General features: G+C 43.7%; 13 protein-coding genes and 1 non-coding gene across 21 annotated transcripts; 7 read left to right on the top strand and 7 right to left on the bottom strand.

Annotated features, from left to right (window-relative positions):
- Positions 1-8409: 8409 nt before the first annotated feature.
- On the top strand, positions 8410-13360 carry LOC133892728 (serine/threonine-protein kinase SAPK2). Of its 2 annotated transcripts, none has more exons than XM_062333666.1 (9): positions 8410-8855; positions 10474-10548; positions 11794-11895; positions 11979-12032; positions 12122-12214; positions 12287-12379; positions 12518-12622; positions 12720-12818; positions 12899-13360. In XM_062333666.1, exons 1-9 carry the CDS (start codon positions 8736-8738, stop codon positions 13175-13177), a joined length of 1020 nt encoding a protein of 339 aa, XP_062189650.1. In that variant the 5' UTR covers positions 8410-8735; the 3' UTR covers positions 13178-13360. The 2 variants fall into 2 exon arrangements, with proteins under 2 accessions (XP_062189650.1, XP_062189651.1); XM_062333667.1 differs by having other exon boundaries at positions 8845-8963.
- Positions 13361-15034: 1674 nt separating this feature from the next.
- On the top strand, positions 15035-17791 carry LOC133892729 (small ribosomal subunit protein eS6-like). The gene is made up of 6 exons (XM_062333668.1): positions 15035-15225; positions 15344-15408; positions 16403-16460; positions 16541-16649; positions 16755-17027; positions 17311-17791. The coding sequence occupies exons 1-6, from the start codon at positions 15220-15222 to the stop codon at positions 17553-17555; spliced, it is 756 nt and encodes a 251-aa protein (XP_062189652.1). The 5' UTR covers positions 15035-15219; the 3' UTR covers positions 17556-17791.
- Positions 17792-18825: 1034 nt separating this feature from the next.
- LOC133892727 (phospho-2-dehydro-3-deoxyheptonate aldolase 2, chloroplastic) lies at positions 18826-22812 on the bottom strand. The gene is made up of 5 exons (XM_062333665.1): positions 22125-22812; positions 21745-22022; positions 20388-20664; positions 20035-20280; positions 18826-19404 (listed from the first exon to the last, which is right to left on the bottom strand). Exons 1-5 carry the CDS (start codon positions 22653-22655, stop codon positions 19126-19128), a joined length of 1611 nt encoding a protein of 536 aa, XP_062189649.1. The 5' UTR covers positions 22656-22812; the 3' UTR covers positions 18826-19125.
- Positions 22813-27443: 4631 nt separating this feature from the next.
- On the top strand, positions 27444-31414 carry LOC133892822 (UDP-glycosyltransferase 85A2-like). The gene is made up of 2 exons (XM_062333786.1): positions 27444-28082; positions 30343-31414. Exons 1-2 carry the CDS (start codon positions 27548-27550, stop codon positions 31287-31289), a joined length of 1482 nt encoding a protein of 493 aa, XP_062189770.1. The 5' UTR covers positions 27444-27547; the 3' UTR covers positions 31290-31414.
- Positions 31415-45846: 14432 nt separating this feature from the next.
- TRNAM-CAU (transfer RNA methionine (anticodon CAU)) lies at positions 45847-45934 on the top strand. The gene is given in 2 exon segments: positions 45847-45884; positions 45899-45934. It is a non-coding gene; the product is annotated as a tRNA-Met (tRNA).
- A 206-nt stretch (positions 45935-46140) lies between these two features.
- LOC133892781 (uncharacterized) lies at positions 46141-50257 on the bottom strand. Its single transcript, XM_062333731.1, has 5 exons — positions 49227-50257; positions 47251-47343; positions 46981-47048; positions 46733-46871; positions 46141-46506 (listed from the first exon to the last, which is right to left on the bottom strand). The coding sequence occupies exons 1-5, from the start codon at positions 49896-49898 to the stop codon at positions 46501-46503; spliced, it is 978 nt and encodes a 325-aa protein (XP_062189715.1). The 5' UTR covers positions 49899-50257; the 3' UTR covers positions 46141-46500.
- Positions 50258-53566: 3309 nt separating this feature from the next.
- Positions 53567-59419, bottom strand: LOC133892981 (signal peptidase complex-like protein DTM1). 4 transcript variants are annotated; one of them, XM_062333964.1, is made up of 3 exons: positions 59000-59399; positions 56090-56161; positions 53567-53606 (listed from the first exon to the last, which is right to left on the bottom strand). In XM_062333964.1, the coding sequence occupies exons 1-3, from the start codon at positions 59248-59250 to the stop codon at positions 53582-53584; spliced, it is 348 nt and encodes a 115-aa protein (XP_062189948.1). In that variant the 5' UTR covers positions 59251-59399; the 3' UTR covers positions 53567-53581. The 4 variants fall into 4 exon arrangements, with proteins under 4 accessions (XP_062189948.1, XP_062189949.1, XP_062189947.1 ...); XM_062333965.1 differs by lacking the exon at positions 53567-53606 and adding an exon at positions 55811-56009 and having other exon boundaries at positions 59000-59419; XM_062333963.1 differs by lacking the exon at positions 53567-53606 and adding an exon at positions 55811-56006.
- A 7050-nt stretch (positions 59420-66469) lies between these two features.
- LOC133893669 (multifunctional methyltransferase subunit TRM112 homolog A-like) lies at positions 66470-67300 on the bottom strand. The gene has a single exon (XM_062334758.1). The coding sequence runs from the start codon at positions 67141-67143 to the stop codon at positions 66748-66750; it is 396 nt and encodes a 131-aa protein (XP_062190742.1). The 5' UTR covers positions 67144-67300; the 3' UTR covers positions 66470-66747.
- Positions 67301-70164: 2864 nt separating this feature from the next.
- Positions 70165-77825, bottom strand: LOC133892355 (calmodulin-binding transcription activator 1-like). 2 transcript variants are annotated; one of them, XM_062333072.1, is made up of 13 exons: positions 77590-77824; positions 77026-77145; positions 76144-76259; positions 75259-75347; positions 75078-75120; positions 74477-74654; positions 74242-74361; positions 73835-74163; positions 72978-73316; positions 72128-72819; positions 71469-72048; positions 70593-70916; positions 70165-70446 (listed from the first exon to the last, which is right to left on the bottom strand). In XM_062333072.1, exons 1-13 carry the CDS (start codon positions 77630-77632, stop codon positions 70330-70332), a joined length of 3090 nt encoding a protein of 1029 aa, XP_062189056.1. In that variant the 5' UTR covers positions 77633-77824; the 3' UTR covers positions 70165-70329. The 2 variants fall into 2 exon arrangements, with proteins under 2 accessions (XP_062189056.1, XP_062189055.1); XM_062333071.1 differs by having other exon boundaries at positions 73835-74361; positions 77590-77825.
- LOC133893001 (ras-related protein RABH1b-like) lies at positions 77631-80086 on the top strand. The gene is made up of 4 exons (XM_062333981.1): positions 77631-77697; positions 79518-79629; positions 79731-79821; positions 79940-80086. Exons 1-4 carry the CDS (start codon positions 77631-77633, stop codon positions 80084-80086), a joined length of 417 nt encoding a protein of 138 aa, XP_062189965.1.
- A 10913-nt stretch (positions 80087-90999) lies between these two features.
- Positions 91000-92900, top strand: LOC133891984 (copper-transporting ATPase PAA1, chloroplastic-like). Of its 2 annotated transcripts, none has more exons than XM_062332716.1 (4): positions 91000-91117; positions 91218-91294; positions 91837-91990; positions 92537-92900. In XM_062332716.1, the coding sequence occupies exons 2-4, from the start codon at positions 91244-91246 to the stop codon at positions 92554-92556; spliced, it is 225 nt and encodes a 74-aa protein (XP_062188700.1). In that variant the 5' UTR covers positions 91000-91117; positions 91218-91243; the 3' UTR covers positions 92557-92900. The 2 variants fall into 2 exon arrangements, with proteins under 2 accessions (XP_062188700.1, XP_062188699.1); XM_062332715.1 differs by having other exon boundaries at positions 91007-91117; positions 91241-91294.
- Positions 92901-93447: 547 nt separating this feature from the next.
- On the top strand, positions 93448-96697 carry LOC133891982 (serine/arginine-rich splicing factor SC35-like). Its single transcript, XM_062332712.1, has 9 exons — positions 93448-93625; positions 93716-93794; positions 93993-94072; positions 94163-94229; positions 95092-95163; positions 95589-95759; positions 95868-95951; positions 96043-96200; positions 96273-96697. Exons 1-8 carry the CDS (start codon positions 93550-93552, stop codon positions 96161-96163), a joined length of 750 nt encoding a protein of 249 aa, XP_062188696.1. The 5' UTR covers positions 93448-93549; the 3' UTR covers positions 96164-96200; positions 96273-96697.
- A 1924-nt stretch (positions 96698-98621) lies between these two features.
- On the bottom strand, positions 98622-101397 carry LOC133891983 (transcription elongation factor SPT4 homolog 1-like). The gene is made up of 5 exons (XM_062332713.1): positions 101166-101397; positions 100792-100883; positions 100343-100398; positions 98947-99008; positions 98622-98858 (listed from the first exon to the last, which is right to left on the bottom strand). The coding sequence occupies exons 1-5, from the start codon at positions 101286-101288 to the stop codon at positions 98808-98810; spliced, it is 384 nt and encodes a 127-aa protein (XP_062188697.1). The 5' UTR covers positions 101289-101397; the 3' UTR covers positions 98622-98807.
- Positions 101398-102584: 1187 nt separating this feature from the next.
- Positions 102585-105539, bottom strand: LOC133893302 (uncharacterized). 2 transcript variants are annotated; one of them, XM_062334299.1, is made up of 5 exons: positions 105239-105539; positions 105054-105127; positions 104264-104396; positions 103192-103455; positions 102585-103104 (listed from the first exon to the last, which is right to left on the bottom strand). In XM_062334299.1, exons 1-5 carry the CDS (start codon positions 105410-105412, stop codon positions 102832-102834), a joined length of 918 nt encoding a protein of 305 aa, XP_062190283.1. In that variant the 5' UTR covers positions 105413-105539; the 3' UTR covers positions 102585-102831. The 2 variants fall into 2 exon arrangements, with proteins under 2 accessions (XP_062190283.1, XP_062190282.1); XM_062334298.1 differs by having other exon boundaries at positions 105054-105539.
- Between the last annotated feature and the right edge of the window lie 13783 nt (positions 105540-119322).

Genomic DNA, 119322 nt, shown 5'->3' with positions numbered 1-119322 from the left:
AAGGCCTTTCAGGCATCATGGACCAGTTTTCCCGACGTTATCGTAGGCCTTCCCTGAAGCCTTAGGATGGGCCTTTATTTTCAGCATTCACTTCGGGAGTATAGAAGCTCAGAACCGGATGAACGGCCCACCAATTCCAACACTACCATTTTTTTAGAAACACAGTGCATTTTTCATTTGACTGGAAAAAATCGAAACCTTTTTCGTTAAACCTTTGATCTCTGCTAACGATCCTAATTAGGCCAGTTCGGAAAGCAGGTATTTCACGTTCACAGCGGTAGATACTTTATGGTAAATTCTAGCATTAGAAAGAGCAGGAGCGGACACAGGATAAAAATGAGGGGACATGTGTATGACCTCTCGCCGCTCCTATCGGCACCGAACACATATTTTCTGGTTTTACAGCGCAGTCGAGTGGGACCAGCTCGATATTGTCGTCTCCTACCTCTGGTAGTCTCACATCGTTGCATGAGTTGAGTCAAAGAAAGATTTAAACTGTCATGAAGGTAGTGAGCACGAACTCGAACCGATAGCGGTCGAGGTGTAGTCCGAATCGACCATGACCAGAGAGAAGTGTGACTGCACGACGGCAACAAGCCATGTGTGCCGCGATGGCGCGATTTAGGATGCCAACGTTGGGGACCGAAGCGCAGACAACAAATCTACAATGATTGAGTTGTTGGACAGCGGGTGGAAGAGATGAGTGAAGACATCTGTATTATATGACTGGAAACCCAACTCAATACAATATGTTAGTAAAAAATTGACTGAGGCCAAGACCCCACTGCTCATGCCATCCGTCCGTGAGAAAGAGGGCCCCGCGCAGACATGTAAAGCAACGTGACAGGCACAGTGTACGGGAATTTGTTCATCGTCGCTTCTGCTCGACCTGACGAGAGGAGATCACGCCGCTAGCTAGGTGTGCACAGACATCTGCATCTCGTCCTCAGATGACCAAACGCAACCAATATACTGGGTTCTCAGGTTCTGGACGACCTTATCCTCATCGAAAACGAGAAAAGGGAGGCGATAAACTGATAAGCGACGGGCTGGATGACAACACGCTGCCTCTAACGGTGGCGGTCCGCTTCGCCTCGCCCGTGCCCTCCGCCGCCGAACCGCCTCCCCTGCGCTGCTCCGCTTCCGCGGCCACCGTCGAGCCCACGCTCGGATCTCCGTCAGAGCCAGTGCCGGGAGCCGTTTTATACGTGGTATCCATTTCAAGGCTGAATCAGATTTAATAAATCGGATTTCAGACGAGGCTTGTTTTAGCCAAACCGACGGGGCAGATCCGTTGCCACCGTTACGTGGGTTGGCCGGCGTGCGCATGCTAACCGACTAGGCTCTTTCGCTCTTAGGCCCGTCGGCGCATTTCAGGGCCCACGGAGGCACCCGTCACCCGTGGGGGCAAACACAGTCCCAGCTCCGAACCCAATGCTCCCGCGGGCTATTTTTCCACTTGAACCTATCCTCATCGGGCCTAAAACCCGCGGAGACTCGATCTAACGGGAGTAACTACCATACTTAGCTGCCTCCTCCCCAGGTCACCCATCGTCGATGGCGACCGCCTTCCTCTCGTCCATCTCGTTTCCCACGTGGTCATGCATCTGCAATTCTACAAACACCTTTTGAGTTATTGAGTTTATTTGATTCATGACTATGTTTATCATACTTAAGTTTAGTCACACTGTAGATTCTTAGACAACTTTTTATTAGCTAGCATAACTATGACACGTCACATTTTTTTAGTCCACTGACCCATATATTATACACTCAATTTTTTTATTAATTTTTTCACGTGTATAACTAAGAATTTATTAACTATGATAATTCAGAACTCAGATTAAAAGCAGCAGAACTCGCAGCGTGCCATGCGTGCGTCACGAGCTAACGACCGCCCGTCCAAGCGCTCTCGAGCGGAAAGCGACTCGCCACCGACCGACCCTGGGCGGCGTCCCCATCGACAAGCGCACGACCGACCGCTGGCTCGGCGCGGCCGGCGCAGGGAACCTTCGCGGCTCGCGCGCACGGCACAGGGGAAAAGACGTCAATCTCACACGTGCCCGCGCGCGTCAAGGCCTGTAGGCATCGAGGCAGCTTGGTGTCTGATCGGACTCGCATGGCTCCCTTTTTATCCAACGAGAACGAGAGTGACCAATATGCTAGGCGCGGGTCTCCCCCGATGCGAGATACTCTCCAAAATGTATAGTCAAAGTTTGAAACACTTGATTGCACACAATACAAAATAATATTTATTTTAGACTAGAGGGAATAACTGTTGTAAGTGCTTTATCTGGTACCATGTCGGCAAGGAAAAGCCAAAACCGTGTTTAGGTATGTGCCCAGTTACAAGCGCAGCGAGGTCATAAGGCTAATTAATACTTCTTCTTCACCCCTATCTTCCTCCTTTTCTCCTTCTTTTATAAAAAAATAGAGAGGCTCCCTTGAAGATCCGCAGTTGTATGCGCCGGTGGCGGTTGTTCGGAACCGGGACATTCCTTTCTGCGATCTGCAGTCAGCAGCGGGCGTACCTATCGTTCGTTTCGTTTTCAGAGCAGCTGGCGCGCGTCCATGTGCTGCCTGGATCCAGCCGGCTCGATGTAGTTGTTGTATTCACCGGGCAGTGCTTTTAGTTGTGGAGAAAACTGTGCATGTCGGCATCCATGAAACTTCAGAGCCAGCGAAAAGTATCCGTCTCGTCTCTTTCGGTCGACTTGCCGCTTACGTTTACTATAGCCGCGTTGACGCACGCAGCGCTTCGAGGTCATGGAACTGTAGCATCGACTATGGAAGTCGTCGCTGTCCTTCCCGCGGTCTTTAACCGGCAAGCTGCAGGTAACCCTGATCGGTGGTCGCTCGTCAGTGCACTACGAGACGTCAGAGTGGTCGGCAGATGAAAACACGATGTCGGCTACATGGCGCAAAAAAACTGTTTCGTCCGTGAGAAATTCTACCTTGAAGCTGACCTCTGATCTTCCGAAAAGGGGTCTCCCCCGCACGCACGATCGATCGGCGACCCGTTCAACACGATCGAAAAAGATCACTGCTCGCTTCGCTTTCAGAGGGCACCATCACGCTACACGTCCAAGAAGAAGAGAAAAACAATGTGCGTCTCACGGAAAATAAGTCAGGAAGGGCACAAATGCTGCTGGCCTGCCCTTGCGAACGCAGCACACCACGTGAACATGATCGGCAAACGTGCGAGGCCGAACCGCCGAAGGCAACCTGCTCGGTTTCTTTCGCGCTTGTGCCTGCACGGTGACGGACGGCGCGGGACCGGGTGGATCCGGCTTGAGCACGGAGACCTGCCTGCCATCGGCGGACGCTGATAGACATTGGACAGGGAAGCAAACACGGTCGATGGCCACACGACGAACGACGACGTATCGCTCTTTTGCCTGACGCTGCCTGTCCGCCGTCGCTGGGCCGCTGACGCCTACCGATGCAGCGAATGCACGTGAAGAAACAAAACTCTCGAAGAGACCAAGACAGGACGTCGATTTCCGGATAACAAAATTCGCAGTAGCCAGTGGCCCGTCGTCGTGTGCTTGCTGTTTTCTGCTCGATCGATGAAACAAAAACACGACGGTATGGCACCCATGAAGAGCACGGGTCCTCTATTCGGCCGTCTCTTCCGCGTCAGCCGCAGTCCGTTTCGAGAGCAAACACTGAACAGTGAGCACTAAGCCACAGCATCCAATCCACGAGCTGCGTTCGAGAACAGCAAGTGGGAGTAGCAACGCGAAGCCGATGCCGAGCACTCGCCAGCCGCCACGCATCACCCCGGTGACCGGCGTGCTCTGCTCTGGAGCCTCCACGGCGCCCGGTGAAAGCCAGCAAGGTGCCCATGCCTGCAGCGGCAGGTAGCCAACCCTACCACCATCCCACGTGGAGGACCACCTGTGCAGTGCGGATCTGTGATGGGGCCCCGCTATCCCTCCTCGGGAGTACAACCCAACCCGGCCACTTGATGCGCGCCGCTAATACGGTGCATGTGCTCCAACATGGTGGACTGTGTCGACCGACTAGGGCATCACGAGCTGCGCCGTCTCGACGACCAAGGAGGTTGCCAGAGCTCGTAGAATCGGTGTGTTTGGTTTTCGCATGGGGTACCGTGTCTTGCACGCATGGATGTACGCAAGACCGATGGAAACACTTAATCATATCTATTATATTATTTTTTAGTACTAAAAAGATCATCAGGTTAAGATCGCGAGGTTACTGGTTAATTAGAAAAAAATTGAACCAATTATTATTATGAACCTATAACGATCTTAAATTAAAAAGAAAGTCCACATCAAATACGATTAATAAATAGTTAAATTTAAATTTAAAAATTATGAAAAATTAGCAGTTCGATTTCATCCAGTTTATGAAGAAAAAAATTAAATTAAATTAAATTAATAATAATAGAAATTAGGATTATAATAGAAAAAAGATCCATATCAAATATAATCTTAGAAAAAAACTCAAATTACTAAAAAATTAAATACCTAAATAAAGAGTCCATATAAAATACAATTAATCAATAGCTAAAATTCATAAAAAAATTAAAATTCTTACTAAGATAATATATTAAGAAGTAACAAGTTAAATCTATTATGATTTTAATTGGATTGTCTACGATGACGTACAATTTTAGTAATTGATCAAAATATTTAAGAATCAAACCAATGCATGTATACGATTTGAGTACAAGTTTAGAGTATAAATAAATTTCTCTTCCACTAACATATTTTTCATCTTTTTTTTAATTTTATGAGTTTTATAACTAAATGACACTAACCTCATTAAAAAATAATTTTTAATCAAATGTTATCATGATAAAATATTACAGTGAGATTAGTCACGCTATTAGCATGAGCCACCTTACTAATTTATTTAAAATATGTGTTTGGTTGGTTGTATCTGTCTAAACAAGTTGAGTTAAATTCTTGTTTGGTTGACCGAACTTAAACTCGTATGAGTAGATATAATAGTTAAGATTGTGATTGATTACTCATATCAAGATGATTTTGTGATACTGATAAATAGTCCCAACTATATGAGCAGATACAGACTCATACAAGAATATGCATCTGTCGAGCTAGGATGTAGAGTGAAGCTTGATTCAAGCTTTATTCTAAGTCATGATGAGCATGTATATTTACACACGTCGAGCTAGACTACAATTATGAATGTAAATAACCAAACAAGTCTTTTTTAGACTGAGACAAATTCGAGCAACTAAACACACTCTTACCATATACATGTATATATAACGTAAAATTTAAAAATTTCTGAAATTTTAGATACAATTACGTGGCAGCAGAGGATATTCCTGCTCGAAATATGGGGTACATAAGCACGACACAAAACTTTATTAATTGGTGTCAATTACGCACTTTCCTACTTAGCCTTCAGCTGCGTCGATTAGGCCACCGTGGTTTTGTTTGGTTTTCCTCATGAGATTTTATAAGTTAAATTATATAAAAAGCTAAGAGAATATAGTTTGAGCTGAATCATATTTGTTGAAAAAAAATGTTTAATTGGTTGTACTGGTTTAGATAGGTTAAGTTGTTCTTTTGTTTGTTTGACTGAATCTGAGACCGTATGATTGACTACAAGGATTAAGATTGTGATTAGCTATTCGCATAAAGATGATTTTACGATACTAATAAGTGGATTCATCTGTATAAACAAATATAGAGCTAGACTAGACTACAAATTGAACTTCACTCTCGAACAGGACGATATCGTATATTTGTGTTTATCATAATAAACTAAAATAGTAAATATGAACAACTTAACACTTTTTTTATTATATACCTCCACCAAAAATTGGGACAAATAAACAGACTCTAAATAAATCAAATCAACGCAAGCAAAGTCTGCGCCAGGAATAGTATTTTAGCGTTTGCTTTCCACTTCAAGAAACCTGCAAATTCTTTATCTGCACCTGCTCACTTATTTATCGATGGTTTGGTGCCGGAAGCATACTAACCTCCGTTTCATAATAATTAATAGCTTTAACTTTATTATTCAATGTTGGATCGTTTATCTTTTCTACAAATATTCAATCAAATAGCCAGAATATATGACACGCTTAAAGTACTTCTAATAACAAATCTAGTGATACTTTTTTTCATTTTACTTAGCTAAATATTTAAACAGATATGGTTAGTCCAAGCTTGTACAATAAAAGTCAAAGTTGTTAATTATTCTGAAACATAGGTTAGTATTTTTTAGAGTGTATAACAAGAAGCACATCATACTTACACTATATACATATATGTATGTTCACATCCATTTTAGAAAAGATTAGTATGTTCGAAGCCATATAGTACTATTAAACACACGCATATATCTTGTCCTAGTTAAAACCGGGCTCAACTAGATGCGGATACGACATCTATCAAGCAACGCTCGAACGCAGATGGATAGATGTTACAACCAGCGATCCTACCACCGAGCTACAGCGTGAGCATATCCTAAACAAAGTGCCCAGGACCATTCCGTTCTAGAGACCCCTTTCGCCATCCACTGACGAGCAGATGGCAAAAATTCAAACGATGCTCATCCAGAAGTGTCCACTCCTGGCAATTTTTAATGGAACGTTCCGTCCCAAAGCTCGTCGTGTCGTGGGGATTTTGCGATTCAAAGCGACCATAGCATGCAGTTAGCTAGAAGCACCTACCGGATTTCCAACGATAAAGCCGGATCAGAGAAAGCTGCGCATCACATGGGTTCAGAAAAGTGGACGGGGGCTTACAAAAGCAGGAAGAAAATGCAGTGTGATAAACTTCAGTCCAGTGTGATAGCCAAGAGGAAAATTATGGTCAATTTCTCAGCGATTGCATTGGCACAGATTAATGTCGCGTTTAACCTGCGTTAGGTAGCAGATAGAGCAACTTAAGATATTTACAGAAGCTACAACTTGTTTACTACTTTAGCTTCTTCCTTTACATTAAGTTGTACATGTACATTTCAATTAGAAAATTGGTGATACTTTGTTCTATTCAAAACTGATGATCTATAATTTTTCAAGTTTGAATTAATGTTTCTATCGAATCAGGTAGTTCTACCCAAAGCACAAAAGGTGCAATAATGTATGTACTAAATTGAGCATTATTTTCTGGTGTAGGACCCTAATGACACACCTTTAAATAGCAGTATTGTTCAATTAATACCATACCACTTCAGCTGAGAATCTTTTTCCTGCTCATACGCTGAGAGCATGCTTAGCTCCATCTTTCCTTTGATGTATTGGGTGATGCCATATGGACATTCTATATTATTTACGATTCATCTATTCTGACCCAATTTGAACCACATGATTTATAGTTTTCTTGAGGAAGAGTTTCTTTAACGCATAATCTCTTGAGTACAGTTAGGTGAAGATAACATCAGCAGAATTCAGGGCTTCAGGTCGAAGGTGAGATGGTGAGAATCGGATGAGAAAAAGGCGCCATGAGTTTATCAGATACTACTAACACCACATTTTTCTTAATCATGTTTGTTTCTACCCTTTTCACACAACTTTACAGGCATTAGCTAGCATCTTTTCGGAGGGCCGATATGTTGAATCGATTAGGCATATCTTTGACGAATCATTAACAGTTGAAACAAGAAGATTCCTAACCTTTGCAAGATATATAGGACAGTTCTCTGCAGTTCAGTCCAGTAGGATATAGGTGACTAGAGAATCGACAGGGGATTGTTCCCGAGTCTTTGCATTGGTTCACATGATTCAGGTTCAGCAGCATGTGGCATGCAGTGTCGCTGTTCACTGATTCCGGATTCTGCCTCTCATCGCATGACTCTACCGTATGAAACCTCAGACGAAAAGAGATGATAGCAAGTTACCAACCAACAAACCGGTTTTTCTCCGCCAGTCCGAATGAACCGTTGAGATAAAAATGTTGAATTGATCTTAGCCTAATATCAAATATTCTAACTACCTGTCGAGTTCTAAGAAAATATAATTTTCTCACCTGACATTTTGATCAGAAATACAATTAACAAATAGTTACAATTCTATCCCATCCTGCGCAATATAAAAGAAGTGAGCCGATACCTCACATGTTATAATTCTCGCAAGACTCAACCTACTCCACACAACCTAAACTCTAAAACGATCATTAGGATGCAACAGCGAGCCAAAGTCAGCCATCACCATCTTCATCACTACATCGGTGACCGCAACCTCTCTGCTTACGTCAGCACACTTCACCAGCCTCGACGACCTATTCCATCGATTCACACTGATGGTGTCATCTGGATCAGATCAGTGCAATCACTCTTCCGCTATTGATGTGATGTTTAATTTAAGGATTAGTTTTAGTCAATTACGTGCAATTAGGTCTAAAAAAAAAGTCCAGCGCGGCGACCACTTCAGAGCGAGCCCACGACCACGGCCGATGACGGTATACTGGTGTGGCTACATGGCTACGTCTCTCTTCTCCCACTTCGACTCGGCCCTATCAAAAGCCAGGAAAGCTCTTCCACACCGCACTCTCGCCTTCCATCTTCCCCTCCTCTTCCCCCACATCCAGCCGCGAATCATTCCTTGCTCAGTTGCTTCCTCCCTCCTGCTGTTCCCTCCACAGTCCACTCCACTTATCAGCCTGCTGCTTAGTTTTTGACTGATTGGCGGAGTAGCTGCTGTTTCTTGCTCCTGTTCTTGCGTTCAGGCCAGTGCGAATTCGAAGCTGAGCCTTGAGAGGCCAAGAAGCAAGTACGCAAGGGAAGTGGGGATGGAGAGGTACGAGGTGATCAAGGACATAGGATCGGGCAACTTCGGGGTGGCCAAGCTGGTCCGGGACGTGAGGACCAAGGAGCTGTTCGCCGTCAAGTTCATCGAGAGGGGGATGAAGGTGTGACCTTGATTTTTTACCCTTTCCCTCCCCTAATCGGGTTCCTCTCACGCGCGAAAAAGGTTCGGTCTTGGAGTGCGTTCGATCGGTTAATGTGAATTCTGTCAGGTGGGCTTTGATCGGATTCTTGATTTTGGACCTCCTAGGACTTGGGTTCTTGGTGCATAAATGGAACTCCTTTACTCGCGTTGGTACTGGTCGGTACTGTTTACTTGGTAGTTTGCTAATATGGTTTGTTGATTCTGCACATATGCTATCTATCTGCTTTACTGGTTCTTGATATAGCTTGTTCGAGAGATGGCGTGGTCCACTGCTCAATCCCCCTCCCCCTCCCCCAACGATCTGCTCCGTTTTCATTTCTGAAAATTTTATCTGAATGATCGAGGCTTTATAAATGGGAATTGAATTTTGACCACCTCCATAGTTCACATCATACAGTATTCTTGGTAGTAGTGGATGCAGAACTCTTTGCTTGCTTGGCCTTAAGTCACACTTGGCCGATCAATGCAGGTGTTACTATGCTTCTCACCTGGATACTGATTAGTCTACCCATCAGTCTACTCTATTGGATCCAGATGCTCATGTATTCTTGTACTGTTGTTTTGTAAAAGCTTGTTTCTTTCTTAGAGCTTTAGCTTCAGTTTGGGGGAATTCGTTGTCGCATCCGAGTTTGGAACCACTTCGAAAATCTGCGCCACATTTTTTTTAGAAAAAGGAGAATGATCCGGCCTTTTGCATTCGTGATGCATACAACCCTTGTTGCATTATTACATCATCTCAGCCTATTGCTGAAAGGGAAACAAAAAGAGATAGTTATTTTAGGGATGTTGCATGATATTATCCGGCACATAACCTATGACTAAACTGCCGGCCATTAGCAACATAGTGCAGATAAACTGCAACTTGAGTGTATGTTCTGCTCAATTTTATTCCCTGTGTCACGTTTTATTAGATAATGGAAACTTCAGATGTTGTTCGATTATGCAACCTTATTTATATTCTAGGAAGTTGGCAGAGTTGAACCGGTCAAGAAGTAGCAAAAATCTGTCATTGTAGGTAAACATGTCCCTACTACAAATAATTCGTGTGTTAGCATCGGTATTATTAGTTAAGTGGATGCTATCATTGAAAACTTGTAGGTTTACACTTGATGTGATAAAACTGATAAAACTCTGCCGACAACAAAAACCTTGTTCTGCTTTAATTGATTTTATCCACCCTTTTGCTTTTAAAATCTGCTTCAAGTTAACTTCATCTTCCCATGGATGCTTCTAGCATCTGTTTTAGCTATCATCCTTGCTCCCTGGACATCTTTCAGTTAACCAGTGCTACTATTGTTGTGTGCTGTACTGCTGTGGTGCCATGGCGTTTGTTCTTGGCTGATAATGATGAGTTGGAATCGAAGTATCTGATTGGATTAGTCGATCAATTGCTTGTGTTTTCTTAGAGTTCATCTACATTCTTTTCAACATCTTATTGTATATAATCATTATTCTGCCCTGCCTGTTACAATTATTTGTCACATTTCAGTATTTCACTGCTCCTTCAACTCACTTGGATGCTTGAGTGTCTTTAGTTTGTCTTTTAATTTCTTTGACCTTTTCTTCTATTTTCATAGATTGATGAGAATGTCCAAAGGGAGATCATGAACCATAGATCGCTGAGGCATCCAAACATAGTTAAATTCAAGGAGGTAAGTTCCTTTTGACTCTGAAAACAATACAAGCGCAAAACTTAAATTCAACACTATCATAAAATCCGATTCTAGTGTTAAGAAGAGTCGTATAAATTGATTCTGAATTTGCTAATATTAGTAATGGCGCTGTACAATAGTTCTGGTAAATTCAAAACGTGGTTTTTGTAAATTCACCAATACCTTCTGTTTCATTATACACTAAAAGTTACGCAAAGCATCTCTTATTAAGCATTTAAGCTTTGGCCTTAGGTCCTAAGACCTGCTGGTGAATTAATAATTTTATACTAAAACCTCCAATTATTAAATATCCCCATCCGATGCATTTTATAACACATTCTTTAAAATTTCTAAAACTTCTGAATAGAAATGCATAAGAGAACATCCAATCTTCGAATGACTAGGTTGCAAAATAAATTTAGTATGATGCAATGCTCAACTTCCTAAGCTCCTGGGTAATTCCCTTTCCAGTGGCAAAGTAATGTGTATATGTAATCCAATCTCCATTTTTAATTCAACAAATGGAATGTAAAGCGAAAGTGTCTCCAAGCTGCAGAGTTGAATGATCTTCTGGTAGTGAGTAAGTTCTATTAGAATCGTCATATATGCTTTTACTGTTTTGAGTCGTTGGTGTCTATGCAATGTGTGGTTATATACTTGTTTCATCGAATAATTCCTTAGATCCTCACCCTGAACACTCCTAGAGTCCTTGTCTCCTGTGTAGGACTAGCGGGCAACTTGTTTCAATTGGTGTTGGATACTTGGATGCCTATTAGCATTCAGCAGCTATGTAGGCTGCCCTAGTGCCATGCCCTCAAACTCGGGGAAGTACTAATGCCACTCAGGCCTGAGTTTTTCTGTCAATATCTCATAATTGTCGATTCATTAAATGACTACTGGAAGTGGGATGGTGGTTCTATTGTTAAGTTTCCTTGTTTGCATGGAATTCATGCTGCTGCAGTTTGTCGTCCTACCTGATTTACCATATAATAAAAAAGAGGTATCAGCGAGGGACAGCACAGGAGAAGTTATCACTAGATAGCAACAACAGCAGCCAGAAATAAGTTAACTTCAGATCCATAATCATCAGAGCTACTTGTAACTCATTAGTTTTTTTAATCCGGATGTCACAGCAGCACACCCTTAAGAAACGTTTCTTGTGATTACCGCTTTTATTTTTGGTCTCAAGTTTAAATCTGTTACCGTTTCTAGATTGCAAACTTAAAGAGAGACTTAGTTTTTCAGGTTGTGCTAACTCCCACACATTTGGCCATAGTTATGGAATACGCTGCTGGCGGCGAGCTATTCGAAAGGATCTGCAACGCTGGAAGATTTAGTGAGGATGAGGTAGAATCATATTTACTGCAAGGGAATCTATCATATTACTCAATATATGTTCTTTTATTGATATATTTTTTCTCTCCTCCCAGGCAAGGTTCTTCTTTCAACAACTGATCTCAGGAGTTAGCTATTGCCATTCCATGGTACATTGTTCTCTCCAACTAACCTACAAAGAGCACTTATAAATAAAAAATTTGCGACATAATGCTATCATCTTTTCTTTTTGCTGCAGCAAATATGTCATAGAGATTTGAAACTAGAAAATACTCTCCTGGATGGTAGTATAGCACCTCGGCTAAAGATATGTGATTTTGGTTACTCCAAGGTAAACTTCTGCAGATTGTAACACTCTATGATCACCAGCTTGGCAACTGAACTGTTACATACTTTTTTCCAGTCGTCTTTGTTGCACTCTCAGCCAAAGTCAACTGTTGGCACACCAGCTTACATTGCTCCTGAGGTCCTTGCTAAAAAAGAATACGACGGAAAGGTGATTCTGCCTTTACTATTTCTCATTTAGAATGGTCTAAATCATTTGGAACGAAGCACAAACTTATTGCATGTTCTTGGGGGAAAAGAGGTCTGATTCCAAAAACTGAACCCTCAAAATTCACTATGTCCAATTTAGGTCGCTGATGTTTGGTCCTGCGGAGTAACTCTGTATGTGATGCTTGTCGGTGCTTATCCCTTTGAGGACCCAGCCGAACCGAAGAATTTCCGCAAGACACTTACTGTGAGTCGACCCAAGTGTCGCCCAACAATGACTTGTGCATATGAGGTTACACGTTTCACCTTGTTGAGCTTACCTCATGCCTCTAATTTTCTTGCAGCGGATTCTCAGCGTACAATACGCCATTCCTGATTATGTCCGAGTTTCAATGGAGTGCAGACATCTGCTGTCCCGGATTTTCGTCGCAAACCCTGAGCAAGTAATTGCTGCATTCTTTCGAAATATTTTGATGAAAAAAACCCACGGAATTGCTGCATTCTCATCATCCTTTTGGTGCAGCGGATAATCATCCCGGAGATCAAGAACCACCCGTGGTTCCTGAAGAACCTGCCTATCGAGATGACCGACGAGTACCAGATGAGCGTGTTGATGACCGACGTGAACGTCCCCACGCAAAGCCTGGAGGAGATCATGGCCATCATACAGGAGGCGCGGAAGCCCGGCGACGGACTGAAGCTCACCGGGCAGCTGCCGGGCCTAGGGAGCATGGACCTCGACGACATTGATTTCGACGACATTGACGTCGACGACAGCGGCGACTTCGTGTGCGCGTTGTGACGAGCAAATGGTTTGGTTCAAGCCGTCAGGCGAACTCTCTTCTGGTATTGTGTTCTGCTGTTGATCCACGTTGTTTGTTTCAGAGAGCTCCCATTTTGTTGTTGTACTATAACATATTTTCTGGTAGTGACGCTGTGGATAAATAATAGACTTTTGTAATTTACATGTTGTGTTCTTGCTGAATTCTTGGAGTCTTAGCTTCTCTTCGTGCCTTCCGCGAGCTGGGCAGTTCCATTTTTTAGATGAAGTTATAAAATTATCTCAGCAGCATCTGCATTCTAAGATGCACGCAGCCGGGTTGGGCAGTTTCATGAATATCACAAAATGCATGGTCGTGGCATTTTTTTCTGTTTAGATTTTATGCTGATTTTGGATGCATTGTATGTTACATGTAGGGTTGGCAAAAAAAAAAAAAAAAACTCGAGGAACCCGAGGCTCCCCGCAGAGCCGGCTCGGCTCGTTCACAATTCGGCTAGACTCGGATTTTTAAACAAATCGAGCCGAGCTTCTTTTTAGCTCATTTCTTAACGAGTAGTGTTTGATTACTTCCTCCGTTTTGCAATATTTATCTATAATCTTGCGAGTATCTGTCTCAAATTGTTTGTCCATTGCGATAACCAATGATGTTTTATGATCTATTTTTCTGCTATGCACATACATGTATTTACACTAACGCTGATGAGTTATTTGCTCTCATCTTTGCATTGATTATAGGTAGCGTGATCATCTCACTGTATTTTTTTCACTTAATTTCAGTATTATTTAGTTTGTATGTATTGGTGGGCGTGAACAAATATTGCGAGACGGAGGAAGTAGCTGTTAGGCTCGATAAATATGACAATCTTAAATTATGAGTCCAAACAGTAGTGATATTATCATGTTTGACCAAGCTCAATTTGCAATCAATCTATAAGGCCAGCCTAGTATTCACATAAGAGTGATGAAACATCTATGTTTCTTTATATTTATCGACCCAGTTTATTATTTTTGGCTGTTTCATCATAAGTTATTACTTTATATGCTATTAACATGCTTAAACATTGTCGAAGTGTTTAATCTCACCTACATTCTTGACGTAGAAGATAAACTATGCTCGGCTCATGAGCCAAACAGCCAGCTCGACCTTTTTAATGAACCGAGTTGAGCTACCTTTTCAGCTCGTTAGTCTTAACGAGTTGAGCCGAGTCAGCTTGATATCAAAGCGACTCTTAACGAGTTGAGCTGTTTTTAATCCACACCTAGCTGCACGTCTGGTGACCTTGGCATGTTTTTTTAATATATTGTTGAACCATATTTACTGCTCTTTTTCGTAACGAAGCACCTTTTTTACTGAAATTTTTGCTGAATCACTTAACTAGTATCTCAGGAGGGAGGAGTGCATATTTCAATGGCGCAATGGAGAAAGGGCCTCTCCTTGCTTCCAAAAGGAAAATTTTGTCATATCATCGGAAAATCGATGACGGGCCTGACCCAAAGTGAAGTAGCCCAGCAAGTTATAGGCAGGGGTGGTGACCGAGAGAATTGAGGAGTTGTTTGGTTGCAGCCGCTAGAGTGCAAGCCAAATATTGTTAATAGTCAAAATCAGGATAATACTGAAATTTGGTTAAAAAAAAATAGCCGTTTGGTTTTTGACCAATCCAAATTTGGTAGCCCGGCCAAAACACGGGCGTCGGCGCGTCGCCCATAACATGCCCCGTCACTAGTTAACAGTAGACAGGCACGGCCAAATTTTTTGGGGGCAGTCAAATTTTTGCTTCAATAAACCAGCAAAATTTGGTCTGGCTTCTTGTGTCACAAACCAAACAAACCCTGAGTGGACTGGTAGGCACAGGTCTCGAACTGGGTTCAGGTCGAAGCCCGTTTATCCTTCGGCCCACCAACCGTGCAGACAGTCACGGACGGCTCAGATCGAGCGCCGCTGCCGCGCCCACTCCTCGCCCCCGCTACATAAAGGGCACCCATCGCACCACGCTGCCCTCTCGCTCAAAACCCTAGCCCTCGCGCCGCCGCCGCCGCCCGCGAGCTCGCGCCACAACGCAACCATGAAGGTACGCGGCTCCTCGCCATGCTCCCCTCGCGCAATTGCGACAGCTCTTGTTCCCAGATGGGGTTCGTGGCTGTTTTGGGGTCTGATTCGTGTGGGTTTTTGTTTTCCGTTGGTTGCAGTTCAACATCGCGAACCCGACCACCGGGTGCCAGAAGAAGCTCGAAATCGATGACGACCAGAAGCTGTGAGTATTTCACTTCCTCCATTAGCGTAGCCGTGCTCGTTTCACCCAGATCCGTGAGAGCGCCGTGTTACTTTAATCTAATACTGATTTCGGCTGTTTGCGCGAGGCGGATCGGTTCTAAGGCCTATGGAGGATGCATTTTCTGTAGTTCTGTTAGTAATCGTTTAGTTCCTTGGCTAATGGGAGTACGTAGATGTTTTTTTGTGAAGTTTTTGATTTGGTCGATTGTGTGCTGCTGCTGCCACCTGGTACATCTGTTCTTTAGTTTACCAGTGCCCAGGAGTATTAGTTCTGTTATTGGATTAACTTGTATTGTACAAAGGTAGTATTAGGTGGTAGTACGTGGTTTACGTAGTATTTCGATATCGAAGATTTTGTAATGTGTTTTGGTTTTCGTTCTGTTAGCGCCTGACGAGGATCCGCCACAAGTTAATTTGTGATTCTCTAGGGTACTAAAATGTCAAATCTAGTTAGCATGCAACAAGTTGTTTGATGAATTTCAGAGAAAGATATATGTTGCTTAAATTTTCTGGGCTGGTTCTGAATTGCTTTTTGGATGTAAACAGTAATGAAAGGGATGGATGGCATATTCTTTGTCTGTCTGTTTGTTTTTTCTTACTGGATTTCTGGCAAATATACTCAACCCTTTTGTAATGATTGGCTCTCTTGCATACTGTGGTACACTAAATTGTTTACGGCTTGAACCTGTTCACTGAGATGTGTAAGAAGAAAATTTGTTGGAGCGTAAATACACATGGTTCAAGAACATAGGTGCTTATTGATCTTCCGAAACATACACTTCAAAACCCAAAACTGCAGCAGACCTTAGGTGTCATTTTGATTGTATAAAATTCAGCTGCCTTTCTTTTCTACCTTGTGAAATGACGAAAAACATTGTCATTTAAATTTATGTTGTGAATGTTTCACAATATGCTGTTTCTTCCTGCTCTGCCTTTTGTAGATAGCTAATGCTTTTGCCTTCTGTTAACTACAGGCGTGCCTTTTTTGACAAAAGGATCTCCCAGGAGGTCAGTGGTGATGCTCTGGGTGAGGTAATTTCCTGACCACTTATGTCCTTTCCATGATTTTATGCTCAAATGTGCGCAATATGTAATACTTCTTGGTTTTGCAGGAGTTCAAGGGTTATGTCTTCAAGATCATGGGTGGTTGCGACAAACAAGGCTTCCCAATGAAGCAAGGAGTGCTAACTTCTGGGCGTGTTCGCCTTCTGCTCCACAGGGGTAAGAGACTTCAACTTTTGTTTCCACCATACTCCTAACTGACCAGCAGTTCTTTTCCGTCTTGTGCTTAGGTTCTTTCCTGAACATTTGGTCTGAATTCTGCAGGCACTCCATGCTTCCGTGGATATGGCAGGCGTGATGGTGAGCGCAGGAGGAAGTCAGTCCGTGGTTGCATTGTCAGCCAGGACCTATCTGTTATCAACTTGGTGATTGTCAAGAAAGGTGAGAATGATCTACCTGGTCTCACCGACACTGAGAAGCCCAGGATGAGGGGACCCAAGAGGGCCTCTAAGATCAGGAAGCTCTTCAACCTTTCCCATGATGATGATGTGCGCAAGTATGTTAACACATACCGCAGGACATTCACTACCAAGAATGGTGCGCTTTCCTGTGTTATGCTCCTTTGTTACCTTGGTTATTTCCAATATTCCTGTGTGCATCTAGCTGTTGTTGCACTACTAAGTATATCTAGATCCTCGTCTGTTGTGTTTGGAGAAAAGCTTCATAATCTCGTTCAGTTTAGTGTTACAGTGGTTCCATGTCACGACTGTTGCATTTGTACACTTTGCACCAATCTTTTTTTACAAGAGAAACTACTCCATATTGTTCTTGAAGTTGCCAAATCAGGAATCCTTTTACCTAACAGCTACTTCTCTTGCAGGCAAGAAGGTGAGCAAGGCTCCTAAGATCCAGCGGCTGGTGACTCCCCTGACCCTCCAGAGGAAGCGTGCTAGAATCGCCGACAAGAAGAAGAGGATTGCCAAGAAGAAGTCTGAGGCCGCAGAGTACCAGAAGTTGCTCGCACAGAGGCTCAAGGAGCAGAGGGATCGCCGGAGCGAGAGCTTGGCGAAGAGAAGGTCCAAGCTTTCCACTGCCGCCAAGGCCTCTGCTGCTACCTCCGCTTAAGAATGTTCAGAGCTTGAGATGTTTTAAGGCCTACTTATTGACAGATTAAGAACCTCATGCACTGCGTTGGATCAGTCGACCCTCTACTTGGCTTTCTCGAGTAATTGTTGCAATTTTGCATGAACATGATACAATTTTTTCGGAGTATTGGATGTTTACTATGTTGGTTTCTACTGTGAAAGTTGAACCGTCAGCTAGCCTTATTCTACTAATGTGATTTTGCACTTCCGACTGTACTTCTATTTATTACTAGCATGCTACTGTTTAGTGTGGTGGGTTGCTCGCTGTTCATGTCTGCGATCGTTTTGGTGGCATATTTTTTTGTCGGGGTTGCAGCCTCGTTACCTTAGTTCGCGCTCTAATTCTTCGTGGTCGATACGGTGGTTCCCACTTGATGATGTTGCAAGTCGCAGCTGATTTAGATTTACCCGGCACGCAGCACCCAAGCTGCGAAGTAGTAGTGATCTGTCCGGTGCCTTGGCCGCTTGCTCGATGATGAAACGAGCGTGACGCCGAATGGTTCGCTCGTCTGTTCGTGCGGTGCCATCCTGCCTTCCTTTCAGTCCCCGGGTTATCGTGCCTTGGTTTTCCCTTTGATCCTTGTTGCCGTGCGCAGGAGTGACTGGCGCCACCCGGCGGACGACCTCGCCGACGGGCCAGGTGCTGAGGTGCAAGCCCGCCACAGGCTCTCTTCACCCCCGCGGCCACCCGCGCCGTCGTCGTCCTCGATCCGCTCACCACACTGGGCCCCTCACCGACTGCCCCCGCCATTACCAACGTGAGGGCCGTGCCGTCCACATTGCCGCCTCAGCATGACTCCTTTTGAGGTCACCGTAAAGTGCTATGCAGCGACGGCATTGACGACTTCACCTCCCTGCACACCCTCTTGCAGTCTTGCTCGGCTTGAGGGCGCTCCCATTCGACCCGCACTGGGTGTCCGTGCTCCCTGGCAGGCCCTGCCGAGCAGGTTCGCAACGGCAGCCATCACATGATTGCAGAAGACATCAGATTGTCTCCTCAGTCCTCACCCAAGACTGCCGCTGCCTGAGCACCAGGCGAGGCCACCGCCCAATGCCCAAGCTTTAGCCGCAGTTCGTTTGCAAAGAACCAGGAACTAGTGCGAGATCACTAGCTTATGAATTATCATCATAATGCTCTAAAGGCATTCGCAATTCCTCCCCGCGTCGTTTGCAAAGAACCAGGAACTGCACGAGCATTTCACATCACTACATCAGCCAAGAGGTGCCACAGAACAGAAGAAAACCAAATAGAACCATCAATGGATCAATTTATTGAGCACCAATTCACCTAGCAAACCCATCCATCTTTATTCTCTCCTTTCCAAAGATCAAAACCCCAAACGGCCAAGTCGCGCACTCAAAAACATCAAAGAGGAAAAACATAGTACTACAACACAGACTGCTAGCTATTATCCTCCATAAGTACCAACAGCTCACGAGCATGTAACTTGTGCCAAGAGCACCCACCATACAAGCACCAACGAACAAATAGGCATAGGTCACCGCTTTCAAGCTGCAACTATTCTACCCTCTCTGTTCGGCTTCGCCGTTTAGAAAGCCAGTGGAGGGAGCGGGAGGTTGTTGTTGAGCCCCGACCGCATCCTCCTCTTCCTGAGCCTCTCGGCGATGATGAAGGCGAGCTCCAGTGATTGGGAGGCGTTTAGCCTTGGGTCGCAGTGAGTGTGGTAACGGTCGCTCAGGTCATCGAAGGTCACAGTCCGCGATCCACCAATGCACTCGGTCACGTTCTGCCCAGTCATTTCCAGGTGGATACCTCCAGGGTGGCTTCCTTCTTGATCATGCACGTCAAAGAATGCACGCACTTCAGCCTGTCAGATACGGTGTAAAGTTCACAATTAGTCCACTGAATTAGTTGCAACGCCAGGATGGAATACTCCTAAATAATAAACTGTAAATACTCCGGTGAAAACACACATCTAGAGTAAACGATTGTGCCAACCAATTCATCGATCAAATACACATAAAAGAGTGGAAGTTAACAATTATTCATGAAGCTGAAAGGACATCAGACAATGGCTACTATCAGAACATAAGGTGAAAACTCATATTAATCACAGCACCTCGAATGCAGATTCAAAGTATGAGTAAAAAAAGTGAAGCAATAATTTTAACAAGATCTTTTAACCCCATCCCAGCCTTAGTGGACCTACTTTATTGACTTATTGATAATAAGTAGCCTTAGTGGAACTACTTATATTAGATCACAGAACAGGCAGTCTTCAGACAGAGGATGATATATGCCCAAAAGTCTCAGTATTATAGTGACAAACACACAAACACAGCGCAAAACACTAGATGGGAACTTCAGATAGCATTCCATTTTTTCAATACACTTATATGAATGCAAAGTCAAAATTGAGTCTCTTTCTAATTTATCATACTAGAAACGCATACTAGCAAAGAAAGAATGCAGAAATTTCGGGTGGAAGGCAACTCACCAGAATGGAGTCGAATGGACGAGTCTTCAAACCACAGGGGGCCTTGATGGTGTTTCCATGCATGGGATCAGTAATCCATGTGACAATCTGTCCAGAATTGCGGACAGCGCGGATGAGATGAGGCAACTTGACCCTCATGTTCTCTGCCCCCATCCTTGTAATTATGGTGATCCTCCCAGGCTTGTTTGAAGGGTTAAAAATCTCAATCAGCTTCACTAATTCACTGGGGTTCATTTTGTCGCTCACCTACATTCCACAAATTTCATATCGATTTGACAGTCAGCATCCACAAGACATTGAGTACAATATTCTCGATTTCACTTGACTAATACAAAAATGGATTTAAAGCTGACCTTTATGCCAAGAGGGTTGGCAACACCGCGGAGGAATTCAACATGAGCCCCATCGAGTTGGCGAGTGCGCTCGCCAACCCACAACATGTGGGCAGAACAATCATAGAAAAGGCCACTCGTGGAGTCCTCACGGGTAAGAGCCTGCTCATACGGTAAGAGAAGGCACTCGTGCGAGGTCCAGAAGTCAGTAGTTGTCATTATCGGGTGGTCAACTGTAAGCCCTGCTGCAGTCATGAATCCAAGAGCCTCATCCACCCTATGAGCCAATTCACGGTACCTATACACCATCCGATGAAAATACTCAAACCATCTGATAATAATGTTTATTTGACCATTTGCAAACATAAATTTATATATTCAACCAAAATAAGATACAAGGCTCATATAGTCATGTGGCAATATAATCTGTGTGGTTATCAATCTGCTACTCTTGTGTAGTTACTTGTAAATCCCCACCTACAAATTGTTGTTTTAATATGAGCCATTGTGATGGTGAGTTGGTGGTGGAACTTTGGTGGGGCAACAACTTTCCGGGAAAAGCCAAAGACTTAGCCCACAGTATATTATTTATATCAACAAATAATATAGACACCATTTCTGTGACTAAATCGAAATTTTGAACCAAAATAAATATTCAGGTGTTAGGTATGACCCATGAGAAAATTGCATGGTGGAGCACCATACTCTAATTGACTAATTCTATACTCTGAAGTCTAAAATACCATATTACCAATGTCTAGTAAGACAATGATATGCTTTATTGACCAACGATAGTATTTTCTCATGGTACCTTATTTACGCAAACAATCAATATAAGCAACAGTGATGCCCTGTTGGCTGTTTCCTCGAAAGAAAGGGGCATGTAAAGAGAAAGTTCCCATATACTCTACTACGACCACTTGTACCAACTACTGACCGATGGCCCAAAACAACCACGTGATTTATTACAAAGAAGAACAACGAACAACCAAGAAACACCTGAATTGCTGAGCCACAAACAAAAATATCTAAACATTTCGATAATGGTTCTAGTTCCATCCATGTTTTCAACTTCCAAGAATATGTTCAGTATACTAGACTACTAGTTTTTTTAAGATAGTAATTTTTAAGATAATGGAATAACATTCAACAAGCTATGGTAAAAAATAATAATACTAGACCACCAGTTGTACCTATGGTAAAACTAACACCAAGGAGGAGAATTTGCATTATCACAGGTAATCTACAAGTCTATATCCACTTTACCATGATAACGGGATGTGTGAAAGAGAATGGTTTCAACATGACAGCGACTTCACAATCTCCACACCAAAAGTGCTGCGAAAAATCGCAGGAAAATGGACGATTTTTTTCTCACCTATCACCCTGCTCGTTGTGATCCATGAAATCGAGATTCCATTGCGTGACGCGCTGCATGGCGGCGTACCCTCCAGTCGCGAACGCGCGGAGCAGGTTGAGCGTCGCCACCGACTGCGCATAGGCGCGGATCATCCTCTGCGGGTCCGGCACGCGGCTCTTCTCGTTGAAATCGTCTCCGTTCACGTTGTCGCCCCTGTAGCTCGGCAGCTTAACCCCGTCCCTCTCCTCGAATGGGTCGGACCTTGGTTTGGCGAACTGGCCAGCCATCCTCCCCACCTACCACGTGCAATTTTTTTTTTTTGGAACGGATCAGATCAGATCTCGCAAATCGGCATGCCTGATTGGCGAATTTGGTGGATTCGATGGGTTTGTTGGTACCTTGACGACCGGCACCTGGCCGCCGAACATGAGGACGACGCCCATCTGGAGCAGGATGCGGAAGGTGTCACGGATGTTGTTGGCGTTGAACTCCTTGAAGCTCTCCGCGCAGTCGCCTCCCTGTAGGACGAAGGCGCGGCCCATGGCGGCCTCGGCGAGGCGCTCCTCCAGGCGGCGCGCCTCCCCGGCGAACACCACCGGCGGGAACGTCTCGATCGTCTTGAGCACCGCGTCCAGCTCCTCCTGGCTCGGGTAGTCCGGGAGCTGCAGCGCCTTCTTCGACTTCCAGCTGTCCACCGCCCACTTCCCCGGCTTCTTCTCCGGCAGCGCCACCGTCGAGGCCGAGGTCTTCGCGGCTGCGGCCGCGGGGACGGCGGGCCCGTTGTTCTTCGACGGGTCGGCGGCGTGGACGGCCGAGATGGCGCGCCTCTTCAGCGGGAGGAACGCGGCCGCGCGGCGCGGCTGGGATGCCGCGCCACCGGATACGGCCGCCGCGGCTGCGGCGGCGGCGGAGTTGGTGGCGAGCGCCATTGCGAGGCAGGCGATTGGCTAGGTAGGTAGGGTTTCGGGGGAGGAGTTGTGCGGTGCAAGGTCTCCTCTGACGAGACGGAGGTGGCGAGCGGGGCGGTATTTATTGGCGGTCGGCGAGGGGAGCAGGGTTGGTGAGGCGAGAACGGAGGGCGGATGGGTAGTTGGCGTCTCGGGGACGAGGGGAGGGAAGACGACACAATGCGACCAACAAAGGGGGGGCAGTTTGGACATTTCTCTGGTGGTGGCGGGTGAAACGACCCTAAGTGACTGACTCTGACAAGGTGGGGCCCTGGTGCAGGGCGGTGGGTTGGGTTTGGGAAGGGTAGAAGTGGAAAGTAGGTTATGTTTTCGGCTCGGCTCTAGATCACCAAGCCGCTGAGCTGAGAGCGTGGTTGACGACTCGTGCCGTCAGTCTCGGACGCCATTTCGAAATTTCCATGTGTTTGCAAGTCAAAATATAAAAACGATCATTTGATTTGAGATGAAAAATTTGATTAAAACTTTAGGGCCATCAACAATAACATGAGATGAAGTAAGGATGAGAAAAATAGCCGCTCTAATTTTTAATGGCCCATCCAGACCAAATATTTAAGAGAGGCTCACTCTTATTCTCTTCTTCTCTTTTCTCTTTCTTTTTTTTTCTTTTTTTTCTTCTCTTCATTTTTAATTTAGGAGCTCTCAAGTGTTTCTAAAATAAAAGTGGTTCAAAACTTCTAGCCGTTGTCACTCTCTGTAGCTTCTTTAAGCCTTTTCTATTTTATAAGAGAAGAGAAGAGAAAGATGAGATAAAAAGAAAAAGAAAGAAGTTTCCTTTATGATTTTGTTATATCCGTCGTTAGTTTCTTTAGAATAGAAAAACAATCGTTATTTCTATCTGAAGACTTCCTCGATAGTAGAAAAATATGATTAACCTTAACATACACGTTTGTTCCGCAAAACCATAACAGTGATGCTGATGGTAGTACTCGAATCCTACTCCAACGAAGCGGCTGAAAGAAAAAAACGAAGCGGCTCCGAATCCGGCTCGGCTCAGCCATGTGTCCAGCCGGTCGCTCCAAAACTATCGCGGAAGCAGCACGCCTCTCCCAGCAGGCTGAATGTGGGCCCCGCCACTTTTACTGGGCACCACCTTCCACCGCGACCAGACATCAAAGTCAGCTGCGCTCACGTCGTGCTTGTCACGAGCGGGCGGGGCTCGGTTGGTGGCACGTACGTCTCGGGGGATCCGGGACCCATCACAATTATATGCCTCTCCATGTGGCTCCCCGGCCCCTGCTCGGCTACATACACATGGCACGAGTTCGATTCGGTCGCATCGGACGCAGTGTTCGCGCCTCCGATTGCACGGTGATCCACGTGACGTGGTACGTCCTGCACACGTACGAGAAACGTGCTTGTCATGGCATCTCGAAGATACGCCCAGGTGTTGGCATCGGGACTAGAAATATGCTCTGGTTCAGTTAGAGATGGTCTTACCTCTGCTGGTTCGGTTCATTTTCTGGTGCTATCACTGTTTGTTAATTGGGATAGTTGTACCCTATATTAAGGATGAAATTCTAAGTTTACTTCTTACATGTCTTAATAAACTAGTTTTTTTTAAAAAAAATGATAGGCAACGTATTCATTGACAGTGAGATATTTATAATATATTTGTCAATATTCAAACTTAGCATCTCCGATCTTAAGTAGTTCCTGTGAGTGTGAATATGTGATAATGTGAATGTGTATATACGTCTATAAATTATACTGATATTCTTAAAAAAGTTCTTATTAGTCTGGAAGTACTTAACATTTTTTTTTCCTGCATTTTAGAGTGTGAGGGAAGGTTACAAGTCCTGAGCAACTTACACATTTAGCCTTGTTAGAGCCTTAATCAAGTCTAGTTAGAAGTAACACTTCTTCTTAAGTGAACGCATAGTTCTTGATATAGACTCTATTTAGCATCGCTAAAATTTATAAGTTTTTGTTAAAAACAATTTTTACTGAAAACTGCTTATAGCGTAAAGGGAAACTAACAGGCTTCCTGAGAGCTGATAAAGTTGCAATGCCTCCAAACTCAAGCTGCATGCCTAGCAAGGGGGACAAAACAAGATGACACAAAGCTTTATTTTCTCCTCACCTAATACTAGATTAGTACAAGCAGCCACATAAGATGATAAGCTTAAAAAATGAAACCTTTGCTTCTTCGGTTCTTCCTTTCCAACAATTGATAACACGTGCACCGATTACCACACAAGTGATCTAGTTTTTATTAGTGTGCGTGCACGGTCAAGCTTGATAATAGAAGTAATCTGATGCCATCTTTTAACAGATATTTTAAAAATTCGTCTCTATAATATTATTACATTATTCTCTAACACTATTATATTATCTCTTTTTTTTATCTCTAATAACTATCATATTTTCTACATATATTACTCTCTTCATCTCTTTATACTCAGTCATTTTACATAAAAAGTGATAGAGGGAGCAGAGATGATCTCCAAATTTAAAATACTGGACGGAGACTCTATCACTGTAGCGCCGGATGGAGCGTGGCTCTTGGAGCAGCAAAGAAATACTGTAGCACTTGAAGGACAATGTTTACTATCCGCCGGGGTCCGCCTGACGTCAAGATAAAGATCTCGCCCCAACAGTCAGATCGAGAAATTAGACGAACTAACAAATCCAGATACTAGATTACCAACCAAATCAAAGTGATCGAGCGTCCATTCCCCCGTGACTCAATCCGCATTGCAACCTGTTATTCTTTTTGCCCGTTTCAAGGATAGCATGCCAACTCTGAAGTTCACCAAACCGACGGCTTTCCCTCGCCGCAAGCAGCAGAGTTACGGTTGGCTTTTACCAGCCTTCGTGGATCCAACGATCGGCTCCGAAACGCCTTAGAAAACTTCGGTCCCCGTACGGTGTTTTATTGGTCAACTGCTGCCAATTTACGGCGTTATTTTATGCCGTGTGCACGTTAGCAATGGACACAGAGGTGGATCTACATCCAGCTCCACGCTGAAACTCCATTGAAAATTAAAGGTGTAGGAGCAAGGAAAAGAAAAACGACAGAAGAAGAAGAAAAAAAAAGAAAGAAAATGTAAATGTGAAGGAGGAAGAAGATCTGTTTCGAAAAAAAAGAGGAGAAAGAAGAGATTCCCTATTCTCTGAGACAACGTCCGCCACTGAATAGACAGATTAAATATTTCAGAGGAGGCTGTCTGAAGATTAAGATTAGAGGTCTACGAGGAGAAAGGAAAAGAAAACAGAAAGAAGAAGAAGAAAAAAGAAATAAAATGTAAATGTGAATGTGAATGAGAACGACGGTCCCTATTTCACAGGACTGCGTCCGTCACTGAATGGACAAACTAAAATATCACAGAGGAGGCTGCTTGGAAAGTTCGTTTATTTTTTTCAGGATATGGACCGGCATGTTTGAATTGAACCAGATAGAACTTTGACCAGTCCAGATGCACTTGTGCTCCTGCATCTCTGCTCCACCGGAATATGCTTAGTATAACCTCACACTGGGCACCGTTCCTCACCTACCCCCGGCCCTAACCCCCAACGTTTTACATGAGGTCAAGCAAGAAAGCGATGTCTGATCTCACAATTTTCCCCATCCTGCACTAGCGCCTGTCTCCTGAAAGACCGCGTAGATAGGATCGCGCCATTAAAAAAATACGATCCCTTTATTTTCTTCAGAAAAAATAAACGGTCGGAATTGAAGCTTGTACTTGCCTGATCCTCTCACTGCACACATCTTATGGTGCAGGTTGTGCTCCACAATTGCGAAGAGCCGAAGACCCTACCATACTAGGCAGTGCTTCACGCGTGCATCTTATGATGCAGAGACTGAGACAATCTTAATTTTTGTATCTACAAAATTATTGTGCATCGTTGGATCTATCTCGAGAAATTATCGGGCTGTTTGGTTTCTGAACTGAGACAAGATGCCTGAACGGCCCCTCGTTGATCTAGGCTACTTGCCGTGGCATTTTGTTGGCACCGTCACCGACCGAGTCACTGAGACACTAACCATACTGCCTGTGGCCTAAGTGCTCGTCGAATGCTACCATTTTTGTCTGGGCCTGGTATGGTCCAGTACGGTATCGAAGGTCTTGGGCTCACTACTAGCCTACCTCCATCCATTCACGAACCACGACAGTGCAGGCCCATGTACCAATGCCAATCTTTAACGATAAGCTACTTTTCACGAGAACCCAACATTTTTCGATTTCAACCAGAAGTGAGCCGTTTCCTAGTAAACTATTATTTTCTAAAATTCAATATCGATAGATGCACGCACAACGGTGCCATCTCAGTTCACTTTAGCAGAAGTGACCATACAGGACGCGTTTGGTTCGTTTGTTGGCTCGTCTTGCCGAGCTAGGCTAGCTTTGCTTTTGACGAAGAGCCAATTTGACTCATTTAGGTATGATTTCTTGCCCAGCTAGATAAGATAAGTGGCGAAAAGGGATCCAATCGCGCCTATAGAGAGGATGGAAGCTGTCTCTTGGTTAATGGTTGGATGCTGGGCATAAGAAGGATGGACCCACTGCTCATTGGGGGAGGGAGTATGATCCATGGATCTTCTATCGGAAATTGGTGTTGTGAGTATGTGCGTATCTGCACATTGTATTAGAGGTTCTTAAAAAAAAGCTCTATTGTTGGTCTCGATTTTTTGGACTTTATTATCTAATATTTTTCTTTTTAAACAACTATTTGTAGTGTTTAACAGCTCCATGGTCCACACCGCATGACAACAAAAATAATCCCCCTTGCGCCATCCCTTCCTACAAAAAATAAATTTGAAGGCACCGACTTACTTGGCCTCACACCAATTGGTATCTTCTTCGTCCCATCTTCTGAACCCAGCCGAACCAAGCAGGCAGAGCTGAGAAACCATGGTGTCGTCGCAGCCGCAGCCGCAGCCGCAGCCCGCCAGAGCCAAGCCGCACGTCCTGCTCATCCCCTACCCGGCGCAGGGCCATGTGAACCCGTTCCTGAAGCTGTCCAAGGCCCTGCACGCGCGCGGCTTCCACGTCACCTTCGTCCACACCGAGTACAACCACGGCCGCCTCCTCCGCGCGCGGGGTCCCAGCGCCTTCGACGCGGGCGCCGAGGGACTCCGATTCGAGACCATCCCCGACGGGCTGCCACCTGCCGACCTCGACGCCACGCAGGACATCTGGGCGCTCTGCGAGGCCACGCGGCGGACGGGCCCGGCCGTCGTCCGGGAGCTCGTGGAGCGGCTCGGCCGCGCGGACAACGTCCCACCGGTCAGCTGCGTCGTCGCCGACGGCGCCATGGGGTACGCGGTGCACGTCGCCAAGGAGATGGGGCTCCAGGCCTACCTATTCTTCACGCCGAGCGGCTGCGGAGTCTTGGCATACCTCAACTTTGATCAGCTTGTCAAGAGAGGCTACGTGCCATTCAAAGGTAAATCGATCAGCAGCTAATAAGTTCTAAACATCATCTCGATAGTAATTAATTTGCATTCTTTTGTATCATAAGCTAAGTTCTAACTAACTAAACATCAATTCTTTTAGATAGTAATTAATTTGCATTTGAATTGATTTAGCTTCTGAAAGATGACTAAATTGGGTGTCATATGAAGCTCCTATGTTCATCGTGAACATTTGCTCTTTTCTTGCATGGGTTAAACTCTTCAGTTGAAAATGAGCCTTACATCTAACTCCACTAGGTTGAACGGATGCGCATCCCAATGCACGGTGATGGAGTTTTGATCTCTTAGTTAACGGTATTAGTGACCCGACGGCATCCAAGTCTTCCATAATATTTTTTATGAAAATTATGTCCCATCATACGCACTAATAGTCCACAAGCATCGTTATAGTATATACTTCAAAATTCACAAGAAAGAAACCTAATGCTAGATGAGCATGAAGATAAGATTGTTCGATTGTCATTGGGTTTATTGCTAAATATTGTATTTGCCCACTAACTTTCAGAAGTCACTGTCAGTGATTAGTGGCGTGCTCATCTAATCCACCTCTTGTTTCAGCTCCATATGTACCATGCATCAGGCGATAACCTATTCTATTCCACAAAAACGGCGCACTGTGTAAAAACTAAATAAAAAAATATCAAATGGGCCAGCTGAGTTAATGGTGTCCCGCTGGTATGTGCTGCAGATAGCTGATTGACTATATGATCAGACCAGACCAATTGGAGAACGATTACATAATTTAAGTACGATAGTTCAAGTTGCATGACTTCTAAAATCTCGGTTACTTCGTTCTCGTTCAAAAAACAAATAGGTGTCAGGTAAATTATCAGGGCAGCAAGGAGATGTGCACTTTACAAATGAAAAAAGTGAACCCTTGATCTAAGACGACGAATGATTAAATAGGATCCTCATTTACATAACCCATAAATTAATATGGACTGCCATTGTTTTCGAAAAATTATCCCACTACTACAGAAATAGGTTTATATACCAGCTCATCGCTGCCGATTTCTTACGAGCCAACAGTAATACAGCAGTGATAGAATATTACTGCCGGTTCGTATCATGGATTGACATTAAAATGTTATTCGAAAAGAATTGTTATTTTAAAAAATTCATAACTTTTTCATACGAAGTTGGATGTGGACAAACTTTATATCAAAATTGTAGCTCTCGATGAGATCTACAACTTTGTAGTAGAAATTTTTTTCATTTAATATTATTTAGATATCCAAATAATCGTTTAAAGTTTCAGACAGAAAATATTAAAATAATTGTATATGCTAATGGTATCACTAGTACTTCTATGGAGTTATGGTAATGATGTATCGCGTGAGCTGAGAGGTTCCGAGTTTGAGTGCTATGAACTACACGTGCGTGAAAAATCGCGTGACTTGTGACTTGCGACGACGCGGGCATGGGGTTCCTCAGGTGCAATCTTTTTTTTCTATTTTTTTAGTCCAAAAAGATCGATTTGGTGCCCAGCTCGGCTCTAAAACTGACAGTGAAAACCATTTATGGGCCGACAGTGAAGGAGTTTTTTTAAGTAGTGTCTAAAATGATTCTTGTCACCTAATTGCATGCTTCGGGGTTTTAGATCATGTTTGTTTTAGCTTTTATTATTTTCTGCTACTTACAAACAAAAAGCTGAACCGAGCTATCCGTTTTTGAAAATAGTTTTTGAGAAGTAAAAACTGTCATTATTACTAGAATCTATAAGCTGCCTTGGAGGAGTTTATAAGGAATGATGTTCTAAAAGGTACTACATATATTATACATTTCATTCGTATCAAAAGTCAATTCAAATATAGCTTTTCAACAACAGTTTTTTTTAAAAGCTTTAACCTAACCAAACAGATTCTTAGTTACACATATTCTCAAACTAACTAAAAAATAGACAAAAACTTAGATGAATATAAACTGAGTATATGCTTGTTTTATCTTTAAATTATGAGAGTTCAGTTCAGTCTGTAGAATTCGTGGAAGCTTGTTTCCACCAGATTGTAGATTATAAGATTTTGAAGTATGACTTGAATTGTGATTATGAAAATCAGCTTTTATATTATAACTGTTTGTTTTTTATTTTATTTTAAGCTACAATTCATAATTAAAATAAAAAATAAATAGGACCTTAACCAGATACACATTCATATGCATATTGGCTATTATTGCACGGCTATTGAAGTGAACCGAGCTTATGGTTTTTCTTGTGCACACACATGCAAACAGACGAGAGTTGCTTCACCAACGGATATCTTGACACCCAGGTGGACTGGATCGCCGGCATGCTGCCCAGCGCCCGCCTCCGCGACCTCCCGACGTTCATCCGAACCACCGACGCCGACGACACCATGCTGACCATTAACATCAAGCAGTGCGAGCTCGACTCCCCCGCCGCCGACGGCATCCTCCTCAACACCTTCGACGACCTCGAGCGCCCGGCCCTCGACGCCATCCGCGCCCGCCTCCCCAACACCTTCACCATTGGTCCCCTCGGCCCGGAGGTCTCCCCACCGTCGTACCTCCCGTCCCTCACCTCGAGCCTGTGGAGGGACGATGACCGGTGCGCGGCGTGGCTGGACGGCCACGCGGAGGGCTCCGTGGTGTACGTCAACTTCGGGAGCATCACGGTGGTGACGAGCGAACAGATGGACGAGTTCGCGTGGGGGTTGGCCGCCGCTGGCTGCCCGTTCCTGTGGGTAGTTCGGCCGGACATGGTGCGCGACGGCGGCGGCGGGTGGGCGCTGCCGGCGGGGTTCGCGGAGGCGGTGGCGGGGCGCGGCCTGACGGTAGGGTGGTGCGACCAGGAGGCGGTGCTGGAGCACCGCGCGACGGGCGGGTTCCTGAGCCACTGCGGGTGGAACTCGACACTGGAGAGCCTCCGCGCCGGCGTGCCGATGCTGTGCTGGCCCTTCTTCTCGGAGCAGGTGACCAACTGCCGTTACGCGTGCGAGGAGTGGGGGGTTGGGCTGGAGATGCCGCGCGAGGCGGGGCGTGGCGAGGTTGAGGCCGCGGTGAGGGAGCTGATGGGCAGTGAGGGGAGGGGCGCGGCGGCCAGGAGGAGGGCGGCGGAGTGGAAGCTGAAGGCCGCGGAGGCGGTTGCATCGGGCGGGTCGTCGCGCGGGAACCTCGAGAGGTTCGTCGAGCAGATCGCGCGCGCCAAGTGCCAGATCTAGACGTGTGTTGTAAACTTGTAATGTTATGTCCTAGTATGCAGGGATTATTTGGTTTGAGTCTAAATTAGTTCTGTTAAAATTTTAGTGTCACTAAAACATAGGTAATGCAAAAAATGTGGGAAAAAGATACTATTTGAAAATGTCGTTTGGATTTCAATCTTGTTAATTCTTGTTAAAGTTGAGAGCATGACACGTTTGAAAATACTGTTTGAAAATGTTGTGAGCTAAAGTTGTGAGTGTGACTCACATGTCATTATTTTGTTTCTTGACGAAATATACTTAAGTTAGATATTATTTTGTATATTTAATTATAAGGAATATAACTGTGCAAATAGATTGCAATTTACATATATTGTTTAGTAGATATAGCAATTTGAACTTTGCTAATATATGTGTTTTGGAATCCGATTCGTTAGCAGATGATTTTGACCCCGCATTTTCTCCTGCGTGTGTTCGAAAAATGAATTAGGCATGCTAAACCTGGATTGAGCGAGCTAATTTTCTATCCCCATCCAAACCGTAGGAAGAATATAATTGGTAGAATATTATATATATTGCATTAGGACTCGATGATGTAATATGTAGAGTATATATAGCTTAGATATCAAGCAACTCTAGAGATAAGATGAATCTAATCATATCCTACTATAACAACTGGATCCTTGTGTATCATATACCATATACTCTAATATCCTCCTGTAGTCGCATGCGATAACGTCGTAGACGATGAGACTAGAGAGATTGACGAATGACATCGCCCGTAGTCGAAACAACGCGTTGCAGACGCTACGACTGGAGAGATCGACGAGTTGCTCATACAGATGGTAGCCCTTTGTGCCTAATGTCGAGGTAGTCGAGAGCGAGGTGGGTAGATGTGGTCAAGGATGCCGTTCGTGAGATAGTAGTGGTCAACGTAACAGTAGTTAGGGTTGTCGTGGTCGATGGAGCCGCACATGAGCCACGGGTGCAAGAAGGCGCCATGGTGTGGGGCGCAAGGAGGCCTGAGAGAAGAAGATGGTGACGCAGATGATACGATCGCTGAGAAGAGGTTGATGCCGAAGTCAACGCAGTCGAGGCCGTAAAGCATGAGGCGTGCAATGGGTTTACCAAGCTTGGGAATACGTCAGAGACTAGCAGAGAAGGTCTCGACGGTTGCGGTGCGCAAAGCGGTGAGGAGGAGAGTGCCGATGTAGCCTACAATTCCCGGAGTAGACGAAGGAGTTGGGGAGGAGATTGCGACGTTGGTGGCAAGGTCATGCTAGACGAAGGCGGTAGAGGGAGGTGGAACCAGCTGCCAGGAGCGGTGATGCCAGTGTTTGAGAGAGCGTGATAACGATGCTCAAAAAATCTGGTGAAGAACACCTGAACAGCATGACGAAGACTAAGGGCGTCAACGACTAAGGCGATGACGCGCTGAGAGAGGTGGCGGCGATCAGCTGGAGTGTCGTGGTGTGCGAGGACGGTGATGTAGGGCGATGACGGGATCCTTTGTTTGTCCAAACCGTGCCAGGGAGGGCGCAACAGCGCTGCAAAGGTATGACCACAAGCGACAGCACTATGGCCCAAAAGCGACATAGCAGTAGCCCCGGTGCTCGGGAAGACGTGCATACTTGTGAACGAGGAGGACGGGAGCCGTTGCCGATCAACCAGGATGAATCGCATGCGATCGGCTGATCAGACTAAGTGCGGTCGAGGCTAAAAGGACACTAATGTCGCCTAGAGGGGATGCTAGGTGTTCCTACAAAATTAAAATTTGGCAGTAGATTATACAGAATCAGGAACTTTCGGGTTAAATCAGGATCTTTCGATTTCAATCCAGAATCAATCCAGAACTTCCGGGTTGAGAGTAAAACTGAAATTAAATGACGCATAATGAGTTCTAGCTCAAACCAAATGAAGTTATGTGTTTCAAATGATAATTCCAAACATATCCAAGGAGTACCTGCAGTCAATTTTACACGAACCAGTAGATTGACCAAATTTGCACAAATAGGGAGTAATAACTCAAGAACAAGCAAACAAAGAGCGTAGACGTGCAATGTGCTTCGCGAAGTTCAGACACCTCCACTTGAGGTTCCTACGTCTTCGTTAAGGGACTCGATCACACTTGAGTTAGGTCTCTTTCAACTCTTTTTCTCACCAAGTTCGGTCACATTTAAGCTTGAGCTTTCACTCTTGATTTCTTCCCTTACGGAGGCGAAATCTAAGCCTTCATAAACTTCCCGTGGCACATCACAACATTGGGTGCTTGCCAACGCCTAGCCGCCTAGGAGCTCTAAGATCCAAGAGTAACAAACGCGACGATAAACTTTTTGTCAATGAACTCGAATGCTCAAGATGGGAGTTATGCTTACTTGCTCTCCAGTAGCACAACAAAGAGGGGGTGATGGGTATTTATACCCAACCATAAAAAACTACTCGCTAAAATCAACATACAATATAATCCAGATCTTTCGGATTACACAGGTTAGACCCACCTGAGGACCCCTATTCGGAACCTCTAAACTAACCACAAAATTTGGAACTTCTGGGTTCAATCTAGAACTTCCGGATTGAAACTTCAGACCATGACAGAGAACCCCAAACCGGATGTAATCCGAAACTTCTGACCAATTCAGAACATTTGAAATCAGCACAATCGACCATCTGAAAAACGATGATAACTTTTGATCATGATGTCCGCTTTTGATAATTTTAGACTCTACGAAAAGTTTATTTAGAGGCTATCTATCCCACCAGAAATTATGATCTCAAACACATTAGATCAAAATAGGAACACTCCCAAACCTGATTCGGACACTTTCACACTTTTGGCACCATATTCTTAAAACGAACTCTCAACATAAACACAAGTTAGCACTACCCGATGTTCATGCGTGTTTTATGTCTCTCACTTTAGGTTGGTTAGATACTTTTAAGTATTGAGAAATGTCATATTCCTCTTAATAGTGCGTCTTACATATACTCAAATTCAAATGAAAAACACGTTTGAACCACCTTGAGCCTTTAAATACCTTCTAGTACCGTTTCTTTTTTCAAACCTTGAGGGTTGCCAACGTTCATATAATCTTCACTCATTCTCTTCTTGATTCTTCATGTGATTGATGCGAATTACCCATAACTTTATATAGCCTCGCACGGTCCATTGATGCAAAATCTTCATTCACTCTTCACCACCATCTTGGTCATTCGACGCGAAGCTATTTGCTTGCCGTTCACCACCGGATGGTCCATCGTAACCGAGTATCGCTTGCCTTTTATCGTCTTGCCCCAAAAAACCATTTTGTATCCGAAAACTTCAATGAATTCACTTTATCATTTATGGAGTCCAACCTTTGTTCTTTACTCTTGGTATATTGGATATGTCAACTCATACCTTATTATAGATCCTAACCATAACTCACTCTTAAGCATAAAACATATGGGTTAATCTATAAAACTTCATTAATAACTTTATACCTTAAGTCACTTAATTTCTATAAGTGACTTAGCCTTCACATTTATTGTTAATCTTCTTGAGCTTCTTCTTCTTTTTATGAGCATAATCTAGAGCTCATTTATCTTGATGAATATCTTTGATCTTCATGGCATTACTCATTGAATCCATGTCTTATCACTTATGCATCTCCTATGAAATAATCTATTAACAAGTCTTAACAACATTGTTAGTTTATAGATATTATCATTAACTTATCCGAGTATCACCTAGAGCTCATTCATCTTGATACATATCTCTTCTCCATATATCACTGTCGGTGTATCAAGAACCGGGGGTCCCTGAGTCCCGAGGCCAGGCCAGCCATCCGCCACATGGCGCCATCCCGCGAGGTCCCTCCTGCGGGGTGAGGAAAGTTCAAGTCCCGGGAGAAGGTGCTCGGGGCCACAGTCACTGGTCCCCGAGCACCCCAGTTCCCTGATGATCCGCGGAGTCTAAGTACCGGGAAGAAAGTGCTCGGGTCGGTGCCTGGTCACCCCCGAGCACCCTAGTCCCCCGATGAACAGAAGAGCTAAAGTTCCGGGAGAGAGTGCTCGGGGCTGCGGGCAGTAGCCCTCGAGCATTCGGTTCCCCGAGGTTCCACACAAAGAGTGCTCCGGAGAGAGTGCTCGGGGCTGCACGTGGCAGCCCCCGAGCACTCGGTTCCCCGAAGGTTCGTATAAGAGTGCTCGGGAGAGAGTGCTCGGGGAGGTGAACAGTACCCCCTGAGCACCCGGTACCCCGAGGACAAGGATAGGCGTTCTCGGGAGAGAGTGCTCGGGGACGTGAACAGTACCCCCGAGCACTCGGTGCCTCGACGACCCAGAAAGGCCCCCGAGGGGCCCACCGATGGGGTGTCTGCTAGTCAGAGGTTCGAGGCCGCATTTAATGAACGTGCGTGGCCTGACACATCCAACTGATCTCGCCGCAGCGTCAGTTCCTACCATGTTTTGGCAGAGAGGCGTGGGGCCATTAATTGCACGAGTCCCGTCCCGCGCCATCCGGCTTGCTTCGGGATAACATCGCAAGGATCAAGGCGTTCCATCTGTCGTCCTGCTGTGACAGAGGAACAAGACAGGACGGGCACGCCGGGTTGCTCTGTGGTTGCCCGGTGGGCCCTCTCCACGGTGCTCGTTGCCAGGGCGTTTATGGTGATAGGTGACCGGGCGTGCGACGCATTTTTCACCCCCCGGTCACTTCACCTAGAAGAAATGATGACACCTTTCCCATTCGCGGCGTCTTGAAACTTGTGCCCCCCTCCTTCCCGTTCGGGGCATGTCGCAGCCGGCGAGTGCTTAAAAGAGCCGGTGGCACAGAGGAGAAGACAAGGAGAAAACAGTAGAGGATACACAGAACAACACAACATACAAAGCACAACGTCAACAAGGAAGAACGAGAGACACTGTGTGCTAGGTTGAGTACAGTTCCAACCGAAGAACAAGTAGCCTCAAGCTCTAGTTAGGCTAATATTCTTGTAACCAGCAACATCCTTGAGGGACTCCCTCAGGACAGTTATTACATCCATACAGGAGTAGGGTATTACGCCTCCGTGCGGCCCGAACCTGTCTAAATTCTGGTGCATTTACTTCTTTTTGCACTAGGTCATCACACCCACCACCGGCCGTTGCATTTACTCTCGTTTCCATTTATTTCTCCGACGAACTTATTCAGGATCATCCCCCCGGCCGAATCTCTAAAAAGGGGTCTCTCGGGATCCCTGCGACAAGAGTTAATCCTCCGACAATCACCTATAGAACAACATATTAACAATTCTCAACAATATTGTTAGTCCATAAGTATTATCATTAATTACTAAAACCACACTTAGAGGATAGATGCACTTTCAAAGGCAGAGGGTCCCGATTGGTGGAGGCGATGACGATCTGGCGACGAGGGTGTGCGGACAGGGTAGTCGGACGGCGGCGCATGAAGGCGTCCCTAGGGCGCCGCACGCCTAGCCATGCCGAACGGGTGAAGATGAGGAGCCGGCCGGTGGAGTCGACACCGATGTTAGAGCAAAGGCGCGCGAGATCGACAGGCGATGGGCGACGCAAACTGATCTCTGATCGGTAAAAAAATTATAGTAGGAGTAGGGAAGCTAGCGATGCGTGCAACTGACGGCGTGGCACGCACGAGCGACAATGGCGCAACCCCATCAGTGATGCGCACGCAGATAAGGACCATGTGCACATGCAAGCAGATCACGACCACGACCACGTGAATAAGGGCACCCGTCGACACGACCACACACGTGGCACATAGATCAACGGAGTTGCAGGCATGCACGAGTGACGAGGGTGTAGATCGGCACACACATGGCAGATCGACGAGCGTTCGATGGATGACGAGGAGCGACACGATTGATCCAGGAACGCGTGGTCGACGAGAAACGCATGCACGGAGGGGCCTCCTGGTGCTAGACGACGTGAAGATGGCAGCAGATCAATGGGATCGGCCGTGAAAAATCTAACTTCGGGTTGCGCAACCCCCGGTGGAGATCACGGAGATTGATCTCCCCATGGGCAGCGTGGCAGAAGCGGTGGATTTAGGGCTAGAACTGAAATCTAAAGTGATACCATGTTGAAAGAATATAATTGGTGAAATATTATGTATATTATATTGAGCATCGAGGACGAAATATATACAATACATATGACTTAGATATTAGACAGCCTTAATGATAAAATGAAATCTAATATTATCCTACTGTAACAACCAGATCCTTATATTGCCTATATCATATAATCTAACACAAACACACACAAAAACTTAGGCATAACCAATATTTTGGTCAGACTAGCAGTAGCAGCAATCCAAACATGCTTAGTGGGTTGCTCGAGTAAGGTGATTTCTGTACGGAGTCGGCGACTTGCTGGGAATTTGGGATCGGACTTGCCAGATTAAATGTGGATGATCGATGCAAAATTGCTCTTTTGTGCTGTGAAATTGAGCGTCACATCGATTGAATCAAGAACGACAACTAGAACTAGAAATCTGAAGAAAGATTTAGTCCAGAAGCTTAGAAAACTATTATTGACCTGATGATGTTGTGCGTACAGTAGGACCACCGAGGCGACTCCGGGATGCAGAAACGTGTAGAGAAAAAAAAATCATTAGAAGAAGTAAAAGTCAGTTAGATCTGAACCAAAACTCTTCAATATACTCTTATCTTAAGAAGAAGTATAACCTACAATTATTTAGACATGTGTCCATTAGGCCTGCTAATGAGTTGGGTTCTTTCGAGTTTACTAGGTTGTGTTCTTCTGTAGAACATGATCGTGCTGGCTGTAGGAAATGTTTCTAGGTTGTTGCGCCAGGCTGCGGAGGATGTACCAGTTGACGCATGACATTCGTGGTGGGAGTGCAGCATTCTCGTAGATAATCCGTGCCTTAAAACATGAATGGAAGATCACCCCGTGAACGGTGTGCCTATCATGCCCCATGCCAATCTAGGAACCAAGATCAGTAGCCATGACAAGTTCGACTCGCAACCAGTCACACGAAAGAACACAGATACATGGTTTATTTATTCACGATAAGAAATTAAGTTAAAATATGTTTTAGTTTATTTATGATAAGTGATTGATATTGATATATTTTTGGTTTGATGATCTTCGGTTTTTATATGAGCTTTGATGTGATTTAAGTTGATTTAGAATTTTATTTGAACATATTGATTATAGACTAACGGAAATTAGAGTTGGAGATATACGTTTGCTTCTCTCATCAGACGACAACAGCTATCATAGATCAATCCGCTAGGAAGCTAGCTCCTCGATATTATGGGCCATTCCAAATCACTAAACAGATCGGTCCGATGGCTTATTGTTTGCATAGGCTAGAGCTCGAATTCATGATGTCTTTCATACGGTGTTTCTGAAGAAATATTATGGAGATCCTTTGACGGATATTGTCCGATTACCTCCCATTAAGCATGGTCGAGTACTTCTTGCTAAAATTGTGCGTTCGTGACTCAACTGGGGCATGTGGCAAGTTCTGGTGCAATGGGTTCGCCGCGGATGCTACCTGAGAGCTATTGGAGGGGTTTACATAACAATATTCGGAGTTCTAGCTCGAGGACGAGCTATTTCGCCAGGCAGATGGAAATGTTGTAGGCGCTTTTGTCGGATGCATGTACATGTGATTAAAGATGTCCAAATGGGTCATGTCTACTGGGCTGGTCTGAGGCACGGCACTGTAGGCACGCCCCGACCGAGCCGGGCCGGCACGGTTCGGCACGACCCGGCTCGGCACTATTTATATATATTTTTTTAATTTTGTAGCTATTTTTATCTATTTTTTATATTTTTATCTATTTTCTATATATTCTTTTCTATACATTTTTATATTTTTATATATTTTTTCATTTTCTATATATATTTTTATCTATTTCGACTCGTCAGGCCGACCGTGCCGCCGGGCCGAAATCGTGCCCAGGCCGCCCCGGCACGGCACGGTCGCCGACGGGCTGTGCCGTGGGCCGAGGGGGAGGCACGTGGGCCGGCACGGCACGACCCGTTACAGTAGATGGACCGTTCGGACCGTGCCGTAGCCGGGTCGTGCCGAGTTGGGTCCGTGCCGGGTCGGCCCGAATGACCCATTTGATCATGTATGCATGCGATGAAAGAAGGAGCTGTCGGGGCTGAAACAAGGAGCAGGATTCTTCGGTAGAAGGTTAGAGATAAACTTTAGTTAGTAGTTAGTTTGATAGAATCTTTAGTTAGGGATAAGAGATTGCTAGCTTGAAGATTCAGTTTGTTATTCAGTTTAAGTTACAGATAGGATCGGAAGATAAATTGTAAAGCTCTGGCTCTATTTAAATTGCAGGAGTGTTCAGCATAATTAAGCAATAAATTAGAATTAATTTTATCTAAATAGCTGCTCGGAGCCCCTGCGGGGCGAGTACACCTCATCCCCAATCCATCAGACGCCAAGTGCTAAATGCGACGTGTCCGTGCTGTGGAGCTCCGTGAGTTTGGTGTTTATGATCAGGCGACTCCGTACGGAGTGGGGAGTTGTAGAATGTAGAGATTCGAGTTGCAGTTTACAACAGCACCACCGTACGGATTCCGAAACTTCAATTAGCATACCACTGTGAGCACTGAGGCGCAACAATCACATCACTTGTCAACCTCTTCAAGCTCAGGACGAGCGACCCCGCGACAAGGATTTCCACGTAGGATCTGTTTGGTAGTAGTTTTTCGGATAAAATTAAAATGAGTTCTGATAAATAGTAGTTTTTAGTTTTTAATTTTTTGAATGAAATCTGTGAAAGTGATTTTATAAAATAAACTAGAAGCTGAAGAGTTAAAAATAATAATTTCCTCTGATTCACTTTCCGTACAGAATCACTTCTTTAATATATTTTATTTTAGAGAATCACTGTAGAATTATTTTCAACCATAAAATCACTTTTTTCAGAAAATCACTCTTAACAAAAAATTTAGATGAAGAAAATCTGTACCAAATAGGCTCATAGCTTCTGCCTGCTTCCTCAGGCGTGAACACCTCCTTCCGCAGCCATGCTATCATCTTGCCATGAGCTTTCCACGAACTTCCACAGGAACAACATGACGGGAAAGATCCATATAGCCATCACCATCAACAGGCACCTCGTCATCTCCAAAGTCAAGTAGGACGATTTTCTCTATTTTCACAAATTTAGAGAATTTTGGAAGGAATAAAATATTAAATTTTGAATTTTTTTAGTGAATTGTACAAAACTATAAGTATTGAGTCATTTGTAACATAAAATTTTAAATATTGTGCCTAATAATACAAAACTAAAAGTATTATATATTAATTTCATATAAAACCCAATTTTAATTGAATTCACTAAAAAATGATCTTATATTTCTCAAAAAATCCTAAATTTTTTTATATGTATTCCATAATTCATGTGCAACCTATTTTAATTAGATTTATCCAAAAATATTGTGTAAAATTTAAACTAAAATTTTCAAAAAAAAAAGTTATTTTTATAACTCCTATCAATTGTTAGGGCCTAAAATAAAATCCAAAAAATCTGAAATAATTGGACTAATTTCTAAAAATATTTTCATATAGGATAGAAATAATTTTATAAATCAGTCCATCATACAAGAAGAGTATTAATGATTTTTTCCATAATTTTGGGATTCTATTTGAGGCCCTAACAATTTTTAGGAGTTATAAAAATAGTATTTTTAGAGAATTTTAGTTTAAATTCTACACATAATTTTTAGGTGAATATAATTAAAATGAATTGCACATGGATTATGAAACACTTACAAAAAAGTTTTAGGATTTTTGAGAAATGTAAGACCATTTTTTAGGTGAATCTAATTAAAATTGAGTTTTGTGTAAAATTAATATACAATACTTGTAGTTTTATGTTATTAGTCATAGTACTTATAGTTTTGTGTTACAAATGACATAATATTTATAGTTTTATATAATTTACTATTTTTTCTATTAACATGTGAGACCCACAAATCATAGGACAAAAAATGATAGTGAATTATAAAACTAAATTGAAGTAACTGACTTGAGGTACGGGCAGCAAATTGAGCACGAAACCATCTGGCCATAAGCCATCAATGACTCGAATAAATACTGTGGCGTCCACAGATACGGTGTAACATATATAATTTCTCCAAGTATAAGCTACAGTGTGTTATGCTTGCTAGTGCACTCAAACTGGCGCGAACCAAACCCAGAAGAGAATGTTAATGGCACAGCTAGAAAGCTTAATTATTTATCCTCGTATTCGATAGTGCCCGTCACTTTTAGATCGACCTCGAGGATCACAGGGTCCGATTCAAGGTTCTCCGCCACAATAGCATGGGTAGGACCTGTCAGTACCAAATATGGATGCTGCATGCAACATCATTAAATAAATAATAGGTAAACTGAAGCAAAAGAACAGGTAAACATTGAGCAGCAAAGTGCATAGCCCAAATGATGCAGGGAGAGTCCGAATGAGTTTAGCATCGAGACCAGTAGCAACAGCATTAATAATGACAACTATGACAAGATCAACATGTGCAGGGATGATGGCATCTAAGCTATTGTTGTTTAGTGGCCAAGTTCTGATCCTATCACATGTACGTTTCTACTAACATCTATCTTCTATTCCCGAGGGAGGAAACAAATCCCTGGATGGTATTAGAAAGTACCAATCGATCGAGATTCTAAAACCAACCCTAGTTTACAAAAAAAAATACAGATGCAGACAATTTAATCGAGAACTCACTGATGTCCTCGAAAGAAACGTAGATGCAGGCCCATTGAGCGTTCCAGCTCTTGCGAAACTGGATGGCCTCCTTACATAAAAGTCCGACTTGTTCAACCCCATCTCTCCGACGTCACTCTTCATCCCCCCTCTTTCGATATACGTGTTCAAATTCATCCAACTCCTCCCATACCATGTTTATTTTTATTGTGGTTCTAACGCTCCATATTATAATTCTCACAATCTAAAATTTAAATTATTAGAATCTAAATTATAGAATCTAAAACAAACAAATTATTATAATCTCTCTCTTCTTTCCCCTCCCCTATAGACTCGCTCTCCACATAGCATCACCTTCGCCATCGATGGTCGCGGCTTCGACCATCTCTTTCAATGTCGGCGATCTCATCATGCTCCTATCTAATTACCCTACCGATTTCACTCAACAGATTGCCGCACTACCGTATCATGACGCAAGCTTGGGCTCTTTGCTCTTCCGCTCTCCATCTTCTCCTCGCTCCTCTTCCTGTGGTGGATGGCGGATCTGGAGGCGATCGCATCGTCAAGAGGCTCTTCACTATGCAACATTGTGACCCTGATGTCGTCCTTGGGCAATATTGCTGCCTCGGCTACACTGGCCACGCCCAATTCCATAGCCACCACGCCTGTCATCGCTCACCTCTGCTCCCCACTGGTGCAACCCCAAAATCTGGCACCCCGCCACCAACACTCCTCCGACTCTGACCGGATCCACCACCTCCCCACCTTGGTGAGCCCAACTGCAACTTGAGTCGGTGGGAGCTCAGGCTGGCGGGAGCTCGGATCAGCATTAAGAGGGAGAGAGCAGGGAGAGAACGAAGGGAGAAAAAAATGAAACATTATGTTTATAATGATAATGGTGGGTAAATATGTCACAATTTATAATCCAGAAGCAACCTTTCTTTGGATTATGGATTATAGCATAATCTACCTCTAGATTATAGAATCTAAATTGTAGAATCAGCATATTTGTTTTTGATTCTAATTTTAAAATCAGAATCCTGAAATCATAATAAAAAATAAGCAGGCCCTGAGTCGAGAAATTCCCCAAACAATACAAGGAATTTTTCACATGTGCATAAGCACACATGCATGGCTTATCAAGGACTATTCATTTGCGTTGAGAATCGTATTAGAGAAGTAGGTAAAAAAAATTATAAGGTAGGTAAGAAGAATCAATAGATAAATGAGTATCAAGTGATAGAGATAGACGGTTAAGATAAGCCGTGTGTGTACAAGTGCATGCAATTTTGCATTTTCCCCATTATCCTCCTACCTTGCTTTTCGACGGACCAAGTTCCTCTAACTTCACCTCATGAAGTCACGGCGTGACTTCACCCCTTCATCTGTCGTCCGTTCCTCGAATGAAATCCTAGGGCTCAGGCTCTCCCCGGCACCTTGCGGCTCAGCCTCTCCTCGATATGAAGGTGGCCTAGCACCCAACGCATGACCCAAGCCCGCAACGCGCCACGGTGGCCACCTGTTGCTTCTCGTGATGCTCCTCATTGCCGCGGCCATTGCCGTCTTCGCGGTGTCGGCAAAGGTGGAGTCGGGGGCGACTGTGCCAGCGCAAAATGTGTTCGAGGAGGTGGTGTGGCAGCTCCTGCCACGCCCACTTGTCATCGAGCTGCCAACGTTGACACCACGTGTGGCTCAGGGGGATGGTGATGACCACGTCGTGATTTCACCCCTCAATCTGTCGTCCGCTCCTCGAATCAAGATCCTACGGCTCGGCCTCTCCCGTGTTGAAAAATTGCGATAAGTATTATGTTCATATCTTATTAGGATGAATACCACATAGGATAGACATGATGCAAACACTAAAACTAGTAGGTCTATCATGTACTTCATATAAAAAAGATATTTCTCATAATTAAAAGTTGTACGCACAACTTACTTGTTGGGTTGATGAACACAAGCTTCCACGAGAGCGATCTGATCAGTGTCGCGGAAGCAGCTCCTTGGATATAGTCAACATCGAGGAAGTAGTCGTAGTAGATGCCGACGATGTGTACTAGGATGAAGACGTGGTCAACAGAGAACAGCTTGAGTGATCACGCGAAGACGCTACCCAAAAACTTGATTGCCGCCTCGTACAGTACTCCACGTGTATCGGTTTTGGAAATCCTGCTCTTCTTTCTCCTCGTTGCACACCGACCGGAAAGGACGACTAGGCTTGATAGCAGAACAACAAAGTGCAATGTTCATATGAGAAAAGCAGATGGGGAAAATGGAAAGTCAGAAAAAACAGAGAGGCCAAACAGACATCTCCTGATCCTCAAATAGCCACCACATGCAGCAGTAACAGCCCATCAAAGAACTAGTAACTGACGCAGTTTATGGAAAGTTAAAACCAGCAGTTTCAATCTCATTAAAATGTCATTAGCCCAAATGATTATTATCATATATTAGTGCATGATTCAAACGACTGATTAATCTCATTAAAACATAATAATAAGGAAAAAAATATTGCTCAATTGACTGCTTATTTACATGTCACATAATTTTTCACGCAAAAAATACACGAAATGCATGCACGTGTGTTTATAGCTAAAGTTCCTCTCATTATGTCTCATGTGTTTTCATTTTAGACAAATGAGATAGTCATCTATCTAATTTAAGCATGCCAAACTTTCTTTAAACTAGCAATATAAAACTAAATTGTACATGCTTTGAAATTTCATGAGTGAACCATAAATAGACCAATTCCAACATCCCTGGCCACCCAGCACCCAGCACAAGCTTCAAGCTGGAGGGGATCGTTGGCGCCAACCCCTTCTCCACCACATGTCAAACGCGTGGTAATCGAACAGTTCGGGCCTGCCATTTGAAATCAAGAACCCCGTGTGAGAGCATTTCAGTTGAACAATCGACGCCTAATTTTGGTCGTTTCCTGCCTAAAGTTCTGCCATTTCAATTGAACAATCTAAGGCCTAACAAGTCGGAATTTCCTGTCCAATTTCTACCATTTGTCTCGATGGGGATGTGAACTCACCCGTATCCGTGCTTGGCGTAGTGGGGGGGGGGGGGGGTTGTTGGAGAGCAGCGTCTGTCGAACACCCAGGGGTCGCGGCCGTGGCCCCCAAGCGCCGCGCACTCCACCGGCACGGCGCCAGGTTGTTGGCCTCCGCCACCAGCCTGCAGCTCGCGCACAGCACCTCCACCGGCACCTCCTCTAACCCCTCGTCATCACCTTCCACCCTGAGCCACAAGCATACGTGAAGTGAACAAATCATAAACAGCCACGTGGAGGAAGATCGCGTCATAAATACAAGGCTAAAGAACTGGCACGTGAATCAAATCGATCCATTTGATTGTGCGCGCTGGAAACGGCCAGAACTCCATGGCTCCAAGATGGCTCAATGCAGGAAGGCATACTTGTGATAATTTTAGTTGGGTTTCGATTCAGTTGCCTCATCGTTTCTTCATGCATGCTTCTATGTACTGCACAACTGAGACAGCAAGAGGGAGGCCATGACCCGTCGCCGACACACACTTTGCAGGCTTCCTCCGCTACGGATAGCTCGACATAGACGCGCCCGTTTCTTCAAGATTGTCACGTTGGACAGTGCAACTGCCGGCAGTGCCAAGATGTAAAGCGGCGGCGAGTCCACGCGGCGGCAGATCTCCAGTGCAAGGCATGACCACGAAGAAGACTGAAGGAGCCCATGCTTTGAGATCGGTTTGCTACGTGTCACAATTATAGAGGAGGTGCCAAAGAAACTTCTATGGCAAGGTGCCGCAGAATTGTTTTCTATATGGGCTGCAATGTCTTTCACCGAACAAACTGTTCTCATAGATATGAGTAATAATATACAGCTAAACACAAAGGGGTGGTGGCGCAGTTGGCTAGCGCGTAGGTCTCATAGCTAAACGTGAGTGATCCTGAGGTCGAGAGTTCGAGCCTCTCTCACCCCAACACATTTTTTGTCTTCCGACTCTCTTTTTTTTTTTGTTTTGTTTTTTTGGATCACCGGTGAACAGATAGGCCCATTCAAACCAGTCCGTCTTCAGGGTCCAGCCCACAGCGTTGTCCACCCTCCACTGCGCGGTGCGTGCTAGCTGCTGGCCCATACGGCAGCTGCCGCGGCAAATGCATTACAGCGGCAACCAGGTTACGGGACGGCCAATTCGTTCCTCCCATGTCCCATCAGATCATTCGATCCTCCAGAGCTTCTTCTACATGGCAGCTGCGCCATTGGCTCAAATGCACGATCGCGACTTCCTACTGTCGAGCGGTGAAGCCGGCGGCTGAAGCGACAGGCGAGCAAAAACGGGCGTAACACAGGGGTGAGGGGTCACACTGCCATCAGAACCATTTTGTGTTTGAGCTGTTTTTCCGTTGCACGCTTGTGAATAGCTATTGCGATCAATCGGATACATCAGATAGCCTGGGGAGATGTTACATGTCTCCCGTCGTTTACGCCGCAAGCGGGCCTCCAGATGCCCAGCGAAGAACGTCAGCCATTGGTGAAGCACTGAAGTTACACCTGCGATAGAGATGAATCGAATAAATATTAGATTCTGCACAGCAGGGACCCCTGTCACTGTACGTACATATTAAGCTTCATGAATCATGATCTGTGTTCGTTTGTGTGCAAGTGTGTTTGAAGAATGCGACATAATCAGCTGCGCAATTGAGGAGTTGAACTAGTGTAAAAGTACTGCTGAAACTTTGTATGTTAGTTGACTCTTAGAGATGCCCAGATTTTGCACCTTTTCCCCGTTTGAAGCCTCGGCAGCCGGCTCTTTGAAAAACTCAATGATGTTCCTGCACACCTCTTTGGGCTTCTCAAGATTGATTGCATGTCCAGCATTTTTCATGACAACTAATCGAGAATTCCCTTCTAGATGCCTGTCAATTGTCAAGTAGTTTGTAGTTGGCAATATTGTAATAATTTTAATGGTAAAGTAAACCTGTGTTAATTAAAACTTAAAGTGTTTCAAAGATAGCATCAACAAACCAATTCAATCTGTGAGCCAGCTCCATTGGGAACACCCGGTCTTGCTCCCCCCAAATTATAAGTGTCGGCTGCATTTGGTTGAATTGAGAAAACTAGTATCAATAAAACAGACTGCAAATCATCCTTGGTGTCACAGTCTTCGGGTTGATAATACAAATTCATGAATACATTATCACAAGCAGGTGGTAGTTAACTCTCTCTAGTGTAAGGACATATGTAACATGTTGGCCTTCAACTTTATGAACCACTAAGCTTTTACAAAGAAATTACCTGAGTCAGTTTTGGAAGATTTGAGAGTTGTCTCCCATTAATCAAAGTGTAGAGTAGATCAGTCTTCTCCTGGATATGATCCGAGCCCATCACCTGATATAGTAAAATAAGGCCACACTTACAAGTTAAGACTAGACATTAAGATCACAGGGAAACCAAATTAATCTTGTTCTTACTGTACAGACTCAGAAGAGGTATATCTTCACATTTGTTATAATTAAGTGCTAACACAGGAGGAAGCAAACACAAAGTATGGCTCATTTCATGAGTGAAATCGAAAGAGAGCTCTTGCAGCTATTCATGATTTTTCACAGCATGAAGAACTATTTGCAAGTGTCCAAGTTATACGCCATAACCCAATCACCATGATGATTGAAGAGTGGAAAAGACCAGCTTTTCAAAAAATTCAATCTTCAACCATTTGTATCTTATGAACATTTGTTAATTTTAGCACATAAGGGATGAAATCTTTTTAGAAAAGAAAATGGTAGATTGGAGACATTGCTTAAGATGCAGATGTATGCATTTACATGGAATTCATTTGACTAGTTAATCTGGCTACTAAAATTGTTGCTTATCAAAGTGGGCAATAACAACATCGAAGGGATGACATACAACTGTTGGGGTATAGTGGTGGTGGTGAGGGTTAAATGACCAGGTACAAGTTTTAAGACAACAATAACCTTTTGGGCAGCACATCCGTGGGATTAGTGTACAGCTTATAAAATGTGTCAGCTTATGAATAACACTCGTATTAGTAGCAAATGCTCTAACCTCAGCAGCCGGCAAGCCACTATAAGCGAAGAAGGGTTTATGTTTCAGGTAGGTAGTCATGAAAGTACCAGATCAAAAGGGAAGTGGGAAGTGGCTTTGCAGAGTCTTTTCAGGAAAAAAAAAAGATATCTATTTTGAAAAACCTGAGGCACATTATGGAGATGAGCTTGCTATAGTCTTTTGAAAGTATTTACTCACTGACAAATAATAGAAGTATAGAACCCTTATATTGTTATACTTTGGGTAAACAAAAGGAATGGAGGTTCAGAATATAAATGCAGCTCCAAGCATGTACTAAGACATGTCTGAAATCAAATTAAGCTTAATTTCATGAATGATTTGTAGATAAGGCTTTTTACTACTTCAATAAAGAGCAGTCAAATTAACTCCAAGTAATTTTCCGCCCGCAAGTTAAGGGGAGTTTAAACTTCAAAGATCATCCAGTAGGAGTACAGAGTACTAGACAACAGCGTGGACTTCAGTATACATGGGAGCACATCACTGACAATATTTTATACGGGATGTGTGGTCACCACTCATCAACCCATAACAGGCCCTGCACGTGCAAAATGGCTGGTGACCATGCCTCTGTCTTCCACAGAAGCAAATAACATATGCACGAGGACAAAGCCAAAACGACGATCTGCCTTCAAGCTAGTGACACGTGGATAAATTTTGAGGCTTTGTCGGCTCCATCAAATCTATGCACTACAAACACTAGCCCCGTATAGTGGATTCTGTGAGCTGGTGTAAGAAAACTAGAAAAGAGTGGTCTTTTGAGGGAGTACAATTATAGTAGGGTTTATAATAAGATATCCAGTGAACGTTAACTACGAGAGATAGAACACACAAATCTCCTCTGTGGAGCGTTTATTGATTCGATATGCCGAGACAAACCATTCTGTTACAGTTTTCAAGTAACTGTTTAGCCAAGCTTGCAAATTCCATTCATTTAAATTGTGTAGCACAAGCTCAACCTTCAAGGGCGACTCAGTTCCCTTACACGTGCACCAGACAATCTTCTATGAAGAAAATAAAATAAAATTGGACGCAATACATTCAATCATCTAGAGAAGGTGCCTTAATATGTTATTCAGTAGATTGTCTAGATGTGGAGTACATTGAAATTTCAAACCAATTCAACCAAATTGATCTTTGGGATGTCTGAAAATATTAAATGAGGCCGCAAGTGAGTAACTAACCTTAATGTAGTCCCAGAGGAAGCAGGACGGCATGATGAGCGGCGGGTGCACGAAGGTGAGCCTGACCAGCCGCCGCAACTCCTCCGGCTGCCGTGGCACGAGCATTGCGGCCGCCTCCCCGACCCCGGCCACCGGGAACAGCCCCTCCGCCAGGTCCTTCTCCTCGAGGCACACCCCCGCGCACACCATCGCCACCCTCTCCACCGCCTCTGGGAACATGGCCGCCATCTGGTACCCCACGAAGCCCCCGTAGCTGACGCCCACCAGACCGAACCTGCTCACCCCGATAGCCTCCATCGCCGCCTTAATCGTGCTCGCCTGGAAGGCTTCGGAGCGGTCGGGGAGGCGGGTGTATGATGCGCCGAAGAAGACGAGGTCCGGGACAATGGGGTCGAACCCCGCGGCGATGAGCGGGCGGAGGTAGGGCGCCCACTGCCAGGTGGCGGAGGCACCGAAGCCGTGGAGGAGGAGCAGCGGGTTCCGCGGCGGCCTTGCGGGCACCCATATGTGCACGGTGGTGGCCGGGTCGGGGTCCGGGCCGGGGAGCGGGACCGCGAGCGGGCGGAGGCCGGCGTTGAGGAAGCGGCGGCTGAAGCAGCGGTCCCGCGCCGCCGCGAAGCTGAGCACGCACCTCCCCCTGCTGCCGGCATACGGCGGCGGAAGGGGAGGCATTGCGGGCGGGCGGGCGGCCGCCGGCGATCACGGTGGTGGTGGGGGGAGGTGTGCGAGGAGGGGACGGAGGAGCCTGGCCTGAACTCCTGGAGAGGTGGTGTGGTTAATTTTGGGGTTCTCTAAGTATGGGGTTTGGGTTCGTCTGGCCATGCTAATCCGCACGCAGGGTGTTTGTGTAAGTGCCGGCCGTGCCTAATTATTATCTGGCTTTTGTTTTGGGGTGTCCCATCAAATGCTAAACCTCGTTTAAATCACAACGAGAATTTACCGACGTAGAATATGAATCCACTTAAATGCACCCTTCGAAATGTTTTGTGTTCCACGTAAGTACTACCAGTCCAACCCGAAAATATCAACTCCACGAGGGTATAGACACGGACTATCTCAGACATTTATCTCTCATATTGAATATTTATTTACTTGTTAATTTTTTATCTATTTATATTTTTTAGTTATATCTTCGTATGAAACCCAATGCAAATAAATGATTTTAATAAAAAAAATTATATTGCCTCCTTTAACTATTGCTCGAGTCTATTTTTTCTCTCGAACTGTAAAATAAATATTTCAACTCCTCTAACTATTTAAATCGGTGCAATTTACCTCCTTAACTGATTCTAATAGTGGTTTCATCCTACGTGGCTCACACATGGCGGTGGGACCCACAAGTCAGATGAAATCTCATTATCTTGTTCCTCCTTCTTCTCTCTCTGCGTCTTCTGCCCGTGTGTGCGGCTCAGAGAGTGTAGCACCGAGAATGACGACTACAGGAGATTGAATAGGCGCCTTAAAAATTTCTTACAAGATAGATATTATACTCTTTTTCACCCAATACATCCCAAACACACACAAATAGAAGTATAAACTTTAGAGAGATAAAATGAGAAGAAAGTTCTAAGGCAATATAACTCCACGAATAAAATATGAACTATAAACTCTATTCAAGACCATTATATGTGTCTTTGAGCACAAAAGGTTGAAATTGAAACGAAAAATAAAACAAAAAGATAGTCACCGAAAAAAGCGACTCTCCAAGTTTATGGTCTAGAGAAAAGGGGATTTAATAATTTCTTAAATACATAAGAATATGATTGTTTATTTCTTTAGCAATAAGAAGAATAACTTCTAAATGTTGAAAAATTGCAGCTCAAAGGTAGAAACGAAAATCAATAAGAAAACAACAACTGAAAAAGGAAAAATTGTAAACTTGCAAGTAAACTAATATAGAGATACTATAAGGAGGGTGTCGGTGTATTCAGAACCAGGGGTCCCCAAGTCCCGAGGCCAGGCCGGCCATCCACCATATGTCACCACCCTGCAAGATAAGAAGAGGCTAAGCCCCGGGAGAAGGTGCTCGTGGCCGCCGCCTCTGGTTCCCGAGCACCCTAGTTCCCCGATGATCCGCAGAGCCCAAATACCAAGAAGGAAGTGCTCGGGAGAGAGTGCTCGGGGCTACACGTGGTAGCCCCCAAGGACTCGGTGCCCCGAAGGTCCCACCGAAGTGCTCGGGAGAGAGTGCTCGGGGCTGCACGTGGCAGCCCCCGAGGACTCGGTGCCCCGAAGGTCCCACCGAAGTGCTCGGGAGAGAGTGCTCGGGGCTGCACGTGGCAGCCCCCGAGGACTCGGTGCCCCGAAGGTCCCACCGAAGTGCTCGGGAGAGAGTGCTCGGGGCTGCACGTGGCAGCCCCCGAGGACTCGGTGCCCCGAAGGTCCCACCGAAGTGCTCGGGAGAGAGTGCTCGGGGCTGCACGTGGCAGCCCCCGAGGACTCGGTGCCCCGAAGGTCCCACCGAAGTGCTCGGGAGAGAGTGCTCGGGGCTGCACGTGGCAGCCCCCGAGGACTCGGTACCCCGAAGGTCCCACCGAAGTGCTCGGGAGAGAGTGCTCGGGGCTGCACGTGGCAGCCCCCGAGGACTCGGTTCCCCGAAGGTCTCACTCAAGTACTCGGGGGAGAGTGCTCGGGGCTGCACGTGGCAGCCCCCGAGGACTCGGTTCCCCGAAGGTTCGCGCAAGATCATTCGACGACCCGAAGGGTCCCGTCGTCAGGGTGTCATCCAGTCAAAGGCCCAATGCCGCATTTAATAGGCACGCGCGGCCTGACATCCTGACATTCTCAGCTGCCCACGCCCCAGTGTCAGACCCTGCCATGCACTGGCAGGAGGGGGGGCGTGGGTCCATTAAATGCACGGGTCCCGTCCCGTTTCATCCGGGTGCCTCGGGATAACGTTGCCAAGATCGAAGTGCTCCATCTGCCACCCTGCCATGGCGGAAGAACAAGACAGGGTGGGCGCCCCGGACACATCTGAGGCTGCCCGGCGGGCCCCCTTTATGGCGCCCGAGGGCTTCCACAGTGGCGGGTGGTCGGATGCGCGCCGCATTTCTCCACCGCCCCTGTCACTTCGTCGAGATGAAATGATTACGCCTTTCTCCGTGGCACCTTGGCATTCGCATCCTCTCTTTCCCATTCAGGATATGTTGAGGTCGGCGCGCCTATAAAAGGAAAGGATGGAGAACACTAAAAAAGAGAGGACCCCCCGACGAACAAGACCGAAGGAACCGAAAGTGTGTGAAGAAGAGGACGCAGACGCTCGAACCAGCTCAAGCCAAGCTAGAACACGAGAGCCTCAAGCTCTTTGTAAACGACTCTCCCCTTAGAACCAGATACATCCTTGAAGAATTCCCTTCAAGGATAAATATAGCGCTCACACAGGAGTAGGGTGTTATGCCTCCGTGCGGCCCGAACCTGTCTAAACCCCGGTGCACCCACTTTTTTCTCGCATTAGGGCGATCATCTCCCGCCAGCCATCGCATTTGTTTCCGTTCCCGCTTATTTCCCACACAAGCTTTTCCAGGATCATCCCCCCGGCCGAATCTCTAAAAAGGGGTCTCTCGGGATCCCTGCGACAGGAGTTCACTCTCCGACAGAGGGCAATTCAAGCATATACAAAAACATAGATTTCGTTATTCAAAACGGTCAGTCTTTTTTAGGCAAATTATAAGGATTTTTCTCTCAAAACCCTCACATATTACATAGACTAAATACGTATCTTGCTCTCTTCTAAAACCCTAGCACTAGACTCTCAAATATGTGGTACAAGAGGCTTAAGCGGTTGGTTCAAACTCTCTCATAACCCTACCCCTCTATTTATAGACATAGTAAACTTGAACTCTAAATTTTTTAGCTTGTTATCAAAATTCGTCTCTATTATAGTACATTCATACCTACCATCGAAGATATTTTGGTTCAATTTTTGCTTTGTCCATCGAACGGCCACAGCGTCTTCACAGCTTAGTTTCACCTCGACGCAAGCTTCGCGATGGTGCCACATACTCATCTAATCCTCCCACGATTTTAAGGCCCAACCGTGAAACCCTATACACGCTTCTCAAAGCATGATTTACCACTTTGATTACACCTTAAGCAAGCACTCTGATGTCGACACGTGTACTCCATCTTGCGATCCTGATTGACCGCAAGTCTCTCTTGCTTTTAATCCCTCGGGCCGCCTTGTTACTTGCATTGGTATCCCTTTCACTTGATTTTGTTAATATGCCGTCTTCATACTTTGTTTAATACTTTGCTTGATCTTCATGTGTACAACTAGGATCACATTTGACTCCACCTAACCTCCTTGATGTCGGGCACCAAGCACGTGCTTAGCCCCAATCACTCACCGTCGACCGTCAAGTTACATCTGTCACCTGCACACTATGAGACAAGGAAACACATTCTCCAACTCTAACTTCAATTAGTCTATAATTAATATGCTCAAACCAAGCTCAAGCAATCTAAAACTCGACAAATCAAATCAACAAACGTAGCTCAAGCAATTTAAAACTCGACAAACCAAATCGATAATCTTGTCAATTACTAATCACATATAAATCAAGACATATTTTAATTTGATTTCTCAGAGAGAGGAGGAGACGCCAGAGGAGAGAGAGACCGAAGGGGAGAGGGGCACCAGAGGGAAGAGTGAGCCGGAGCGGATGAAGGCCGAAGGGGAGAGGTGCGACAACGCACGGGAGGAAGAGAGGATGGCGCGCTGGACGAAGAGAGGGCGGCGAAAACGGGCAGGGCTAGGCCCTGCATCGCGGAGGGATGACGAGCATGGCTACATGCATGGCTACGAGCACGAGACGGCTCGGCGGCTCAGGACGGCGTGATGCCCGCAAGGAGTGACCGATGGATCCCTCCCTCACCGACATCAAGAACGACACCTATGCCTCTAACTTCCTCATGTACTCCTTCAAGGTGCGTGTGTGCTTGCAGGAAGTGGCGTCGGCCGCAGTAGCGCCGATGACATGCACCATAGCCATCGCCAAGCATCCCGCCACCTTCCTGTGCACACCACCTTATTGTGTTGTTGCGACCCACCGAGCACTGCTATAAATAGCCCCAAGGCCCCTCTTCCTCTCCTGCTTCTCTCCCGCCCAAAAATAGAGCCGTCGTTGCCACTTCCCCTTTCTTCCTGAGCTCCGACAACAGCTATCATCACTCCTCGAAGCTCCATTGCTAGATCCGAGCACAGCACTGTGACCGCCACACTCCCTAGTTCCATTTTACCGCTCCCCCAACCTTGATTCGCGCTGAGCGTGACCACCCTCCCAGCCACCCCTGTTCCATTTGGCACAACAATGCATCCTTATGGCACAGTAAAATTTGCACAAACAGTCCAACCCCTGGATACTGGATTCCAGTGTAGTACTGTAGAAAATAACTGCAGCCTGCAGTGGGCATGTCGGCGCATCGGAGCCTATGCTGCCGCCTGCCTGCCTGCCACAGTCCTGTACCGATTAAGGTGTGGAAGCACAAAAGGGAATATCTCAATCTGGCATCTGGGCCCTGCCCCGGGACGGAAAGTATACTCTCCTGTACGAGAACTGAGAAGAGAATTCGGTCCGGCGTGCGTCGAGAGATCGCGTCGTCCAGACTTCTTTCTCCGATTCCAATCTCCCGCCACAAGGCATGCGAATGTGCCCGGCAGGGAGGAAGAAGGCAGATGCCCGACCCTACCAACTCCTCGTCCCTCTAGACGATGCCAGCAACCGACCCGAGTGCGAGCCACGCAAGAAATCTACTTACTCCTCAGTCTCCACACATGACAAACACCCCCAGCCAACACGCTCACCATCGCGAACGCGACGTGGCCCTCGAGTCACTTCAGGTTTGGTTCAGCGCCAGCGCGCGCCTTGTCAAAATTGACGCGAGGGCCTCTGTTTGGTTCAACACCCGCGTCTTCAGCAAACGCACCCATGTCTATGCAATTTCGCGCCCACACGCGGCCGATTCCGCGGCGGCTAAATAATGCGCCAAAGCTCAATCCAAACAGGCCTTACTCGGTGCTTTTTTTTAACACCGGTATCCCTTTTCAGAGCTTTCTTTGAGACCTTATAATGTAGTACGACGCCACGAGATCGATCTCGGACGGGCTGGCTCCACGACGGATATTTAATTTTTAACTCGTTGCACATAGACCCTACAAGGTGTTATAGGTGACTCCTGTCACCTTTAGTAGGTTAGATGTATAATATTTTAAAATAACTATATATTTTTTGTAAATATTAAAAATAAAATATATATAAAAAAAAGGGCAACGTGGCGCCCGTTTCCAGGTTGCACCCAGCCCGCCACACATGCTGAGCGCTCTCTCGCCCAGCAACATAAGAGTGAGAAGACATTCGCAATAGAAACACAAGATCTTTTGGGCTCACTTTCGATCACGAAGACAAAGTAACTGGCAGGACATTAAAAAAAACTGCGCAAGACCTATGAAGAAAGAAAAACTCGTGCGAGAATAGGGTATGACAGTACTACTACTGTACTACATATGTCCATAAGCCTTCAAAAATCAAGGCGATGAAGGTCTGAAGGAGATCTAGGCAGCATGGAAGAAAGAGTGACGAAGAGGAGAAAGAATAGAACCTAGTTTCATGTTTCCAACTAAGAATGATGATGTTTGCACATTACAAAATCCGCTAGTTACATACATCAACTTGTGTTGGGTGTTCCCCATCAGAAGATTTTCGTATCAGCAGCGTATAACACCAGGCAATATAACTGTCTGATCACAATGAAGAATGGCTGAGAAGGCACTGCCATAGCATTCTTCTTCCAAAAAAAAAAAAAAAAAAAAAAAACTTCAGTAAAGGGGGGAGAGACGGAGGAAGATTCACTAGCTAGATACGTACATCCACCACTTGTAAAGGCCAAACCCGTAGATCATCGTCAGCATGGCCATCCTGAGTGGATAGGGCTTAAACCTGCATGAGGTTAAAAAAAGGAGGGGCATAAAGGTTATTATTTGGGTAAAAAAAGGAGCAAAAACACCATTGGTGTGATGGTGGAGCCGTAGGTGCATGTCTCTACCCACTAGGGTTCAAATCCTAGTATGCATCTATTTAGATATTTGTGAGTGCATAGACCGAAAGTTATACTTTCGTTCATCTTAAAAAAAAATAGCAAATGACAGAGCTAAATCAGCAGCAGAACTAAAATTAGCTGTCTTAGTTTCAGCCACAACATTATTGATTGAGGGACGCGCGCACTGAGAAAATTCAAGGTGAAAAAACAGTAAATTAAAAAAAAACATAATTGTAAGTCAACCATTACGTCTGCCATACCTAATCTCTACTTCACTAGAAAAATTACGAGGCCTAGCTTTCTGAATGTGATCTGGTTAGCCAAAGAATGGTGTGGAAGTCAAATAGAAGGCACGATGTTAATACCCATTCGTTATTCGATCACCAATGACTATGCACCACAATTACTTCCAAAGATATCAGCCAAAATCTGTCTGGCAGAATTAGGCGAAAGCTCAACAACCTAGCGATATAAAATTCCAAACTAGAACATCAGCGCAACCAACCCATGGTAAAAACTTTGCCAACTTTCATTAGTTAGATAGTCAATAGCTGCACATACAAGCTTCACAGGCTATCATCAGGTTTTGACGAGCTTCAAATAACTATTATACCTGCCTATATTGTCAATAAATCTCTAAAGTCACTTATTGTGGTAAAACAATGATCACTTAGGTCATGGACCCAAAGATGTTAGATCTAGCAAAGCCTCAACCAGACGCAGAAAAATAAATAGTAGTTCCCCGGATAGGATTATCAGCAGAACAACTCGACCTCTTATTGCTTCAGTAAGTAACTTGTGAAACAAACTGGTAGGAAGTACAATACGTTAAACAAAAATATAGGGATATGCCTATTGTCCATGCGTTTCATGTCAACAACAAAACACAAGTGATCCTGATCTCAATCTTCTTCTTCTTTTTAAAGATAATTCCAGATTATTTCACCTTCGGAACAAGGGGTTAACTTTTATAACGAAATACTTTGCAGTTTGCATGTTTCACCTGACATCAAAGGTCAGGGTAGATTTGAGCTATCCATCAGTGTCTGGTAACTAAAAAGGCACTAACTACCAACTTACCTAAACAGCTGGGTAGTAGACAGTAGTTATTCAATTTGTTAGTTACTTTTCATATGTTCAAAGATAGGATTAGCACCTAAAGCAGAATGACTACAGTGACTTCAACCCTCTGCAGTAGTCAGAACTCAGAACACCCACATTCAAAATCTTCATCAGATCATTCTTATTCCGTCACTCATTGTAAGAACATACTGAATGAGCAACCAAAATATGGAATCAAAAGAACTAACTAAACTTAGCAATACACAAAAACAATCTAAAGAATTTAAGCATGTAGTCCACTCATTGAGATAAGAACTCTTCTGAAAGAAATTTGTTACAAGGAGTAAGGAACTAAGGGTCAATTTGCGTCTCTCGGTAAAGGTCAACTTACTTCAGCTCATGTTAATACTAGTTACGATTTGGCCTTCTATCGCCATTCTACAACCGGGGCCACCAGCACAACCAGAAAGCCCATATGTTAGTCGGCCTTTCATTTCTAACTTTTCTTAGTTGAATAAAATATCAGATAGCCTAAGACGAGTCTACAGATGCCTCCAATTGTGTCCTTGTCAAGAAACTAATTTAGTCACCATCCTAGATGTTACAGTGACAAGGTGATAACCAACCAGTAGAAATGTATACATCAAAGCAAACACGCAAATCGACCTGAAAGATGATAATTCAGCCACTCATACTCCAGTTGCTAAACCTAATCCATTACTCAAACACCAAAAACTCAACTGTAATTAGGTTCCAACGTTATGCCAAGAAACAACGGCTCCAACTTGCATCCGCACATCATCACTCAAATGTAGACTTCAGAAACTTCCCTCGACACAATCATAAACCAACCTCCAGCTGCTCTACGCAATAAAGCAATAAGCACTGAACATATGCCTCCGATAGCAGTATTAATAGCAGGAGGACCACCCACCAGCAACCCTATTATTCTGCAACTAAACTAGTTAAGACCCGCAAGCCCCTATCGCAAATGGCATTGCCACCGGGAGACAATTTTTTCAGCAGCATATCATTCAAGCAATTTGCTTTCTTCCCTGATCATACTGTATCTTCAGGGCCCAGCAATTGTTACGATTTTAGATCATGAATTAATGCAACAATCTTCTGGACCATGCAGAGATCAAGACGCACTCGATCTATTGTGTCGAGTTCACTAGGATCAGGAACAAATCTGAGTACCTGACCAATTCACTAGATTTTTTCCCTAAAAAAGATTGATCTTTTATGAGTACCCTCTCGAATGTGAAGCGACATGCCTAACTATTTGTCGGCAAGCGTGCATTAGACACTTCTCCGGAACGAGAATGAAAACCAAGAAAAATGGAATCCTTAAAAGGGAAATGGCTCTCTAAACTTTATCGTCCTCAAGTGCCTTAAACCCAGTTACGTAATTCCGCTGCCACTAAAAACAACGGGCAAGAAATTACATCTAAAATCAAAACTTTCATCAAGAAAAGAAATATCCCAAAAAAAGGCAATATGTGGCATGTACCCATCTCGGTCCCGCCTAAAGCAAGACCTGGTATGCCTAAAAAAACAAAAAATTGCTCAAGAAATGCAGCGATCTTTGACCCTTCCCGAGTCCCCAAGAACACCAACTCCACGCAGAGCTGGCCCAAACATCAGAGAACGGGGCAGGGAAGGCGGAGGCTTACTTCCAGACGTCGTGCTCACGCTCTGCGGCGGCGGCCGCGGCCGTGCGGCGGGAGGCGGGCATGGGGGTGAGCCACTGGGAGAAGTCGCGGTCGAAGAACTCCCAGTCGGGGAGGAGCACGCCGGCGATGACCAGGATGCCGAAGCCGTACGTGGCCGCCGCCTTCCGAAACGACGCCGTGGCCACCCCCGTCACCACCACGGCCGCCGCCAGCGCCACGAGGCTCCGCCGCAGCAGCTCGTCCCTCCCCATGACGCTCGCAGCGCCAGGCCCCTCGCCCGCCAGCCTCCTCGAACCTTCTCGAAGCTTCGCAGCGCGGCCGCGAGACGGAACGAGAAGTGCGTGTCCCTCCTCTGCAGCCGCCGCTTGCCTCGGTTTCCTCCCTGTGTGCTGGCTTGCTCTGTGCTCTGCGGGCTCTGGCGCCGCGACATGGACTGGGTCTATTTTTATTGCGGGGGCTAAGGGAGGTTTTGACAGGCAGACACGTGGGTCCCGCTCTAGTGAGTCGGCAGGCCACTGTCAGGAGTTAATGAAGTTATTAGCCCTCGTGTCAAGGCTAAACGCTGCAAAATCAAACCCGTACCGTACTCAACTCATTGACCATAATGGCTTTTTAGATCGGGTCCGTCGACAACTGCCAACCACATGCGAGGAAAATATTGGTGTAAATTAGCTATATAAAGTACAAATATCACACTCTTATCGTCGGATTCTAATTCGAAAGCTAATGTTCATCTCATCATCTCAATAACACGCAGTTATCTAGATTTTGCTATCGTGTCAGGTTTTTTTTTGTAGAAAGTGCTTAATTGAATGAGGTAATCCCACCCACTAGACGTGACCCGTTAGATTAGAATATGATGATTGCCATCTCTTGTTTGCACCATACAGCTTATTTACACCTAATATTTCCAACAATTTGAGGAGTCGATGGAAAATTTTGTTTTGATGACAGACTAATCCTATGCTTCCTCGTATATCTAAATGTCGTGTAGAATAAATTTTAGTTTTTTTGGTAGCTGTATTGGTAGCACTAACACGATTAGTTTTTTTGAACGAACTAACACGAGTATGTGGTTGAGCTAACTCAACTACGGTGGGCCCAGCCGCCAAACTGAAAGTGAGACCGACAAAATGGTATGTCCAAATTAGAGTGTGTAAAGACCGGCTTTCCAAAAGGATTTGGCCATTTTGCCCTCTAAAACAAAGTACCAACTGAGGACTTGGTTTGTTTGAGTTTCTGCTTTTAAGTTTTTCTGAAAAGCTGTGTTTTTTGTTTGTTTGAAAAGTTGTTTTTGGAAATAGGTTGTTGACTTCTACAATAAATATTTGGTTTCTCAGCACATAGCTTATCGAAAAAGCATATTTCAGCGAGCTTCTCAGCTTTAGTTTATTTTCCTCAGAAGTAGGCTTCTAACTTCTCCAGAACCGCGTTTGTTCTGGCTTCTGACTTCTGGCTTTTGTCAGTAGCAGAAGCAGAAAACAAATAGGGCCTAAGTGTGTGCAGTGGCGGAGCCCTATCTCCGGAGCATTTGGGGGTCCTCAACCCTCTCCAATTTTTGGTGTAGAAAATGAAGAAGAGGAGAAAAGGAAGAGAAGAGAAATAAAAAAAAAGAGAAAAAATAGGAAGAGATTCTTACTTTATAGTTCTATATCCATCACTAAATATTTGTAGACTAATTTGTGACTAAAAGATTGTAAGTGGTGAGTTTGAATGAAGACTCGACTTAATCCTACCCTCACAGAAATGAACAAATGATTGCTGGTCATGCAGCATGACAAACGTTTTCCAAGTTGCGCACCTTCTTGGAGACGACATGTCAACTGACACGTAAAGCATGCTTCCTCCCTGATGGGTTTTAGTTGAGCTGAAGAGACCGGCACATATTACAAGTAATTGTACAGAGATATATAAAATAAATAAGTAGGGTAAATGAAAACTTTTGATGTTTATATATGTTGAATGTACATGATGGAATGATATGTTTATTGGCGAGACATCACTTTTTAATAGACAACTCTATTATAATTGATAGTGTAATTGATCATATGAATAAATACCTAAAGGATGTCTATTTACTAGAGGTGTTTATTTGTAACACTCCTCTTTGATCAATTTGGTCATCCGTATATGTCACGGAAAAAACTCCTCCAAAAATCCTATAGGAAAAACTTAAGGAGAAATACAGTACAGTGATACGCCATTAAAACTCTTTTAAAATTTAATAAAAAAAATAAAAAATAATACATCATATATTAATTATTGTCTCATTGTAAACTAATATAAGAAAATATTAAAAGTAAAAACCCATAAACAAGTTTAAAAAATCATAGGTATAATATGTGGATTAATATGTCTTTGATACCCTTTAAAAATCTCAGTAGGGAAATTAAAAGATATGACGCTGGGCAAGCGGCACACGAGGCTAGCATGTCCTGGGCTAAACTAAGTATAGAATAATTATTCTACACTATATGTGCATATATATATATATATATAAAGTATATTTGGTATTTTTGGGAATATGTATTCTCATATATATATATTTTATAATATAGGAAGTATCTCATATAATAAATGTATGTACATAAAGCATGTAAATATATAAGATCATTCAAGTGGTACTATATTTTTTTAATGATTTATATATATATATTTTGAGTATATTACATTTTATGTATAAATATGGGCGACACGGCATTGGACGGGACGGCTCTCCCAGCTAGCTAGCGTAGCGGCGGGCGCGGGTGCAGGTGCAGAGGATCACGCCCCGCGCGGGGGAGTTGATGGCCGGTGGGCCCGGGACAGGTGAGGGATTTAAGACCGGGCTGGCGCGATGGCCGGTTTCGTGTACGCCTCCCCGCCGATACCCGCCACGCCACACGCAGCGCGGCTGGTCACCGGTCCACCGGTAAGCGGCTGAGGCGGGCCCCGCTCCTCGTGGTCAGCGTCCAGCGCCCACCGGCGGCCGGAGCCCGTCGTCTCTGCCGTGATGGATCATGCAGTTTTTTTTTTCTCACGGAGCTGGGGGGATGGGGAACACGGCTTGCGTGCTCGGAGAGGCGGAAGGCGTCGACTGCCCTGTGGGGCCAGAGTGCAGGTACTACTGATGCAAATTTGTAAGCGTGTTTTGTTTCTTCGTTGCCAAATTTGGCTTAGCCAAGAACCATGCTTACTGTGGCACTGCAGCAGGTACAGATTAATTTGATCATACTCCATCCGGTCACAGAATACTTGATGTTTTAGATAAGATCTAATCAATAATTTAAAACCAAATTTGGCTTAGCCAAGAACCATGCTTACTGTGACACTATCAGTAACTTTTTAAATGTTCTATCAGTAACATTTTAAATGTTTAGTTTGAAAACATGAAAATTATATGCGTAGATTTAGCTTTAAAATAACATTTTCATAATATCATACACTTATTGGTTTTTATAGATATATTTTAATAGAAAATAGTGGTGAAACAAGACATTGGAGACTGTGTCATATCCAAAAGTCAAATATTCTTGACAGTAGGAGTAGTTTTTTTAAAACATATGGATGTTAGTTGTAAAAAAATAAAGATTCTTCTTTTTTAAGGAACTCTCAGCCAGTGATTTGGGTCCATCAGAATTAATGGCTTCTTTTTACATAGACAAGATGTAATTTTGCATGATGCAGCTATCTTAACTAATCAGGTTTTGGAAATATGATGGTAACCGTTATAGCTGAGTGATTACCGATTAATTTGGTCCGCACCGCATTTAAAAATCAAACGATTACTGATCAAACTTAAATTTAAAATTCAAAAAATAAAAAATTGACAAAATTCAACCAATTTTTGCTAAATTCCACCAAATTACTATAGGGTTATTACAGTTATCGATCCTGGGTGGTTTTCAAGGATTTATGGAATTTGTGAACCCTTAACCGACAAAACCAATGAAACGTGCAATGCGTTGCGGGGCACGCATTGTAACCTTTCGTCATCTAACATTGCGCCACACCAGCTGGATTAATTGACCAATGAGATACAGTGATTATTTCTCGAGCGCAGCTTTTACCAAATGATAGTGGCGTAGCACTGGACAGTTTAAATCTCACTAATCATCCACCGGTACACCGGTACACACCACCAATGCAGCACGATTGCACCTCAAACGCCCACGACCGCCAGTGATTTCCAAAGCTTCGGTACTCCGCCAAGTTTACAAATTTGTTTTTCCAACGAAAACACGGTAACCATGATAATCGAGCAAAATTCGATGAGAATTGACTTAAAATTCACTCGATCAAATTTGAAATTCGGTGAGAATTCAGATTGAATTAACCGAACGATAACCGGTTGGTTTGCATCGGTTACCGACTACATTTAGCAATTTATCGACCGAATCTTCTATATTTTTCGCATTATCGGTAACCGATCAGTTTGTACTGGTTACCGACCGTATTTAGCGATTTATCGAGCGATTTTCTTGAATTTTAGTGAAACTAAAAAAAACAAAAAAATAACTCAACCTTGTAAATCATTAACTAATTTATCTGAGCTTCAAATCAAGTGAAACAAATTTTATCGGTTTCCTTGTAACATGATCTACATGATAAAAGTATTTATACTCATAAAAAATTTAAATATTTTCTGTGAGAACATGTATTTGCTAAACCAAGTTAAACACATAGTTTACTCCTTGTTAATCCAAAAACTATGAAACCAATTTTGGTAGTCTTCTTACATGATCATATGTCTTTTAAAAATACATGAACTCATGGAATAGGTATTGTAACATGCAGGATTGTGTAAATATGTTACAACTAGATTAATTCATAACTAACCCATCACACCTCCAAAATTAGTAAATCCACTTTTATTAGTTTATTATGCTATGCTTTATATAGGAAAAATAATGGTAGACAAGAAAAACTTAATCACAATGTTATTTCTTAACATATTCACTTTATGCTTCTGAACTTTGTAAAAATCATGAAGAAATTAATAAAACTCTAAATGAAGTGAAACCAATTTTAAAGATACTCTTAAGATACGTCAAAAAAAATATGTGTTTGCATGTTAAGATTTTTCTTAACATGAGTTAATAAATGAGTTGCACGCTTTAAGTTTTTTCCTTTTTTTTTCAAATTTTCTCCCTATAGAACATGATGCAAACAATATTATTTTTGAAAAAAAATCACAGAAGTTCTTAGAATTTTCTCTAATTTTTAGAATTTTTCTGATTTTTTTATTATATTTTTAAATTTTTACGATAACCAACGAATTTGTTAACCTGCTCGCCGCTCGCTGTTGCTTCAATCTTGTAACTGCGAAGCACTGTTTGCGTTATTGGCTTCTCTCTCTTCTTTTTGCCATTCAATGACCGTGGATCACCATTGGATTGCATTTAGTAGGGAGGTTGAAGATCTAAATACCTGATGAATGATGATCGCCATGGCACAGAGACTAACCATTTTTACTGGGCCGTGGTACCAAATCCCTCCACGCGGGACGGTACAGAACACTAATTTTAGTCGTAAAAACATTTTGAATCCATACCTCTGTGGTAACCATTAGCATATGTGCACATATATGGAGGGTGGGAAAATAGAATCTCACGAAATACCACTCCAAAGACTCCGAAAATATAAACCGATCTTTTGAAGCTCATGACAAATCAAGAATGAAAAGACATGTTTGGAGACAAAGCAGCGCCGTGTTCGGACTCACAGATAATATTCTGATGCATAAGCAGTTAAGCACGCCTACACCCCCGTCTCCCGAGCCATTCTGCCAATGGCTGCCATCAAGTAGGTCAAGCATCGCGAGCACAAAAACGACACCATTCCATCGCCTTCGCCCGACTTTCCGTAACTGAGCACACAACTTATGTGGCAATTTTCTCTGACTTTTCCAGTACACAGTTGAAGGATCTTTATCCATCTTTATCACAAAGAAAAAAGATCGAAAGACAACTATTTGGTCACCAACTCACCCACCAATAGTTGTGGTTTCCATAAGCTAGTGGTTTGATATACAACTAGGGTTCCTTCAAATTAAGTGCGAAAATCCAACACAAATTCAGCAGTGCAGTGCTGTGCTAGATTTGGGTTTCATGGTTACGAAAACCCAGAGCTTCAGAGCGATGGTCCCAAGTCGCAAGAATTGACTCCACACCTATTTGATATGAAGGTTACCTATATATGCATGAGCTGTATTATGTGTTCATCAAGTTTTTTTTTCTGGTAACAGTGTGTTCCTCAAGTATTAACACCATAATAAACACATAGAAAAATGGTTGTGCAACATATAAACTCAGTAAATCATATGCAACACAAGGCTGAAAGTATATTATCTGTAAAAAGTGTCGGTGCATTATTCTAACAAAAATAATACTTCTGAACTGTATCCAAATCAAGACACCCGTATAAGCATCTTCAGAATAATTGTATAACAACTATCTTGAACTATGTATCGATGAAATGTAAGCGGATAACGCCATATGACGACACAAGGATGAAATCTTTGCTTACATATTCAGAATGATAGAATCACAGATTCCTATACTTATCGTAGGATTCTACACCATTTGACAGCAATTTGCAGTCAGAATCATATGAGGCAAACACTATATCAGATACTTCATCATTGCAAGTTATAACTGCAGCTGATAAGGGCATAAGGCAAACACGTGCCCTATCACATAGTTAGCATCAAAAACATGTTGATGGACACAACCCAATGAGGAAATGAGATGAGTGAGGCATGACAATTAACAACTACCAAAAGAATGCCCTTCGCAAGAAAAAAATGATCACAAAACTTGGGTTAAGAAAAAAGTTGGAAAACCCAACATGATTGAAATATCAAAACTAGGTAATTTCAAGCTAAGTTGAATCGAATTGTTAAACAAATAGTGTAGAGATGCATGCTCAAACAGGTATCAACCATAAATTCTCATACAAGATATGATGAGATCCAAGCAGATGCAGACCAACCTTACGAGAAGAAATTATAGGATTTGTATACTGAAAAACTCCACCAAATCTGGTAGTTTGGAGGGTGTCATAAGCAAATTTTCAGTTAGGCAATATCAGAAATTTAGGAATCACTAGCGATGACAAGAGTCAATGTCTGCACTAACACCAAGCACACTTCTACGCACTTATGTTCTCAAGCAACACTGATAGCAAAGCTGAAGGCCTAGCATCAAGTTAAGCAAAATCAAGCAATTCCAAACCCCAATTCCAGAATCCTAAAAAACAACAATTAACCTAAACGAACTGAGCTAGCGCTTCCAAAAATGAGTACCTGCCTAAGGCCCGTCTACAAGAAAATAGTCAACCAGAAGGCAATTTCCTCAGGTTTAATATCCTGATAACAAACTGTTTCCTATTCAGGTACCATTGTCAACCAGAACCAATTGCAGCCGTTAAACTCCCTACCAGACAAAATCACTCCTAGCACCATTTCCATACCAAAAATTGCTCACAATCTGAAGAAATTACAGCGTTCCTCTCAATTTCTGTAGTCATAGGGCAGCAAACACATTGTCCACAGTTCACAAAAAAGCATGAGGTATATCAAATCACCAGCACAAAACCGCAATTCCGAGCAGAACAACACGGTTATCTATCAAATTATAACGTCACGATCCGCATTTCATACTTCACAGACATAATCCGAGTAGTCCAAACCATGGATCCCTAGCTGACAACCGACAAACGAGCTGGTGAGTAAGTAAAGGCGGCCGGGGCGAGACCTACACACCATATCAGACCTCGTCCTCGTGGAGCATCATGTTGGGGATGCCCTTGTCGATGGGGAAGCAGCGGCTGCTCTCGGGGCAGACAAGGCTGCCCTCCTGGATGTGGATCTCGAGGAGCGCGTGGTGGATGCGGCGGATGGCGCTGCCCTCGACGTCAGCGGCGCCCTCGGCGAAGATCTCTTCCTCGGGCGGCTGCTCCTCAGGGAGGAGCTCGGGGAGGTCGAGCGCGCGGGTGGCCGCGACGAGCGCGCGCCAGTCGATCTTGGGGAGGACGCCGCGGATGAAGTCGGCGTTGAGCTCGACCTCCTTGGTGCACCACTTGGTCGCCTCCAGCTTCAGCGGGTAGCCGGTGGTCACGCCCCTGACATTCGATGCCAGCATGTTGTGCGTCAGGAGCCTCATCTCCCGCTCGGTCTCGGCCTCGAGCTGCTGCTGCTTTCTCCTCTCTCGCCGGAGAGGGTGGTCTCGTGCTGCGCCGGCGGCGTGCTGCGGCTGCGGAATAAAACCCTAGGTGGCGTTTGGATATTAGTGGGACAGGGACAGGGATACAAGAGCATCTACAACCAAGTCTTTAAATTTAGCTTGCTAATTTTTCATATAAAGCTCTTTGTCTAGATTTTACTTTCTATTTATTAGCGCACTCTAACTGTCTCTTTAAATTTAGCTTATTATATACCATTTGTTACCGGTTCCACCTAGCAGGCACAAAACAACAACAACAGCTCTCAAGCACAAGCATATCCGCATCTCCGCTCTTTGCTCTCTCTTATTTCTCCCTAAATCTCTCTCCAGCTCTTGGAGTCACTCGGCAACCTTGGTCTCCCGTGGCTCGACGACCTTGGTCTCCCGCCGGCACCTGATTCGAAGAGGAAGGGTGGGCCCGAGCTCCTACAAAGGCAGTTGAGATGGGTGAGCGTGGGCGGCCAAGAGCGGGCGGCTGGGCGCAGGGGTGGTGATGGGCGAGTGCAGGCAGCTGGGCACAGGGGCCTCTCAGAGTCGTCGTTCCATTCTCATGTTGTCCTAGCCTCCTCCCGCACCCGATAGCGAGCGGGTGAGGCTCGCTAGATGTAGAGAGGGAGGGGGAGGAAGTAGCGAGCCCCCAAATTTGGCGAGCGGGATAGAGAGTCGGTTGGAGTTTGATTTTGTTCTTTTTTTAGAAAATAGAATAAAGAGTGGGATAACAAGCTGGTTAGAGATCCTCTAAGAGTATCTTCAAGAGACTCTGTATATGACATCCTATAGCCATATTTAGATATTCTAGTCTAAAAAACGATCTCCAACAGATTCTCAATAGGTCTCCCTAAAATTACCGAATCCCAAAAACGACCTCCTCGTTCGCTACTTTCCCCGAGCAAGTCCTGTTCCATATCCGCCCCTGACCCACCCACCCATCCGCTCAGGTCCTCGCGCCCCTCTCTTTTTCCCCTCCCCGCGGCCCCTTCCTCATGTGTGTTGGCGAGCTTCTTATTCCCAACGACTCCAACCTCACATCATCAGTTTTTTCAGGACTTAGAGTCAAGTGGTCTCTCTCTCATGTGCTTCTTCTTCCCAGCTCCGTCGTCATCACAATCATGGTGGAGAGGCGGACGCAAAAGAAGCCTCTGGTGCTCGCCTCCACGTAGGCGCTCCTCGACTCGCTCCTAGGGGACCGCTGCAGGGTGCCGCCTCCGCCGGAGCTAGTGCGCCTCAGGGTCGGTGTCCTTTCGCTTACTTGCCTCCTTCGTTGCGCTCCCCACATCCGCGCTCGGTTCGCAATCGTCATCGGCACGATGGTACGTTGTTGGAAGCTTTCACTACGGTGAACTAAGCTAAGGTGGCGAGAGATGGAGGGGATCGGAGGCTGCCCGAGATGGAGCTCGGCGAGGAGGTGCGTGGAGAAGGCGTCTTGCCCGGTAGGATAAGGAGCAGGAGGTCCGTCTGTCGGTGGTGGTACCGTAGAGATGATGGATGAGGTCCATCTATCGGTGGCACAATAGAGAATATATAAGGAATAAGGTATTGGATGTCTGTTGGAGATGAGAAAGATTTAAGGAGAAAATCTTTTAGATATGATTTTCTATATGAGGATATAGAGAGTGAGTTTTAGAGTCTCTTGAAGATACTCTAAATAGGGTTAGGAGGCATCGGGTTCGAAATAAGGATATGAGGTTTAGTCCATGTTCCTATGTTTGGATTTTATTGGGTTTTGGACTGTGATAGAGTTTTTTTTTTTTACCAAAATGCCTCTAGAAAAAACATTATGCAAATTTGATTCTCTCCGCCTTTCTTGCTTCAGCGTTCCTAGCAACGAGTCCCATATCATAAAGCACCATCGAATCAGCTAGTAGCAGTATCAAGCCTTAACTCTAGTAGTAGCAATAGCCTTCCCATGAATCCAAAATAGAGTAGCAGCCCCATCAACAAGAGCCCCGGATGGCTATACGGCCCTTGGAATGAATCGCAACAACACGAGCTTCGAGTGGTGATTTCGTGATGGAGGAAGAAGCGGTTGCAGGCAGTAATGCATGATAGGCATTGGCCACTAGAATAAGGCAACTATGGCCAGCGAGGGGTCCGAGTAGATCGAAGAAGCAAAGCACGATTCAAAGCCAGTGACAGAGACTACTTGATGAGGGAGCCGGTCTATCCTATGAACCAAACATTGAATATAACTTATCTCATACCTCATTTCTTATTCCCACCTTATATTTCTAACAATCCAAACGCCACCCTAGCGGATTGGAATGGGAAGGGGGAGAGAAGAACACCGGAGAGGGGTTTTAAGTGCTCCGCGTCGTCGAGGACAACGTGACTTGTGCACGCCCGAAGAACACGGAGCCGCTAGAATACATTAATCCACTACAAAAGCGTAAACTCAAGAATCTGTTAGCATAAGCGTAAATTAAAGAAACAGTTAGCGAGCTAGCTTACACGTAGTCTGATCCCGTATCACGTACTAGCAAGCATATAAAGCATGATGAATGTGAACACACAATCACGCATCAGCAACCATAGAAAAAATCCATAGCAAACACGTACCAGCATTCGAAACAAGTATAAAAACTACTATAACTGACCAACACAGCTCACGGCTTTTCTAAAACTTCCCCCACCTCTTCCTCTCGACGCTCACATCTTGAGCTTACTCTCCGCTCCCCCCCCCCCCCCCCCCACTGCTTCCTGTTGGAAGCCATTGGCACGGCCCACCACCCTCAGGCCTATGGCTCTCGTGACACCACCTTCTCGCCGCACCACTCCACCCACCACCACCGTCAGTCTAACCACCTTCCCAAGCATTTCTCTAAGCTTGGCATCCGATGAACCCACCCCAAACCCAAACTCCCCTCCCTTAACCTCACCGTCAATAATTTTTCTTCTCCGGCTCATGTTTACACCGTCGTCTGAAGGATTCCCAAGTTTCAAGCGCCTGAACATTAATAAGCATGAAAAACTATAGTCTCATGGTATTAACTATATCATATGAAGTCAAATGGTGAGGAGTGAACCTCCATTACAAGGGTCTACTTTTACTGGAGTTCTAGCAACAAGAATTTACATCTAGTCTGGTAACGAACAGGTCACGGCCTAACTGATCTAGCAAGCTCAATGTCAAGAAAAAGTGGACATCGGTGCATCGCCATCTTCCCGGCATAGGTCCTCCAATTCAGCCATGAAATCGCTTCCATCGGCACCAGCCGAGTCACTTAGCATCCTATCCTGCATCGCCTGTCCAAAACACACAAAATAAACAACGCCAAATCAATCACTATACATCAAGCTCTTAACAGAGACTGTGCACGACATCCTGGAATGGACAAGATAGTGCTTAAGCAATGCAAACTCAATTGACATGTTAGAGAAAAGGATTGTACCTGGGACTCCTGCAATTTGGCAACACAGTTTTGCAGCCTACGGTACTGGTCTATCGCTTCCGGATACTGGGTCATGGAATGCACACGGGCAAGTGCTCTTTGAAGCCTGCCTTCAGCTTGTTTCCTGCCGTCCTTCAAGAAATCATACTCATCCTCAGCCGTAGCAGGTTGGATCTGCGATGGACCTTCAAGTTGTTTCTCAGCTTGGAAACCTCGTAAGCCCCTTCTCTTTCTCCTCCACCTCAGTATAACTTTCTCCACAATGCCTACAGACCAGACTACCTTCCGATAGTTTTTCCTAACTTGATGTCCTCGTACATGGGCCTAGTAAACAAAATAGAGGTATAGTTTTGTAAGATATAGAACATAAACATAAGGGATGGAGTTCTTATAGTTGTACTTTAACAGCCTAATTGAAATGCACAATTGAAATGTCAAAAACACCACAAGAGTTCACCTCATGTCCACAAGGAGATGTGTGCCTCAATTTACTACTGCAGTACTATCACACGCTTGACATTGTGCTACCTTTTTATCTGATCCAAAACTATATTAACTAGTGGCTGAACAAACTTGCTTCAGCATTCAAGAAGCGGAGCATGGAGTGAACAATGACAAAAAATATCTAATAGGAGTAGAGCACTAGTTTGATGCAAATGACCCAAGCAACATTAAACAGTTGTTTATCAAACTGTTTCGGCACCGATTAATCCATAGTACAAAGGGAGCAAATTTAATCAAATCATAGTCGGTTTGTAGCTTCGTAAACTTTGGATATTAACTATGTCAAAAACAGTACGCAGAGAGTATTAACTGTCATGTGGTTATATGAGATTTCGGCAAACGAACAAAAAAGGATTAGTAGACGCTAAATACCTGTATCTTTACAATCTTCTGCCGGATAATCATAAACTCCTTTCTTCCTTTCCATCCTCTAAATTTGTTCTGAATACGAACTGCAGCAGAATGCAAAGGCACATCACTCTGTCCAGGTTTCGTGTTTTTGAGAGAAACAAGCGAAAGAGTGTGTTCATCAGATAATCCACAATCATCATCTCCATGTTCAATCACTTTCTTTCTGTGGAATGATTCCACCCTAAAAGCTTGAAATATTCTGGCTGCAGCTTGAGTTGATTTACGAACTGCAGTAAGTGAATCTTTTAATGACTCTGCCTGATAATCCACACAAGCAAGCTGGGCAGAACTTGATTCTGCAAAATCTTCTGCTGCTGCTAATCCGCATACTTCTTCTACATTGCCACCCTGTGATTCTTTTATTGTAAGTGCTGACAGGTGACTTGTCAAAGAGGACTCCGCAAGGAAACCAGCGATGCCTTTGTGTCCATTTTCTGATGCTAAATCAGCAGGAGTTCTTCCAGATGGGAATTGAGCTGTTGGATCTGTCAAAGCACCAGATGCAGCTCCATTTGCTATCAGGGCACTAACTGCACGCTCCCTAAAATTATAGAAATATCATAAGTTCAGTATAAAAGATAAATTTGAAACACTCGTAGGTAAAATTATTTTAGCAATACCTTCCACGAGATGCAGCCCAGTGAAGTGCAGTCCATCCACGAATATCCCTGAAGTTTACATGTACGCCTGCAGCAACTATTGGTTTTATAGCCCAATCATAGCCAAGTGCAGCTACTAAATGAATCACACCTTGTCCTTCCTTGCCTAGCACATTCGGACCTTTTCCATCATCATGTATCTTATGGATAAGCCAATAATACAGCTTTTCTTTCACCAGTTTCTCAAGATTCTGATCCCGCACAATGGAAAATTCTTTCTCATCACATGGCAATGCCAGGTTGAGGTTAGACAATTTATCATCAAGCATTAAGGAATTAATAGTGTCGACCAACTCAGACTTATTTCCACTACTCAAGACATACTTCTCATAGTCATCTGGTCCAAGGGAAAGTAACTTCTCAAGACGGATATGTAAATGCATTTCATTTATGCCAGTAGTATGCGGATCTGAAGTCTCCATATACTGGGTCTCAGAATCACGGAACTCAAATTCTCGCACTTCACTACAAGCTAATCGATTTGAACATGTCACATAAAATGGAAATCGTCCAGAATGATGCATTGGTGTATAGCAGCGCAAGGAGCCATCTACTAAAACTTCAGCAGGTACTTCAACATCCCCGAACATACATGACCAACTGCAACTTTCCACATCTTCTTTATTTGTCAAGAATGTGCCAGTAATTAAGACCTGCATTGTATAAGACGTGAAAGAAAAAGGAGCAATGTTGATTACTAGAATTTACACGAACAAAGCACTCGACATGCTAGTAAGTTTCAGACCCCTTATATTGGGCCTACGGACAGAACAACAGCAAAAAGATAATAACAATAACAGATGGTGCAAACCTTAGTCTTCGTGCCGTTGTATGCCCAGCTTGGAGATACATCAATAATGCTGAAGAGCTGGTCTTGGGAAAGTGAGGGGCTGACTACATATGCATCTAACTGCTCGTTGATTGGTATATTAGAGCCGTCAGCAACATTCACAGTTTCCGTAGTACTCCAGAAAGCATCAGAACTGGACTTGATATCCAAATCAACAACCTCTGGGAGTTCACTGCTCATCCACCTTGAGAAGCTGTCAAATTTCTTCAAACCATCTGGCTCGATCTTAAAAAGATCTAATGAGGACTGCTTTAGAAGTGGATATCTGATACTTAGATCTGTATAACCATCATTCTCTGCCTGAAGATTGAGGGTAATATATCAGTCCATGGAACTAGGTAAACTTTCCATGCACTAGGCATCAAACTTTCAGATACTACTGTAAATTATAAAGCACAGATATTGAATTATTCAGACAGATAATTTCTTAAAGCTGGGGACCAAGCATAAACTGCAGTTAGTTCTTGTTTGATTTGACATACATCAATCAGCAGTTGATATCGAAAAGTTGAAGCACCTCATTTCTTAGAAAAGAAAAAAAACGGAAAGCAATACACAATACTATCAAATATTCCTCCTGGGTTCTCACTATATTTCATCCTAAATGTAGGTGCTCAAGTTTTCAAAACACATACAGATCCAAAAAAGTATAATGCTTCGACATTTCAGAACATGAAGGACCTAACACATCTGCAAGCAGACTGGAGAATTAACTGTGGCAAAAAGAGAGTGGGTGCAGAGAAGCAGCCCAACAACCGCACAGAAACTAGGATATTGCAAGACATCAATGGAACTAACACAAGAAAATAGCAAATCACCTGTGAGGACGTTATGCCTGCAGCACTCAGCACATCAACTTCCTTTTGAGTGAGGTTGTTTGTATAGAGTGCCTCAGACATAAGTGTTTGCAAGTGTGAACTATCATCCAGATTGCTACCCACGGTTGCAACAGAAGAATAGAGTGTTGGCTCCATCAAGCCACCTGGATTTTCTAGAAAGGGTTCACCAAACCGCACTGAATCGAGTGGATTTTTGGGACCGCCTCTTAACCCAGCTCCAGTTTCATTGAACGCACTAGCTATGTCATTGTGAGTGACAAAATCATTGTTTAAGGTAGCTGTTGTAGGCTGCATTTCACCAAGATAACCTGCAATCGTAGTAAATGAAACATGAGTTAGAAGCCGACATTTGTAGAAAACCTTGGAAGGTAGAGTAAAAAACTTGCCTAGACTATTTACAGAAGCGCTTGGAGCTGAAGCACCCAACAGGTTATCCATTATGATCCCATCCACAGGCTGCTGCATCTCAGTGAAAGGGTGGTATCTGGAGCTTGCTCGACAATTATCTGTTGCACCGAATTTTGCTTTAGATACACTGAAAGAATTTATTTGTTGAATATGCATCAGTTAATATATATTTAGTGTAGATGATGCAGAACAAAGATAGAGAAACTGCAAGACCTGTTTCAGCATCTTCATATTCTGAAATCTGTCCACTAATTGGGCTTTCAGTATCCATAGATTGTGAGGCTACCTGGCTCTGACAAGCAAAAGAGTTTGAACATGCAGGACTATCAGCATTAGATAATCCTGCAATCTCTTCAGCTTCTTTAGCACGACTGAAACTTTGTTTGCCACCCTGGAAAATTTGTTTTTGATTGGGCTATCAGGTACAGAGATAGTAAAGGACATGGATCAAAGTGAAAGCTGGATCCAGAATTATTCTTGCCCTCTAACAGAATATCATTTCACTCCCAGAAAAAAAAAAATGCTATCAAGTGACTGGGAGTGGGAATGCGGTAGCAATGTATTTTTAATTAGCAGATACCCATACTCTAGACTATAAACTCATTGTTTGCGGTACCCTGTAGGGTTTTGTTTTTCATTCAACTGTTCTCTTTCTTTTCCATCAGTGAGAGGGATCATGGGGCTGTTACAGAATAGATGTGCGTACCAACAAAGTTGGTGTTGATGATAAAATGTGAACTTTTCAGCTGATAGTGATCGAAACTTACAAAGAAGATGGAAAATACAAGTTTGTCATGTGCGGAAGTAAACATACCTTGACTTCAAGGTAGTGAACAAGAACAATATTCATGAAACCCCTGAAAACAGGACAATAATCATATCATGCCATAATTTTACTACGACATCATGTCAACTATCAGTCTACTATCCAAATAGGCTTCAAAAGTTATTTACACTATATCCATTTAAACTATTACACTGTATCTAGCACTTACTCTTCCAGCAGCCAATAGGTCCGTCTTTGGAAGTTCTCATTCTCCTCCCCATGGGCATAATAGCAATGAAGTACATCAACACTGCCAACCTAAAACGACAAGCTTTCAGCTATAGTAGTCCGGTGATAGAACCACAATCAATAACAACAGAATGACAGATAGCCAGAAAAAAAAAATGTTGCAATTCATTTGGCAGCGCCATGCAATTCTCTCCATTCTTTTCATCACAGGCAGCGTAAGTGCATAACAGAAGAATCAGTGGCCCCATGAATGTGTTTCAACATCAATTTGCTTATAAGTGAATGACATGAAAATCTTAACCACTTTCTCCAGTCACGGAAGGATGTCATCAAGGAAAACATGCCTTAGAACTTGTGAACCTTGACCAATAACCACTGATATCTAGATATATACTACATCCGTTCTTTTTTAGATGTCGTTTTAGCTCTTGGCACATAGAACAAGGTCGCAATTATTTCTTTCACCCATGACATTTTTAGCCCCCTTAATTGCTCTCACACACAACTAATAGCACCAAATCCACCAATCCAACATGCTCATTCTACCCAAACTCCACTTTCGAATAGCTTTTAATGAGGGATCTTTAGTAAAACACCACCTAGAAAACCTAAAACGACATCTATTTGAGAACAAAACCAAGTTCCTAGAATGACATCTATTTGAGAACGGATTAGTATAAAGATTGGACGTGTGAAAATAACTTAGTGGATTTTCATTTACTTCTACAAAACTATAACCCAAATAGGAGAGTAGTATTATGTGACTCTAAGTATTTCATGAACCACAACAATCGCCATTGCATGTCTAATATTCCTTTGAGATTTAATTGGAAAAGGAAGCTTTGTACAAAGAATTTGTACTAACTTTCAGCTTCTCATGAGCCTCTTTCACTGTCTTTCCATCCTTTTTCTTTCTCCAGTTGTGTCCATCCTTTCTGAAGTATCTCAATATTTTCCGATCAAACAGAAACAGTGAACCACCTGAGAAATTTTCATGCAACAAAGCAATCAAAAGGTTAGTATATCATCAGTCACCATTCAACACTCCCTACAATAATACACAGAGCAACAATGCACATAGTAGCACCAATTCTCACCAGGTGATATTCAAACAGGTACAGGTTCTACAGCATACAGGGAAATGTGGAAACGAAAATCAGGACTACCCGAATACAAAAAAGAATCAAGACCCACCAACACACCAAACCCTACAAAAACAAAGAGTTCATTCCAAACTACGAGCACATAAAAACAGACACACATTCACCAACTACAATCTGGTCCTAATAGTAGGCAATAATGTCTGACCCCATTAACAAATGATTGGTGGCGAATGAATTAATGGTCCCTTATCCTCTAAAAGTTCAAAGAGACAATTAGCATGGCTGATGAGTCAGAACATTATCAAATAGATCTTCCTGCGACATAAAAATTCTCAGAATGCATCCATTATGCCACTTCCATGCTATATGCCACCTGAGCGCAAATTTACTGTCTATAAATCTAGCAAAACGAAAAGGAAAAATGGTAACACTGCAGTGCTGACGTGTTCCCAAAAAAAAGTGCAATTAAGAATATATCTTCCTACAACATCAAAAGTTGCTGGATGCTGTAGACTTGCGGACTTCCATGCTATATGCCACTTGAACACAAGTCTACAGCAACCAGCAAAAAGAAAGGATAACTAGCTAACACTACATGCTGACGTGTTCAAGGGGAAAAAAGTTTATCCAAGAAGGAGCCGTACTTGGAGGTCTGTTCGGCGGCTCAGGTGCAATGGAGAACTTCTTGTAGTTTGACAATATTTGGCAAATTTCAGCGGGCCGCAACCAACGATTCTGAGCTTCCAGTAGTATCTGAGGAATATCTGCAGATTAAAGGCAACATAAGTCTGACATTAACCGACACTAGCAGCAATTACTTGCACTCTTCTTTACACACTAGCATATGGTGTAGGTTTCCTTTATGCTTACCCATATTCCTTTATTTTTGACAAATTCGACTCTCTGAGACTTCCTAATCAACTGTGAGTCTCTGGACAGCATTAAAACCAATCCTAAATCCACACAAAAAAGTAGGATTCCCGGTATTTTGCCATCCATAGGAATTGCTCTAATCAAGTAATCATAACACGAAGCCCTAAAATCGCCCAAAACGCAACGCACCAAAACCCCAACAAAAATCAACAATGAGTAGCAGCTTAGCCCTAAGCAACCCGTCAAAATCCCTAAATTTCGTGGAGGAAATCTCCACGGAGGCGTACGGATCAACACGGACGTGACGGAAACCGAGAGGCGAACCCCGCGAGTACCTGGGGGCTGGCTGGACATCGAGTACTTGCGAATCTCCGCCATGCGACGATCCGACCGCGGCCGCCGCCTCGGCCGCGCCGAATCGCTGGGTTTGGGAGGCTACAATCGTAACGCTCCCGAGGGGATTTGGGGATTTCTGTCTGCGCGGCGCGGCTCTCCACGGGATTTGAGGGCACGGCGCCGTCGGATTGGAATATTTGCTGCGACGGCGGGGAGTGTGGCACTGTGGCGAGTGGAAAAAGGAAGGAAAAGGTCACAGTAGAAGGGGGGACTAATGGGGAATGACCATATTGTCCCTGCCTGGACGGTGGTTTGGGTTGATGGGGTTTGTCGTCGCTAGTGTTTGGACATCTGATTAGGAGGAATCCAGGGGCCTAAAACGGGATCCTGTCTTGGATTATCGCTTAAATGCTTTGTATGGATAATCAGGGATTGGATCGGATTCATTCGTATTGTTACGAAAATACAGTACACCTTCTGTTTAAGAATAGTAGCCGTATTTTTTGAAAAGTGCAACTTTATATACTTTAATTAATATTTAATCAAATTATAAAAATATCTAGTGTATAAAAAATATATAATTAGGTTTACAATTTAAAATAATTTTACACTGTGCAGATTTATAATTAATCAAAATTTAACTTTAAAGACAAGTCCATAATAAATATGACTACTATTTCTAGATGGAGTATTTTATTTTACAACTAATTTTTTCCAATCATATACATATAGCTGTGGAAAGGTTTGATAAAAAATTTAAACTTTAACTAACAATAGCTTTTAAAATATATATTTTAGGAATATTAAAATCATATGTGTAATCTGTCTTGAAAAATATTTATATAATATGATAAATTTATTGAATTTTATAAATATATTCTAATAAAAAATAATTATCAAAATAATATGTTGGAGATCTTATCTTACAAAAACTATATGTATTGACGAGGGGGAGTAATTTGAAGAACTTGATTATATCCTCACCTATCTAAACAAGCCTCAAAAGGCTTGTGAACCTCTTTGATCTGGCATGGTTACTCTATATTTCGTTGTTTGCAGCGGGTTGTTTAAACTGACCAAGTAAAAGTGTATGATAGCTCGTGGCGTGGTGCGACATGCCCGAAAATAGTTTACCTCAGATGACCGGCAAGTGCGCATGAATATGGAGCATCGGTTGCTTGAAAAAATGGGGAACTCGCATACACAAATGGACCATTTTGCCCTGCTAAATTAAGGACCACTAATCAGGACTTTAGCACGTGCATCAATGCCCCCCCCCCCCCACCACACACACTGCGCTCATTTCGGATTTTAATATGCATAGTTCAGAACTTCTACGCACGTTTTTGTTGATAGAATTTTTTAAGGACCAATTTTTAATCAAGTTGTTTAATGGTGGGCTAGTGGCTAAACCTGTTAGGAAACCAATAGTTTTACAATAGAATTTAGGTCTATCTCGATCCCTAAAAATTTAGTTTTATCATAATATGTCTCTAACTCTTAGATGTTGATTATATTTTTTAAGGATTTTTGACGCTATATATATATAAGACATAACCCGTCAATATAAACAGAGATCAATAAACAATATAAACAGAGATCAATAAAGAATAAATAACTTTTTCTTTATATTGTGTCTTATTTGCAATTGTTCTTTTGAGAAATCGTTGAACTATACCCGGTAGCAGTGGTTCATCAACATGTTATCAACACGAAACTTTATTGGAGATCAAGCTAGTAGAATCATCTGCCACTTATTTCAACGAAACTGCTAACAATGTATAGGAGCAAATTATTATTGCATTTCAATTTTCATGAACTGAAAAATACTTCTGTTCTTACGATTGTTGTTCATTAACTGATTTTGTCTCTTTAAATAGATATTAACCTCATCGTTTATTTATTAGTGAGATGTTCATTTCTGCAGATAAACAGTCCTTCCTGAACACCTCAGAATGGATCGACGAAGTCCCCACCAAGAGGGGTGGCGACGTGATAATTGTGCTAGTTGGGAACAAAACTGACCTTGTCGACAAGAGGTGACCATTGTGTTTTCAACTCTCGAACCTGTAGGCTTATTCAGACTGATACACATCGAACAACTTGCAAGTTTGTGATGCTGCCGCCTCGTCCTCTGCAGACAAGTCTCCACGGAAGAAGGGGAGAGCAAGGCCAAAGAGCTCAACGTTATGTTCATCGAAACCAACGCGAAAGCCGGGTTCAGCATCAAGGTCAGAGCACACCTCTTTTCTCCGATGAACATAACACAGTTTTACGCTAGGTGCCACCTGATAAATGTGGCTCCCGTATGGACCGCCGCCATTCACCACTTCACTGCCATCCATGCAGCCGCTGTTCCGCAAGATCGCTGCGGCGCTGCCGGGGATGGAGACGCTCTCGTCGGCGAGGCAGGAGGACATGGTGGACGTGAACCTGAAGCCGACCTCCAGCCAATCCAACTCGCCGCAGCAGGCAGGGGGCGGATGCGCCTGCTAGGGAGAGTGCTAGTTCTGCACATACACTCAGCTTGACGAACGTCATGGCACGCAGTTTCAGTGGTGTTGCTACTGCCTTTCCTGATGCTTCTGTAGTGAATCACAATGCCACCTTCAGTTTGTTTTGCCACCCTGAGTTCGTATACAGCGAAAGACCTTATTGTTATGAATAGATATCTTTTGGTATAACTATATGATCAATTACTAAAAATAGTGTTTATTGAGAGGAGATATCTTACTAATAAACATATCATTTTGTCATATATAAATATGTAAACACCGTATATATCAATACAATAGTTTTATTCTCTACTCTCTATGCTATCTCTTTACTTTCTATTTACAACACGTTATCAGTCACGCTAGTTTCTAGCGTGGGCGGCCAAGAAAAACCATATCAACCAGAGACACGAAGGCCTTTGAACAAAAGCGAAGAACACGAGTTCTATCACTGATGAGCCACACCAATCAAGAAAAGAGCAGAAACATTCAAGCACCATACATCATCCGCATGGCCACTGCGCTATGAAGGATGAACACAAAAGACCGACGCGAGATCAACTACAAAAGGTACTAGAGTGCTTGTTCCTCGGCTGCAACCACATGAACAACGACAGTAGCAAGCCTCTTCAATCCAAGAACAAGTGCCATCCAGATGGTGATCATTCCCATCGACCACCATGCCATCCAGACGGTGATCATTCCTATCGAACACCACCAGGCAATCATCAACAGAGGGAAAAACACCACCAACAGATAGATCACACACAGTAAGCATCATTCAAATTGATAAACTTACCTCGATTGCGATGGTTATCAGGAAGTCGAACCCACGAGAGCATCGGCCACACCATCCTTAGATGGTGGGGCCTCGGCCCTCCTGGCATCATCGTATGTCACGTCCCAAAAATAATAAGCCGTAATTAAGCATCGCTTAGCCATTATCGCATGTTTTTATGCGTATTCATCTATCAAAAATAAGTTAAACGTGCTTCAAGCGCCTTAGAGGTGGTTTAGAGTACCTTGGAGAATCCCTAAACACTTTGGAGAATGAAAGGAATGGAAGGAGGATGGTGAGTGGAGACTTAGGAAAAATTTCAGCAAAAGAACCTCTCTCGCGGTCTGACTAGGATCTCTCACGGTCTCATCGGGATCACTCATGGTCTGACTGCCAGTTGGCAGCCCCGTGGGCTTGCCACGTGTGCTTGTCGTGGTCTGACTGGCGCCCTACGCAGTCTGACCGCCAGCACACGGAGGCTCGGGTTAAGTTGGTCGATTGCCTCTCTCACTCTCTCATTTGTTCTCTCTCCCACTCTCTCCACCCAACACTAGAAGAGAGAGGGACTCCCTTGTCATCGCATTCGAAGGCCGGAGATCAGAGAAGGGGACTCCCACGAGCTCCCGAAGGGCTTCCCCAAGCGTCGTCCCCCTCTTCTCCCTCGCTGGAGGGTCGTTCTTCAACCACAAGTTCCTACGCCACCCCAGGAGCCGATCTCCGAATCGGAGCTTCCCCGAAGCAAACCCATCTGCTAGGAAGCTTTCGTACGACACGGTGAGACACCCCCACCGTTTTTCTGTTGATTCTGAGCTCTATTCGACCCTCATGACGTTTAGACCCAAGTTTAACCTAGCCTAGATCCCATCCATGGGGTACTTCGAGTTTAGCTCAGTGAATGTTGTCAAAATCACTTTAGACGCACTCCACTAGTTCCATAGAACATGTTGTACCCTCCGTGGTCGAAGGCCTTGCCGGAAGCCTCGCCGGCGACCCCTCCAAGGTGCTGCCGGTAAGGCCTAGCGGTTTGACCGCCACTATGGCCGATCTGATCGCCATTCTACGGTCTGACCGTCAGCTCGCCTGCGGTCTAGCCGCCAGAGGCCAAAACTCTCTGCTGGCCGCCAGTCTAACCGCCACCCCAAGGCCGGTCTAACCGCCAGCTACTTAGGATAGCTTATCAGCGATTTCAAACTTCGAAACCCTAATACCTTGGTGATCTTTTACAAATGTTTTCAAACCTCTCTAATATATCTCGAGCATGCATCACATGTGCACACTTCCATCATTTGTTTATTTATGCTATGCATTCTTGTTTCGTTTAGAGGACGTTACACCAACAGTTCAAGCAAGCGAGGGCAACACCGAGGCACTCCACTTCTGTGAATTCTGTGCAGGGAGTGTCAGGCAAACCCAGGTGCAGCAAGGCAAGTATCTAAGCATATTAAACCCTTGTGTTAAATTGAATGAAGTCAAAATTTGATAAATCATGCTTATATATGTTGCATGTTTAGCGAGTCGATGTCGGGCAAAAATGAGTAGAACCTATGTTGTATTGCATGTCCTCTACCTTGAATTGTTGATTCTCTTTATCCTTATCTCCTCAATAATATTGTTGATGTCTAACATAATAGTTGTTCGACTTGCTTAGCAATGCATAGGTTATCGGTAAAAGTCGAGCAACGGTGATGCCGTTGTTTGCAAACTTATTGCTTACTTAATGTTTCACACTATTGTTTATGATGTTGAGATGGTTGAGATGTGAGAATGAGACGAGATGTGGGCGGTGTTAGGGGTATCATCTGCCTTGGAGGAGGTTTTCGGGGTAGTTCGGGGAGGGATCTCAGATACCGTAGGCCATTTTGCATCGGTTAAGCACCGACCATTGGCCGCCCTTGGCTCTAGCACTTACCGTACTCACTACATGCCGATCTAATGGTAAGGCGAGCCAAATGCCTCTATAGATGTGATCATTTGGGCCTAAACATCGATGGTGTGAGTGAACGAGCTTGTAAGAAGTATCTAGTTTGCTCCGAGAGTAGTTCTAGATACCTCTGCGCTGAGCAATGCACGATCCAAATGGTTGCGGCTTATTAGGAAAGATTGGCACGAGTACCTCCTTGTATGGACCTGTGTGGTCTTGCAAGCCGAATGGTCTTCGTGTCATGTGGGTAAAGGAGTATCCCCTGCAGGGTGTAAAAAGAGTTTGAACTACCACACTCTCGGTTATGAGCATGTCTTCTGTCTAGGCGCACCATCGAAGAGTCACGAGTTGTGGTTTGGGGTTGGATGTGTTGGTCATTGGGGAAGATGGTTCGTGTTACATACATGTTCGTGATGGTTCTATTTACATTTATGTACATTTGGTCATTACAGGGTATAATGGTATTATTGTTAGTCAAGCTTAATTGCTCACACATATGTCTAGGTTACTTAAGCATATTAATGTACTTAACCTTGATGCCTGTTTTGCTAACCGTTCAATGTATAATCCTTGTGGTCATGATAGTTATATGTGCTCTATATGGATTAAGTTTTGCAAGTACCTTCGTATTCAGCTACTCTACAGGTTTTGTAGATGAGGAAGAGGCAGTGTTCAGCTACTTCACGCCCGCCGATGCTAGTGGCGGGAATGAGTAGGCAACTACTCGGTGCTCGCGTTTTGGGGGTGAAGCCTACAGGCATATGACTTTACCCATTTTTTGTTGTCTTAGCTCTTGTTTTCGCTGCATAGTTTTTCTTTTGAGTTAGAAGTTGAGTAGGTTTTAGTCTCCTCCTAAATCTTTTGCTGTAAATTGATAAACTTGTAAATGTTTAAGAACTTGTAATATAATTTAATTACTCGCTCTTTATTAAGTTTGGTTGTGATTGCTTATGTTAGAAAGGCATATGTTTCGGTCTTGGACACAAAACACGTGCCGGGACTGCCGGGATAGTATTCTAGTTAATCGTTGAAGTCGTAATTAAGTAAATGATCGATTTAATGATTAATTAGAATACTGTTTGGATGATTCCTTATAGCGTAGGCCGGTAGGTGGCGTCTCTCTTGTCGCTTGACTTACTCCCCAGCCGCACTGCTTAAATTCAGTAGATCTGGCGAACGTGGCGGTCACATCCTCATGATGGTGGCCAACCTCTCTATTGGCGTCCCTCTAGATGCATTGCTCTTGATGGCCATCGGTGGCCACTCAGACGCACCCGCAAACGGCGCCGTACACCTCAGCGGCCCACCCTATCAGACGCGGATCCAACGAGGCTTCATGGGGACCACCCGATCTACGACGGCGATGCTCAACATGACGCGGTGACGCGCCCGCTTCAGCGTCGCACGCCCATGGCCACACACCATGGCGGCGCGACCTTCATTTCATTGGATGCGGTTGCACTAGCGACGACCCGCGATCAACGGTTCTTTAGCAAGCAAAGGCGCGACAACGCCTGAGCTCTCCAAGGTGGCGTGCGATGCGCCACACCAACGCTTCCATCCCAGCAGCGCTCGAGGCTCAAAGATGACGCGAAGGCGCCCATATCGACTGGCACTTGCACCGGTGCAGCCCTTTTCACGCAACTTCAATGCAACGACCCAACGAGCGGCGATAACGCGAACCGCCCATAGTAGCGGCAGCTGCTGCGCTCAGCGAGGGGGTGAGCGGTTGGTTAGAGTTGGCTGGAACCCTAACCCGTCGCCTCCTTCCGGTTATATGGGACGGGGTGGGGGGAGCCCGAATGGGCCTTGGGCCAAAAAGGCCGAAAGGCCTCAGCCTAGATTTTCTTATCCCATGTGCAAAAGAAAAAAGAAACCCCCTGTTACTGTTATGAGGCTGAATAGTAAATGGGCTTCGACCCAGTCTTATTTTTGCCTGAAATTTAACATATTGGGCTGGCTATTTCCATTTTGACACCTGGGTCCCAATAAATAGTCCATTCAAATAGTATTGTCTATATTATTTCTATTATAGCCCATGTAATTATTCATAATTGTACTAGTTTATGTACTTTTATGAATAAGCATATCTAGACCCAAAAAGTACTAGATTTGGAACATGTTCAATGTGTTTGCGTCTCTGTATTCCCAAAAACATGTCTTTACCTTTTCATACCTTTAAATTCTTAGAATTTACTTTATATTGCAATTGAATACTCTCCGCATATCTATTTGGATTTAAGCCCAAATTGCTTTATATAAGCACAAAGCGCTTGAAAGTGCATCTAGGCCCCCTAAGTGGGGTTTGGCTTATTGATGACAAAACGATTAAGGAACTAATATGTTTATCTAAGTTATGAACAGGTTTAAGTATTAGTTGAGAAGACATATGACGTTTGACGCCCGTCGAAACAAAAGGAGAATCAACTAAGAGTACTCAATAGGATTTAAATTCTTTTATTTTTAAAATTGAGTCTAGGATAGCCGCTCTATTAAGAGGGTTGCATTTGATTACTTGGTTAGTGTCTCAATGCTCAAAATATCCCTTAGAACCAACTAGTTGAGAGACACACTCACCCACGGACACCGAGTTAGTTCTGCAAAAGTTCACTGAGTCCGGATACTCCGGTGTTCACCGGATACTCCGGTACTCAGTGTTTAGTCTGGAGTCTCCGAGGTAGACTCCGGCAGAGAGCCTCGGTTCCGGTTTATTTTTATTGGAAAAAGACCGGAGTCTCCGGTGTTCACCGGATACTCCGGTAGTTTATGGGTTGTTAGACCGGAGTCTCCGAGGGAGACTCCGCCAGAGAGTCTCGGTTAAGTCTTTGTTTTAATTGAAAAAGACCGGAGTCTCCGGTGTTCACCGGATACTCCGGTAAGAGGATAAGTTTTAACCGGAGACTCCGGCAGGGGTGTCTCGGTTACCTTTTAATCTTTTTGATAAAAAGATCGGAGTCTCCGGTGTTCACTAGATACTCCGGTACCTGGAGAGGCCGGAGGGTTCGGCTAGTCTCCGGACTTAGTCTTTTTGAAAGCCCAGTCAGGACCGGAGACTTTGGTGTTCACCGGAGACTCCGGTAACTTAACAGAATTGTAACGGCTAGTTCTGACACGTTCTGTGACCGTTCTGACGCCGTTTTTGGATTTAGGGCCGGATACTCCGGTGTTCACCGGATACTCCGGTCAGTTCTGACAGAACAGTAACGGCTAGTTTTTGAGAAAGGGCTATAAATACTCACACACCCCATGGCATTTAAGGCTTGCTGTTGCTGGTGAACTCTAGACTCTTTGAGCACTTTAAGAGCATTCAAAGACCCTCCAACCATCTCTAGTGCAAAGTTTACAAAATTTAGTGAGTTTGTGTTTGGAGAGGGTTTAAGCCACTTGAGTATTGAGTTCTTCCTCGAGCATTCGCTGCAATCATTTCTCTTGAAGCTTCGTGCTTCTAGACGGCAAGGCGTCGCCCGTAGAGCACCCAAACTTTGTGGAGTGCCGCGGGAAGTTTGTAATCATCTTCGAATTGAGTAAGAAATTCTAGCTTGATCTTGGTGGTTGCTAGAAGAGGATAGGGTTGGAAAAGACCCGGCTCTTTCTGAGCTCCTCAACGGAGATGTAGGCACTTCTTTGTGAGGTGGCCGAACTCCGGGATAATCTCTCGCGTTCTTATTCGTGCAATTTGCTTAATCGTGTGAATTTGTGATTCTTCATACAAATTGCTCTAGTGATCATCTAGCTAGTGTTAATTGTTATTTTAGCTCTGTGATATCCAGTAGACCTAGCTTCAACTATAGATTCTAGCTACTTGCTTTAATTCGTAGTTGTTCTAGATTTCCTGTATAAACCGGAGTATCCAACCTTCACCGGAGTATCCGGCAGATTTAATCCGCTGTTTTAGTTTTAATTTTCAGAAAAGCCTATTCACCCCCCTCTAGGCACTTTCAATTGGTATCAGAGCCTAACCTCCTACAAGGCATCACCGCTTGGAGGATATTATAATGTCGACATCCGGAAGTCTGAGGGGTTTTAAAGATGATCCATCAAAGAGTGACGACGGTAATGGTAAAGGAAAGGGAAGTGAAATTACTTTCAATTATGATCGTTTAAATTCTTCAAGCAACTATATTTCCGTGCCCTCCGGGCGTGCACCATTCTTCGATGGTACACATTATGCCACTTGGAGGCACAAAATGGAAATGCATTTAATCTCTCTTCATCCTAGTATTTGGAAGATTGTTTGCACAGGATTTGAGTTGCCGGAGGAAGATCAAGAGCTCACCTCAAGTGAAGAATAAAATATGCATCGCAATGCTAAAGCCACAAGTGTGTTGCTTAGTGCTTTGAGTTCAAAAGAATTCAATAAAGTGGATGGACTTGAAGAAGCCAAGAAAATTTGGGATACACTTCAACTTGCTCATGAAGGGACTACAAGTGTGAGAGAATCCAAAATAGAGCTGCTTGAGGGAAAGCTAGGAAGATTTGTGATGGAAGATCAGGAAACTCCTCAAGCCATGTATGATCGGATGATGGTGCTTGTGAACAAGTTAAGAGGGCTCGAAAGTGAGGACATTGATGATCACAAAGTGGTGAAGAGGTTTCTTAGAGTATTTGCTCCTAGAAACCCCACTTTGGTGATACTCCTCCGAGAGAGAAGGGATTACAAGAGGCTTACACCAAACGATGTGCTTGGAAGGATCCTTGCTCATGAGCTCATGGAAGAAGAAGCAAATGAAGTGAAGATTCATGCAAAATAAAGCTCAACCTCAAAGAACAAGGAAGTTGCATTCAAGGCAAGCAAAAGCAAGCAAGTTCAAGAATCAAGTACAAGTGAAGACGAAAGCTTCGAAGATGAAGAAATGGCATTCTTTGTGAAAAGATTCAAAAAATTCATGAGAAAGGGAGGCTATTCAAAATATAAGAGAGACATGCCCAAGAAGAGAACATCAAGAAGGGCATGCTATGAATGTGGCGAAGTTGGTCACTTCATAGCCTATTGTCCGAACAAGAAGAAAGGAAAGGATAAAGAAGACAACAAAATCAAGCCATACAAGAAGGACAAGAACAAGATGTACAAGAAGAAGTATTCGGGCCAAGCATAAGGTAATGGAACAATGACATCTACTGCATATTTACAGATTATTCACCATTAATGTGAGGTCTACATTTTGTCATCTTGACTTAATAATTACCTTCAACGTGTTCTTTCACATATTCTACTTAGCATAACACAAAGTAATAGTAATATAAACGTCTACTGACAAATGTGAGATTATACCTCCTACTACTATGAGATCTCACCACATTTGGTGACTATCTTCAATATGTTAGCTACATAATTTGAGGTATCAACTTGACTTTACAAAATTTTGCATTATTATTACAACATTATCATGATAATTTTTAATTTACATACAATAAATTAATCAAATATATGGTTCAAAATATGATACAATGACCGGCAAAGAGTTCGATAAACTCACGTTTGACAGTCACAATTATGTAACACGAGCAATGGATGTCAAGGTCAGTCTTGTATCCCGCGAAAAAGTATCGGTACTACCACCTCCCCAAGAGGGAGAACCACAGCTAACAGATGAAGTTAAATATAGAGCTTTATACATAATAAGACACCATATCCATTCGGATATTAAATCTGAGTATCTGATAGAAGAGAATCCGAGCACTATATGGCTAGATCTAAAAAAATATGAACAGCAAAAGACAATCATTCTGCCCAATGTAAGTTATAAATAGACACATCTCTGACTTTAGAACATTATACCCGTCGGAGATTACAATCATGTTGTTCATAAAATCTGCTCAAAATTGTGTTTCTGCGAACAAGAACCTACATATGTGGAGGAATAAAGAAAACTCTATTTTCTATATTTCCCGCTGATAGGATCTTACAGCAACAATACTGTGCAAGAGAATACCAAATTTATTCTGACTCAATACATGTATTACTTCAGACTGAATAACATGATGAACTCCTTCTTAGATTCATCATCAGTATTCAATCGGTGCTACTCCTTTACCTAAAGTACATGCTAATGTCAAGAATAACAACAAGTTCGATGTTACATATAAGTCCATAATAGACTTCACATTTTGAATCTAAATATAAATCACAATATATATTGTGTACAGCTTAAAGTCATTATATGGCTTCAAGCAGTTAAGATTGTAGTACAATTGACTAAATAAGTTCCTTTCACAGAAGGGTTATTCCAACGATTGTATATGTGTGTTCATAATAAAATCCCAATTAGATTTTATATCATCTCCAAACTACACATGACAAAATATGTAATCATCTTAAGATATAATTTGAAATGAATGATTTGGTTAAAACCAAAAATTGTTTAAGTCTACAACTTAAGCATATTCCTTTAGAAATATTTATCCACCGGTCCACCAATATCTAAATAATATTAGAAAATATATCCATCAAAACACTTATAGTTATTCAATCACTAAATATGAATCAAGATCTATTTGTACTTAGGTTGACAATGAAAAGATATTGAACCTAAAGTTCTATATTTTAGTGCCATCAAAGCGGTCATGTATCTTGCAAATTGCAACAGACTTGATATTGCATTTGCAGATAACTTGATAGCTTAAACAACACTGCTCTAACAACGGCATTAGACGAGGGTTAAAGAGGATATCCACAGATATCTATATGGCACCAAAGATCTAGATTTTTCTATCAGAAAAATCAAGATATAAACATAGTAGGATATCCAAATTCTGGCTATATAATTGATCCCCATAATACCAGCTCACAGATTGATTTCATGGTAATATAGCCATCTGACAGGAGTCATAAAAATATATTCCAATAACTATTTCCACATATCATTCTGAAACATCACATACACATGTATGGCTTCACAGAATGATCAACCACATAAAATCATATGTTATTGGTTCTATTAAATCATCAACTTATTATCGTTGATGATAATTTGATATGCATTACTCAAATACAAATAAGTTACATAAAAAGTAATATAACTAAACATATTGCCCCTAAAATGTTCTATCCTCGTAATAAAGAGATAGAAATCTTGCAGACTAAATCATGTGATAATCTTATATATCTATTCACTATGTCCTTACTAACTTTCACATTTTAAAAAATATATTCATAGAATTGATATGCGACAACTACGAGATTTGCAAGGTTCAGAGGGTTTATCCCTAAATAATAACATGTTTATATTATATTGCACTCTTTTTCTTTATGAGTTTTTCTATATAATTTCTCATATAAGATTTTTAATGAGACAATATCTATACAAGATCATATGTCATATCTCTTATTTTTTTTTTCTTTCAGGGTTTTTAAAGGAGATATCAAAGACATATGTTATTCTCTAAACTCGCTTATGAATTTCGTCTTTTAAATATTTTCTCATATGAGTTTACATAGAGACAATAATTAATATATGTTGTATCATTTTCTCCTTATTTTACACTAGGTTTTAAAGTAGTTTTTAACAGCATATCACTATTATTCCTTCTATTTTCTCAAGAGGTTTTTCGGAAGTTTTAATATGATTCATATATCATAATTATTATTCTTTAAACTCACCAATGAGTTTTTCTTCTTAAGTTTCTCATATGAGCTTATAGTGAGGCAATAATCAATATATACCATATCATTTTCTCCTTATATTTTCTTATTATATTTTAAAGGAGTTTTAATGGCATATCAACATATTATTTTCTCTTTATATTTTTTTCAGAGTTTTAGAGAAGTTTTTAATAAGAAGTTTGTAACCGAAATAATTGATCAAGAGGAAATGTTATGAATAAACACCTTTTTAGTGTAACCATGTGATCAATTAATAAAAATAGTGTCTATTAGGAAGTGGTATCTTCCCAATAAATATATCTTTTGTCATATATAAATATACAAACACCTCATATATTAATACAAAAATTTTATTATCTACTCCCTCCTTACTTTCTATTTACAACACTGACGACTTCTTGCAGTTTCATGCGTGCTGCTCCCAACGTTTCAGAATTCATTAGTATTCAGCTTTTGGGTCCGTTCCTTTCTCATAAACCAACTGAGTTGATGCATTCTTTGTTTTATTGATGATGCATTATTTTTTTTCAAATAGGATGCATTCTTTATTGAGCAACTATACTATAGCTCACTAACATATAGAATCCACATTCAATATAAAAAATTAATTAGTGTCCTGCTGTCCCGCGGTGGCGGCGAGTATGCCGGCGTTGGCTCCTCGGTCTCCGCCGCCGCAGCGTCGGGGGATACGGCTGAATCAGGCTCCGAGGCTATCCTGCTCAGTGTCCAGGTACACTCCTCGTCCACACCCTACTCAAATTCAACTCCTCCCCTTTGCGTCCTCTTCTCGAATCGCTTGTTCGATTTCGATAGTTGGTTAGCCAGCCCAGGTCTGGCATGCTCTTCTTTGCAGGGGATGATGTGCGACGGGTGCGCCGCAAGCGTGAAGAGGATTTTGGAGAGCCAAGTATGCATCCCTTGCATTTCTATCTACCTTTATATCCGTTAAGACATAAGAGGGGGGATGAGGAAGAGAAGAAATTGCAGCAATATTTTTGAACTGCATTGTAATGCATGAAAGCAAAGAACAATGTGCGAAATTTAAGTAGCACTAAGTGTAGCTCAGACAAGTCTTCTTGCTTTTGTTGTTGTTAGGCACTAACAGTCTAGCACCATCCATGCACCATCATGAAACAGTTTCCAGTTGCAACTTGCAAGTCTGTGTATATTAGGGATGCATAAAAGTCAAAGACATACCATGGTGCATGTACTCGTGTTTTTAGTATACACTATACAGTTGCAGAGGATTAAAAAGTTTTGCAATGCTCAGTGAGGAAAAAGTTTTATTAATGGGGACATTGTTGAGTTTTAGGCTTTAGCTGAGCAAATATCTGACGGATTGTTTCTTATGTTTGCTTCTGTAATTGTCTGTAATTTTAACTGATTGCTCCCTTTCAATATGCTTCTACTCATCACCTTGGGACACTTATCTTTGGCCTCATTTTGCAGCCTGAGGTTACTTCTGCTACTGTTGGTTTTAAGGAAGCAAGTGCAGTCGTATGGACAACAGCTGAGGCCAAGGCTTCAGAAGATTGGCAGAAGCAATGTGGAGAGAAACTTGCTAAGCACCTTGGCACCTGTGGATTTCAGTCTCACCTGCAAGGTAATTAGGTAATGGCTACATTTTTTTTTCTATCCTCGGGGTGGTCAATGAATAAATTGAGTTATTTGAGTTCTTACATATGAAGTTCTTGTCAGTTTTCAGCCATGGCAGTTACCTACTTACCATTATTAAATTTAACTGTAAAGTAGACACTAGACACTTCCCTGAAAATTCGTAGTGGACCCTGTTTTTCAACTACAAGAGATAAAGATGTATTCCTTTTCTGGATTTGAATTATTATACAGAGTAGATCAAAACGGAATTAGCTGTATTTCATGCTAGAATTCGGTCAGAGATATATCAACCTGTTGGATGAGTAAACCTAATTCAATTGAGAAATGCAAAATTTCCATGTTTCATATCTGAAACTCTCATTTCTAGCGGATAGAAGGCATTTTAGGCATAGTTATGAACAAAGAACATGCAATGCTGGCTTGAAGTATGTTTTTATCCACATTGTGACTGCAACAACTTCCTAGCATTTTAAAACAGAATCTGCAGTTTACTGTGAGCTTCACTAGTACTTTTTTTTTTAATCTTTCGCAGAGCAAGGTGAAGCCAAATAAAGCTGATTCTGAATATAAATGGTGTTGTCCGATGAAGTTTACCGTCCGAGTTCACCTGAATGAGCACATGGTTCATTTTCTACCAGCATCTCTGTTGGCGGAAAGTTCTGCTACCCCAAATTACAGCGTTCCTGCGCATGCCTTGGTGCTAGTGTGCTAGCATAATAGATTCCTTTTTCATGGGCTTTAGCTAGATCAATTGGAAAGCATTCACTGAAGTACTATGCTAAGATACTAGGTCGTTGTTCCAAGCCAAGGGGTTTGCTTAACTCCTTTCTTCTCTCCTATGTACTCGTCACTGTTATGAATATATAAGTACAATCGTGTTTTTGCATAGCTCATCAGTCAACATGTTTTTCACTTCTCTCCCTGTTTTGTGTTGCTACCCCGTACATATACATCATTTGTTGCTACCATCCATAAGTCTTTCCCAGATTTGGATGGGTAGTTTGGGACGAAAGAACCAGTCTTTCAAGGGCTTAGGGCTTGTCTATTTTAGCTTAGAATACAGTAAATCTGAAGAATCCGTCGAAGTTTTTTCCCATCAAATTGTAGATTGTGTGATTTTATAGTATAATTTGGTTCGTGGATTGTAAGAATCAGTTTTATATTGTGATCGTTTGTTTTTGCTTTTGCTTTTGAGGCTAAAATTTATAATCAGAATAAAAAACAAACATGACCTTAGTTGTTTTTTCCATTTCAATGGTTAAATGCCCTCAGGAAATAAATTGGAAGTAGAATAGGAAAATCTTGAAATAGAAGGAGAGAAGGCGAAGTTGGGCCTGTCTGATGTGAAATCGCAAAGGCCCATCTAGGAATAGCCCGACAAATACCTAAGCACGGTATGACCTGGGCCCACCTGTCCTCTTGCCGTGCCTAGAAGAATCGGCAGCTTTTGTGGCCGCACCCCCTCCCGTCATATCTCCTCTCCTCTTCCCTCCCTCGCCTTCCCACGCCTCCACCCGCCGCCGCATCGCCCCCGGCTTCGGCGAGATGTCGCGCTTCGGGCGATCCGGCCCGCCGCCGATCCGCGACACCTACTCCCTCCTCGTCCTCAACATCACCTTCCGTGAGTTCCCCTCTCGCTGCCGCGTTTCCCTTCCCCCCTTCTCCTACAGGCCCTGAATTGGTGGTTCAACTGTGTTTGGGTGCCCCGCAGGCACGACAGCCGATGACCTCTTCCCGCTCTTCGACAAGTACGGCGAGGTCGTCGACATCTACATCCCCAGGGACCGCAGGTGAGTGTGAGGCGAACAGCGGAACATGGGTTTCGGTTTGTCCGTTCGCCGATGCGGGGTTTGACCCGTGTGCGGTGTGTAGGTTGTGTGGGTGGTGTGGGATATGGAATTAGGGTGTGGCGCGTGTAAGTTCGGGAGTGGGTTTGTGTGTGATTCACTGATTTTTGTATGCTTATTTATCTATGGCTACGGCTGTAGGACTGGCGACTCCCGAGGGTTTGCGTTCGTGAGGTACAAGTACGAGGATGAGGCGCAGAGGGCAGTTGATAGGCTCGATGGTGCGTTTGAGTTTGTCACCTCTGTATAAAATTGTGTGTTCCATGCGTTTTGAGTTTGGATATATTTGTTAACTGGTAGTGTGTTTGCAGGGAGAGTGGTAGATGGGAGGGAGATTATGGTGCAGTTTGCCAAGTATGGCCCAAATGCTGAACGGATGTAAGATCTCTCTTCTCAACACTGCTTGTATGACTGCTCGTGAGTTTGAATGATAACTTAATTTTTTTTTATTGCCGTTTGTTTGTCTGTTGTTCCCGAGTGATGTAACTGGGCTTTGTGATTTCTTTGCTATATGTGGTTTTTATGGGTTAGCGGTTGGTTATACTAGGCAATAGTGAAAGTCTGAAACCTTGTGCCTTGCACAACGGTAGAATACCATGCACTAAGACAAATAAATAACACTGATAATTATAGCATTTAAGCCATGAATGATGGGTCTGAAAGTGCGCTTCGTTTATTGCCTTCATGTGCTATCTTAGGTTTTGATTATCGTGTCCAAATTCATGCAGTCGATATCAGTTTGTTGCGCAATGTTAGACTTACAGTCACTTTTGTTGGCGCAGCAGTTTTTATTGTCTCCTGGATTTCAACTTGGTTGATGTATATGAGATCCTTATGTTTTCTTACAGTCACTTGTTGGCACAACAGTTTGACTGTCAATCGCTCAGCGACCTGTTGTTTTATTTTAGTTGAATGTAACATATCCTGATTTTTATATGTAATTTTCTCTGAGACTTGGGAGTTAGCAAGAAGGATGCATAACAAAACCATGATGCTGCCAAAATAAGTGTGTCAAATATGCATACATAAAATGATCTATAGTGCCACATGGTGATCAAAGGAAACTCATCTTATGTATTGTAGGAATACACTAAGCAGCCAGAGCTGATCCTTTAAAAATTTCGACAAGAAAGCATTCTGGTGTGAGAGAGTGAACTAGCTTTTGTTGGAGTAAAATTGATCTGCTCGTTAGCATCCCTACTGAACCCGTGGATAATATTCTTATATCTGACTTTCACAGTGATAAAGGGAGAATCGTGGAGCCACTTCCAAGGTCAAGGGGCCGTTCCAGAAGCCGCAGTCCAAGACGGAGGTATAACACTACCTTCATTTTTTTTCTGAATGTTATACACACGTTTCTTCAAGTTTTTAGGATGAATGATATCTAGCACTATCGTTTAGCTTCCACTAAAGTGCAAACTTGATTAATTTGTGTAGTTGTGTGTGTAATGGTGGTGCACATCGATAGATAGGTGCCAATATCAAGTCAATGCGCATCAGTGAAGTCTTGATTCTGCGCCTGTGCACAAACATCACATTTCATTTTTCTTGCGCATATCAAAATTAGATATGGCTCTGTTGACCTTTGCTGTTTGCAGTGCCACCATGCTGGTGGACTAAGGTATACTCTTGTCTAGATAGGCTGTCAATTTGTGATTTGCTGTTGTGTATTATCAAGCTTATTCAAATCTCGTTCTGTTCATTTTCTGAATGCTCTGATGCTTGCCACATTTTAAGGTACCGTGATGATTATCGAGATGACTATCGAGATAGAGATCATAGAAGGCGAAGTCATAGTCGGAGTGGAGATAGATATGGGCATGACAGGTACAGAGATAGGGATTATCGTCGTCGTAGCAGAAGTCGCAGCTACAGTCCTGATGATTACAGGAAGCATGGGAGAGACAGGTATACACATTTGAAAATCAATATGCATGTTAGAAAAATCAATTCTAGTGTTTTCATCTTTCTGGTTTGCACTGATTTACCCTATTTCTGCTCTGTGATTTTGGGCAGTTTGTCTCCTGCACGTAAAAGCCCTAGTCGTAGCAGAAGTCGCAGCTACAGTCCAGATGATTACAAGAGGCGTGGCAAATACAGGTTTGCATATTAGAGAGGACCTGAATTATTTTTTCTGTGCCTTGCTAGATTGCACATAACATTATTTTTTTAATTCGGTAATTGTTAGCAGTGCATCACCTGCAAGTAGGAGCCCTAGCCGCACCCCTCGCAGAAAGCCACTTTCTCCTGAGGGATCTCCTGTCAAGCACAATGATGACCGGTCTCCGCGTTCTCTGAGCCCTTCGACATGAGCGTAATATCACTGGCGATGCATCACGAACAGCTAAGGTCTCTAGATTGTTCACATTATTATGTGGGTAGCAGTTAATGGTTGTTAATACAAGTTTTGTTTCTTTCTAGTAGGAGGAATGGACAAGCCCTGATCATATGAGTGGCTATGTGATTGCTTGATGACGGGCACTCTTCAGTTATTTGTATTTGGCTGTCAGTTGCTGCTTCAATCTTCAAATACTACTTTCTTTGGGCACCTGAACTGCTTGTCGAGAACTTTATGTAAACAAGTTCCATTCCATTTGCCCTTCCTATTAGTATTTCATATTAACATTGTCTCTTCAGTATTGAGTACTTACCATTAATGGTGACCTGCACCTTTCTAGTTACATGGTGGAGTGAAGATGTGCTGGCTGATAAGCGGTCAACATGCACGTTGCTTACTGTTGAAGTTGATAATGTTTGTGCTGTTTGCCTTGTTGATGATGATGAGTGATGAGATGATGATGATGAGTGATGAGATGATGATGATGATAGTACTGCAGCTGCTTACACCATTTGCTGTCTGCACTTATTATGCTGACAAGTAAGGTTCCAATGATTTAACTGAGTTCAAATTTTCAAATGTTCAGTCATAAAACCCTTTGCACCATGTTTCTACATGCTGGCTGTTTTCAAAATTTTGGACTTTATAATGCCTATGCAGTTATTTTTTTGACAGATTAGTTTTATTTTGGTCATGAGCCCTGCATGAACATAGAGATCAATTGCATGATTAGTTGTGTCGTCCTTGATTTCTGTTGTTTGACCAAGCATATCTTCTCAAGAATGCACAGGGTAGCGAGACACGTTTGTTGTTGCCAGCTCTATTATTACAGTTTCGTTATAGTTCACATCCAGTTAAGAGTGTCTCCGTTCATACGGTGCTAGCTGTAGTCTTGGTAGATGAGTTTGTCTATGCTCTTGTGAATAGAATGTTCATTGTCACGCAATCGTAGTAGTATATTTTTACGCTTATCAATGCATATCTTACCCCGTTTGTGAGCTTTCTATCACGCACGTTTGCAAATCAATGCTTTGCATGAAGTTTGTCAGTTTTTCGTCCCATTGCATTCATGCATCAAGAGCTAAAAGATGTGATGGCGTGTAGATAGATTTTGCATCTTTGGATTTGTTGCTCTTAAGCAATAGAAGGCGTGGGTGAGGTTTCACCATCAACAACAGAAGCCAAGGTTGGTTTACATTCGCTTGATTGTCCTGGTGCTTTCTGGACGTGAATGCTGATGACTCGCTGCGGAACTTCATGCTGTTGTCTTGGCCTTTTGGAAAGGAGTTTGCTGAATCATATAAAGCTCTGTAATTCTGTAAGACTGTAACCAGCAATGATGTATGATAACTTTGCTCGAAATGCATCAGCATTTATTCAGTTGAAATTTGGGATCACGATCTGACAAAAATGCATCAGACATTGTGAGGTGGTGTTGTGCCCTTTTGTTTTCCATCCTGGTGTCTCTTGTTCCTTGAAATGTGACTTTGGGTGAAATTTTGGTCGGTTGAAATAAATAGTTAATCACCCGATAATCATTACGTGAAGAAGGTGATCTGGTTCGTCCACCACGAAAGAATTGGTATGTTTGCGAGGCATTTATTTGCCATTTGAGACTGCACCTTTTATCGTTGCTGCTCCTGTGTCCCCATCTTATCGGAATCTCAAAGAAAATGAACGGTTATGCCATGCGATCCTGCAGAGCATGTGTGCCGGAAGCGGGAAGCCTGCATGGAGTGCGGAACCTGCCCAGGCACGCCATTGCCATGCCCGTTCTGCACTTCTGCTGCCGGCCGATTGGCGTGGAATGTGGTGATGACTAATGGCACCGCGGGGCACATACCACGGGGTGCCTCCTCGGCTCCACCCTCCCGTCTCCGGTCCAGCGTTTACGGCCTAGAGCTCTTAGAGTAAAATTAATAAAAAATTATCTAAAAGTAATTTACAATTTTCAGTTCTCAGAGTAATTCCTTCGAATAAACTAAATACTGAGACCTGAAAAACTATATTTTCATGATTCATTTTCCTCACATAATCACCTCCTCCGTAATGAATATCCTCAAAAATCAATTTCAACCTAAATAACTTTCCTAAAACATTTAGATCAGAAAAACTATACCACCCATCCCATAACGGACGCGCAGCTAGAGCCAGCCGTGGTGCATTGTGGCTTGGGTCTCTGGATCGACGACCACCCGCGGTGAAGTGCTTGCTCGGTGTACATCGTGAAGCTCTGGCTACTTCAGCCCGCGCTACACGTTTAAATACCTACGCCACGGGCGCAGGGTGACATCCGGCCAGCGGGCGTGCAGCTGGTGCCAGCCATTGCTAGACCCCAGGCGGTGATAGCCTCAGACGACGGGGCGCGTTGCCAGAGTCAACTGCGCCTGACGAAGAACAGTAGGCCAGGTAATACGTTAGCATGTTTCAGCTAAGGGGCAACAGATCAATTCCTCACATAATTACTAAAATAGACTCTTGAGTTCTACAGAAGCGTCAAGTCAATCGCATTAGCTGCTCAACAGAAGAAAATTGCTAGCAGTTTCCATAGCAAGCACTAGAAGCTGAAGTGCCGTATTGCTTCAGGATCGGTACGCCGAGAGCAACCTGAGCGTTGCTCAAACACGCTTGGGAGGCACATACTGCACGTTGTTGTCTTGGCAAATCCCCTGCAGCGACGAAACGAAAACGTGAGGTCCCCAAGAAACACATCGCAGCACAAGAAAAATTGTGGCTAAAAGATGCATTGGTTTTTACCTGATACTCCTCTGGAAGCTCCTCTGAGACCGCCAGAGTATAGCACCCCGGAATGAACCTACCTGCAGATTGATGAACACAAAGAGGTGGGTGAGACTCTGGACAGCGCCACAGCGCAACAATTGGACATATTCTTAATTAATGAATTGCACAAAAACAGAAGTGATCTTTCTACAAGTTTACAGTTTGTTAAGCTCTGAATAACAACAAGCTTAAACATGATTTGATAAGGACATGCTGATCATCTAGAAGTTATGAAAAAGGTAATATGACCATAAATTAATTTATTTTAATTTTTACAATGATGAGTGAGAGAGCGACAGCCCCACAATTTACTAAATTGCTATCCAAACTCATAATGATGACAGCTTAACGAATACATTCAATAAATAAGCATCTTTCCTATGATGTTGCTTTTCCAAACTGGAAAGCCATGTAAACCAGAAGAGCGTCTATAGCAATAAAATTTAGTGTAACCTGTGCATGATGTGAATAAGATTTTGCTCATAGTTTGAGCGTAATTTCAAGAGATTTAGAGGGTCCAAATTCTTTAGATGTACAGCCCAAATAATTGGACAGCAATGGTCTGTGCCAAGCCTTGATAGGAATTCAGAGAAACAAAGAAAATTTAAGCACCCGGTGCACTCATGGAAGATTGCGATAAGTCAACTACAAATAAAAAACACTGCAAAATTCGAGGCATTAACACATTCTTAACAAAACATTTTTCTGTATTTTTTGTGATGATATGAATTAACAACTAATCGACAAGAGATTTCCATATAAACACCATGATTTGGGAGCCAATTCCTTGGCTTAAACTGGAAGATTCCCAGTCCAAGGTTTTTAGCTTGGTTTTGCGATCCTAGACAAATACTCCCTCCAATCTGAAATAAGTGTCGTTTTGGACATCGACACGGTCCCCAAAATACAACTTTGACTAATACCTTTTGTTGTAATATATTGATAAAACATAGCAAAAGTATACTGTTATGAAAGTACTTTTCAAGATAAATCTACCCGTATAATTTTCAAGTATCCAGACTCAATACATAAAAAATAATTTGTAGCCAAAGTTTGAAACAATTGACTGCATGCAACCCAAAATGACACTTATTTTGGACTGGAGGGAATAGCAACCACATAAAACAGGTCAGCCAGATTCGATAGAAGTAAGAACCAGATGAATCCCAGTTCATCCTAAATGATGCTTACCAACTACCACAAGTCCTACTAGCTACCATAGAAAATGTTGCAATCGGCCAATGAACTAACCAATACAGCATGAGTCCCTTCAAAATGGCATCACATCGTAAACATGCATACCACAGCAAGCTAATAGAAGAAATTACTAAGTGCCAAAAAAATGCAGGACACGAGAGAACTAAAGGCCCACCAATTCTCAACCAACGAGCAGCCCAACTCCTACTGGGGTCCATCAGAGAGATTATTCTGCATAACATAAAAAGCATCTTCATTAGCTCTTGTCGACAAGTGGACTACATGAATCACTTTAGCGACATCAATGCTTTCTGCATATGAGCAGCATAGCAGTAGCAAAGAAGGATGCATGATCATTCAACATTTTTGCATTTTGATTGTTTTAGTCTACTTCACACAGGATGAAAAATACCAAGCCCCTAGCAGCACACTACTTTTGTTTTTGTTGGCAAGTCTTTATAAGCTAACTTGAAACAGGTCAAAGCACAAAATACTTTCTCATAATTACTAAATTCATTCCCTGCGATTATAATAGCTGTAGGTGAATAAGAAGTATAATTCTACAAAGATGAGAACACTAATGGCAACAAGTAAAAGCTGATTGCAATGAGGCATTGGAGTTACCCAGTGAAGTTCGGGGTGGTGCAGTTGACGACGTTGTCGTGCTCCCTTTCCATCTCCAGGAACGGGCAGTTCTCGCAGCCGTTCTCCCTGAACTGCACACGACGCCCAAAGAGCAATCAAGCACAAGAGGTTGGGAAAGCCACCATCAGCGTCAACGATAAAACCCGCCCCAGAAATTTAATGTCAGAAAACACAACAATCTAGCACCGAATCGAATCGAGAAAACGAGCTGCTAAACCCTAGCCGCCGGGAACGGATTGCTCCCGAAGAAACGAAACCCCAATCCAACACAGGGCCCCTGGCTGATCCGATGGGCAAACCAAAACCACAGCTCTAGGGTGGAGAGGGAAGGAGGCGGCGGAGGCGGAGGGTACCTGGTCGTAGGTCTTGACAAGGCGGCACCGGAGGCAGGCGCGCAGCTCGTGGCCGAAGCTGGTCGGGATCTGCGCGTGGCCCACCCGGTCGTCGTCCTCCATCCCGCCACCGCCGCCCCTCATCCTCGCCTGCTGGTCGCTTGCCCCTCCTCTCGTCTCGTCTCTCTCTCTCTCTCTCGCGTTCGTTCGTTCGCTCGGACTCGGATCGGAAGTCGGGACGCTCCCGGAGCTTCTCTCGGCTTCGGCGTCGCGTTGGAGGTTTGGGTTTACGGCCCAGCCCAATAGAGACCATTCGTGCCCACCTGTCAGGCAGAGCTCTTTAGACGCAAAAGGCTGAAAGGCACGAGGGCCCAGCCCAATAGAGGTTTCTGGTTGCGCTTGCGCCGCGAGGGCAGTGCGCGGCCGTCGTGTGGTCCAGGAAGAACCACCGATCGGCACGTCATTGTCATGTGCCGGCCAGCCGCTAGCAGCGCCCCCACGGTCGTGGGGAACGCACCGTTGGGTTGCGCGGGGAAGCTGACCGTCCGCTTGCCGCGGCACACGGCAACTTGAGCCACTCCTGAGTTCCTAGCACAGCCAGCGGGGTCGTGTAAACACACAGGAGCCGCCATGAACGGCTAGACGTTGGCCAAAACGCGGCCGGGACGGCTCTTTTTCGGCTTTCTCGTGGTTCGCTGCGACGGCCTAACACAACAGACGCATGGAATCCAATGGCTGTGTCTGCTACGGCAGAATGTTTACCATCGGCATGCCAGCCACGAGCATGGAGCAACAGAAATACCTGCGCCCACCCCGGGCTTGATGAGGACGAGATAGCTGAATCATGAGTACATGACAGGCTCAAATGCTGATACTATTCCAGTTTTTCTAGTAGCAGTGATGGTGCCGTTGCTTCTAACAACTTTGGCAATGGAGTTAGGTGCCACTGAACGGCAAAAAGTCAAGGGGCCACCCCTCATTTTCCAGACCTACCAACGGAGACGCGGCATGCAACTGAAAGTGAGAAGAAAAGCAGCAGCAACACCAAGGAGCATTACAATTAGAGCATCCTAGTGTTTAAAGGTCTCAATAAGTCTTAAGATGAATTCTACATATGCTGGTTTGGCTTAAGACATGCTTATGTTATGTTTGAGACTCGGAGGACTCACTTGAAAATAAGAAAAATTCTTCACGAGAGCTCGGTTGGTGATAGTTGTCGATGATGAGAGAGAAGAGAATTAATTTAGAAACAATATTTATTGTTTAAAGCCTGGTCTCCAGCTTAAAGATCAACCATAGTAATATGCACATTAATGTTTCTTCTTATAACGTATAAGTCCACGTCTTGAAACCATCTTTTTAGCCTACCACCGTCCTTTTGCACACACATCGAGTGTTAAAAAGCACGCCACACCACGACCAAGCAACCAACCAGCCACAAAAGCACAAATCAAATGTTAAAAATAACCATCGTTGCTGCCGTATCCACACACACCTTCAGGGGGATTAACAACGAACATGGAAACCCTGGGGCTAAGTCGCGGAGAAAACAGAAAAGCAAACCGGCAGTTTCAATCAATCGGTCCTTCAAGAGGAAAAAAAACTCCCTAAAAATCACTCCTAGAGACGGCGACAGTGACGAAATGAATGATGTTGGCTGCTATGTCCATCAGGTTTGTTGTTGTTGTTAAACCAGCGCGATGCTGCTCTCGCCACCGGGCGGCTTGCGGATCCCGCCCAGGTAGTCCCGGGACGGGGCCTTCCCGTCCGCGAAGATGTCGCTGCCAGTCATCTCCTTCAGCTTCGCCGTGCTCAGGTGCTTCTCGGCTGCCCCGGGGGTGGCGGCGTCTCCTTTGAAGATGTCATTGCCAGTCAGGTCAGTGAATTTCTTCGTGGGGATCTTCTTCGCGGTCTTCACCACGCTGTCGTCGTCAGCCTCACCAAATTTGAAGTTGCTTACCTGTTGTGAGAACGACAGGAAAACAGTAAGTGCCACTACAAGCTGTGTAACTGAGTAAAGTAGGAGATAGTGTTCAGAGGTCAGGACATATGCGTTTTTCCCCGGTGTCTGCGAGGTCGAGCCATTCTCTGAGTTGCGTGGCCGGGGATCTTCAGGAGGAGCAAAAATGTCATGGCCGCTGAGCTCCTTGGATTTTAAGTTAGATATCTGCCTCTTCATCTTGCTGTCATCCTCGCTCTGAAGAGTACCACTCAGCTCGCGCTGCTTGGCCACCTCAGCTATCGAAGTCGGCTTCTTTGGAGAAATGCTTTCTTCCTCAGCAAATGAGATGTGGCTAATAGTACTAATTGCCTGTATTGGACACAATCATATTTGATTTCTATGAGATCATGCAGCAGGATTAGTCTATCTTTATTCCAGTCACAAATACAGTGAAGTCTACATCAAGTCGATGGTTATTCATCTTTTCACTCCGAAAACAATACCAAGCACATTATTGATTTTAAAAAACTTTTAGAGTATGTATGCTGCAAATAATGTAGTACTATAAGACTAGAGATGCCAGATTACAGTTGCTGACCAATCTGTATGAAATTGTAGTACCATCAGCTAATTATGCAGGAGAGTTTACAAAACCTGCTGTTATCTGTATCTTTTGAAACTAAATCAGGATTTGTTATCTTATGACATTTTAAGGAACAAAAGGTGCCCAACAGCCCAAGAGTACATGAGTACCTAAGTCCTATTATATATTAATCAAAGTTCTTGAATATTATGTCAGATTAATTGACCAATCAGCATGTTCGGTTCTATCACAAGGAAAGGTCACCAACCAGTGTGTACACAAATAAATAATGCTAGCACAAACCCTTCCCGCAAGATTCATCCCAACAACTTCTAACACTTGAAAGGGTGCAACATTTAACAAGTTTGATTTTAGCAACCAGCAGCTAATATCAAGGGCATTCTAAATGTATAGCAGAGCAGGAATATTAATCAACAGCTTCATCTCAACAACTTAGCATAACATCTGAAAAAAAGAACTAAACTGCTAACACTGCAGCATTGCCGCAAATACAGCCTAACCGACAACGGCACACTAAAACAGAAGGCAAATCAGCCGACAAAGTCATTCGAAAAAAAATCCAGAAAACAGTACCTGATAATTCTTTGTAGCTGTTCGGATGGGAGTTAGAGAGGCATTGCCAGATTCATCTTCCTCAGCCTCACCTCCAGCCGCAAAGATGCCACTTCCTGTCATCTCCTTCCACTTAGGAGCTGAGCATGGTTTCCTGGAAAAACAAAGAACAGCTTATTGAACTGCAGCTTGTCAAATAGTAAATCACAGAGTTGAGAGACTCCCTCTCAGTACTAATCTGAAATCTGGACAACCAATAAAACTAAGATGATTTGCAGAACTTTCCGAACCATACACAAATCAAGAGGCTTGTAATCAATACAAATGCAACAAGACAACAAGAGCGCACCTAATCTGAAAAGGTTTCTGGAATAGCGCAAGAGGACAACAAAATTAAGTGGCGCATTTTGAAGGCCATGGTCAAATTTCAAAATTCGAACACAGCTGGAGAGATCGCGTCACATGAACATCCAAACCATGTTACGCTACAGTCTAGTGGTAATTATTTTAACCAGCATATAGAATGAAAAACTATTTTAACCAGAGCCTGCCTACAGAGCAGAACTAAACTCGGCGCGCGTGTCTCACCGGACGAGCTAAAACTCAAATCCAACAGATTTCCCTACTCGACCCTCTACAGATCAACGATGGCACCCTAAAGTTCGAATCTTTCCCAAAGGCGGAGCCTGAAATATAGAGAGATCTAATAATTGCCAAGGCCTAAAACTCGTCCTCAACAAGAACAGAACACTAAGGCAAGTCCCTCCACCACGGCAAGAGTCTCCCGCAAGGCAGACGCGCGGAATCTTACCTCTTGTTGAGGCTCTCGGCCTCCTCCTCCGTCACTTGCCCACCGAAGACCACCTTGTGGATCGCCTCCGACGGCTGCACCAAACAAGGAACGAAAAAATTCAGACAGGGCGAAACACCCCCCTCCTCCCAACAACAATGGCAGAGGAGGCCACTTCCGCAGCGCCCCGAGGGAAGATAGCTCACCTGGTGAGGCCGGCGGTTGGGCGGCGGCGTGGCCCCTGCGGCCGGTTCCTGCGGCGCCCCCTCCGGCCAGATCAGCAGGTCCGCCGTGTTGGTGTGGGACTTCCTCACCGGCGCCGGCCTCTCCATGCCGTCCCCCACCACCTCCGTTCCCTTACCTCTCTCTTTGCACAGCATTCCCTCTCCTGCCGGGGGTCTCTCTCTCTAGCTCGCTGGGGGAGCCGGGTTTCTCTCTCTAAAAAGGCAATGTGAAGGGGGGAGGTGGGAGTGGAGTGTGGAGTCGAATGGAAGGAAGGTGAGGGGTCGCTGTGTGGTGCTCACGGCCCCCACCTTTTTTAAAGACCCCACGCGCGCCCACCCGCTACCCCTACCCACCCTCCCAGTCCATGACCTGTGGACCCCCCATCGGCGGGAGGGCCTCCGCGAGGGACTGTCCGGTGGGCCCGTCCTAGGGGGGGTTGACCGCGTGACGGGGAAGGGGGGCGGCGTCCGTAACGCTCGCTCCGCGCGGCCGTTGCAACGTCGTCGTCATCGTACGCCGCTTCCAGCGCCCGTCAGTATTTGAATTTTTTGAACGTTTGCAGCTCGCACGGAACGGCCGGATTGCCTGCCCCGGAACGGCCTCCGTTCCGTACTCTCTCTCTCTCTCTCCCTGTGGTTTGTCTGGTCAGCCACGCCCACGCAGCAGAGGCAGAGCAGAATGTTCTAGACGTCTAGTGTAATCTTGTAGCAGTACAAGTACATGCCACGGTGTATATTATTACTACCTCGATGTCATACAAAACTTGGATAAGGACCCTGCATCAAAGAGGTAAAAAAATTTGGCAGTTACTATATTACATGGACTAAAATTTTTCTTTAATGGATCTAGGATGAGGATCTAATGGTATCTATATCATCTTTCATCTTGCCGCTCATCCTCTCTTTCACACGACAATTTCCTCATAGGTTGAAGCCTTACTTCCATCCCTCACCTCCAACCGTCTTCACGGTGTTCCACCACCAGATCTACGTTTATCACCTCCGTTGTGCTAATCTCTCTATTTTAAAGTTCTCCTATTGAGACACCAATCCACCAGCTATCCTCGCCGTCTTGCCACTCTACCCCCGTGCCGGCTTCCACCACCAGGTCAGCCTCCCTCCCCCAGAAGCTCTTCTAAGCCTGTCGACGAAGGAATCCCCTTTCTAAATAGATCCCCTCCCTTAACCTCAGCCAGCTGTTGCCATTCTTCGTCGCTTGAGATATTGATCTCATTTTTAGGTGTCTAATAATGAGGAAGCGTGCAAAAATTAAAATAAAATGGTTATCAATCTACTCTAATTGTCAAAAAAAAAGTATTCAATTTTTATATATTCACGTGTTCTACAAATCACAAAGGACCGGTCCATGTAGTACATTACTTAATACAAACATAAGTTCGTGGGTGCGGAAGATGTTGCCAGTGTCCATGTAACCGTGAAATGGAAGAACTCAAAACGTACAAAGAACATATCCAAAGAAGATTTCTCGTGTTGTGTGTGTCGAATAATTTTGGACCCATTGATTTTCTAGGCTTGAAGGTGCATGCATGTTGGTTCTCTCTTTCGTGGATGTTCGATGCGGACTCCCATGGAAAGTGAGGAGATTCGGGACTACTCCAACCATAATCAAACGTACGCGGCGCCATCGGATCGGACGGGCCAACGGCTTTCTCGTAGGCACATTATGCCCGACGCCGAAGTGCCCGTTTCAGCATGACTTGCCATCGTTATCGTACCAAACATGCTAGCAAAATCCAACAAATCATAGTGACGAGCAGTAGTATCAAGAAAGCAACTGTTATAGGGCTACACGGAATGATGAGCATATATCAGTTTCAGCCTAAGTATTTGCTATCGTGATGGTTCTACCTAACGCGCAAGCAACACCCAACATGTCCTGACAACAAACACCAGTATGAGAAAGGCATATATGGTCTACATCCTTGTCTACGACTCTACGTACGTTGGTGCAGAAAAAAATTACTACAGTGTCTTAGGTGGAGTTGAATCGATCAATATGTAAAGGCATAAGATGTGACTAAACCATGCATCACAATTTTTCAGTCGCAAGAGCATTAGAAATTCCCAACAACTATTTGACGCTTAACATTGTAAAATGAAGCAAGGAATAAATATGTATTTAAAATAGGAATGACATTCAAATATTTAGGATCGAAGAATGCTATGCATGGCATATGTTAGCTTCAAATTATAGGGAGGGCTTGCTGCCACTGTTTTCTTTACCGATAAATAATATTTATAGGAGGTCATCGATAAATATGGTATATCAAATTTATCAGAATTAAATTCAATTTTTATAAAAAAAATTAAACGAAAAATAATCAAATTTAAACATCGAGATAAAACAAACAAACACCATAGAGACTTAAGATGTTAGTTAGCCCAATTATAATCAAAATATGCAGTCTCAAGTTTGAAATTCATCCTAGGATTTTCTAGGGTTTAATTGTGGGACCCATATGCCAAGATGCAAATCATCTAAAAAATATCTACCTAGTAGGACTCGAACACCAAACCTTAGAGGTTGTTTGGTTCACTATCATAGTATTTTTGGTAAAATCGTGTCTAAGGTGTGGCGAATAAATTGCTTACCATACCTTAGGCACAGCTTGTTAAAGAAAATATTTTATGAAAGATGTAGTCAAATGCTGAAAAATTATGACATACTAAAACTATGAAAGCAAACCAAACAGCTGCTAGAAAAAATCTAGCAAAGTGTAGCAAAGTACGGCAGCAAACCAAACAGCCCTATGGGAAAATATGTCATGCCATTGCACTGCAAGGTTGTTTATTCTTCTTTACCTATTTGGTTCATTTTATACGTTTCTAAATTCATATTTATCCAAAAATTTTTGACCGATTTAGTATTTTACGGGAACCCATCGGTAATGCCGATAAAACAGAGATTTATAGGATTTTTCGGACCGAATTTTTTTCCCTGCTTGCCGCTGTATGGAAACAATAGTGTTATTGCATAGATACTACTAACACATAAATTTCACGCTTGTTCTGTCCAACCTGAAGCAAATAGATGCATTTTCTTTACGCTTTTTGAACAAATTTAATTATATCCTCCCACCTGAAGCAATAAAATGGTTGGCCTGTCTTCTAGCTTTTCAAAAAGATGAAAGCATGCCAAGCACTCCGTTTGTTCATTTATGGTCGTTCAGATTGCCAAATTTTCAAAGGAAATTGTAGAAATCATTGCAAGTCCTACAAAATAATTGCAAAATTTTGCATTCTAAATATAACACATCAGCTTTTTGAGAAACTCAAGTTGCATCTAATCAAGAAGGTAAGACGTTCTTTAGCTTTCCCGTACATTTTCCAGCAGCTCCACCACGAAACCAGCTTCAAGCTTGTTCAACCAAATAACTTGTGGGCTTCCATTAAGAAGCTACTTTCACCACCACGTCATTATGTAGTCCGGGTTTTTAGCTCGTCAATGTGTTATGAATTGATCATTTTCCTAACTGCCTATATCAGTTGTGTGTTCATGTCTGTTAAGGAGAGATGCCTTCCTAATGGTATTCCTTAAACTTGTATATATTCAAGACATCACAATGCAATAAGAGCAATAAATTCACTCTATTCTCAAGTTCAATCTCTCTAATTTCTACTCTAACAGTCAATATCACACACTTCAGTTTTCTTTCTGCTTGCATTCCTTGCACATTATGTAGTTTCCTTGCACGTGGGGCCATTCTACAGTAGTATGAAATTGCAGTTTTGACAATATTGAGCAGGGACGTCAATAGGAAATTCTCCACCAGGAATGGTTTCTTATCTCCGTCCCCGAACGAATAAAAATTTCTTGTCCCCGTCCTCGTATGAGCGGAGATTATTTTCTCCCCATCCCTGTCCCCGTGCCGGGAATAAAGACTCGACGGGAAACCCGTCTCTGCTAAGCATCACATGAGCTGAGCTCCAAACTGAATAGGAATGGTTGGGTTGTGCACTTGAGCTGACCATCTTATGGTTTGAGCTCTAAGTTGAGAGTAGATTAGTTGAGTCAATACATGTAAAACCTATATATTCGAGATCCTGTAAGGAAACAGGGGCAGGAGATGGGAAATTGTTGTCCATGCTGCCGCCATACCTGATAAAGGGGGCACTTTTCTCCCATTAAACCCTCGCAGGAGGAAAATTGGTTATATCTGCATTTCCTAACGAGGGAGTTCTCTATCGGAAACGGGGATCGGCCAATTGACATCCCTAATTGTTGAGCTCTACCTCAAACGAAATGCTAGCTTTCGTCATGAAGCTCCTGAACCGAAGCTCGGCTAAATAGCACTTGCTCGTTAAAAAATGACAAATGTGTTCTGCTTAGCCGATCAGCTACTACAATTGCCATGCTGCTGGTGCGGCACTAGAAATCCTGATAGGTATTTATTTTAATCGCAAATGGAAAATGACACACATATTGCATCAACTTTTTTCTTTGGAATGGACCCAATGTTGTTGTACCATCAACTTGTCACTTTGATTTGCATATCCAAAGAAAAAGCAGCAAGGTGCCCTTGAGGTGGCAAGCTTAACCATTTTTAATAGCATTTCAACTATGTAACATTGGTGTATATATATGTCTTTTTTAAGGTCGACGGAAGAGGAGAGCCCTACCAAAATGCCTTTAAAAGCCAACCATGAGTTTTTACAAAAGTGAGCATAAAGATTCAAAGCTGGCATCATCTTAGCGGTGAATATTATTCCCACTAATACTTGGCACTAACAGTTTAACAAACGGACTACTTCAAAGTTCTATCATGTATATGTAGCTTCGACTTTACGTACAAGCATTGCTTCGGTCTTGTGTGGTCGCATGACACTCCCTCTAGCAAAAATCTAATAAATTTATTAGATTATGAAAATATTCTTCAAGACAAATTTACACATATGATTTTCATATTTTTAAATTAAATATCTTAAAAGTTATTAATGATCAAAATTTTAAAAAATTTGATCGAATATTGTTTAAAATGTTAAGTATTTGTGCTGGAGGGACTACATGTGATACACGTTAGCGTGTCACTGTCTCTTGTTACGGGATGATTAATCTTTTTTTAATGTGTATTAACGTTGTTAGATCGCTGGACCAGGGTGTTGCATGCTTTTGTCCGTTTCCAAAGCTTCAAGATAAGGTATGTATGATCTTTTCTGTCCAACTCCATTGAGAAATGGACGCTCATACATTGTCTTTTAGGTATGGGTTCTTTCGTCATTCTTTTTTGCCGCCTGTGGATCAGTATTGGTGCACAGGGACTAACAGCTAGCGTGACAGAAAGTCGAGCAATATTTACGCAGAAATAAAGGTGAAATGAAAGAAGAATCATAGGACACGTACGCACTATATCTATCCTTGCCGAAATGTTCTGTTACATACTCCATGTGCACGCACGCCGGTTGGGCAATCGTGCATCACAAGAGAACATTCACGCATGAATTCCGGACCAATGAGAAGATCAATGACAGATGTATACATTGTCTCTGCTGTCCTTGATAGGACCAATGAGCAGCGGAAATTTTGGTCAGACCAAATCGAACCCTCGTGCTTTTCCTTAGGCTAGCTAGCACGATTTCAATTTTGTTTTATAAATTTTTTGTTTACCGTGAAAAAGATCGAAGTTCGTGAAATTTTGGTTCTTTTTTTCCTCTACTATATGAATTTCATATGTGAGTGAAGAAAATTACAGAATTAAATATTTCGCTTCTCTTAAAAATTTCTAAAATTCATAAAAATTCATCAAAAATTTGATAACATTTTAATCCCTACTAGCTAGCAATAGACCGAGCAGGTGTAGCCTAGCTGTCTAAGCATAGCAACGAACGGATCCACCTTCAAGCCCTCCTTACCCCCAGGAAAAAGGAAAAGGGAAAAAAAGAGGAAAAAAAAAACCCTACTTGATGGCCCTATCCACCACTACTCAGCGTCGCCGGGAAGCTGAAGGGCACCGAAAAGCCCAACGATTGTAGCTAGCGCAACGTGCGAAGCTCACATGCTACCCCCAAGGAAAGCACATGGATTCAACTGGTTCACGATAACAGTACACCTCAACACGTACGTACGTTGCAGCTACTGGCGCTCCGGTAGCCAAGCATGTGCGGCCAACTGCAGCTGCACACCGGCTTTCGTGCAAACGTCGTCGATCTCGCTGGTTCCTCCCTTGACGTTGAAGCAGGAGGGAGGCTTTGCTTGGATCCCCTGCAATGCCATGCCTGACAGTGGCAGCGGGACAGCTCACGCGCACTGGACCTGCACCAATGGCCGGCCTGCTTGCAAGTAATGAAGCCATCGAGCAGAAGGCTCTGGAAAAAGGCTCTCGTCGTTGGAGATGGAACTGTGACGGCGGGGGGCCCGTTGTTGAAAAAGGGGTGGCGCGTCACGTGCCGGGCTTTTACTTTTCGCCCCCCACGCCGGGGATCGACGGAGCAGCTCGCGGTGGTACGCATGCACATGGAGCCTTGGATGCGGTGATGCGTCGGTCTGAGGCTGAGCCAGCCAGGTCGGTTTGAACTTTCGGCTCGGGTCTGATCTGTCTGGTCAGAACTTTACTACATCTGAATATCTCATCATATATCGTCGAGCAAGATACTTCTCATAAATTAGGGAGTCAGTTGGAAAAGAAAAAGGGGTTGCTTTGCCATCTCAGGCCAGAGAAGAGGTACTATACGTATGACGTGCTGGTCGGAGATCATGCCAGCATGTTTCGATCAGGAAGAAACACGTACGTGCTCAAAGGTGTCGCGCGTCGTCGACAACCGAATGGTAGTGCCTTTCTCGATACGAGATGCATGGTTTGCAGGAACCAGTTGGAAGCACGAACTAATCTGCATCTCAGCACGCTTAAAAAATCTATGCAACTTAGGTAGCTATGAATCAACCACGCTGGTCACCGCGCGATTGTTTCGGTCAAATTGCGCATTTTCTGAATGACGCGTCAACAGCGTCGATGCAGGATTAAGGGATTGATTGGATGGAGACTTTTCTAAAAAGTGCTTTTAAAAATTATTGTTGAAAAAATACTTATAAAAAGTTGTTTTTATTTGGTTTTTATGTAATAAATATATAATACATGTAATATCTATCAGAATATTATCTCATAGAAACTACATAAACTTATCTAGATTAGTTTCTGATTTTTAGAGTAATAATTGCTTCCGGCAAATTTGCTTCTCAAAAGCCATTTTTAAAAGCGGACTATTTCATTTAGTTTTTTCTTCTAAAATGAAAAGCCAGCAAAAACTAAACCAAATATGACCTAAGGGGCTGTTTGTTGGGCTGAGGGTGTGGTTAGTTTTTTGCTATTAGTTTTTATAATAATTTTTTAGTTTCTTAGCAATAAAAAATAGAAAAACTTGTTTCAATTAGCTTATCAGTTATTTATTTATTTTATTAGAAGCTAGCTTTTCAGCTTTTTAAAAGTCAGCTCAATAGCTAGACAATTTGGTTCGGCTTTTGATTTTTGAAAAGTAGAAGCCAAAATAAGTCGAACCAAACACAACCTAAGTTCCCCTTTAGATAGGTTATGACTTTAGAGTTTTTAGAAAAAAAAAGTTCTGTCTAAGAAAAAAACTTTGACGGTTGAATTTTAGTTATTAGTTTTTGCAATAAATTTTTAGTTTCTTAACACATCAAAAACCAAAAAAGTTCTTCTCAGTTTCCTTCTCAGACTCAATTTATTTTACAGCCGTTTTCTCAGCTATCAAAAAGCTATCAAAAACCGAGAAAAAAACAGCTATTTAAATGACTTCTGACTTAAAAAAACCTATCAAAAGGCCTCAGTGTTCAGGCTTCTAGCAAATGTTAAGGCAAACGTTGCCGCCTTCGTGACTTCCTCTTGTACGGAGCAGCCTAGCAGGAGCAGGAGAAGCGGTGGCCACTCATGGTGGCGATGATGGGCTGGGCCAGACTGTTGGCTGAGGGAGCAGTGGCTTTGCAGGCGCACTAGGGCCCGACTGCTTTGGCCCAATGGCAGGATCGCCCACCGCCCGACCCTCGCGAGTGGGCGCCAGTTCGTCCATGTCCTCCAGCTCACGGCCCACGCAAAAATTTGGCCCATTTAAGGCCTACCATGCTTAGAGTAGCGGAGGAGCCCGGGTCACCATCCAAAGCTCTTTTATGGGCTAAAGCCGAAAATGACGGACCTTTTTTATTTTTATATTTCGAATATAAAAAATTATAAAAGTAGTTGTTCATTTAAAAAACTGCAAAACTAGATTACTGTCGTCCTTAAAAAGGGCGACAATATCCTAGTTTTGTAATTTTTTCAAACGCACGTTTATTTTTGCATTTTTTGATTTTCGAAATAAAAAATAAAAAAAATCAAAATGACGTTGACAGGACAGACCGGTACAGGCCCAACTTGCTATTGGGCTCCCTGACATGACGCAGCAAATTCGTTCCCCTCAGTTCTCCTTTGTACCACCCTAACGCTTCTTCAGAGTTCAGATTCCAGGCAACACCAGCAGAAAAGGGAACATGGTGACATAGCAGTTTCAAGCACAGTTGAAATTTATTAGCCACTTTGGAATTTAATTCTCAAAATAAGTACGAAAATATCAAATAAGTTAACAGAAAATCTTTGAATTTATGCTTTTTAGCAACTCTTCAATCCGAATGAACACACAACACAATTATTTCTTAGTGAAATTTGTTAAACATATAATCATAGGAAAGTATTTTGGTGACTGAACCATTCATATTATTTGCATGTGTCGAATTTTAGCTATTTTGTGTATATTAATGGTAAAAAATTCTGAAGTTTGATTGCACATGTTCTAAAATGATATCTATTTGAAAATAAAGATAGTATCATATACTAAGATTTGGAACGCAGAAATTTCACTAGAATTTTACAGAAAACAATTCATTGTCCATAGAATTCCAGAAAAAGTTTCCGCGTTCCAGATGCAGCCTAGCTCCAACCAGAGAGTTCATACGGAAAATCACTAATATTTTTTCCCCTAATGTTCATGCGACTGAAATTGGAGTTCTTCTTAGTCGATGGTGTGAACGCACTGTGATGAGCTTCCGGCCATGGAATTCTCTGCTGCGGGCTTAGAGTGAAGTCGTAGGGCAGGCAGCGGTGGTGCCAGGCACGCGGGCGGGGCGGCGAGGCGGAACCGGATGGGCGGTGCCGGGGCGGGGGCAAGAGGAGATGGTTTCGGTAGAGCCAGGTTAGCGCGGCAGGGATGACGACCACGGATTCAGCGGTGGGGACGCTGACGCTGTTAGAGACGGAGCAGGCCGGCGCGGCGGGGAAGAAGAACAAAGCAGGGAGCGGGAGCGGGAGGAAGAAGACGAGCTGAAATCCGTCCGATCTCAAATCAAATGCTGAAGAAGACGTCGATTTCAGTCGCGTGAAGGATAGCACCGCCCATATTTCCCCTCCAAATCAATGCCATCAGCTTCGACTCTGTTGCAGATTGCTATATTAAGAACTTGGAGTAGCTACTTCAATGCATCGCCATCTACACAAGCAACCACTCCAGATACGTCCTTCTCGCCCACGCCCCACTCGCGGCCGCTCTCCCGGTGCGCCGCCGAGGCGTCGAGTCCACTCGCCTCCGGGCGGCGGGCTCCGGCGCCTCCGACACGCGCACGCTCATCCTCACCGACAGCACCGGCGTCGCCTCGCCTTGGACCGGCCTCCCGCTGCCGCCCCGCGCGGCAAGCAAGACTCGCCGCTCCACCGCCGCGACGCCTGTGGCGTCTCTCCACGGGACCCCGGCGCGGCCCACCAGATCGGACCACAGGACTCGCTCCAGTACCGCGCGCCTCCGCCTCCCCTCCCCCCCCCCCCCCCGCCTCCTCACCTCGAACACCACGCTTCTCCGGTCCACGAGCTCCCGCACGCACGATTCTCCGGTCGACGAGCTCCCGCACGCACGCCAGCGAGCCGTCGCAGCTCAGTGACGCCACGTCGCGCCACGACACGACGCCATCCATGTGCCCGTCTGGCTGGTCGGCTCCGCGGCTGTCGATCTGGATCGTCCTCCCTCCACCCGCTGGGACGTGGCACCGGGGGAAGATCTCGACACCGCCGCCGGCGCAGCCGAGGCCCGTGACACTGACAGAGCTGATCTCGCGCTGAGATGGCAAATGACGCCGCTGTCGCCATCCATTTGGGGACAGATCATATTGAGTAGTGGTAGCTAGATATGAGTCCTACGACGAGCCTATTTATACGTGCATGGAGAGGTGTGTGTAACTTTTGGAAAGCTAGTGCATGCTCCGACAAGATTTCTGCACCGGGTGCTCCCTCAGGTATACCTCTATGATCATATCAGATAAAGAATTCTCTTCATCTCTAATATCTTTATTAGCTAAAGATTGGAGATAAGCTTTGTAATTAGCCTATGCAATAGCAGCTCTAGCACATTCCTCAGTTTTAAAAGCAGAAATAGTACACTTAACATCATCTACTACTATATCTAAATGATCTATAACAGAGGTAATATGATCATTAGAAACATTATTAAGAATGGTAAATGGATTGATAGATGAGGAATTACCTATGTCCTCCAAGTTTTTAATCTTCATCGTAGCCATAGCCTTCTCTTGAATTGGAACCCCATCCCTAGGGGCTCTTATACTGAATCTAGTAGCTAATAGATTCTATTTACCTTTTTTCCTTATCTTCTTAGCAGCAGGAATAGACCACCCTTGATCTTTATCATCATTAATTCCATCATCTTCACTAGTATAGATATCATTAGGCTGAGTCACAACCTCCAGAACCATCAAACCATCACCATGTTCAGGAATGGTCTTGCTTAAACTCTGGGAGGAGCAAACATGTAAACTTGGAGCTTCAAGCTCAGAGATAATAGCTGTCTGACCCTCTTCCAAACCAACAATTTTCTCATTTTGAAGGTTCATAGAAGGTCATCTTGCAGCCTCCATCAGATAAGGACCCTCTAAGCTATGGACAACAATGTGACCATCAGACAGTTTTACTTGGATATCTTTATCAGACTTGGGATCTTCTTTGTCTTTGAAAATAACGCTGAATGTCTAGACCAGACTAGCAGATGCAACAACTGTATCACCCTGTGCAATTTTGGATGTATCAACACCCTCACCCTCATATAGCTGCCCACACCTGGACCCTAAGTTTCCACTTTTCATATCAGCCATGATCGATAACTCAACTTCACATCCATCAAAGTGCTTCTTAAACTCTGAAAAAGCCATAATGGTCCCCTCCCTAGGATTAAAGGCAGCAATGGGTGTCACCTCCTCACATGGACCAGATACCTCAGAAGCCACTAAATCTTGGCATTTTCTGCTTTTAGATACATTTCCACCCTTGGAAATATCCTCTTGCCATGACTTAGTACCTCATATGTATCCTCTCTTGAGGTTATTATCTTCATTTGATGAGGACTCATCCAAATCATTATCCTCATTATCATCATCAGGGTCCTTGGGGTCAGGTTTGGAGGGCCCATCCTCCTGCCTTTTACCCCCAAACGTTTCAACAACAAAAGTGATCTCTTTACCCATTCTGTTGAAGAAGATTTCAATAATAGCCCTTATTTTCATAGGATTTCTACAATTTACTTTCACTCTCATAGGCCCTTCTCTCATAAGGCTCAACTCATCATCAACCATAGGTTCAACCACTAAAGAGGTGATCTCCTTGACCAGCTCCTCCTCTTTAGCATAATCAGGAATCCCAAAAATTTTAATCCAAGCTGTTTGAAGCAAGTTAGTCACACTAGGGTCAACATTTCTCTTAGAGATCTTAACAACTAGAGAGTGTAAAGCTAATTCAACCATTGAAAGCCTAGAAAAAGTTCCTAGAGATTCTTTTGTAGGAAAAACCATAAGATAATCCTTACTGTCAATCATCCTAACATTCCATTTCCACTTAGGATCAATAAGGTTTTTCAGCTCACCTTCTAACTTCTCCTTATTAGAATCACCCTTGATGACAGAGATCACCCCGGTGGTTAAGAAAGACTTAGTTTTAGATTCAGGGATGTTAAGACAGTAAAATCCTTATTTTGAAATACTAAAACCATACATCTTAAGTTTCTTCTCTTTAGCAGCTAAAGATCTAGACTCTGCGGCCATATGCCCAGACTTCTTACACTTGTAACACACATGTTTCTTACTATAATCAATTTGATGATGTCATTGCTGACAACGAAGACACAAGACAACCTCATATTTTTTGGACTTATAAGCCTTACCTCGATTTGGATCTCAATGCAGATCTATGAAGTCTTGCCTTGGAGGGTCCTCCGCCTTCAGGAATCTTGCTCCCCCATGAGCATCTTGGGCTGTGTTCCTACCACCCCAACCAATATGTGGAATCAAGTTTCTGCCCTCTTGCATAGAGTTCCAACGACCACCTTGGTCATGACCACCTTGGTCTCTTTGTTGAGAATCATCATGTGCAAATGACGGATTTCCCCTTCTCTCCACGGGACCAGATTTACTCTGAAGCTTCCGGTGAAGATCTCTTTCCCGATTCGCATCTCCTCCAAGAAGGTCATCCTCATCCATCCACGACTCCTCCTCTTGTCTCCTCTTCCCCCAACCATGACCTTGACCATGCTTTGGCTGATTGGCCATGTCCTCTCCCCAAACCACTTGAGCAAATGAGAGGGAGAGAGGGGGGAGGACCGATGCGACACACCTTGCGCGCAAGGGACCCAAATCGTCGAATCTCACTTGGCCTCACGGGGAGCCCTAACCATAACAGCGCACTCTCTTTGGATATCCAAACCCACTTCGACGGCAGCGGACAACTGGAATGGGCATATATACTAATGTGAGAATGGTCCGTCGGCTTTTGGCCCAACCGCTACTCTCCCTCGTGGCCCATACACGGAAGTTGAGTTTGTGATCCATGAATGGTATCCCCCATCATCTTTCTCACCGACGACCTTGCCGGACTCCTAGCCGAAAATGGCAAAACATAATCCCTCCTAAGAAGAATCCTATCAAGCTTTGCATCCAAATCAGGAATACGCCTAATGGCTTGTTCTAATTCATCAGCAACCCTTTCCAACTCAATCCCCTCCACCTCCCTTGGCGAATGAACAAACAATTTATTCCGAATTTCTCTTGCACATTCGTTCCTCTCTGTCTCAATCCTCCAATGCGACTTAGGAGGTGATGGAGGTGGATTTCAAAGTGCATGAACAATCTCACGCTCCATGCGTTTGAATTCCTCAACGCGATGAGCCTCAAAACTTAGTTGCGAATGCCCAATCACACTCCCATTCATATCACACTTCCCAGTACGTACCTGGTCTGTAGAGGGAGTTGATGATGCCATCTCCCAGGGAATCGACGAGTCCCTTTCGCAGAATCCCCTGATCAGCATCGATGGATTCCTCCAGCACCCCAGGAATTAGCGTGAGATGTCGTGTCCACGCCTCAACTCCATCCATTGCATGAGGTTGTTGGGAGGACGGTAGCAGCGATGGGAAGTCGTTGTTAGCCTTCTTGGCGATGGCAATCGCGATGCCGGATCTGCTCAGGGTGGTGTTCATAGTCTCCCCGCAGCACCGCCCTCCTTGCTCGTCACCGCGATCACTGCCCTTCGCAAATCGCGAGTTCCCATAGTTAGGGTTCATGCCCGAGAGAGGCAAAGCAGGTGAATTCACGAACAAGAGGTCCATGCCCGTTGTATCATGGAAGGAAGAGAATGAATCAACTATGCTCATGCGATGACACAAAGGTACATATTTATATCATCTTTAGCATCAGAACTTAGTACAACTACTGTTTTAAGTGCACATATGGACTAGTGATATCTGAAGTCGATTTCTGTGCTAGCCGACAGCATCCATGATTAAATAAATATGTTTTAAACTCCTGTGTTAAATTTTAAGAACCCAGATCATGGCTTGCACGCAAGAGTGCATGCACGGATCCAAATGACAGGGACAAAAGCCAAACAGGACAGAAGCACCTATCCTGTTGCAACGATCAATATCACAAGAAAGTAACAATACGCAATTCTTTCCATACCAAAAACACAAATAAATTAAAAACAAGTTGATTAGGTTGTAGTAGAATCTTATTT

This window comes from Phragmites australis, chromosome 15, assembly GCF_958298935.1.
Source record: "Phragmites australis chromosome 15, lpPhrAust1.1, whole genome shotgun sequence".
Taxonomy (NCBI): domain Eukaryota; kingdom Viridiplantae; phylum Streptophyta; class Magnoliopsida; order Poales; family Poaceae; genus Phragmites; species Phragmites australis.
The sequence above is the reverse complement of the archived record's forward strand: the minus strand, read 5'-3'. Positions and strand labels throughout refer to the sequence as shown.

Excerpts from the sequence above, each read along its gene's own strand:
- LOC133892728 (XM_062333666.1), top strand. The coding sequence starts at position 8,736 with ATGGAGAGGTACGAGGTGATCAAGGACATAGGATCGGGCAACTTCGGG. Across the intron at positions 12,215-12,286 it reads GTGATTTTGGTTACTCCAAG|TCGTCTTTGTTGCACTCTCA; the intron begins GTAAACTTCTGC and ends ACTTTTTTCCAG. Across the intron at positions 12,819-12,898 it reads TCGTCGCAAACCCTGAGCAA|CGGATAATCATCCCGGAGAT; the intron begins GTAATTGCTGCA and ends CTTTTGGTGCAG.
- LOC133892729 (XM_062333668.1), top strand. Across the intron at positions 15,409-16,402 it reads ATCGATGACGACCAGAAGCT|GCGTGCCTTTTTTGACAAAA; the intron begins GTGAGTATTTCA and ends TGTTAACTACAG. Across the intron at positions 16,650-16,754 it reads TCGCCTTCTGCTCCACAGGG|GCACTCCATGCTTCCGTGGA; the intron begins GTAAGAGACTTC and ends TGAATTCTGCAG.
- LOC133892727 (XM_062333665.1), bottom strand. The coding sequence starts at position 22,655 with ATGGCGCTCGCCACCAACTCCGCCGCCGCCGCAGCCGCGGCGGCCGTA. Across the intron at positions 20,665-21,744 it reads CACAACGAGCAGGGTGATAG|GTACCGTGAATTGGCTCATA; the intron begins GTGAGAAAAAAA and ends GATGGTGTATAG. Across the intron at positions 20,281-20,387 it reads CCAACCCTCTTGGCATAAAG|GTGAGCGACAAAATGAACCC; the intron begins GTCAGCTTTAAA and ends TGTGGAATGTAG.
- LOC133892822 (XM_062333786.1), top strand. The coding sequence starts at position 27,548 with ATGGTGTCGTCGCAGCCGCAGCCGCAGCCGCAGCCCGCCAGAGCCAAG. Across the intron at positions 28,083-30,342 it reads AGGCTACGTGCCATTCAAAG|ACGAGAGTTGCTTCACCAAC; the intron begins GTAAATCGATCA and ends ACATGCAAACAG.
- LOC133892781 (XM_062333731.1), bottom strand. The coding sequence starts at position 49,898 with ATGCCTCCCCTTCCGCCGCCGTATGCCGGCAGCAGGGGGAGGTGCGTG. Across the intron at positions 47,344-49,226 it reads TCCTCTGGGACTACATTAAG|GTGATGGGCTCGGATCATAT; the intron begins GTTAGTTACTCA and ends TTACTATATCAG. Across the intron at positions 46,872-46,980 it reads CTGGCTCACAGATTGAATTG|GCATCTAGAAGGGAATTCTC; the intron begins GTTTGTTGATGC and ends GACAATTGACAG.
- LOC133892981 (XM_062333965.1), bottom strand. The coding sequence starts at position 59,250 with ATGGGGAGGGACGAGCTGCTGCGGCGGAGCCTCGTGGCGCTGGCGGCG. Across the intron at positions 56,162-58,999 it reads CGTGAGCACGACGTCTGGAA|GTTTAAGCCCTATCCACTCA; the intron begins GTAAGCCTCCGC and ends AACCTCATGCAG. Across the intron at positions 56,010-56,089 it reads GGCCTTTACAAGTGGTGGAT|AAGAATGCTATGGCAGTGCC; the intron begins GTACGTATCTAG and ends TTTTTTTGGAAG.
- LOC133893669 (XM_062334758.1), bottom strand. The coding sequence starts at position 67,143 with ATGAGGCTCCTGACGCACAACATGCTGGCATCGAATGTCAGGGGCGTG.
- LOC133893001 (XM_062333981.1), top strand. The coding sequence starts at position 77,631 with ATGCGACGATCCGACCGCGGCCGCCGCCTCGGCCGCGCCGAATCGCTG. Across the intron at positions 77,698-79,517 it reads GGGTTTGGGAGGCTACAATC|ATAAACAGTCCTTCCTGAAC; the intron begins GTAACGCTCCCG and ends TCATTTCTGCAG. Across the intron at positions 79,822-79,939 it reads AAGCCGGGTTCAGCATCAAG|CCGCTGTTCCGCAAGATCGC; the intron begins GTCAGAGCACAC and ends CCATCCATGCAG.
- LOC133892355 (XM_062333071.1), bottom strand. The coding sequence starts at position 77,632 with ATGGCGGAGATTCGCAAGTACTCGATGTCCAGCCAGCCCCCAG. Across the intron at positions 74,655-75,077 it reads TTCACTACCTTGAAGTCAAG|GGTGGCAAACAAAGTTTCAG; the intron begins GTATGTTTACTT and ends CAAATTTTCCAG. Across the intron at positions 72,049-72,127 it reads TGGGCTGCATCTCGTGGAAG|GGAGCGTGCAGTTAGTGCCC; the intron begins GTATTGCTAAAA and ends CTATAATTTTAG.
- LOC133891984 (XM_062332716.1), top strand. The coding sequence starts at position 91,244 with ATGATGTGCGACGGGTGCGCCGCAAGCGTGAAGAGGATTTTGGAGAGC. Across the intron at positions 91,295-91,836 it reads AGAGGATTTTGGAGAGCCAA|CCTGAGGTTACTTCTGCTAC; the intron begins GTATGCATCCCT and ends CTCATTTTGCAG. Across the intron at positions 91,991-92,536 it reads ATTTCAGTCTCACCTGCAAG|AGCAAGGTGAAGCCAAATAA; the intron begins GTAATTAGGTAA and ends AATCTTTCGCAG.
- LOC133891982 (XM_062332712.1), top strand. The coding sequence starts at position 93,550 with ATGTCGCGCTTCGGGCGATCCGGCCCGCCGCCGATCCGCGACACCTAC. Across the intron at positions 93,626-93,715 it reads CGTCCTCAACATCACCTTCC|GCACGACAGCCGATGACCTC; the intron begins GTGAGTTCCCCT and ends GGTGCCCCGCAG. Across the intron at positions 95,164-95,588 it reads AGCCGCAGTCCAAGACGGAG|GTACCGTGATGATTATCGAG; the intron begins GTATAACACTAC and ends CCACATTTTAAG.
- LOC133891983 (XM_062332713.1), bottom strand. The coding sequence starts at position 101,288 with ATGAGGGGCGGCGGTGGCGGGATGGAGGACGACGACCGGGTGGGCCAC. Across the intron at positions 100,884-101,165 it reads TTGTCAAGACCTACGACCAG|TTCAGGGAGAACGGCTGCGA; the intron begins GTACCCTCCGCC and ends CGTCGTGTGCAG. Across the intron at positions 98,859-98,946 it reads AGCTTCCAGAGGAGTATCAG|GGGATTTGCCAAGACAACAA; the intron begins GTAAAAACCAAT and ends TCGTCGCTGCAG.
- LOC133893302 (XM_062334298.1), bottom strand. The coding sequence starts at position 105,412 with ATGCTGTGCAAAGAGAGAGGTAAGGGAACGGAGGTGGTGGGGGACGGC. Across the intron at positions 103,456-104,263 it reads CAGCTACAAAGAATTATCAG|GCAATTAGTACTATTAGCCA; the intron begins GTACTGTTTTCT and ends TGTCCAATACAG. Across the intron at positions 103,105-103,191 it reads CACCGGGGAAAAACGCATAT|GTAAGCAACTTCAAATTTGG; the intron begins GTCCTGACCTCT and ends TTCTCACAACAG.